The sequence below is a fragment of the Zonotrichia leucophrys genome, chromosome 2 (assembly GCF_028769735.1).
Source record: "Zonotrichia leucophrys gambelii isolate GWCS_2022_RI chromosome 2, RI_Zleu_2.0, whole genome shotgun sequence".
Classification (NCBI taxonomy): Eukaryota; Metazoa; Chordata; class Aves; order Passeriformes; family Passerellidae; genus Zonotrichia; species Zonotrichia leucophrys.
The window spans coordinates 72,064,993-72,186,888 of record NC_088171.1 but is presented as its reverse complement, the minus strand read 5'-3'; the positions used below and the strand labels follow the sequence as shown (position 1 = coordinate 72,186,888).

Sequence of the window (121,896 nt, the reverse complement as noted above, 5' to 3'; positions counted from 1 at the left end):
ATTAAGCAGAACATAATTTTGTCATTTATTGCAGAGGGGTACACCAGTACTTTTGTATTAAGCCAGTTTCAATGAAATGAGCTCTGTAGCTGTCCCCTTCAATGGAGCAAGTGTGTAAATATGGCATTAATTTCTATTATTGTCCTGGATTAATGCAGTACCCTCCTTTGCTGCCAATGCTTCTGCATTTATAGGAGGATGCTTGTCTAATCAGATGTTACTTGCCGTGTCATGGCTTTATGAAGTTAGCTTTGTTCTGATGTACAGTAATTATATTTAAGTTGCACTAGGCTGCACAGTTTAAATGAATAAATTACACTTTGGCACATCCTAACTGTAAAAGTTCTTGGAGTTAGTTTATTTAAAAGAAAAGAGAAGAAGGAAATTAAGTCCTCGGTCTCCTATTACAGTGTGTGCACAGATCACTACATCTGTGCAGAACAACAGAAGAAGCCAAGGAATAATTTACTATGATCCCAGAGAGAAAAAAAATGTTGATTTTACCAAATATTTAGTGTTACTGAAACATTTATAGCCCTTTCATACAATCTATTTTGTACCTGAGCAGCCTAAAATTCACATATCTATAGATGTTCAGGTTCTTTCTGTGTTACAGATAATTCAAACTCAAGAGTGACTTCCTTGAAAAAATGTTTTTGTCAAGTTAAAAAAAGGTCAAACTTCTTGCGTTTTCTCATATTCACTTCTATATATATATTAGAAGAAATGAGTGTGCCAGGCATAAAGACACTTCATGTCTCAGACATATTGATAATGCTGTTGAGACTTAATATGAATTTGTATTTTGAGCTTATTTAGCTCTGGCTGAGTTGAAAGACTTGGTCCTTATTTAAAGTGGTTATTTATTTTCAAAATCATTTTAGTCACTCTAAAGAAAATTTCCATAAGGGAAGCGCTATCAGTCTTTTTAACTAAAGTGGCACAAATAGTATCTTTTTAATGTGGTGCCTATTGTACTTAAGGCTTGAGTTACAATAAGCACAATGCTCTTTCCAATTCCCCATCTAAAAGAAAGGTGATTTTCTTTATTCAAACCTCCTGATCCAAGAAAGAAAGGGAGAGAAGATAAATACAGCTCTTTGTAGCATTGCTTAGAAGTAAAGGTTAATCATGAAGTGCAGAGCTGTTTTTAGATGTTTCAAAATGTAAAACAGATGAATTCACACCTTCCTCATAAATGGGCTGCTCTAGTTAAAACTTTGAGAAATGAATTCCTGGCTCTGCTTCTTTTTACAGAGAAAAATAACATAGTGGCCTTCTGGGGCAAGATCTTTAAAGATTTTCGATGAGATTTATGTGGCAGAAAGAGCTCTCAGAGACAAATCGATATAACTAAGTACAGCGCTCTCATACAATCATGCTGATCAGGAAAACTGGCTGCATCATCACAGGGCTGTCATTTTCTCACTTGCACTGTGTGAGATTGCCTAAGGTTTCTTACAACGTTGAAATCAAACCCTCCAGTTGACAGCAGCCAGTGACAGCAGGGGGTTCAGGGCAAAGGAACTGTATCTTCTTGAGCTTGTGCCTTGTTAAACACATTTCTTTTTCTGACAGACTCGACATTCCCATTCCTTGGCACCATATTACCTGTACAGACACATTCTCAGGTTGCATCTCTCTGTCTATTAGGTATTTTTTATACACAAATGTGAGGCCAAAGATTTCAAGGAAAAATGCATTCCACCATTTTTTATACATCCAACACTTTTCTTTGTTTGTGGTGTTTTTAATCAGTGTGTTTGCAAAGAACAGAACGACAGTACCTCATCTTAAAGTGCTAAGATATTTCTGATCCTCATTTCTTCACTCCCTCATCATCAGATGAACCTGTTCTGTGGTGTGTTTTTACTTGGCTCCTTCTAGTTCATGCTAATTCCCACTGCACGCACCCTGGGCTCTGCTTTGGTTTTGCTTTGCTGCTGCTCGGAACAGTCATGTTGGTGCTGCTGAGGACCTGCTCACAGCAGGGCTCTGCTGTTCTCAGTCCTGCATGGAGAAAATGGCAGTTCCCACCCCTATAGCAAACTATGGGTAGCAAACATATGAAGGAATTCAGGTGTAAATTAGTAAAATCAGGAAATGAGGAGCTCAGCCTGCCTAGTCACTTCTGAAAACCCTGTAAGACGTGTACGTGCAGGTCTTATATACACTTACATACCGTAAGTATGCAAACCTGTAAACCTGGACAGGCATCCCAGAAGCATCTGAAGGAGGACAGTCCCACTGAATGCCATTCCAGTCTTTCCTAGCTGAGCACAGACTCTGCTTGTTCAAATGCATGCACTGGTCTCACGTATGTACATGAGTTATGCAGAACTGGTGCAGGTCTGGGCAGCTTGAATATAAGATATGCACCAGTGACCTGTTGAAGAAATGGGAACAGAACATCCTACTTGCAAAAAATGAAGGCTAAAGATATTTATTTGTGTATGTGTGTGTAACTGTGGCTTAACAATTCAAGCTTGCCGCTGATGGACATTAAAAGAAGCAGCGTGAAACAGTGACACTATCCAGTATATTTTATGGAAATGTCCCTCACAGATTTTTAAGGTCAGTTCTGCTACTTAGCTATTAATCTTAAATACATGAAGAAAAAATAATCACATGAAAAATTAGTTAAAATGTTAGCTGTACTGGTAATAAGAGGTGGAGAGCATAAAAATTAGGGAGAGAAAAGGAAGAAGAAAGGAACTGAGGGGATCGACACAGGGGAAAAGAGAAACCTAAAGAAGAAAATGAACTTTCCCTGTAAATATCTTCAAGGTAACAATGTAAATGAAGGAAGGAAATTACAGCAAGTCTCAGAAGACAACAGAAAAAGAAGTAATGGCCATAAGCAAAGAAAGAAAAAGTTCAGCCTAAACATGAGCAAAACTCTAAGAGTAATTAGTCTAGTGAAAAATTCAAAGGTAGCTGAGGTGTAATTAATGCACATATCCAAAAAGGCTGGACTAAAAATAAAAAGATGAAGATAACACATCCATTAAAGTTGAGAGGAAACAAATTTAAACAATTTAAGTTTTGAGAGGAAACAAAGAAGAAAGTGTTCTCTGGCACTCTGTGAGTGATTTTTCTCCACAACGACCTGGTAAACTTCAGATTGGCACAATGATTAAATTGTGTTGCTTGCAACATACCTGTTTTGTCATGGTGCCTGCTTGTTCATTATTTCATATTTTCTTTTTTTTTTTTTTTTTGTGACAGCTGACATCAGTGCTATTCTTTTTTTTTTCTTTTTTGACTTCTCAGCAGTTTTAATTCAGCCATGGCATCTCCTCCGCGCATCGTTTTGTTCCCTTTCCATCCAGCTCCTTCAATCATTCTGCTGACACAGATGTTGCTTTTGCAGTAAGCACTGAATTCTTGCTCCTTCAGTTGCACTTGCCTCAAATGTTTTGAATTCTGGCTTGTTCTGAGAGATCCTGTAGCTGTTCAGGTGTGGGTGACTGTTAAAAGCTGTGCAAATGGATGACCCTAATTCAACATGGCTCTCAACAGACGTTTTCCTCCTAGAGACGTCTGTGTTTTGCTAAGCACATTATGATTTATCATGTAGCATAGATGTTGTTTCCTCAGCAGTATCTTCTTGGTGTTTCGTCAAACTGTAAATTCGTGCTTTTAAAATCTCAGTTACCTGGATGCCAGGGTTTCATTTCAAGGTTTGACTTTCAGCTCAATACAGATGCTCATTAAAGTCAAGGGAAGGACCCTACTTACTCAGATGTGTTAAGAAAGAGACCTTATACTTCTATTCAAGCTTAAGTAACCCTGAACATAAATTTGCCATTTGGATCCTTCACTGTGCAGTCAGTACAACAGCTCCCACTTCTGCTGTCACAGATGGTATTCCAAACCCACGGTCTGCTTTAAGTCCTCACACAACTCTCCATACCTTTGTATGCGTGTGCTCAAACACCCATAACAGACTTACCCTTCCAATTCCCAAAGTCAAGAAGTGCTTCTTTCTGCCTTTCCAGATGGGTGATAGACTCTCATTTAAAAAAGGAGTTGGGCAGCCACATGACTTTGGTGACCTGTGCCAAAAGAACTTTGTGGTGTCCTAGAAGCTCTTGAGTTTTTCCTGGAAAAGGCACTTGGACTGGAGTTTCCTACAGTGTGGCTGTAGCAAAGAGAAAGAAGGACAGAGCCATAGGCCTGCTGTGGATGCAAGGGCAGGCTGGCTAGGCAGTAAGGAGCTCGTGCCTGCCCAGGGACACTGACAGGAGACAAAAGGGAGAGAAAGGAAAGACAAAGTTCATAATCCCTTAACATTTTCCTCCTTATTTTGCCATTCTAAAGTTGCCCTTGCTGGGGTTAATTAACAACTATGAATGCCAGTGCTACAGGAACAAAGTAGATTGCAGTTTTTACCCCTCTCCCACATTTTCCATCGCTGTGACTGGACCTCAGGATGTGACCTCTGTAAATGCTCTCTCATTACTTTCCTACTAATTAGTCTCATTTCATTTATGAGTTATATTAGCTGGGGAATTTATAGGGTTTAACACATTAAAAAATAAAGCTTCTTGACATTTGAAAATACTCTCACTTTGGAGAAACTGTCAGTCCTCTTCACATCTGCACATAAGGGGATGGTTGAAAGAGTCATCTGGGGATAAGGAAGCGTTCTCCTCACAGCAATGGCTATGCAAAGTGTTAAGAAGGCCATGCCATGCTGGCTTAATGTGAGCACTTGTGTCTTATAGCTAAATGCCACAAATGTTTAAAACCTAGACTCAGCTCATATAACTATGGGCGTTAGACTGTTCAGAAAGATAAAAGAGGTGTCACCCTTTGCTTCTCAGACAAGAGGGGGTGATTCATCCTGCCTAAGCCATGAACTAGTCTCTGGAGATGTGGCTTTCTCTCTGCACTTATCACAGCAGGGGCCTTGGGGGGCCACAGCTATGACTTCAGTGTCTGCTGCTTGGTAGGATGTGATTCAGCCTCCGAGTTCAGTGTGATAAAAGAACTTACTAGAAGTTCTTGATTTTGGAGCATTCTACTTTTTTCTACAGGTGCAACTGACTGCAAGTTCAGACATGGCCTCTAACAGCTGGTTGTGCTCTCCACCCCTCTGTGTGCATACATGCATGTAAACTGAGGGAAAATGCCACTGAAAATTCAGCCTAGACCAGCAGCACCCAAATCAGCACATTTTTTAAGTGGCTAAAGCACTTAAAAAACCAGAGGCCATTCTGAAGGGCCAGGTACAGCTTGCTGGTGTTCACCTTTAGCAGAATAACAGCCTTCCATCTGTTCTCCAATATCACCTCCTCAGAAATTTGACTGGGATTAAGAAGGATTAAACTTCTGATAGAGCCATGCCGGAAGCCAAAAGAGGAGCTTCTTTGTGTCTGTTCACTGGAACCTCTTCTGAAGGGGTGTCTCCTTCAGACTTGCCTTCTCTACACATGCCTCCTTGTACGGAAAAATTGCTGAACAAAAGAAACTGAGTTAAGGTGAACAACTTCTGTTGTATTACAAGTTTTAAGACATAAGGATGTGATCTATTCTGAAAGTCCCTGATGATTTATTTAGTGGGAATATTTCTACATTGTTTCCTTTAACATCAGAGAAAATGTGCCTTTGGAGAGGCACAGCTTTTATCTCATCCCTTTTAAAATCACACCACTGATCTCAAAAGAAAGGCTATGCCATGTCAGAATTTAAAACATTCACCTTATGGCTGTCACCCAAAGTAGATGAAATATATGCCATTGAGTTTTAAATGACTGCTTATGCTGCCAGTCACAGTCAGATCCTGAACTGAATCATGTAAATTTCCTCTGTTTCCCTGAAAGTGATGAAGCTGAATCTTTTTATACCAGAAAAGGACCTGGCCCTTAAGTTTCAGCGTCTTCCAAATCCAAAGTAATTTTATCTACTTGAATAATTTATCATCATAACCTATTTTTCATTAATTTGACTATGCTCTTGTTCCTCTCGGGCTTGGTACTTACAGCATAGCTCTACTGCGAAAAACAACGATGTGAAATTAGCACTTTCTTACTCAGCAGAACCCTTTCCTGTGAGAAGTCAGAAAGAGTACTGCTTAACTTACCATGAAAAGTACTAAAATCTCTCTTTGCCCCTTCCCTGCTTTCCTCCCAAAAGGACCAGCGGAGCCAGGGGGAAGCAAACGGGTCAGGATTTTTGGCTCTTTCATTTATGTGACAGCCAACCAAGCTCCAGGGCCACCTGGGCAGCCTGGGGGTCTCTGGGCTGTGACCAGCGTGACCCTCCTGCTGCTGGCAGCGAAGCTGTAGCCGCCAGCAGAGCTTGCAGAGCTGCTGCCACTGATGGCAAGTGAAAACAACATGATTTCCCACTTCCAGCTGATGTGCTCAGCTCAACAGAGACAGACAGTCGTGTGTTTAAAATTAATCTTAGGCATAAGGATTGCAGGATGATGACCACTAAAATTCTAGGGACTGGGAAAACAGAAGAAGCTGTTGGTTGATGTGCTGTAAAACATCTCATGTGTGAACACTTCTGTACTAATCCTGAGGAATTTGTTTAGCTAAAATAGATTATGGAATCAGATTGGGGGGGCCCAAAATCAAGTAAGATGTGGAGACAATTTCTGAATAAACTGGTTGTTCATACAGAGACCAGTAAAGTAACATTGGCATAAGATCTCTCTAGGAAGACAATACATTTTGAGGCAGCATTCCCCACAGTGTATCCAAATTTTTTTCCTACTTTCCAGATAAGTACTTTCTAAAACTCCCACTGAAAATTCAAGATTAGTATTCCCCAAGAAAGCATATCAATACATTGTAAAAATAGGAAATTTCAAAAGAACTTGGATTTTTTCTTTGCCATAGGACATCATTTATTACAAGGATGTTCTTCAAATTTAGACAGTCTCTAACATATGACTAAGTCTGAAGTCACTTTGTCTGTCAAAAGGTAAAGGGCAAATGAGTTATCAGGGCAGCTGGGTCATCAGAATTCATTCTCTTAGGACCCCATGTAGTAAAAAATATCCTCAGTCTTCCAAACAACTGAAGTCCCAAAAGGCCACAAATCCTAGCCTTGCAACAGGCCAACTTATCCAACACAAAGGTCAGCATCATTAAACAGAATAAACAAACCAATCCAAGAGCCAGAAATGACAGATCTGCCTGGGAGGGGAAGGAGTCATGCAGCTGTCTCTCTGGGCCTCCTTCATTTCCACAGTTGCACAGTCCCAAACTTCTTTGCACACCCCCACACAGTTGCTCTCCTGTGTTTCACTCCATACACACATGTGCACATATAAGCCTGTACAATGGGTGCACGCATGGAACCAGACAAATGTCCCCTCAAAACATGGGAATCCATGAGATGGGCCTTTGTCAAACAGTATGGAAACAGCAGCTGATGGAACTGAGCCCTTCTGATCATGTACAGACCTCTGGCCCTCTAGCCTTATGTCACTCGTGCGCCGGCGTTGGGGCAGGAACAGCGAGAGGCAGGGTCGTAGCAAAGGCAAAGAAGGCTTCATTCAAAAGAACCACACGGTGTTTATAGAGTGGTACGATAGATTCTATTCTACTGGTTAACTAACAGAAACGTCTTCTCATGCACTGTCCTCAAGAGGAACAGAAAAATAAAGTAGAAAAACAGCACCTGCAAATTGTTTATAGTCAACAGGTTATCACATCTTTCCAGCTCCCTAAAACTTCTCACAAGCCACCTTGAGAAATGCTTGCCATTTCTCTCTCTCTGTCCCATGGCATCCACAACCTTATTCCTCATTGCCTTGCAGGAAATAGTGTTTTGGTCAGGGGTTAACAACAGCTTGTAGAGTTGAGTACTTGTTTCTACTTCTAGCTCTCACTACCATCTCACCAGTTTCTGCCAGTCAGGGCCAGGATAAAACCCATTCTTATTCCTCTGCTTGCCTTCTCACCAGCTGAAAAGGCACAGGATGTGTTCCCACCAACCCTGGTACTGGCCCAGCCCAGATCATGCTCCAGCCTACACCTGCACCTTCCATTACTGCCCTGGAGCCAGCAGCCACCAATCCTCCTGCAGCAACTAGCACACACGGCAGCACAAGACTAAGAAGAGGGGACACTTCTCTCTTTTCGTGATGTTTACTCACAGCCCCCTCTACCTATCTACAACCCAAAAATCTCTCAATTAATTTTCAAGGAACCAAGGAAATAACTTAGCACTTTGCAGCAAAGTACTTTTCACAGATGAGAGCACAGCTGTTTGCATGTTTATTTCCTTCTGTCACCATGCTAGAAATGTATCCTGTGCTTAGAGTCATACTAACCTCTAATGAATTTGGTGAGGACACAGACTTAAGAAAACTACAGGCATTAGCAGCAGGCTGTGAACCCAGAAGGGAGATCTGCTTTCTCCTGTGTGTATGTACAACAGGGCCAAACCTCAGCTCCAGCACGACGTGACAATGCTGCTGTTCCTACCTGAGTGACAGCTGTCACACACTCTCCCGAGGTGCTGAGCAGGGGCCTTGGAGCCACGAGCTCGAGCTGCCACAGCAGGAGCTCAGCAGCAAATGTGAGCATGCTGGCTGTGGAGAGAAGCTCCCACCATGCAGGACCTGAGTTTTCTTTCACTTTTTAAAATTGCTTTTATAAGCTTTCAGTATGAAGGAGATTAGGTAAATCCCCATTCTAGAGTGCTGTGTGTGAAATTTAAAATATCCATATTAATGCAGATATAAACCAACTACAACATCTAAAGCTCAATGCTGTAAATAAGTGTGCAGTACGAGGAGAGGACAAATCTCAGCTGGGACTTGACAGATTCAGGTTTTGTTCTCATTTCTACCCTTGACCTGTTTGGTGACTTTGAGTAAGTCATTGCTTCCTTTCTATTTCTTTCTGGGTCAGAGACTGCCTGTCATTTTGTGTTCATAGCAGCTGGCATGAAAAGCCCCAGTCTCAGTGAAGATCTCTGGACACTACTTCAATAAAACCAATATCCAAATACCTGTTAAAAATAGACCACAGGGAAGCCTTTTTCTTTCCTTGGTAAAAAGGTGTCATGTTGCAATGAGTGAAAACTTCAGATGTATCATTAAGTAAATAAATATATACATGCATAACTGCATTTACACCAAATACATACATATTCAACTCTGTTCCTAATTAAAATCTAGAAAACTATCACAACTTTATTAGATCACATCTCACCTCTGTATCTCTAAAATACTAAAATTTTATCGTCTCACTTCTAATAGATTTGCTATATCTTACCAATAAGATTTATTTTCTAGCTTTGCATAAAACTCAACTCTGAATGCATTTTTAAAGCCATCATTTTCCCAAGCACATGGCACAGAATTGTATTTATGTTACAATGAAACCTCATATTTTTCAGTCTGTATTTGAAAGTAGTTAACATTTTTCTATCCAAATCAATCTGCTTCTCAGCAGTGCTGAAATAAGCTTTTTTTCTAGTGTTTTCAGCATCTGTTCTGCCTTTTCTTACCTCTCCCTCCTCACTTACACATATAAATGTCCATTTACAAGCTTCCAGCTGAAATAGATGCCAAACTTAATCCAATTGCATAAATTCACAACATAAGCTGCAAAAAGTGCATCACTACATGCCTCAAGAATTCACAGCCTCTCTTAAAATGTCTGACAGGATCCCTGAAATTGTACTGGAAAGATTCCGTACTTTGTTTCCACAGATGTGCAGCAAGGTTTTTGTTCTTGCTGTGGGCACTTGATTTCTGATATAAGTGCTGATGTGTGACTTGCAAGAGCAAAGAGTTCAAGGTCATTTATTTTCTAGTCTCAGTGAGCAAGGCATTGATCTGCTAAGCAGAAATAAGGGTCAGGGAACCTTGAAATAGAAGATAATAGTGCTACAGATCACATTAAGAGCAAATAAACAATGAAAACATTGAAAAATAATAATAATTAAAATAAAAGTAATGGGAGCAAAGGTAATGGGAAGCTTTGAAAACCTGTTTTGGGCTAAAGCCATTGAGTTCTCTGAAAGTTTTGAGGTCCTATAAGATAGGAAGTGTCACACTATTTTAGATGTCTGGTCAAGCCCTGGTTCGAAAACTAGAAAGCAATAACTTACAGATTGATTTTGATTGTTAATGTACAGGCATCAACTGAGATGGGATATTGGTTGTAAAATCTGACACATTCTGACAGGTGGAACACACATTTTAAATGTTTGGGTTTTGGAAGGAAGCAGACAGTATCATTGAATGACAGAAATTTTAAACACCAAGGATAAAGATTTTTTTTTCCTTCAGATGGTATATTTAATTTTTCTTAATGATGAAGTTTAAAGACACATGTATTTTGACAATGTTTTTCATCACACGAACAAAGGCAACAGTGTAGAATGACTTGTTCAATAAGATCATTAAAAATTCTTACCTTACATAATTTTAATTTTTTAATATAAAAAAGAAATTTATAATTGGATACAGAATAGTATTAGTATTTTCAAATGCTGCTGGATTGAGAAATGGCTGCTTTTTATTTGTCAGTTCAAGTATCCCTCTGGAAACAGCTGCAATACTTGAATTGTAATTCTAGTTGGCAGCAAAACCTGGTCACCATGTCAGAACTGTTCTGACAGAGTAAATGACTGAAGGAGGAAACCTGCAGGGAAGTAACTTTAATTTTTTTTTAGAAAGAAGTAACTTTATTTTCTTTTTTTAGAAATGTTGGCTGAGATAGCATCAGTGGGGTCCCATGGGTTCCCCTGACCATCATCCCCATCTTTAAATAAATAACAAGCTACCTCCAGTGACAAACAATTACCCACCCATCACTGCAGCAGCACTTCTGGACCACTGCTGCTTCTGCCACCAGCAAAAGTTCACGATTTCTCAGCTCAAGAGCCTGTCCCTTGCTAATGGATGACTTTTGAAATGTCTGCTCAAAGTGGAAGGTTTATTTATATATTTATTTATTTATTCTGAAGAGGTGTACAAGCAACACAGTTTGGACTCTGGTTTCTTATACTAGAGTCCCCAGTCTTCTTGATGGCTGCTTTCCAAGTCTCCACAGGAAAAGGCAATGAGGGTGTCAGTGCCCAGCCTGCACAGCCAAGTTCTTTTTTCTCCCTTGAAGACCCTCTCAGGCATGGCAAGAGAATCACAGAAGGCTTGCAAGGAAAATGCTAAAGCCACAGACTAAATCATCCACTGGATGAGGCATCACTGCCTTCCCACAGACATCCTGAGCCCTGGCCCCCAGCGACAATTTCTCCTTTTCATCTCTTAGTAACAGAATAAATGGTCCCTCCACAAAGCTGCTGTGAAGAGCAACAAAACAACAGACTGACACTTCCAGGTAGATTGTATTGTAACTCACAGGCAAATCACTTATACCCTTAGTCAGGAAAGGCTTTGAAATCCTTTTGAGGAATGCACTGATGACTGAGGCAAAGGGAAATATATTTACTTAGCAAGACTCTGGGTGCAAGTTGGTGCTCCCTTGTCACCTGTAGCAGGCAGGTGAAGGAAAGGGCCTCTAAGGAAAGCCTGCTCCCTGATGGACAGAGAAATATGCACAGCTGGAGCATGCAGCTGATTTAATCTTAGTGCCTCAGAGAGAATGCCAATCTGTGATGTGGCGAGTGGGCAGGAAGAAGTAGTGTGGATGTATGGGTCACAGAAATTTCTGTTGCAACACCATCCTCATCAAAGACAATGCACAGTGGTAAATGATGCAGATGAACAACTCCCTGAGCTCTTACAGGGCTTTACAAACTTCCACCAAAAAGAAACTTTTTACAAGTGAACCACTTATTTCATTTAAATATGTGGCCTGTATAATCAGTCTTTGAAGTAGGGAGACAGATGATCAGGGTTTGCCTTTTGATGTTTCCAAATTGTTTTAGCAAGTAACAACTATGCCTGAAGTCTTTTCTGGGAAACTTTATTAGCAACGATGTTTACAACAATCTTAGAGACCAAGTTTCTCTTAGTACTGCTGTTAAATAATCTTCCAGAAACTGAAATCTTGCAAAGCAAACTTCGGGTCTACAAATCACATAATGAATTTTATGTTAATTCAGCTGAAATCCCCAATCAAATCAGCTACAATTCTATTCAATGCTCTGTACAAATTCACAATAAAAAGATTCACAGGATTTTTAGGATTCACACAGATCCCAGTCTTGCTCTCTATCCATCTACTTGCACCCAGCTCAAGTCAATTGATCTTGCAAGAAAACATCTAGCTCAGAGAACAGAGAACAGGCTCTGAAGCAAAAAAGAACTGACTTTATCAGTAAACCAGAGACCCCCTCACACCTACAAAGGAGCAGCACAAGCTGCCTAGTTATGAGCTACAGCTGTTCCACTGATCAGCCTGAGTGCAATGATAATTTTTACCAAGGCAACTTGAAGAGGCTTCCCCTCCTTGGGGGCTGCTGTAAAGGACTGTGCTCACATTTCACATTCTACACAACTCCTGAAATCAACAGGAACACTCACAGCCACTGCTGTTAGACAGGCCACACACAGAAAGACACTGCAGTTTGAATAAAGGAAACAGGATTTTCTTTTTACCTTTTGGTTTTTGTTCTGAAGACAAGGAAAACAAAACCGCTTCAGGCAATCTTCCTAGCCCACACTTACACAGCAAAAAAGGGAAAATAGCCCACTTGAAAACACAGTTACCACCAACACTTTATTGAGGAAAGCCTAAAACTCATTAACTGCACTAACTGGGAAGCAGAAATTATTTTTAAAAGTTTGTTTTTTCCAAGCAATTTCTGGGTTAAAGAAGTAAAAAAGAACAGTCCTGGGTTCCTTCCCCAAAACAGCCTGATAAATTCAATCCAATTTAATGAAAATATTTATGAATAAGACTGCAGTCTTCTTACAGCTGGAAAGTGAAATTGTATATAGGAATAATGAAAGTAATGTTAAAACTATGAACTAACAATTCCACTGGGGTTCTTTGGTGATGTCAAATACACTGAAATTTGCTAAGCAATCATACACCTGAAAATGAAGTAATTTTCTATTCATGAAACATATGAAACTGGTCACAGTTAAGAGGGAAAAATAAAATAATGGTTTACACAATTACACTTGACCCTCTGGCACCACACCATTTCATTTACTGCTAGAAGCAGATGGGCAATTATACAAAAGAATTTGAAATACAAATGTCTTGTGGACAGAGGACTTGCTGGTGTGTTTCAAGCTTCCTACTCTTCAGAAGCATTTCAGCTTTCTATTTTCCGACTGAAGCTAAAAGAAGTTACAATCACTTCTCAAAAGTCAAATGGCAGCAGCATTCAGCAGAGAGCAGCTCCTTGCCTTTACCTTGTTTTTATTCCCTCCACTATTATCACACTCTAAATTAGAGAATGTGTTTTTTTCTTTTCTCTCATCCTCTGAAATGGATTTTAAGCATCAATCCATTAGGAAAAGGCAAATCATAGAGCTGGAAGAAGTGAGGTAGTGTTGTGGGCTCAAGTGTAAAAACCCCCCCTTATTTAAGTGCATCTCACATTGCAAGTGTAGAAAGGTATGCTTCTGAAAATACACATATTGATTAGTTCAGAAATGAAACTTTGGGAAGACATTCGTGCAGCCTGAATTTTTCAGCTTCATTTGGAGTCTACTTTGGCACTTTTGCATGAAGTGCTTCTCCTGGTGTCCATCCCACACCTACAGAGAAGTGCTTCAAACCATTGCTGAAGAAGCTGCTCAGTGCAGAGTGGCCGTAAGGCAGAAGTTTTCTTCCATGAGTTGGCACAAATTCCTTGGGCCAGACTCGTGCATCCATGCTGCCCCACACTTTACACATACAGCTGTGGGGCATGTGGGACATGCTTAAATGACTGGCCAAAAAGGATCTTTTCTTCTTTCAGGAAGAAAATGCGCAGCGAAGGAAAATAAGGGTTCAATCTGTTTTGCTTATCAGAAAAGAAAGATGAAAAATGACTCCACAATACCTACCAAGGGAGTGTATTAACTGAGAACCAGCTTAATGGAAATGAATGGCTTGAAGCAGGAAAATTAAAAGAACAAACAACACTGATAACCAGTGGGAAAAAATACCAACAGACACAGTGGATTTTTAATTTCTGGTGCTGTTCAGAGCTTTTATAGAAGAAACATCTGTCTGTCTAATACAAGCCACAGACACCAAAGAAACCCAAGGAAACTGGGTGACTTAAAACCGCACACCACTTGGGGATAAATTCTGCCCTTCCTTTGACAAAAAATGTTTTCAATGAATCTTTCTGGAACAGCACCCATATAGAGCTTCTAATATACCATTTCACAGTAACGGCCACACTGGTATCTTCCTGTCAAAGAAATCCATTAAATTAGACACCAGCCTGACAGAACAAGAAGCTCAGAAAGAAACTAAACTTGTTAATGTAAACTACATGTACATTCTCTACAAAAACTGCCATTCTCTTGCTTCATAATTATCTTCTCCTTCAAGTCTTATAACAGTGATTAAAAAAAAACCTACTCTATCTTCCACACACATCTGCGCCACATTTCAGATGTGACATCCATTGTTCAAAGCAAAACTGAGTATCTCCTTTTAATTACTGCACCATTTTCTGTAAAAAGAGCCTGAACTTTAAAGCTCTGGTTTAGCAGACTCAAGAAATAAATTTAGCTGCAAAACTTAAGTAAAATACATGCTTAAGTGCTCAGCTGAATCAGTTTTTCATAATACTTTCGTCCCCCTTACAGCAGAGTTCATGCAATAACTTGGCTGGTCGCTGACAACACAGCACTTAGACATAGGAGACAATTGTTAAACAGCCTTTTCTCCTATTAGCTTTGGAAATTAATACTTTATTACTTCATACAAGACAGTAAAAAGAATAAAAATAATCAACAACTTTTCATAAAAATTAAAAGGATTTAAACCCAAATCTTATTAAAAAGCCAAACTTAAAACCAAACTAAAGAAATACTGTATTTGCACACACTTTTAAAGGAAGATATTACAAAGTTTTTTTTTTTTTATATCAACAGGCACTCTTCATTCATCTGCAAGAAACTAGGTTAGGTCTCCATAGGCCACAGTCAGAGTTATTAAGTAAGTAAATACGCCACTGCTTCTGTGCCCTCCTTTTATTTCCTTGCTTCTTCAGTCTCCTCTGACTCTCTCTCTTGATGCTCTCTTTCCCACCTCAATTCTTTCAACTCTTGTCTGTACTTCCGTTCAATGAACCGTTTCTGATGGGCCATCTGGGGAAAGTTATCTGACACAAGGAGAAATATTTTACATTAATAAACAAACTGGTAACAGAGAAAGCCTCAACTCGTTTTGTTTTAAACTTTGATGCTATTAGAGGTAGGGGGAAACAATGTTGTTCCCATTTTTACTCATTTATTTCTTATAATACATAGTAAACCAGGACTGTTTCATAAGACTTTGGTTTCTCTGTGATTTCTTTACATCTGTTTCTCCTGCTACAAAGCACCACCAAATCTAATATACTCACAAAAACAAAATATAAAATCCTGGTACAGCAACATGGCCAGGTATTACCTAGATTTTACATTCTGTTCCCTTAGCAACAGGTGGTTGATACTGAAAAATGAATGTGAAACTACTGTCAATGCTGTCAGGGTTTTTTGTCTTGCTCCCACTCCGAAAAGTATGAGCCACTGGTTTCAAGCATTGCACAGATGTTTCCATTATTTTTATTATTGTTTTAGACCATGCAGAATCAACTACATGCCCCACACTATGGCAGGGATCCTAATGGGAAAGTAATAGCATAGCAAGATGGAATGCAGTTGAGTCTGCTCCTGAAGAAGTTAATGCTGGGCTATGTAGCAGAAGGCAGCCTTAGCGCAGTCTAAGAGCATGGATGAGTGAAGACTGCCTGAAACAGACTGGACAGGGCTGAGGTGATGGAGAAGTAGCTGAGGGATGGATGCTTCTGCTTTCAGGCACTTGTCCATTGGCTGATGTGTAGGTACACATTAGTACTGAGACTGCAAGAACAGCTTATGTAAGTGAACAGAATTGCTCTCACTTTAGTGCACAGCTCACAGAGTGTGATGTTTTCTGCATGACCAGGGTGCTGACATCCTCATGTGTCTGTGCTGTGGAGACCTGCACCCTCCAGCCAGTCAGAAAGCAAAGGGGTGGCAGAGTATGTGACAGGCTGCAGCTGATGGTGAATCCTGCTGGGATCACACAGAGCTCTGGGATCAGCACTGGCTCCCTGATCAGTCTGAGATGAATGCAAAAGGTTACTGCACTGATCTTTAAAGCCATAAATTTGGTAGATGTCTCAGCAAAGGACTGCTCTCTCTCTTGCTGGCTATTGAGAGAGAATTCAGCTGAGGCTTCTCAGGGAGGAGTACCATGGCATCAAGCTTTTTCCTCCTTGGCACCAAGCTTTTTCCTCCTTTTCCTTGGTCCCAGGCAGCACGGATTCTCAGCCAGAGAATGCAGTGCAGAAGCCACAAAAACCGCAGGAGTTTGTGGCAGAGCAGAATAACTTTCTACTGCTTTGTTTTACTGGCCAGTGAAATTTGTGCCCTTTATTATACATACTACAGGAATAAAAGGTTTATTCATCAGTTATTTACAACTGGAGCATTGGACAGTATATTTATTTAAACCAGAAAGCAATCTAAACAAAATTGGTTTAAAATTGCTGTTGTTTTTAAAAGCACTAGTGCTTTGTTTAATGGAGTTCCGGGATCTTTTGTTGCTCATGTGCCCAATAAAATCAAAATCAGATTTTCAGCACTGCCTGTAACATGATTCTTTAAGAATCAGCTTGGTAGCAACCTGTTCTAATATGTTTAGAAGGGTAAGGAGGAAACTCATATAATAAATTCATCAGGGCTATCATATAAATAGGCAAATGAAAACCACTTTCACTTGAAGTTAACTACTTAAGCATTAAAAAACCCAACAAATGAACCAAACCAAACAACACTACTGCACCACCATACACATAATGCAACAGGGCCCTTAAGGGTTGTGTAACCTCCATCCCAAAAGACAATTAAAACTTGACTGGCAAGGCACAGAGAAACTAACTTGAAAGTTGGCTCTGTTTTGAATTGAAGGGCAGCAGGAGCACAGACCTCTAGAGTTCTATGGTATTTAAACAAATATACATGTCAGAAGATAGCTGTGAAGTCTTTGGATTGATAGGCCATGAAACTCAGAGCTCTCTTGAGTGGTGATACTGTCACAAGAAAACTCACTCAAAGAAAACTTCAGTAACATCTTGCTGATACTCAGCGGAGAAGGGAAGTCACATTTTTCTGCTTGTCAAATTTACTGGTGGTGAGAAGTATATGCTTAGCAGATGGATATAAAAACATATCTGAGCTACACAGATTCATTGCCTTCTGAAATAATTAAGCCCTCAAATTTCCAGATGCAGAGATAACAGATTAAAAACCTTTGACATCTGAGGAACTGCATGTGTTTCCTTTGAATGAAATGCAAAAAATGGACTTCCCATGTTCTTCTCAATAGAGAATTTCTGCTGCACAAAATGTTTGTAATCTATTTGCTTGCATGTTACCCACACCTGAAACTTTAACGTAACTGACTAAAGTTAATGAATATAAGAAGCTTGCCCACACTCACTCATATCTGAGACTACATTTCAACGAAGGACTGCTCCCATGCTGGCTATGCAGCATGTAATTTAGAGAGATGTATACAAAGATCCCTGGATCTGCAGCTGATATTAACGCTTCTTGAGAGATAAATATAAATTGTTGGGGACTTGCCTCTTAGATTTTAACCTAGTCTACTGATAATCTGGGATCAAATTTTATTTTCTAAGGTCACACTTGGCTTCCCCCTGAAATAAAGGGCAAGCATCAGAGACTATGCAGTCTTATCTCACTGCATGCATAAGCATGGAAAACCTCAATGAAACTTTACTGCACAGGGTTCCCTTGAAGTTGCATCCCCTGCAGCTGATCAGCTCCCGTTAACAAATACCTGTTGGGATCTTATCAATTTCAACTGCTACAAAACTGTCTTGAAAGTACTAAGAGAAAATCCTGCTGCTTAGAAGCTGACAGCACTCAGCATATGTGTTCTGTTCAAAACTTATCCCCCACAAAATCTGTACCTTGCCTCACTAAAGAACAAGGAAAGGAAATAAACTATGAATTCTCTGTTGCCCAATATCTTACATTTTTCAAGTGCGTCCATTGCAGCTCCCATTTCTGCTTGCTGAATACTGTGAAAGCCAAACAAAAACATGTTACATGAGAACTAAGCTGTACAGAATAAATTAAAGTTTCTGACTAAGTGAACCACTAGTTATGCTTCTGTAATGAAACTTTTTGGAAAACCAGCAGCTTGTAAGTCCAAGAGTGTATGATACATTAGCCATTGCATAAATATATGAGCAATAGTACTACAGCTCCAGTAGAATATTTCTTGACTTAGACCATTAATATTAACAAAACATTCCAGTCCATTCTTCATTAAAGCATCTGCTTTTACTTGAGAGAAAAAAGGAACAAGAACACAGATGTGTGAATGTTAAAAAAAAAAGATATTTTTATAACCAAGATCAGATTTGATAGCATAAAATGAGGTTTTTGGGGTTCATGGTTGAAGTTTTTGAATTCTTACAACCATTCCAAAATGCCTCAGAAAAAAAAAAAGTGTAATAGCGTGGCACTCTTAACTTGCCACGGTAAGTTGCATAGTAATCCAACAGCAAATACCAAGATAAAGACACTATTTCCTGGAAGCTGTTCTGCAGTTTCTACTCCAAGAGCCACAAACAGTTAGCATTGCCAGCCACCTTGAAGGTAAATTCACCAAAAAGAGCTTAAGATACAAAATTATACCAACATTGAACCCTTCAGGTACTCCTAAAGCAGAGAAGTTTGAAGAAGGCTCTACAGCTTTCCTTTCCTATGGAAGACCATACAACAGTCTACCTCCAATGCTAGTAATTTTGGACACCACCACACTAACACCATGTGATTAATTTTTTACTATACCTTGGACCTTTACCACATCCTATTCTTTCCCCTTTGAAGTAGACAGCTACTGTGTATGTCCTGGCATGAGAAGGTCCCACTGTCTGCAGGGTCCTGAAAGAAGAAATAATTTATTAAAGCAGGGAAGATTAAAACACACAATCTCTTTATGGCACATAGCTCACCAAAATTTCAGTCTGGTCAATACATATAGTACAATTCATGCAAAACATAGAGCAAGGGTTGAAGGATGTATAGATCACACTAACCCAGAGATTACCAGAACAGTATTTATATCGATCCCATCACTTGTAATAAAGTAATAAATTATGCATAGCTGTGCAACTGCAAGTAAACACACCCATACAATTATGTGTGCACTAGAAGTTTAGTCCCTGAGAGTTCTGCAGGTAGCAAGGTTTTGTAAGGACTTTGTATTAGACACGGTAGTTCTCTACACTGAATTATCACAGTACAAAAAATTTTCCATCAGCTTTGAAAAGTTAGTTTGTCACAAAACAAACTTTCCATTTGACCTGATGTCTAGGACATACATCAACAACCATCTGAAAGGGAAAAGCTAATTCCCTAGATGTGCAATGAATTGCTTCTTTTGCAGTTTCTCACTGCTGTCCCAAAGCTCTCCCCACTCTCAGATCAAGTTCTGTCTGCTACCTTGTTTCTTTTCAGAAAGAGCACAAATTTCACATCAATTTTTAAAGTATCTAACTAAAGCACTCTATCCCTCCATGCACTGTGACAAGAGCAAATAAAACCTACCCTAAATTTAAAAGCAATAGTACTGACTGCAGTGAAACAGATAACCCCAAGAAAAGGAATTTAACAAGATAATAGGAAGATAACAGTGTAATACTAGGTCTGAGCTGTACTATAAAAATCAATTTATCATCACAGCAAAACAAAACAAACATTTGGTACCTGATATTAAGTGGTTTTTACAAAAATGGGAAATTGTTTTTTATTGAATTCATTCCCCTCAGCCAAGACAAAGCCCTGAACCCTCACACAGAGAGACAGAGGAGTCAGACCTGCAGAGCACTGGCTGCACTGTTAAGGGGATGGCACTTAAAAGTGCAGTGTGTGTCACTGTCACTAAACTGCTACACTGCACTGGAAACCTTACTTCAGTACCTGGGACAGATGCACTTATACTTTCATTCTTCATATGTTTTTGATATAATAATCCCAACAGCACAAACCTTGAATTTTCATAGCCTTTATCTCTTATTTTGGGGCTAACATTGCACACTTTCCTACAGTAATTGAATGGATATGGATGCAATATACAGCCTAAGGTTTATTATTTATTATCTTTTTGAAGCAGCTATTACACTATCTAGCAACTGGAAGTAAAAAGGGAGATCAATCCCATCCAGTTTCAGGTGTTCAAGTTAAAAGGTTCACTGCCCTGAGCTCTTTGTCATTGAACACAGGAACATTTGCCAGCTGAATCACACAGCAAAAATGTCCAAAACTTGTGCTGCCCTTCAGTGCCTGACTGTGAATGAGAAACAGTGCCTATAATCAGCAAGTGTAACATAAGGCATTATCATTTTTGTATAATAATATCAAGAAACTTCATATGTTAGTGAAAATGGAGATATCTTGACCTCATGACAAAACAGCCATTTATTTAACTCTTTTCATTTAATACTGCCATTCCTTACATTAAAAGAAAAAACAAATAAAGAATTATGCCAATTAAGTACTCCACTCCAAAATAAAAACTCTATTTTTCTCTTACAACTGTAAACGTAAAATGCTCAGTAACTCTTCCTTGTAACGGCTTAAACACCTAAGGCTTAGAAAACAGTATTTTCCTTCTTCAGACAAGGGACTATAGGGCTTGGGTAATGACAAGAAAAGCAAATTACAGTGACTGATCACATCTTGCTCCATATACAAGGAAGATTTATAATTAGCTGGTATCCATAAGGAGCCTGTTCTTACTTGTAGAGAGGAATGTCCGGCTCTTTTCCTTCTGTCCTGAGAGTCAAGCAGCACTGCTGAAGCTGAGATTTAGGATCATTCCAATCTTGATTTAAAATAAACTCCTGCAGGAAGTCCACAAAAGTGCTTTTATGATTCAGAGATTGCAATAAGGGTTTCAAATACTACAAAGGGTTAAAATACAGTGGCAGGAAAGGAGGAAATCAACTGATCTTACCTTTAGCCGTGGAAAAAAGCAAACATTCATGAAAGTGTGAACATATTCCAAATCTTTATCAATGTACAGGGCAGCAATAAAGGCTGGAGGGAAAAAAAGGTACTGTCACTCTTCCAAGGAGAGCATTATTGGCTTTCACTTTTAGAAACAAGTATGACTGAGTATTTTAAAGCCATATTCAATTACGTTTCAGAGCAGTGATCTGATGAGGGTATTATCCTGCATACTTGGGGAAAAAAAAAAAATCAAGTTGACCAAGAGATTAAGTGATTTACCCAAATCCACCCAGTCATTTAAAGTGCTAGAAACAACACTGTGCTTCTAATCTCACATTTTAACCAGGAGACCATGAATACTTACAAATAAATCACTACTGGGTACCATAAAATAATTTAGATATAAATCACTCCTGTTTGTGTGCTATTTCCATTTGTTTATGGGATTTTGCAAAAGCCAAGTGGTCTGAATTGCTTGCAAAACACAACAAAATATACAAGACAGGGATTAACTTTCTTTGTAGAATATTTATCACTGTTTCCATTTCATGGGAAAGAAGGCAGCACAAACTTCCAAAAATTGACTAAAAATAATTTCATTTCCATGCAGCCTTTCCTCTTGTGGAATGACCATTTTAAAACCTCCTCAAATGCAGACAAATGAACCACACATAACTATTCACCTGCTTAAAGAACTATTTTGTCTTCCAACAGTGTCAAGAACATACTAATTAAACACTGACACTGCTGTTAAATAGCTTAATTCACAGTATAAGCTTTAACTTTGAAGACATGCTTTTGACCTGGTCATCTTGAACCCTCAGTTTATAAGCCTTCATATTTCTATCTGCAATTATGCCTTCTTCATGCTTTTATACAGACTTCAAAAATCTAGGTTAGTCTTCAAAAATCTGGCTTTCAGAGGTATAGGCATAAATCATTTGGAAACCTGAACATACATTTTTAATAGCGATTTAGGGGATTTCTAATGGCTTTCTTAAACAAGCCGCAAGGAAAAGGAAGTCATTAAGTATGAAGTTATTATAACCAAATTAACTCACATTCCAAGAGATCAGCCAAAGTCTTAGTTCGAAGAGTTACAGGTCTTTTTGTCTTGTCGTTAGTGATGGCAAACTCTTGCATGCCCAGCTCCTCTGCCACCTTGGCCTGTGTCCTGTTGTTCACCAAAGAACTTCTCAACAGCTGCAAAAGAAAGAAGTTCCATTCCTTAGTAAAAATCACCAATAACAAACTACAAAACCTAGGAGAGCTGGGGAGAAAAAGTTACTTTTGTCCTTGAGGTTTCTCACTTCCCTCAGTTTACTGACATTTAGATACAGGGCATCTCAAGTGATTTATATAGAGACACACTCTGTCACTCTTTCTACTGGTGATTTTTCTTTCTGTTTCAATTCTTCTCACCAATCTTTACTTATTCTTTGGACACATTACTTCTGTATATATGTCACACATTTAAAATGCTTGCTTGTGAGCTTCCTTCCATGTCATCACGAGCCCTGAGATTTCTCAGCTAATCTGCAGTTTTCTAGTTTAAGTAATACACAGTTGTATACATTTTCCCACATAAAGAGTAAGTAAAAAAAATATTCTGGAGTCCATGGAACAGCTCCCGGTGTCCACCAAATAATGAATAAATAGGTGGTGACTCAAACAAACACACATTAAAGCAAGATAGCTCAGTGTTTCAGAATGAGCAGAGGAGGAGGCTGCTCCATTCCTTTGGCCAAAGGAAAAAATACACAGATGGACAGCCTGTATGCACTATTTGCTCTGCTAGAAGGCAGCACAGCTGAGCCAATGCATCCCGGACACAGGTCTGCCCTAATGTGTTCCATATATGACAAGGTCAAGGATGTGTCATGAAAAAACCTTGGCTCCAGACAGATTACTTAAACATAGAGCTCTAACAAAGACATAGAGCTCCCACACAGCTTAAAGGAGTATTTTGGAATTTTAGGGAGAATTTCTGAACCTTTGGAGAGGTCAGAATTTTTCCTGCTTGTTTGCTTTTTTGCTTTAAATGGAACAGCATTAAGGAGTTACAGCTACTACAAGAGGTAGGAGTGAGAAGTAAAGAATGTCTCTCTTTTCCACAGTTTATGTGCAATCTAGAGTTGAGATGCTGCACATACATTTTTTTCCCTTTTTTTGTCTTCCATATAACATTTGCTCAGCTTATTAGATACAAGTTATATGCTACCTGGCTCCAGCACATCAATTGAGCTTATGAAAAATCAAGATTTATTTGCTGCACTTGATACTTCATCTCCCAGAACAGATAAACAAAGAACAGTATGTTCATAATTTGTTTGTCAATGATGTATGAAGCAGATACTCATAACCTGATCTTTGTAAACTAGGCAAACTGCACATAGTACTATTACCCCATTCCCTAACCTTTGTTTAAACTCATTTACTACTTGTTCTAGTTCAAAATTCTTTCCTTTTATGTCCTTATGATAAATAAGCTATACTTTCCCAACGATATCCTAAGTACAGCATCCTAATATGTACCCTATGAGACAGAAGTGCAGTGTCCCATGACAAAAATCTGTTTCTTTTAATGGAAGAAGGATTTCTTTTGTTTTGTTTGCAGACTATTTATTTTGATGGGATCCATAATCATGATTAGTAGTATCATAAAACAAAGAGCAACACATACACTACCCTGTGAATTAGAGATAGAAAAAAAAGCCCAGTTATCCTCTTAGCACTGTGGTTATCAACTTGCTCCATATTAGAATTTGCCTCCTCTACAAGTGCGATTAGGCAAGAAATTCAATTCCTCCTCATGTTACAGAGAAGACAGTCCCTGTGCCTTTCCAGCAGCTTTTTTAGAGTTAGTCTCTACACTGGTAACACACAGATCACTGCAGATGCTGTGATACATGATATGCTCAACTGGAGCCTGGCTTTAATTACAAAGCAATTTTTTTCCTAATTCTTCCATTTTCACCCAACATACCACTACTCACGACTGTACCAAAGAATGTATCCGTAACTCAGCACTGGAGAAGCTTATCTTCCAACATTCAACAAAATGTCAACTTCTCTTCTGGTACATTATTCGGCTATCTCCAAGTATGTAGATGAGACTATGTTCTCCTTTCTTTTTCTTAAACATAATTATTTTACAGACATCTCTCCACAAGCAATTACTCCACACTGGGAAGCCACTGCATTGCCAGTCAAGTAGAATCCTTGACCAAAATTTCCCTCAACACACCAGACACCATTTAGTTGATGTTCTATTATTACTTCAAATTTAAGTATGTCCCCAGATGACAGGAGAAAGAGCTTAGTGTTTGCAGCTTCTCTTCAGATTCCACTTTATCAGCCTCTTTTCTCAGATGTCTCATTTCATTTGTCATCAAATTTAAAAACATTTTAAGATCATTTTCTCTACACATGAACAAACCTCCACAGTTCAAATTTTATTTTAGGCACTGCCCGCTTCTTTGTATTTTAAAGTGTTTTCAGCATCTACTCCACTCAACTTTGCAGTTTTGCCTAAAAACTGAAGTGTGCAACTTGTACTTTCCAACTCACTAATCATTACACTGAGCAACAAAAAGACATTCTAATCATAGTTCTGAGCATTTACACCCATTAACAGCAACATCCCATATTCTTCTGGCCAAACAGTTCTTGCAAGAGTTATAAGAGCACGGATGCCTACATTCTTAAAAGTCATGCAGAAAGCAAAAAACCCCACCAGGCTTTATATCCTGTCTCCTCAATGGTGCAGAAGAATCCATACAAATATAACTGAAACTTAAGAAATGGTGAAGAAAAACTCAAGTAACTTTTAGTCACAGCCTGCCCTTGTTTCTTCCTCAAACAGCTTTCGCCCAAAAGATTCAAGAATCATATTCTTGATAACACATTGCCTGCTAGAGACTTAGCATTGTCATGCCTTTATTGATCTGAGGGAACCACTCTAAAATTAGGCTACTTCCTAACTTTACCTAGAAAACTTGAGTAACATTCCTGATATATGTATTGCTTTGCTGATCAAGTAAACTAAGAACATTTAGTAAGTCAAAGAAAATTTGTTACTTTCAAACAAAGCCACAACTCACCAGCTGCAGAGCTAATCAGGAAAAATCTACTTATACTATCATGCTGTGTTTAAAGTACTGTAAATTGTTGAAAGGTCTCCAAACTTAGTTGTTCAAAGTCCAGATAAGAGAGGTTAAAAGAGTATAGCAATCAACAGATGACTATAACTGTGTTAAAATTAAATTCAAAAGCTACCTCAGGAAGTTCAGATTGAAGACAAGAGGAAAAGCAGACTAAAATAAATAGTAAAAACTTTTTTATCAGGATGTATAAACCTGCCTGTATGCATGTTCAACAGACTAGAAGACAGGAATAAAAAAAAGTCACATGATACATCTATTTAAATAAATGGTTTAAGACACCCATCTTTAAACAAGAACTAGTCTTGGCCCTCAATTTTATCACTGACATCTTCAAAATTTTTGATCCACTTCACAGACTGAACAGAAATTATTGCAGTGGAGTCATAAATCACCATTTTCTATTCATTGCAGTGCTCATGACTTAAAATTAACAAAGCCTTATTAAGAGCAGCGGTTGCTGAGGCTTCTTCTCTTAATCAAACTCAGAACAATTCACTGGCTGCTCCGATAATTTTGGTCTCCATCCCACTCTTGCTCTTATGGAGAATATGATTGATGGCAGTCTCACCGTTAAGTGCCCTTCATGATGATCAGGGAAATGTATGAATAAATACTCTGTGGCTACCAACTGCATTATGGAGTCACCCAGGAATTCCATCCTCTGGTTGTGGCCTCTGAAAAATGAGACATCAGTGCAGCAAAATCAATAAGCACTCATGAGGAAAAAACCAAAACCAGCATGCACACACAAATTAAAATGAAGAGTGATCTGAAAGTGAGCCTTGCTCATTTTCCAAACACATTTCAGACAATTTTTCAGTGTTAATCAGGTGAGATGAGAACACAGCTCATTACTGTAGTAACACCAACTTACAGGCAAAAAGAAAATCGGGATAGCTACAAATAAATGCAATCATTAGATTACAGATCACAGACTAAATGAAGGAGAAGAGCAGTTAACATCAAATCTGTATTGGGATAAGATCTCTATCTCAAACTTGTTTTAAGAAAATGAACTAATGAATGCAATACTTCAACAGACAAAAATGTCCATTCACAAGAAAGAAAAGGATCAGGGTTTAAACTCATACAAGATCCTGGAGAGGATAAGCACTGATAAGAAGTTTAACAAGGGCAAGTGCCAGATTCTCTGTCTGGGACAACCCCAGTTGTGCATATAAAGTGGAGAATGAGATGTTGGAGTGCTGCACTGTGGAAATGGACCTGGCGGTCCTGGTCAGTGGCACGTTGAACACAAGCCAGCAGTGCCCTGGCAGCCAGGAGGGCCAAGTGTGTCCTGGGGGGCATCAGGCACAGCATGGCCAGGCAGGCATGGGAGGGGATTGTCCTGCTCTGCTCTGAGCTGGGGCAGCCTCACCTCCAGTGCTGGGGGCAGTTTTGGGAACCACAGAATAAAGACAACATTAAGTTGTTAGAGAGTGTCCAAAGGTGAGCAACTGTGATGGTGAAAGGTCTTGAGGGGATGCCAAATGAGGAGCAGCTGAGGTCACTTTGTTCAGCCTGGAGGGGACTGAGGGGAGACCTCACTGCAGAGGGGAACGGAGGGGTGGGTACTGATCTCTTCACTTTCATGATCAGAGACAGGGCTCAAGGAAACAGCATGGAGCTGAGTCAGGAGAGGTTTGGGTTAGGTATCAGGAAGAGGTTTTTTTATCCAGAGAGCGGTTTAACACTGGAAAGGCTCACAGGGAAGTGGTCACAGCACCAAGCCTTTCTGATTCAGGAAATGTGGGACAACACTCTCAGGCACATGGTATAATTCCTGGGGTGTTCTATGCAGGGCCAGGAGTTGAATTTGATGATCTCAATGGGTTCCTTCCAACTCAGCATATTCTGTAATACTGTTTGCTTGAAAACATGTCTGGAAGCTTTGCAAGCAACAGAACACAAGGGCAGTACTTGGATCAAAGAGTGTAATTCTTTTCTCTGCCCAAATGGACCTCCAGGTACGTTTTGCTAAGGTCTCAGGAGTGATGCACAAATATCAGTCATGCAAAAAGCACAAAATAAACACCAGGACAGGTCTCTAACACCTTCTACAGTCTTTCCCAAGGTATTTGCTACTGACTACTGTCAGAGGTGGCACACTGAGCCAGGCGGGCTTGTGAACATAGCTGCTCTATTCCAGGAAATAGATGTAACATAGGTTTGTTTACAAACCATGCAATCTGGAATACTCTAACAGAAGGGCAAACAGAGCTACATGAGGACTCTTGCTATGTACTCACAGAGTCAGATGGTTAAAGCCTACTGTCCTCAGAGTGAATGCACGTGCTAGAAGTCGAACGTGAGTAAAGATGACTCCAATTGCCTCCTCAAACTCTGTAAGCTTTTGAAGAACTGGAGAGGTCTCAATGAGTTGCCTGTCAGTATTGGACTCCTGCAGCTGCAAGAAAAATGTCATGTAAGTAATGACAAGCTGCAGAAATTTTCAGAGAAAAGCAAACATTCTTTAAATCAAGAGCAAAGAATACAATGAACAAGTTCCACGGACAGCTGAACTGAGAAAACCATGTTTCCTCTGCCTTTTGGTCTTGAGTAATTACCAGCCAAGGAAAAGATGAGCTCTGATGTATGCTGAGACATTTAAACCCTTCCATTTGCATGTCTCTACATGGATGCATTGTAGCATAATACAAACTTTCATAAAATATGTACAATTGTGTATTTCTGCATTTTCTAACATTATCACATTGTTTGCAACTGAGCAACACATTCAAAAATTATTAGAATAGGGCTAGAAGACTGACAGCATGTCAAGATGAGACAAAATCCAAATCAATTTCTTCCACTTCCCTTAAGTATCAAAAATCAAGAATAAATGCTTTAAATATGAAATTCAAAAGGGCACACTAACACAAGAAAAATAAAATTATTGCTTTGGGTCAATATCTTTTCTTATCAATTTCGTGTCGGATGTCATTATTGTGATGACACCGTTAAACACCTTTGTGGAGCTGGGAAATGGTTTAAGCATTTCTTCCACCCATTCTGAGCATCTCTTTGGTATAGTAATGCTTCAGAGGAGGAATTATCAAGAAGGATGCCTAAAAGAAAAGTAAGAATAACCACAGCTTTTTAAACTGGCATTGAGATAATTTTTGGTTTGTTGTCTGCCCCTTTTCTATAAATTGATTACATTCAATTTGTCTTTTTTCTGTACAGAGCATTCAGTTCACACTTTCATAGAGCTACATACCCTTGCACCAAATTCCACACTTGGGTGATAATTGTTATTTTGGAGTTCAGCTGCATGTGGAGCTGAGACTTTTTGCTTCATCATGCACAGCCCTTTCTATTTACCTACACTGCTTTTTAAACCTCCACAGCAAGTCACCCTTGCATTCTCACAACCAAAGTGTAATTCTTCAGTCTGCTGTTGTCCCTGCTACTTGAAATAATTTGGTACTGTCAACAAACTGCCACCTCACTGCTCATCCTCTTCCCTAGGCTGACAATGAGAACAGCCTGTACTTGAGCAAAGATCCCGAGGGAAATCTGCCACTGATCACCATTCCTTGCAAGATGTGGTCATTTCCCTCCTGTTCTCCCTTTCTTATGTTTCAGCCATTCCTTTTAATCTGGTTTAATCTGGTAGGAACTGACATTTTTCATTGAAGTTGCTTTTTTTTATTGCTTCTTAAAAAAAAAAAAAAATTTTAAAAGCCTTTCTTGACTGTCTTTCCAACAGCCTCTCAGGAAAGCCAGCAGACAGAATCATCTGCATTATCACATGCTGTTTTGTCTCCTGAAACTTCACATACATCTGTGAGGCAGGCCTTGTCTTCGCCAAGATGGTTTTGGGATGTGGAAGAAAACAATTTTCATCACACAAGTCAAGGTAGTAGTAAGAAATTATAAGCTTCCTACACTGACTTGCTGATTCCTAAGCAGAGTGCAAGTCTATGTGAAAGCAGGGATGAAGTGGTTAAAATAAAGTAAGAGAAAAGAAAGAAATTCACAGTAAGAACAATCTTCTTTGGAGCTGCATGTGCCACCACACAGGACAGCTAGTGCTGAATCTCAAAATGTTATCTTCCATTAAGAGTATTTTGTATTTATACTCAGAGGGATGTGGTAAAATTGTAAAAATTCTTCACATGCACTGATTTGTTACTGAAGATTTTGTCTGTGCAATCACTGCTCTTTTAGCAGTAACCTTGCACACTCCTGCTTGCACTGAAGACAAGGAGGCACAGTGCAGAGAGGCTCTGACTCTTGCTCTATGTCTGCCCAAGAATTCAGCAAGGGAGAATGGACTGGGACATCAATCTCCCAACTTCCAGCCTCATAAACCAACAGCTTGTGAACTTGTACCCTTGGATACATGGAGGATAAGTTAACCTTCAGACACCTTTGTAATTTCAGTGTTTATGTGGTATTAAAGTTACTGGAATCACTGCAACAACCACACTATCATTGCATGGGCTCAAACACACAAAATCAAAATAGAATCAAATCAAAACTTTTATGGCATTCAATTAATATGCCTTCCTACTATTAAGGTTTCAGTCCTAATTTTAGGTTAAGAAAACACATTCATAGATTGTTTTTCACCCTTTTCCTCCAATTTTGAGAAAACAAACAAGAAGCTGTCAAAACATTACCTCTCATTTTATTTACTGTACAGGCACAGTTATACAACAAACATGAGCCAAGGAAAGGTGAATGATTAATTCTCAGAGAGACAAAAACTCACTACTTATTTAAAAAAACCAACCAAACAAATCACCAGCCAAACACAAAGGAAAACATATATATATTCCTTTGGCTACTCTTTAGCACAATTTCTGAGATGTCATCACAATGGAAACCTAAGGAAAAGCATCCCTGAAAATAATACAGAACAGTGAAATTTATTACAGAAAGGGATACACTTACTTGGAGTGGGTGTAGTGGATAATTAAGCCATACATCCCGCAGGTCCTGCAAACATTGAGAGATGCCTTTAATGCTCAAGGGAGTCATTTAACAAATTCCACAGTACTAAATAAAATGTCATTACTTGAAATACTGAACTATTTCAGATGCTGACTCTGCTTATTGCAAATTCAATAGTGCTGGCAAACTAATTTTTAAAATCGTGTATTTGCTGTTCAAACTGCCTGTAGTTCTCCCAATTAGCTTGTGTCAAAGAGGTGGAAAAATCCTTGAACCACATAAAAAGTGGTTAAAGAAGAAAAATATCTGTTTAAGCCTCAGGACTAACTTTATTTGCAAGTACTCCTCAGTAGCAAGTTTGACTTCTCCAAAGGAAAGGACTGAAAGAGGAAAAAAAAAATCCCACTTATTTTCTTCTACTTCATAAAGGCTTCCTTCGCTATAGCCACCAAGCAGCAAATAAACAGTGAGTTACAATAGGCTTCCAAACACTTTTATTTCTAATAAGCTTTGTAATTTTACAGACTTAAAGGAAGGAAAATAATATACAATTCATCCTCTCACCACTGCCATCTGTGTTGCCCCAGCAGTGGGTACTTTCCTTCACCTTTACACAGAACATGGTCTAACTAACAGCCATCTAAGATACAGCCTGATCTATTCCTGCACACTGTAATTGTGCAATTGGGTAAATGCTGAATGAAACACCCTCCTTTTTTTTTCTCTCCAAACATATGTTTAAAGCTTTTAGGGAAGGATGATTTAATTGATGAAACAGAATAGTTGCTCGACAAGTGCATCATTCCCTCTGAGCCAAACACCTGGATCTGCAGCACCCATTTATGCTCTCAGAGCAGCACTTTGAATGGAAGCTGTCAGGTTTCCTTCACCAGCCACCCTTTCCCTACCCAAGTCAAGCAACCCAAAGCACACCTGAGAAAATACCATAATTTTTTTGCCTGGATCAGTAGGGTTTGCTCTCCCAATTCAATTTCCAGGAACTGCATAAAACAGTATTTCTGTTCATTTGTGATCCTTAAGTAAAACAATGGAGACAAAAGCACATCAAGTTCTTTTTGAACTGAAAATCAAATCATGTAAGTACATAAATACCTTTTCATTGAAGAGCAAACGTCCAAATAATTGTTTTGCTTCTTCTAGGCTTCCCTCTAGATAAACAGCTCCTACATGAGGGGACCAATATGTCAAAGGTCAATAATGCAATTAGTACTCAGAAAATTACTAAGCATGAGAAAGTCAAAGATCTTGGACTTCTTCAACTCCAACACATTCATTTTTAAAAGCATGCTTTCTGTAGCAACACGTTTTTTTGAGAAATTTAAAGCACGTTAAACACCAGTGTAAATCAACAGTCATAAAATGCAAAGAAAACCTGAAATAATTATATCAATGATAGAAAATTATACATCCAAAGAGCAAAGTTTATACAAATTAACCTATATTTCCAGAAGTACTTTCCAGTAAATAGCTAACTAGACAATTGTGCCAGTTTCAGCTGGGATGGAGTTCATTTTCTTTGCAATGATTAGTACAGGGATATGTTTTCCATTTTTTGCTGGACAGAGGTTGATAAAACAGAGATGTTTTTGTTATTGCTGATTAGGGCTCACACAGAGTCAAGGCCTTCTCTCCTTTTGGTATTGCCACACTGGAGAGGAGACTAAAGGATGCTTGGGATGTTGGGAAGAGACACAGTCAGGACAGGTGACCCAAACTGACCAAAGGGATATTCCAGACTGTTTGACATCATGCTCAGTATACAAATTGCAGGGAAGAGGGAGGAAAGGGGTATGTTGGGAGTGATCATGTTTGTCTTCCCAAGTCACCATTATGTGTGAGAGGGCCCTGCTTCCCTGGAGATGGCTGAACAGCTGCCTGCCCATGGGAAGCAATGAAATGATTTCTTGTTTTGCTTTGCTTGTGTGCACAGCTTTTGTTTTCCCCATGAAACTGTCTTTATCTCAACCCATGACTTTTCCAGCTTTTATCCTTCTGATTCTCTCCTCAATCCCACTGGTAGAGGAGTGAGCAAGCACTGCATGGGGCTTGGCTGCTGGCTGGGGATAAACCACAACAACATTTGCAGATAGGGAAACCCATGAAATACATTTCAATAACTAGCAAACAATTACCATTTATTCTATATTTGCAATAAGATTTCACTCTGCATATAAGTGATGTGTTGGGACTATTGCAAAGCTCAAGTTCTTCCTTGAGCCTCCTTCTTTACTGGTACCACAATAATTTATTGTCTGACCTGGAAAGGGCATCTCTGCATGTCTTAGTTTCTGAAGATCATGTTTGTTTATTTTTAAACTTCACACACAGCCCTCACTAGCTCTCTCCACATGTCCATCAGTAACAAGCTCTGCAAAACTTAACATATTTTTTGCGTACCCTATATGCTCTATATCTGCAAAGGCACTTCTTAAATTAGTATCAACATTTTGTCCTCTAATACGTTTTACAGGAGAACTTCTGAAAACCTCAAACTTGTTATTGTAAGCATAAAAGCAAATGGAATACACAGCTACATCAAGAACACAGAGAAAGGGAGTGCATGTTCCCAGACACAGGAAGAACATGATTTGCCTTGCCTTTCCCTTACCCTTTGATTCCTCACTAGGTCAACTACTTTCTTTGGACTCTTTGACGAACAGTTTGGGGGTTCATAAGACTAATCCTGAAGAGGTATATTATGAGAGCACAAAATTTTAAAAAATTCCTAGGCAACCTGCTCATACTTCTGGTTTTTATGTTCATCACAGGGACTTTATGATGAAGCACCAGACTTTGTAGAAAAGCCTCAAGTAGGAGCTCCAGACCCTACATGTACTTTTATAGTCCCTTAACAAGCTCCCACATTTTAGCTACAGCACTGAAAAATTAACTTGCTGAACAGCTTTGTATTGGAGGTTAAACAGCAAGCCTGCTCTCTCAGCAAATCTCAATGCTTGCCAAATAGTTCTCATCACTACATCCTAGACAAGCTGAAGCCTATGAACAAAGATACATATCTAGTGTTCCTCTTCTGTTTGCTTTTTATTTTTAAATTAAAGATCAAAGCGTTCATGGAAAGCAAAACAGAGTTAAAAAGAAAACTCTTATTTCTTGATAAGAGGAAATGCAATCTGGCCCAAGGCAGAATGCACAGAACTATTGACAACTAAGCCAACTCTGATCTATTTTTCAAAGCAGGACAAAACACTTCAGGAGCTCGTGTAGTATATAAAGACCTGTAACAGGGCTAAACCATTCCCACAGCTAGTAACTTGTACTGTACATCTTGATGAAGTCAAGCTAGTGAGACTAACTTGCTTTCTGTACTCAAGCAAGTAAAGGTTCATAAAAATTTGCCATTTAAAATAGAGCTTGTGCAGATGTAACCAATGAGATTTTCACCCTCCTGGCTTGGTAACTGTGGTAAGGCCCTGATTTCCTCTGCAATATAAACCTATAGACCAGTGCAGCCAGTCACTAATCTGCATCTTAGTGCCCAACAGCAAATTTGGCACAACTCTCCTTCACCTTCAGCTAGAGGGTAGCTTTATTACACCAGACATATTGACATGCTTTTTACCTGTAAGAAAAATGTAAAGACTAAAAGACATTTACTTTGCAAATTCACAGAAGGCTAGCAGGGAACAGAGAAAGTAGTCTGGTAACTCAGCTGGGAATGCCTGATTCAGAAAGCAAGCTGCTGCTAAAATTCAGGGCTGAGGCTGCACGTCTGTTCAAGCACTACTGGAAGCTGTGAACCTGCTTATCTTCTGCCAGGCCATGCTGACTGAACTGCTCCCCTGCTCCCACAGGGGGCAGGTGTCAGACCATGCTGGCACAGGAGAGGTGGAGCTCTGCAGTGACATGAGACGGCTTCACATTCAGTGTGTGAAGCCAGGACATGGAAAATGAGATTTTCATGGTTGTACTACACACTCAATGTGTTTATACATGTGGGATATGTGCAGGAGAGGGGGAGGGACAAAGATGATACAGGAAGCCTTACTGCTACTGGCACTGCTCAACAGGCCCACATCTCCTCCATCACAGCCAACACGGCACACAGACAGGTATAAAATGTACCTGCCTGCACACACAAATGTGAACACTTTACCTATGAGGGCTTCAAAGCAGTTGGCCATGGCATGGCGGAGATCTGACTCCCTGCAAAGGTCTGGACCATGAGCGTAGAGCATGAATCGTTCCAGTTCCAGCTTCTGCAAAATATGTAGGAAGAGTGAAAACCATGGCTTAAGAAGTACAAGAGTACCAGTTTAGTCATTAAAGTTCAATTACACTGTCATCATGCAGCTACTAGGTTTGAATGAACTATGAAGCTTTTCTCCAAAGTTTCAGTTTAGGCACAGGCAAAAATGAAAAAAAATTTCATTGTTTATGAGAGGTAAAAATCAGAGTGTGATATCATGGAAAAACTAGAATTATCAAACCAAAAGAAACTAAAGCAGAACAGTGAGGAATAGGAACTCTGGTAGACACAATCCACTGAACATCTGGCTTTTTCCTCTAAGACCATCAACAGGTGGTAGCCTCTGGGCACTACAAGAGAAGGCTCATATTTTAATCTGCAGTGCCACCTAGCTTCCTTTGTCCTTTCAAAAGTGCATAATTAACACTCTTCTGTTGCCTGAACTATAGTTCTGCTTGCCAGTCAAAATCTCAGACAGTAAGCCAGATATTTTCTATAATACATGATAATTCTGCTATAGAAATGCAGGCAAGAGCCCCTAGATTCTCTTTACATATTTGTCTTTTTGACACAAAACCATTATTGGGAGTTTTAAGGAAGAGATTTATGCATCTTACAAAGTTTGTATGAGAACAGTCTCTTCCCAGCTGAGTGTTAAGTTTCTACTGATTAATTTCTTGTTAACTTTTAACTTCATCCTCCCAGAGCATGTTTGAGAGGTAAAGCTGGAGACTAAGTTGTTTGAGATGCATGGTTTAGACGTGTTTCAATTGCCAAAAAGAGTTTTCCATTTTCAATGAATGGCAGCCTGTTCACTGCGCCAGAACACTGTGAATTACAACTGACAGTGTTCCACACACTTCATAATGCACAGCCACACTTGCTAGAGTCAACATAAGAGTAGAATATTAATTGTTTTATATAACATTTCAACTTCCTATACTCATGATTTGCTTCTTAGTTATGAACAGCATTCCACAAGTTCAAGAGACATTGAGAGGTTGAGAAATATATTAAGTGAACTGAATGCATTATGACACTGCAGGGGAAGAAACCAGATGCATCATATAAGACACATGAGAGGAAAATTTGGAATTTACAGATATCTAATATTTACAGCTGCACCTACAGTTTCAAAAATATTGCAATAAAAATTTCCAAAAATTGTTCTTGTACAATGATAAAGGTTGTGAACAGACTTGAAGAATATATGAGCTTTCCTGATGCAGGTTTAAAAATAGTATCATTAATTCAAATGTCAGGCAATACCATATTTGTAAACAAGGCCCTGATATGAAATGTTTCAATCAATCCATGCTTATCTAAATTAATAAAAAAAAGACATGGAAGAAAATTATTCTGTTCATTGCCTATCCTATGCCTCTCCTGAGAGCTGAGCAAAAAGATATGTTAGAAATCCTGCAGTTTTTGCCAAAATTCCAAGATTGGATAAGCTTGTTTGGGGCACTGTGTGATTACAGAGACGAAAGATTAAAAGAGCTCCTTGAAAACTATCAGCAGCACACAGTGGAGAGTGTGTGCACATGTGTGGCATAATCAATTACATCAGTAAATGTTTCTTAAAAAAAAGCTAACAAAATCAAGAATGAATAAATACCTACCTATTTATGAATAGATTGAATCAACTTTATGTATCATATTACCATGCACCAGTATCATATATGGGAACATAAAAAGCTCCATTGTTCACAGAACTACATTAAATAAAATTCTAAGGCATCTTAATTTTGCCTAGGAGATAACACAACTCTTCTCCAAAACCTTGTTTAATATACTGCTGACTATTCTGACAGTCTACAGTGGACCTGAAACAACTGCATAGGTTATGGAGCAGATGCCATTTTCCCCCCCATATTTTCTAGCTTCTGTTGCCAAGTTCTCCCTACACAGTCTATCAGAAATTATAAACAACATGTTTATAAGTTTGATTCTTTTTCTTCACTGAAGGTCTACTGTCAGCTTCATTACTTGTGCAAATTAAAGGCAAGTACAGGCACACCTTCAACAAAGACTAAGAACTCACCTCTACACCTGCAAAAATCACATGCATGCTTTGGAGAAAACACAAAGTTTTCCTTTATCTTTAAAATCTACTTTCAAACTGAAAAGGGTTCCTGCATCCCCAATCTTGTACACCAAACACAGCAAAGAAAGTGATGCTCAAAGCAGGCAGTTCCCTCAAGAAGCAGTCCAGACACTGATAGTATTCCACCCATGGATGTGCAACACAGAGAGCTGTACCTTAGCCAGCATGGCCAGGTGCTGGTTCTGTACGATGGCAGTGCGGTACGTAGCTAATCCTCCTTCCTCCAGAGTGGGAAACAGGTAGTATAAGTGGACACTGGCAATACAAAAAGAAAACCAGATGCTGTTAGCATGTGATTAAAGAGGAACCACATACACCTGTAGAGAACTGTGCCCTTCCCTCAGACCCTAGTGGGTAATATGGGTGGGTCCCTTCCCAAAGTGGAACTCAGCTTTAAGTAAGGTAAAGATAAAACATTCAAACCATGCCCAATCCTCTCTGATAGGATAGCACTGGCAGCAGGGCAGGAAGAGAGCTGCTTCTCCGCTGGGCAGCACATAATGTCTAAATCCCTGCAGCTGCCAGCCTGCAGTTCCCTCATCTCAGGTTTCTGTCTAGCAGCAGCAGCAGCAGAGGGCTCGGCACAGCTGACACCTAGAGGATGCTGAGGAATAAAGCACAAGGGAAGCCTCAGCCTTGAGAAACGCCGTGCCGTGGGTGCACTGCGCTTTCAGGTGCTGCTGCTGCTGCCAACAGGACACCTATCTGTTTATACATGTTTCTTAAAGTACTTTAAAAGATGCTAATGGAAACAAAGAACAGACCTGAACAGCCTGGATTTATCAAATGTGTGAAGTCATTATTCCACAACAAAAAAAAAATAGAAAAGAAGTTAAAATCACAAGCTTTTAACAACCTTTAATGGTATTTGTCATCATGCTAGCAAGGTTTTTCATAAAACAGCAACAAAACAAAAGTAATTCATTGATCCCATCAAGATCTGTATAATGAATAAATGATTTTGGATACTTTCATCTATGACTATCTAACCCATGTAAAAAAAAGTTAACACATAGAGGGTTTTTAACATTCTCTAATTAAGGCACTGTATGGCACTAATTATTAAAACATTTTATTAAGCCAGTACACAGGGAGAAAAATGCAGATCGATGCAAGATTATTTAAGGACAAAAACCGCCATAAAACTTAGAGACAATCCAATCAAGCATCATAATTCACAACAGCAGACACCTGAAGTTAAGAGAGGTAGAAAAAAAATCAGACTTAAATAGGTGCTTACATGCTCTATTGAACAAAAATGGAGCTCATTTTTTTCTGAATCGAGACAAAAGTTAGCTCAGAAAGTGAACTGATGGCTGATGAACAATGACAATGAAAAATGCAAGACATTTTAATCAGCAAGTCTTCCATCTTATCAGCCTGTACTGTTGTATGAGAGAAAAGGCCATCAGTTTTAAGGGCAGTGGAGACCTTTATAGGCTAATAGTTTTTAATATCATGTAGCTAATGGCTAGTAGAGAACAGAGATATAAAGGCAGTTTTGTTGTTCATGTAACAAACTGGCTTAAAGAGCAAATTAGCAGTAAACAAGACTACACCTCTATTTGAAACAGTAGAACAAAGCAGGTGAAAATAGATTATAATCTTTACATTGTGCAACCTGTTTGCCTCTAGTAAGGTGAGGTAGAACAATGGAGGTAACTAATAATATGCCTGTACTTTTCACTGATTTCAGAATACTCAGGCCAGAACTGGAGACTTTTTTGATGAACCATGGAGTTTTTTTCACTACTTTTGAATAGATTGCATTTGTACTTAACTATTTAAGTTGTTATGGCAGCTACAGCCCTAATTACTGGAAATACAAGAACTCCAACACATTCAACATTACCCATAAATATTTCTCCCTTGCAACTAGACAAAAAGAACCCATGGAAATAAAATAGCATGCTAGGAAAAATATCTTTCGTTTAAAAAAAGGGTAAAAAGTTCAACTTGTCTACAACTGAATAATCTCTAACCCAAATCAATTGCACTCCATGAAAGAGAAACTCTAAGTTTCTATTTTGTAATCTTTCTTGTTTTATCATGACCACTGGAAGAATTATCAAGAGAGCTGTCTGCAGGTGTGCAGGTCTAAATATCAGGCAGGGCTGCAAACATTCACAGTGAAAGTAGACACTGGAAAGTTCAATAAACACAACACTATAATAATAACATACAAAGGTGAAAACTGTTGAAGAATTCCCCATTTACCTTGTTAAGAACTCCACCACAGCATCTCCCAGAAATTCTAAACGCTCATTGTGGTTAATCCTGAAAAAGGCATTTTAAAGTTCACCATAACCAAAGTAACACATACTGGTTATTTACACAACACAATTAAAACACAAAAAAATCAGAGTTGATTGCTAATCAGTCACGATACTAATTTTTGCAGCCTCCCACACCCTCTCTGGATTACAATCCTTTCCAAAACAGAATAATAACTATGTGAATCATGAAACTCAGGACTGACACCACCACCTTCGAAATTTCCCTACGTTCTGTTCTGAGCTATTTTCAAAACTTCACAAAATGGGAAAAGGAAGCAGGACTGCTGCCTGGCACTGAGGTCAGGTTTCTCTGTCCATCAGAGGGCACCAGATGACTGAAACAAAAAGCCTGTTCCAAGCCTTGTGCATGACACTAGGGAGCTCTACCTAATTAACATCAACATCTGCAGGGCAGGATGACCCTGCAGCAGATCGTTGCTATGGCAGAAGGAATAGGAACTTGGATTTTTCATAGCACCTTTAAATGCCTTGTTTTCTGTAACTTCCTCTGAGCTCAAAAGAAAGAATGGCTGTAGCAGGAGATGCATCCAAAAATGCCATTAACTTTTTAGAATCTCTTATTTCCTGTTTTCTTTCATCACTGCTCCTGATTCACCTTTGTTTTCCATAAAGTTTCATTTCCTTCAAGCTGTCTGCCTGCTTATATTAAAAGGACTAATAAGGGCAAGCAGCTGAAAAAGACTGTGAGCTTGTCTTTGAATACATACAAATTTCTGCTCCAGACACCAAAGCAAGTAAGCAGCACCATTTTTGATTTCACGTATGATTGTAACAGAATAAAGGCAATTGCCACAGGATTTTTTTTTTTTAATCCAGAAGATTCTTGTCAAGTATATGGCAGCTTTTATTGTAATAGTCACTCCTCCAACAATTATATAATTAGTGTAATTTCTGAAAGAACAGGCCTTTGTTATGGGGTGAAAGAAATCAAGTACTTCTCCTGTATAAAACAGTAGTGTGTGAACAAATCTACAACACCTCTGTGTGGCAACATAACTGAAAACACACCTGTCTCAGAAATGTGACTTTACATTTTTGTGTTATTTCATACGAATTAATGCAATTTAGCCTTATGCTATCTTTAGAGGATTCAAATAAGCTTGAAAAGGGCATAGTCTAGATGAAACAGCATTTGGGGAACAGTGCCACAATAATTTATGCAGAATTAAATTTCTCCTATTCCCAAGCTTCTTTCAAAATGATGGCTCTTGAGTCCAGCTAGAGCACTGCAGACTAAAATACACACTGCCATCTAGTTCATGCATTTGAGAGATTTCACATGCACCTGCTTCTTGCATTAGCTTTGTGAGCTTTGTGTATTCAACTTCAGCTCAATATGGTGCCTGTGGCTGTAAACCACATCTTAAACTATATTTATACTCACAAAATTCTTAGTGGTCATTTACAGATTATTGCATTAAAACATTAATGGGTTTTGCATCTGTCTTTAAATTGGAATGGTAAATCAGCAAAGCCCATGCTCAGCACCATACTCCTGTTAACAAGGTGCCATGCCAGGACAAGGCGCTACTGTGAGAAAACATGATGAAGAATCCAATTTATAGCACTGATAACAACAACAACAAATCTTTATTCTGCAGAAAGCAAAAAGGTAGCCTTTTAGTCCTCCTCATTTCAAGGATCAACAAAAATGATAGAATTATCTGTTAAAACCTTCCTCAGACATTTTCTGCAGGCATGACCAAACATTTACTATGTCACTGCTAATGGAGGTTCAGCACACCTTCATAATATAAAAGTCAATTCAAAATGACTTTTCACTTCAACTATTTGCCAAGGCTGTTGCTGACAGTTAGTTGGTTGTTTCTATTAAATATCTCCCACTGCAGCAGCTTCTTACTTGCAAACAACTATTTTCATTACCTGGAAGGAGCTGGATCATCCTGTCCCAAACGGGACATAATATTTATCAGGGTGTTTATCCCTAAAAACATAAACAATGCACTATTAAGTAAACAGACACTAATTCACTTTAAATAAATGTAGAAAACAATTACTCAAAATGTTACTTTGTAATTGCTGTACACAAGATTATCCTGTTATTTACAGGGCTCATTACATAAAGTATAATCCTTACCAATGCTCTCTGCCTAACTGACCACAGTCCCATAACAACATTATTGAATTTCTGCACTCAGGGAGCCAGATAAATACCACCTTTGCATGAAAAGGACATTCTAAACATTACATAAGCAACAAATAATTTACTTCATTATCACTGAATATACTTTAAAGGGGTGAGGAATATTTTGCAGCAGACAGACCATACATTCACATTAGTAAGACACATTTACAAAATATATTCCAGTTCGTTCACCATGTTGAGCAGCAAATTAAGAAAACAGTACTTGCCAAAAATCTAAGCAAATACATCCTCCCATTTATTACCCTTGCTTGTTTTCAGCTCTTCACTTGCTGACTAATTTGCAAAATCCAGTCTTTTAGAAAGACCTCACCAGTGTCTCCATATAATTACTGAAATCCTCTACTAAAGGCATCTCTCAAAAGAAAAATGGCCAAGGAAATGATAATGGAACAAAGGGTGTTCTTACTGATTAAATGTGAGGTAAAAGAAAAATTTAAATGCTAGTGGTGTAAATAGCATACCTTTTTTTCTCATGTGTATATGGTGAACTTTTCTATCTCCATACTTGGGCTGTCGAATCCCACAATTGGATAAGGAATTTCTGGCATGATCCGGATTCATCCCAAAATTTAAATGATGGCTTGGGTGAGTCATGGCAAGCTATAGTGTAACACATACAGGAAAAAAAAAAAGGGTTAAATGCATTTTTGCAAATGAAAGAAAAACATTATCTTATACCAGTAGCTAGTAATAGTTATTTTTCAGTTTGAGGAAAGGTTACAAAGTGATGCAGTCAATCAGAAACTTGGTTCCAGCAATTTAAATGTAGGGTGAGCTATTTCAGATGTCAGAAAAAAGCAACATTTCTGCTCAATCATCAATTTAGCTAATTAACTTTCATCATTTTTTTCTTTAAAGAAAAATTAGTTTAGAAGAGAAAAAGCATGAATTCTCAATTTGCCTTAAGACTTTTGCTTACCAGCTTTGCTAACCTGATTTCAATACATTTGCTTACTTAAACATATTCACTCTAACACTGAACTATAAATATTCATATTAAAAAAATAATCAATTAAAAGAGCTTCTCAACCATCCATGTTTACATTACTTAAGTATCTGTAAAACTCTCCTAGCTCAAAAAATGAAACAACAACAAATACATTATTCTTGGCAGAGTTAATCACAGAAGAACTCTTTCCATCGTGACTATAGACGACTCATTCTTCAAATGGAAGAGGAATGAGAGGATTGATCCTCTGTTCTACCTTTGTACCACCAAGGATTACCAAAAGCTTACTCTGCTGCTGACATCACCACTGCAGAAATGGCAACAGTAAATAGAATCACAGCTTGTTTTTCAGAACTCCATCCTGCAAACTCACACACTTTCTCCTTCTTTACACATACACAGATCAAAATATTGTGCATGTATAGAAGTATGTGCACACAAACCTGTGTATAAAAAAGAGGAAACACTGGAAAACGCAAGCTGCAGAAAGTTACTTCTGACACACATGCAGGACTGGTGCTGCAGACTGTGAGCAAAGATATTCAGTAATTCATTCAAACATTGTCTGTTGCCCTCTAAGCACAAAACTTAAAGAGTAAAATTATATTTAATCAACAATAAGAACTTTCTCCAAGTCCTTTTAAATTCCTTGATTGTATTACTAAGTTTGTTGTAATTGCACATTCTGAAATTCTGCTCCATCTGGACTAGAAGACACATTACAGCTTTTCTGAATAGATAATTCAGTGCAATCTTTTTTTAACCTGCCTGTACTTTAAAAAGAATATACCATGATAAAACAGGTAACAATCAATGAAGAATTATACATAAAACATTGCCTACGCCCAAGCAAATTACTGATGGTATATACATTTTTAAAAAGCTCTTCCTGCTATGGAAAATGTTTTTAGGTTTTAAATAAATGAGTGTAGGGACAAAGCATTAAAAAGCATATTTGTTATAACCAAACATGATAAACACTTCATTTTTATGCTCTCATCTCTTTTTAATTAAATTTATTCGTTGGTTTGTGTGTTTGGCCTCAAAATTCTGAAAGTTTCCATCACTGCATTTTTATCTTTGATATTAAAACAAAGACAACCTGCCAACAACCAAATCCTAGAAAATGCTGCATGTTTAATGTATGTTGCAGCAGGAAAAAGCCTGGAAAGCAAATCCTAGAAACCACAAAAGCTGTGAGAAAAGACATTTCCTTAAAATAATTCGGGAGTAAAATCTGTAAAGAAAGACAAAAACTGCCATGTTTAGAAGTTAGCCCAGTCATTGGAGAGAGATGATGCTTACTTTAGAAGGAAGCTGTGAACAGAAGTCCCCATTTTCCTTCAGTAAACTCAGAAAAGGTCTAAGAGGAAAGGGGCCACCATGCAAAGAACCAGCCTCAGAGGTAATCAGTTCCAAATATGCACTAACATAAAAGGCTGCTTATGTGACATGGGTGCATCTAAAACAAGTAAGAACTTCTCCTCTCCAGTTCCTGCTCTTGCTTCTTAATAAAAAAAATTTCATCATGGGCTTGCAGAAATTTAGAGCCAAACAGAAGTCTGCAAATTTCTATTCACTAGCTACAAATGAAAAAAAGGGCAATGTTTTAACTATTCTCTTTTGGAACAACTGGCTATAAAAACAAGAAGCAGGGCACATCCACTCATCTGCAGAATAACACTGTATTCTCTATAAATACCTGAAAAAAGGAACTTACCCAGAAATGAGTACTTGGCAGTCTTTTCATTAACTGCATTTTTGTCTGGCAACACATTACAAGCAAATCCAGATCTACCATGGGAGCAAAGGTAGGTGCAATATCTATGTGAACAATAGATATCTCTACTCAGAAGTCTCTTGGGAAAACTGAAACTTTCGGAAGATCTGCAGTACAGATCAGGTCCATCCAAGCTCTGGCAATGCCATCCACTTCAGCACTATGGATGAGCTCAGTAATATCATGGAGGAACCAGCAAGATGTTGGGATTTTCTTTTCATCTCTTACCTGCAGCAAGCACCTATCTCGAAAAGTGTAGCCTATCAGTTTGTCCAAGTGCATCAGACACTGATGGTAGCGGACATGGTGGGTGAGCACAGGAAGCATCATTGCATGCTGAAAACACAAATGCAATAAGGAAAATCATTCAGCTTTAGTGTACAGAGAATTCAGTTGACTGAGCTAAAAATACAAATATTTCCCAATTGTTACAACTCTAGTATACTGTTCTGGTTTAAATGAGAAAAAAAAAATCAGTTTCCTATCCTTCACTTATCAAAGCACTTAATTAATCATATGTTTTAATCTCCACAGCCGCACCCGGACTAAAGGAATAAATACATAAACCCAGTCTTCAACTTAAGCAACTTCAATGAGGTAAAAAAATGTCTGGTCACCAGTAACAGCAAATTTCAAGAAGCTATGACTGAATACAACACTATATTTGTACCTTTTCATTGAACACCCTGCTTCAAAAATGAAGAAACACCGCTTCCCCTCTGCCTCATTACATTAAGGAAGAAACAGTTTACACCACTTTGGCCAGCTTTCACCAAACAACAGTAGGTACTCAATTTTCTAGTATAGTTGTGCCTTGCTTCACTTCCTTTTGAGGAAGAATTATGGGATTTTTGAAATGCTGTAGCCTGGCACATTTAATGTGCTAAAAAAATATAAGAAAGGTTGCTGTTTGTCTAAGAAACATACAATGCTCTCCTGTTGGGGAAAATATCAATAAAATTGAAAAAAAAACCAACAACTCTATTTTGTAACAATGGCAGTCCCCCTCTCTCAGTGTTTCTAAGGAATTCTCCACTAATACTGACTTTGGATGCATCTGGGTAGAAATAAGCAATTAGTATAGTTTATCAGTAGAGTACTATACCAAGTATGGTATCAACATCACAATTCTTGCATAAAAATGAAGAGAGAAACAGGAGAAATGCACGATTTGAAGACTTTTATGCACGTGACTGACTGTGAACTAGTTTTTTCTAGTTGTTCCTATTACTGACATAACATGAATATATTCAAAATAAAGGTGTGTTTTAATGGCATTAAAATCTGAGGGCTGTCACAATTAATTCAGAAAAAGGATTCTGTATGATTAGAGGAAATGAGTGTATAGCATGGAGAGAAGCAAGGAAAACAAGCACATGAAGTGGATGATGTATAATTTACAGAATAAATGCTGTTACAGATTTCTGCAGGTCACTAATGACAGAACAGCAGAAAATACAAACTGATCAATGTTACAAGATCAAAAATTAAGACTAACGAATGGCAAGACTTTCTGTTTAAGTAAAAGACCATGAAATTCCTGAGAACTAAACACAGGGCTGGAAGGTAATCACAGAATCATTCAGATTGGAAAAGACCCTTATGATGATTGAGTCCAACTGCTGAAGTAAACTCCACCAACTAAACCATGCTCCACAGACCTTTATAAATATCTTCAGGGATGGTGACTTCACCACCTTCCTGGGCAACCTGTTAGGATGCTTGATCACCTTATCTGCAAAGAAATTATTCCTAATATCCAATCTTAAACCCCCTGGGTACAACTTGAGACCATTTCCTTTTGTCCTGTCACTTGCTGCCTGGGAGGACACACCGTCTCCCACCTGGCTACACCCTCCTCTCAGAGAGCTGGAGAGAGTGAGAAGGTCTCCCCTGAGTCTTCTTTTCTCCCAGCTCCTTCACTTCTCATCGGACTTGTGCTGCAGACCTTTCACCAGCTCCAGTGTCCTTCTCTGGACGTGCTCCAGCCCCTCAATGTCCTTGTGGCTGTGAGGGGCCCAGAACTGGACACAGCATTCAAGGTGCAGCTTCAGCAGTGCTGGATACAGAGGACAATTCCTGCCCTGCTCCTGCTGGCCGCACAAGTGCTGATACAGGCCAGGATGCCCTTGGCCCTTGTGGCCACTTGAGCACCTGCCTGCCCATGTTCAGCCAGTTGTTGATTAGGAACTCTTCCCTGGTCCTTTTCTCTCAGATGAAATAACCAGCCAATGTGCAAGAAAGAGACTTCCTGGATCTCCAAATGGCAGAGAAATATAAAATCACTCCAAGTAGAATTAGCAATTGTTATTAGGAAGTTTTATTTTACCATGTCACTCATTTACAGTTTTTTGGGGGTATTTGTAAGAACATCCCTTTTATCTCCATATAAACTGTACAGGTGTGCTTCCTGTATGCTCCTTCAAGGAAGGAATTAATTGAAAAGCACCAAAACAACCAAACCTGAAACTGTTTCGCAGGACAACTGTGCTTCCCTGCCTCTACCTTGCACTGCACTAGACAGTCTCCTCAAGCAACGTTTAACATTCTTTACACCAAGACATGTGTCCCTGCATTTGAGGGAGCTACCAAGTTTCAGAATTTTATCAGCTGCAGTGCAATGAAAAAAGAACTGACAGACCCCTGGGAACACATAGAAAGACACTGACTCTTGAAGTTATACTGACAAAATGCTGCTTTCCTGGCACTAACTGATTGACTGATTCAATCAACACCCACCATCTTGGACTATGGCTACAGAATGTTTCTGATTTTTTACATATTTATGTCTATAGAAGAGATGCTTTTAAAATATGTATGATTTCAAACATTTTGCATGTCCTTTTCTTGCTGCAGCTAGCACAGCAAGGCAGAGACTCTCTCAAGGGCCCTCAGATAGTGCCCTCATCCCTCAGGACAGCAGGTGCTCCTGACCTGAAGCTACTAAGGGGACGCAGGTGAGCTGAAATATTTTGGAATACATGAGATGCTGAACACTCCACACTGCTGTTGAGAACTCACCAGCAACAATGGTGTGGGTGGAGAGGGGGAACAGAGGCGGTGTCTTCTCAGCATGGCCAGACCCTGCCACACTGTGTACTACGTGCTGCCCAGCTCAGTGGCCAAGTACTGCGCTTGATACACTGGGTAACTTCAAGTGAGCCTGTCAGAACTCAGACATTTTACACTTTTTTTGAACATTCCACTCACCATTTTTCCTCCCCTTTCAAGCAGTTCATTTTCAAGACAGCAAAGACCAGTGTCATTAGGGCTACATGGAACTCAGAGCAAGTATAAGCTATCTCTAGTGACTTAAAAGAGTTTCAATCTTTTAAACTGCAATGCTTTTAAAAGCAGTAGTTTTAAATCACTGCACTTGAGCTGTGCCCCCAGAGCTGATTTATGCGTGTTTAGTTTTAGTCTTCTTTAATCTGGGGAAAAGCATGTAGCAACAGCAGCAATCTTTCATTTTACAGACATACAGTTGCCTATTCTTGGCCTCTCTAAGAAATCAAATCAAAAGACCTTCATACCAGAATTAGCTGATTTAGATGCTACAGTTGCAAATGGGCACAAAAATTGTGAAACAGCTTTACTTTTATCATTCTTTGGTGTTTTGCTGTCCTTCAACAAAATGAAACAGGAATATTCAAGACATTAGGAGATGAATCACAAAAGATATGAATAACACAGAACAGTTTCAAAGTGCCTAAAATGGGAATTTACTCTGTTTACTTAAGCTATAGAAACATATACAGTTCACAATAGATTAGGGAATGGCTGTGATGTTCCTGAGCTATGCGAGGAGATATTGTGCCACTATTCTCCTTCTACTTAGAAGTATTAGTAGAATCACAAGAAATGTTTCAGATGGAAGAAAAGCAATTTTAGTTACCAGCATTTCTCTCACTCTAGAATTTTCCCCTTTGACTTCTAAGATTATAATGAAATTTCTACCTATACCCTTGCCTAGCAACCCCCCTAATTTATACTCCACATTCTTAAGCTAATATGAAGTTGCACACATTTAACTCTTAAATAACATCATGAAAGCAACTGCTAAAAAAAAAATGCAAGTATATCTCTAGTATAATTATTTGGCTGTTACTACTACTGAAATTTTACTAATACAAAATTAAATTAAAATTGCATTTATTCTTACCATATCACAAAGCTGGTTGCTGTCAACTGCTTCAGAATAGGATCTGACAGGGATATGTTCCTTAGAGATGTCATGCATATGAAACAAGAGTATCTGAAAGATACCTTTCTACTGAGGCTCACCTCAAAAGGTAATTGTGGCAGGGTTTCAGTTTTTTTACTTTCTTTTAAGTAAAAAGATACTTCTTCATGCTTTGCTGTAAAACTTGGGGTGTTTTTAAAAGCTATCTAAATAGAAAAATATAATAAAAATATGAATATAATATAATAAAAATATTAAAAATATAATAGATTATATAAAACCTGATGGATTAAGAGTTCCACACTAGACTCAACATTTGGCAAACCTCCAGCCTCAAACTGGCCATTCCTAACCTCTCTCCCTTGCACTAATCAGTCTCTGGCAGAGAATTTTAAATTACCTTTTTTGTGTGTATAGAAGGGGTGGACAGAACAACTAGAATAGTTCCCTAGATCAATAGATATTACTGAGGTATTAATTTCCATTTGGTTCCTCAGTCTTGAAGAAACCCTTGCAAAGGTAAATGGCAGCTACCAGGAAAGAAAATGCATCCCTCCGGTTCAGTTACCTGGCAGACATCAGAGCGTATCCCTGTTTTCCAGAAGCCCTGGCTGCTCAACTCCACTGTCACTTCACGTCTCATGGTGTTCTTCTGGCGGATTTTCTGCAGTGCTTCCTAAGCAGGGAGAGAACAAAGCTCCTGTGAAGAGCGTGCTACAGCAAAGCACAGCAATGCACACACCAGCATGTTCACAACACCCCTGTGAGGTTCAGTTTTGGTCAGCAGTTTCTAAGGCTGGCACAGATCTGATAACTCCCAGACTGGCAGGTGTGCTGCAATACAGGGTAGGCAGGGGATTTTGGTAGGGCAAGGAGAGAACAGAGGTGACTACATTTTCTTTGCTGCAAATGACAAAACAAACCAGTCCAACTCATACATCCTAGATGATACATGAGTAAGAAAGGTAAAGTCCCTTATAATGAAAGCACTTTCTTTACCAGATGTACAAAACAACCCCTTCATTCATGTCCATCACTGTGAGAACTCCTGGTCAGAACATTCAGAAGAAGCAAAACAAGCTTTGCTTTGTCATCTTGGCTACTTTGCAACAGCTCCTGCTCAGCTATGTCATTCTGCCCAGTCTGGGAAAGGGGTCAGCATTCACCAGTCCTGGAGACTATGCTGATTGCAATCCACCAATTTTATTTCAATAAAAATTATTAAATACACATTTTACCTTGACCACTGGCTATTTTGGTGGTGTGCAAACAATTTGTCTCTAGAAACCATGATAGGGTTTCTAGACACATTAAATCACTAAAAGATTTTGACATTATCATTAAAAGAAAATATTTTCTGTAAAAATGAAATGAAAGAAAAACAGATAAAATAAATCAGCCTGGGATTAGCATCTCTTGGTTCCAATACTATAAAGCCTTGGGGTGTGCAAGCTCCCCACGCAGCATGAACTAACCCCTCAGTGCTCTGCCTTCTTCTGAACACAAAGCTCTTCAAAGCTGCAACTTATCCTGCCTCTCCATCTCCTTTTCATTACAGGGCACTTGCTCAAAGCTCTCTCTTTCCAGCTCTCAGTTTGAAGCCTGTGAGCAGGCTGGGCAGAACAGGCTCTGTTTTCTGATTTGCAGAGACTTACAGAGTAGTTCCAACAGGTGCATCTGTCCAGACACAGATTCATCAAACCTCAGACACCTCAGTAAAAAGGTGCCTAGGGTAGGACGCTAGATAGCCCTGGTTCCTTTTATATTCAGTGAAGGGGATAAATGGCTTCAAAAATGCATTTCTCCCTCCACTGACTTCAAAGTGAGCCTTCAGGTCCTAATTTATGCACCTGCTGTAAACGCTCAAAGTTAGGTTAGAGGAACAAAGCCCCAGGCATGACCTTGTCACAAATAATATCATTGTACAGCCTCACAGTGGTGGATGACTGATGGCAGAGGGAACAGAGATGCTGCCAGCACTGCACCCCTTGTGCATTGTCAAAGGTGTGTCATTGAGTTTTCCTGAGAAAGGTGCTACAGTGTTTGCCAGACCTGGCTGTATTTCAATTTGACTGGCTCAGAAGCACTCCACAATATATGATTCATAATCTTTAAAAGCCCATGTACCAGTCAGGTAGTCCTACAGCTCCTTCTGAGTTACCGACACCTCTACTGACAAATATATAGATTATCCTCACATAAAGTTTCTGCTCCAGCCCTGTATGCCTCCCTCTTGGCAAACTACTTGTAAAACTCGTTATCTGAGATAATACAGCCTAGAAACAAAAATCAGCAGTCCCCAGCAAGTGCTAAATAACAAAGGAACATTTTATCTTCTGGAGCAAAATATCACCCCCTTACAAACAATCCACTACAATTTTACAAATGAGCTATCCATTACCCCTTAATGAAAATATGCCCATAAAACAATGATCTTCTGCTTGCTCTGTGTGTAGTTGTGGCAAACAAAATCACCTCTGTAGGGACAAATCTTTTTTTCCCTTTACAACTGTGGCACAGTTCAGTCACAATGTTGTGGGGTTTTTTGTTTTTTTTCTCCATTTACAAGTAAGGAAGGCAAAGGCTTATTTAATATCAGCATAAATAAAATGTTTACCAACACTATTGCTCACACAACAGCATACTATGCTTTGCAACAATGAAATAATTAGGTTCAATATCATATGTATCAAACACTTTCTGCAACCAAAAGCAATTCCAAAAGTGCAATTTCTGAAACTTCCCCAATAAACTGGAGAAGTCTCAGGAACCACACTCCATGATTCTCAAGCATCATTCCCAAGGTAGTCTATGATTTTATGAATAATTAGTATTTCTAATGAATAAATAAAAATACAATACCACTTAATTAAATACCATCCTGTACTCGAGAAGTTAATCTCTCCTCTGTGTATTCTTTACTCAGTTGTCAAATTAAGAGTGCCCGATAGACATGCACCAGACAAATTCAAAGCTTCAGTCCATGGGTTTATAGAAATAGGTTGGTTTAGGCTATATTTAGGAGCCTTTGTTTTTCTGCTTTTAATTCCCAATTGGTTGAGCATCTGCAGTTAGGAAATGCTTATTGCTCATCACTTTGCAGGAAAAAAACAAAATGAGAAAAATATCTTGTCTATCATACAACAACCAGATGATTTCAAGTCAAAGATCCTAAGCAATGTCACTATACCACCTAATAAATTATGGTTTATGCACACAAGCATGGCAGCTTTTATTTCAGAAGAGAAATGTTTAAAATTATGAGCCAGTTAAAAGTACATTATGAAATAAAAATTCCTTCTCTATGCTAATTCTTGAAACCATTAATGGCAACAGCTATAAAGAAGTTATGGTTCCATAACAATAATTTCTATAATTGGGTAAAAAACTTGCAGCAGTCTGACAGCTGAAAAAAGGAAAAAAACCTCCATTCAATAACAAGCATAGATAAAAATAAAATCTCTGTAAAGAGTCTGGAATGGAAATGTTTTGTAAAGGATTTCTATTGTTTCCATAAACAGGGCAGTCATATGGCTTTATTCCATCCCAAATTACAATGTTCAATTATCAATTATAGGAAGGTCCAGAATACCTCTCTTTGTGATAATTTCTGTTTATCAGCCTGTTTGACTTTGGGACTATTAGCCAGCAGGTGACGCAGCTTCACGTAACTCTTCCACAGCTTTTGGTATCTGAGGGACAAAACCAGAAAACAAGTATTTTGGTCAGCGAACAGAAGTGTCTCTCTCCCCCTGTTTGTCATTAGGAACACACCAGCTGCTAATAATGCACACAACATACACGAAGAATGTCTACAAGCACCTCTTTGCTACAGAAATAAAATAATCTCAATGTACTTTCTGATAGGTGGCAGTGCCTGGGTAGCTGCTCAAGCAGGGTGGGCCTGGAAGCAGAGAGGAGGCATTGGTGCTCAGAGTGACGTAAAGAACAGCCAAGACCCAGGCAGACCCCAGGTCTCCCAGATCCTCACCCAAAGGGCCAACTCTGTATGCTGAAAAGATGTGCCTGCCCCTTAACTCAATTCAGGCAGATGAAAACTCCTTCTTCTCCACACTCCTACTTATCTCTCACTGCAAAGGAGTAGCACCCTTTCCCAAGGAAGTGTCTGTCCTTACATCAGCTCAAACATTTCAGTGAAGCACATAAGAAGAGCTCTACAAGTCACACGCAACGTGAAGTTACTCTATGAAAAGTGAAAAGAAAGTTTTGCTCCCTATGAATTTCCACTGAATCGAAAGAGCAATTCAAGTTATTTCTGTGATTGGCACATACTTAAGTTTTCTGGTTTTCTCCAACCATCTAGCCTTTTCTTATTTTGGCAGTGTCTAATTACACATGAGCCCCAATTACAATGTTTTCCTTGGCGGGAGTCCCTCAGTGATCTAGCACAAACTTTCATCAAATTTTTAAGAAATTACTCCATTTGAAGACAACACCCCAACATTATATTCAGCTGCAATTGACCAACAGTTTCAAAAGTTACAGTGGGAGGAGCAACACAGAGAATTGTGACAGGGACCCTGTGTCCTTAAGAAATGTGGACTCTGTCCTTAGGACCCTGTGTCCTTAGGTTGTCCTTCAGGACAACCATAAATCAGATTTTGAATAGGAAACAGAGAATTAGAGGCTAGAGGAAAGAAGTTTACCCAAGTAAATTTTTACATGTATTTACATTATAAAAGACAATCTTCCCCAGCAACAACTTAGAGCAGTGGTTTTATTAGGAAGTTCTCATATTAGTGGCTTAGCAGTCAACAAAGCAGCAGCTCTTTTACTATTTCATAATCTTCCCAGCCTCCCGCATTCACAGATACATAAACAAATCTTTTCTTATTGGCATTTTTTTCCCTAGGTATTTCTCTGCAGCATTCTTGAATGTATACTCTCTGCCTCTGGAGATACTGATATTTTTTAAGTCTACAAATACATCTGAAATAGTCAATACATAGATTTTTCTCATGCTCCATTCACCACACTTTTGCAATCTGCAGAACAGCACATCTATTTTTGACAAATCATCATCCAAAAAAGAAAAATTAGTTAATGAACAAATCAACCAAAAAAAAACCAAAAACCAAAAAACACCACAAATGCCTAGAGGAAGTTTCAACCGAAAACCAAGAACCTGAAACTGTGATCTACAATTCATATTTTTCTGCAAGTATTGACAAGGGTGAAACAAGCTTTGTTATTGCAATTAAGTTGGAGAATTAATAAACATATTACCATTACAAAAAAAATGTGTATGAGAACATCACAAAGAAAAGACACATTAGAGGAAAATCTGTTCTGTGATGCACACACATCAGAGTTCAGCTTGACATTTATGACAGCACCACAGAGGTCTTTCACAAAAATTGCTTTGTTACTTTGATAAAACAAAACATACCTGTGTTCTGTAAGCAGCTCTGAGGTTAAAACTCACCACAAAAAACAAACCCGCATGTAAATTTTAAAGAAAAGAAAATAAAAATGTGTGGGAAGAACAATTTTTGTCTCTTTATACTATTTTCAATGAAAATACTAGAACTTGACAGCAATAAATTCAGCATCAAAGTAGAGATAATTCTTGTATTTTTGGGTCTAATTATTTCCTTTTTATGGACAACAAAACTAAAAGATAAAGAGATATATTTTTAAGATAAAACTAATGATCAAAGCCAAAAAAATCCATTTTGTTATCTGAATTAGCACCCAACATTCCTACTTCCTACCACTTTGGATTTAAAATCCTCAGCATGCAGTTGCAAAACAATACAAATGTCATACATGCACATGAGTGTTTGGGCCTCAAAACTGCAGATCTGTTGAGCATTTGCACACAAATTATCCTCTCTTTCTACATTTTTGTTTTTAGTATTGTTGCTGTTACTGTTTATTTTCTTGTCTCATTGCTGTTTCCAGTAAATAATTTTTCTCTCAGCCTGTGATCTCTGCTTTTTTGTGTCTCTCAATGGAAGGAGTGGCCTGTGGTTCTCTCATTAGTGGGAGTACTTAATTGGGGAATACCATTTTTAAACTACTGCATTGAGGAAAAAGACAACCTTAACTACACATACACCAGAGACAGGCCTTATACTGTCATCATGCAGAAAGCAGATGCCTCAGTCACTGGAAATATTCTCTGAAATAGTCAGAGGTTAAGAAAAGAACTGGGAAGAAAATCCATTAATCACTTTTGCGTCCTTTCTTCAATCCACAGTGAAACAACATTTCTTGGTCTGCCTGAAGTACTGATTCCCTCTACATTCCTTCTCTACATTCCTCCCAAACTCTAACAGGATATAAAAAGCACAGAAAAGAGCTTCCAACCAAGGAAATACTATGTAGACATGATCCTTCAAAGCACAGAAAGAGATGATTAAGTAGGATATAGCAGTATGCAAGAAACAAACATCATGAAGTAATCAAACAGAAAATGGCTATATTATTCCTTATTAGATGTGAGACCTAAAGAGCATCTAATTAAACAATCAAGCAGCAGCTCTGAAATAAAAATCATTACTTTTGCATATGATGCACAGCAGTACTGGTGAAGTGATTATCTGAAATCTCCCTGTCAGTCGCATAAGACTCAAACAGTGATTTGAGAAATTTTAAAATATCCATTCAGGGCTGTTTAACAAAATTACCTAAATACATCCTCTAGTTCATAAATCTATATGCTGCAGACATTAGGAAGCCTGGGTAACTACTTGTCTTTCTCTGCCTTCCTGTTACACTATTCTGTCTCTGAAAACCTGCCACTGACCTCTCAGAGAAATAACATGGAGCTTGAGGAACCACCTTTGGCTGGACCCAGAAGAGCTGTTGTCAGGTTAAGAAGTTTCATACCACACATGCACGCATATTTACTTCAGCAGATCCTGAACTATTCCAGAGAAAAAGTTACGCCTCGTATTTTCTAATTTGCAGGAGCTTGTGTCCGATACCATAAGTGCTAAGCTTTATACTGGACTCAACTAAGCACATAACCAAGCCCTATTTAAGGCACAAATGACAACAGTAATGAGTTCCTGAACAAAAGAAAGAAGGAAAAGCATCTTACTGAGGATCTCCAGCATAACTGAGTTGAGCAGGTCGTATCCCAAAGTGCACAATAATAGGGAAAGTAATTACATCAGGATTGAATTGTTCGCGGTCTAGTTGATCAATACGAACTGAGCTGGGCTTCTAGGAGAAAAAACACCAAAATACAACTAAATTGACAGCAGCTCCATGGAAGATTTACTGCCTCAAGCCCACACTATCCAGGAAACATGAAGCAACAACATTCCAAACTTGGTAAGATGCACATTAAACTAATCATTAATACTATTATAAACATTTGGCAACAACAATAACTGAAACAAAGTTAATTGACCTAACACTCAAAGAAAAAAAAACCAAAAAGGCCTTTTATTTTAAACGTTCAGAAATTTACTGTTTCCAAGAACTTGAAACAACTTTCTCTGGTCAAGCATCATACCAGAAATAAAAATTAGGATTAGCATTCTGGTGTCCAAAAACCCACATGCCTGAGCAGTTTGCTAAGATCAGTTTACCTCTCTAATTTTAGTTCATGATTTCCCAAAGCAAATAAAGGCATTATTAGATCCATTCAATCACACTGACTAAACAGCATAAAAAAAAATCTGTCACACTACTCTCAGAAAAGGCTCCTAGGCTGATGTGTACAAGGAGGAATATAGTCTTGTATAATGAGGAGACTTTTGCCCTTTTAACAGTTCAAAACAGAAGTTCTTTTCATTGTTAAAAAGGACAGTGCAAAAGAAGGCAACTTCTGCTTCAGCTCTCTGAACGCAGAGAGTAAGTAATTACTCGTCACTGTGGCAGACATGCTGCTCACAGAGCTTTTGATCACTTACCCAGCATATTTAAAAACTCAGCTGAAGGTGCACAGTTTGTCTCCAAGTAAACAACTTCTCCATTACCTGTCAAGCTGCTTTGTAATGTGCCTGCTTTCTCCCCCCTTTGCAATCAGCTGGATGGGGCCAATATATTTTGCTTGTCTTGGGTTTCAGAAAAAGGGCATTACTTCTAGTTACCTGCATCTCAGAACTTCTCATTTAGCACTGTAAAGATGCACTCAAAGATGAGTTTCAGTGTTACAGAAACAGTTCTCACCATTTTCTTCACAAAACAATAAAAACTGTGTCACGAACAAAGCTTTTACCCTCCAAACCACCTTGGTAGAACTGTTCACAGGAATAATTTTCTGCAGGGAAAAGCAAAGTCAATTCTACATATGGCCACAGTTCAACCTATTCTAAAAAAAACCAAAAAAAAACCTCTTACTTAAATACTTGGCTTTCAGATAAAGAAATATTTTCCAAGGGAAAATGCTTATCAGCTTCCCTGCAGACAAGATGACTGAACATAAAGTTACATCTCCCCAGGCAAAAAAAAACAGAGGAAAAAATAAAAAAAATACATTTATGTTAGTTAATAGTTAACTTACTTAAATTAGTTAGTTAAAGATGATGGTTTCACAAAAAAAAAAAAAAAAGAAAAGAGAAAAAAGGTCTTCCCCACAACACTTCTTATAAAAAAGGGTTACAACAAAAAAAGCCCTAAAGAAAATAATGGGTAAGATTTGTACCAGACAGAATGTTGTCCTCTAAACAAGAGCTTAAAAGTCCTGCTTTTTAAGGACTAGGTTAATTTTATTTTTAGGGAATTGTTTTTTGTTTTTTTTGGAGATTGCACAAAACCAGCTTGAGAAGTTTTTGTCTCCTCATAAGTTGTTTGTTGGTTCTCCCTACTCTTAATATTAAATTAAGGAAATTCTCCCATCTCTGTAGCCCTTAAAAAAGCAGCCTTGATACACCACTCCTCTGAGAACCAGGTCATCAAAATACAACTAACAGAATATTAAACAATAATTGTTTAATATTACTCAACATATCAATTATAATCAATACAATTAAAAAAATACAGGCACAATTTAGATACCTCAACAGAGGCAATGAACTACTCATAAGAGCAAAAAGGACATCTTTCCCTATGCATGCAGCAGGGTCTGTGTTAAATGTGTGACCTCAGGACTGCTCAAAACCAGACTCCTCTTCATTTCCAAGACAGTTCCTTGCAGTCGTCAATCAGTTACACAGCTGTTCACAGAGAGCTGACAGCAACCAGACAAAAGAACTTCTCCAAGACCTAATCACAACTGCTCCCTCACTGACAGCTATGAGAGGGGTGTAGCTGGGTTATGCTTTTTTATTTCATCATGAACACCAGCCTCCTCTCCTGTGCCCTTTCTGAAGGTTAACTGAACAAACAGCAACATAAAGAAACATGGAGTATAAATTGCACACCAGCAGACAGGATGCAAGCAAATTAGATGTTATTCTTCCAGAGCTTTCTCCCTGTGCTCTATTAAAAGTGCTTTGATAGACTATCCAATAATCACAACCTTCCCTTTAAAGTCACATCAAAACCAAAGAAATTCTAACAGAACAGAGGCCTGTTATTTTTGTTTCCTACTCCAAATCTCATCAATCAAGGCTCTGCTGACATTAGAACAAAACATGAAATAGCATGCAGATGCAGTACAGAAGTATATTAATATATACATATTTCTACGTAGTAGTGAGAAAACCATCAATATTTTAGGAAGAATGAAGTATGAAAGACTATTAAAATTTGTGAACTTCTAAATCTATTCAAACACAAAGTTACACTGAACTAATGAAACACCACGAATAAGCAAAATAATTTTAAATAATGCTGAAATACTGTTAGTTGTTAAAGTGGGATTCATATCCTATTATACGTTTTTTCCCTTCTCCATATTGCACATACATATACCTCACACTGAAAAAAAAAAATAAAACAAACACATAAAATCTAGATTTGATCATAAGAGGAATTATTATTTCTGAAAAGATGCTGTGCAAAAAACCAAGATTCTGTGTTTTTACTTTGTTGTTTCAAGTGGATATAATTGAATTGAAGAGCTGTCATTTTTTAAAACAGTTTCATATTGTCTCTCCAACAGAACTGTTTTATCTTCCAATGCTGTAAAATGCATAGGTAATAGTTTCATACTCTGTTTTTCACTTACATTCATAATCAGTCCAATATGCTGCAATGTACAGGAAAAAATCCACAAACTAAGAAGAATGTCATTGCAATCTTGAGAGAAAAGACACGTTCTAATGATGCCATTATAACATGACATTTCAAAGCGCTACAGATTTCTTTTATGCTTACATATTTTGATGTCCACACGTCTCTAAAGACGCTGCCTTGTAGAATGCAAGGTTTGCCAGCAGAAAATCACACAAGATCTCAGAATTAACGCTATGGCTCACAAATCACACTGCTTTGTACATACAGACATTTAGAGTTCTGTGACACAAGCAAGAACGCATATGCGTTCCTCCATGCTAAACAAAAAAGGGAGTTTTCAGCTAGCTGAAATCAGCATATCTTCAGCAAAATAACTGAAGTTATATCAATGCATAGCATTTAGACACTGGCAATTGTGGAAAGGCTTGTACCTTGTATCACAGAAACCACAGGCAAGTTAAGGCTGTTCAGGTTTTCTAACCATTTCTATTATGGGATTCTCGTTTAGCAACCATTTTAAGCAGCTGAGGTAGAATTTTCCATAGTGAGGGTTCACGTGTATTTATGTATTTTATGTTTCCAGAAACAGCCTAATTTTCTTGTTGTTTCAAAAGTTTTACTTCACTCAGAATGAAATCGGGGGAAAATAATCTGACCCAAGTTGTTATTAGCTTATTAAGCAGTTTAGTAACGTTATGCTGCCATACTTGAAAATGTGAACTGGAAAAATGTATTTAGCATGTCACCCTGCTTGCAGTTCGGGGACGGATTTTTCAGTAGAAAAACTAGATTCCTTCTTAGGCAGGGTACCAAGTTACACTTTTTCTTCAGAAACTAAGAATTTCTGCTACGAGCAAAGGAGGAAAATGAAGTCAGAAAAAGAAAGGTATTACTACTGACAAAGCTGCATGTTGGTCTCAAATATTAGGTCCAAAATATGCCTCTAAGATACTCTTTTGGACATTCATCTACTCTTGTGACCCACATTTCTTAAAAGAATAATGGGCTGAATTCACATACACACCGGAGTTGAAAGGAGCTGTGTTCAGAAAACAAGTGCTTTAAAATACCAATTGTTCCAAAAATAATAAGGCCACAGGGGTTTCAAACTAGGTACTGAAAATGATTACATGCATTAATTAACGTACACAAAATTCCTCAGTGTGAGTGAGAGCAGCACAGAAACAACGTGGAAAAAACTACACGGGCAGAAAACACCTTTTCCATATTCAAGCCAGTGTTTGGACAGCACACATTAAACAGAGCTGTCAATAGGGGGTCAAAAGAGGAAGGGAAAAGTAAATAGCAAATAGTTACTATTTCTCTGGTGCTGTGTCTGGGAAAAGAGAATGAGATCATGCACATAAAGAGTGTCTGAGAAAACAGGAAAGTTTTACACACATCAAATATAGCTCTTCCTTTTAACATGCACATTGAAACAGTGCCCATCTGAAAATATACCCTTTAGTACAGAAGCAGAGGGGACAATTCAGTGTTGGAACCAGTTAATAAATTGTTCTTATTGCAATCTGCAACTGCCACTGGTCACTTTTTCCTGCTCTATTTTATCCTGTAACAAACTCTCTGAAAGAAGACAGGTACATGTCACTGGATTGTTCAAAAAACCAAAAAATTGTTTATTTGTTCTACCATGCCAGGGCTGGTAACGATCATCCCTTTGCATTCTTCTGCATATTTCTGCCATTCCAGTTCTTCCCACTGAAGCATGTTGGCAATCTCCTCTTCAGGCACCAGAGCTTTACTGCATCGTAACAAGTAGAGGAGAATCTGATGCATTGAGAGTACTTCTTTTCCTCCATCTTAAAATCATAAATAAAAAAATACATATTAGAGATTCATTCCTAAAGCATGAGCATAAGAGAAAATATGCAGAACACAAAGCGTTTGTATGAACAAAATAAAATGCAAAATGCTTATATGATTTGACAAACATGAAGGCAAATGTTTTACTGATGAATACTGCTCACACAAAAACATAATTGCTAAACTAAAGCAGTAACAGTAATGGTGGCAAGAGTATCAGTTCCATCATACTGTAAACTTGAAGTTCCTAACTTGCCTGAATAAACTTTAAAATGAGTAAGCAGAACAATCAGATATGCTGTCCAGTTATACCTTCCTTTTCACAATTTTATCATTCTTTTCACAACAGCAGTTAAGAAGCCTTTAGGCGTTAGGCAGCTTTTTTCAAGTACACTCAAAATTTTACAGGATACTTCTGGATGGATGTAGTAAGCTATCCCTGCACTTTAAACTCATCTGTAGTGCTTACATACCATAACTGCAGTAATGAAGACTAAAGAGCCTCATGCTGTCTTGTCTCACTAAATGAATCAAGGGCATGTGAAAATTACTTAACACCTCTGAGTTCCCAGGAAAAATGCACAGCAAAGGCTCCTTGTAATAAAAGAAGACACTGTAATCTGCCTGGCTACCTGAAGCCAGGTATAGATGTGAATATGCAAACAGGGAAGGTGAGTGATGGTTCTGACAAATCACCACTCAGTGATCATTCAGACCACTGACTATTCAAATCCACTAAGTCTGCTCATGTCAGTGAAAAGTCACTGCATGTTCCCACAATGCTTTAATTTTGACATACATCTCTCTAATTCCCTCCCTTAATAACAGGGCTAATTTGCAGGTATGGAAGAATCTTTGCATTTCAGCCCCACAGAACACAAATGCTGATTTTCCTCTCTCAAGGAGCAGATACAATTGAGTCCAGTCACTGAGAATATTCTCTCTATCACTACACCCACACAGAGAAACGGTGACAAACCAGGAGTAAAACCTCAGAGCAATACAGGGGACGACACCACAGCACAAGGAGTGTGATCCCAGGCATGATGGAGAAGCCTTGCAGAGCTGCTGCACAAGAGCAGCACTGTGTAAGATGATGTCCTCTACAAGGCATGTGAGGAACCAAGCCCTTCTCTTACTTCTGCTGGGAAAACAGCACTACTGCACAGAAATGATGACAGGCAATGGTGTAACTTGGCCTCTCAGAACAGCTAACTCACCCAAACTCCAAGATGGAATCTTAAGTGGGGAAAATACACCCCTGACCTCACTGAAAATAGAAAACACTTCTAAATAGCTACAGGGACAGATTTTCAAATGTGCAAAGTTTTCCTTCAAATTAAAGGGGGACTCCACAACAACTGGATTATACTCTTACACAAGAGGTAGCTCCCACCCACCAATCACTAAAATGTAAGTGTATCCTTACCCATGGAAGATTATGTACATGTTGCTACAGATGGTTGTGCTAAGTGCAAGTCAAAGACTCTTTCTAAATCAGAATATGAAGTACTTAGGACCTCAAATGTGTTTTTCCTAGGCTTTTTTTCTCTGAATATATTTATCATCATAAAAACCTATGAAAATTAATACAATACAGCAACTGTTCTGCATGCTGTGAATCTCAGTAAACCGGATATGACTAGGTCAGAGCTACTCTAAGGCCTGTGTCTAAGAAAATCCACACAGAAAACCTGACATCCCAAACCTCATTATTTTTAGACAATGTTAGGAAAGTAAGAAAGAAAAAGTAGAAGGGATGGGAAATCAGCAATTCATTCCTATCTTTAAAGAGAGAGCTGATGGATGTGCGGAGATCTGATGCACCAACATCTTCTTTGATTAGACTTAAGAAGTGTTCTGCAAACACACCTGAAGGAAATAGATTTCCACTCTCTGAAAATTAAAAATCTTCAAGGATACTTCAAAAAATAATCAATAAAAAATGAAAGCTTGATTAAAAAAAACAACCTGTCAAAAAGATGCTAAAAGGCAACTACATATCCAGGAATATCAGAAAAAAGACATTTTTTAAAAAGAGTTAGAAGGCTGGGGACCTTAAAGAAGATGCAGCACACATACACAGGAATACATATTACAGAGACTTATCTCTCCCTATCAGTAAACAACCCAACAGCACAGAAAGAGCTAACTTCTAATCTAAAATTAAAGAAAAAAAGTCAGAATATTAAAACCCTTAACAGGAATGCACCCTCAAGCTACACAAACTAGGCAGGACAAACTTGTTCTCATTTTGTGATGAGGTCAAGTTAATCAGCCACATGTGGCTTGATGGCTTATTTTGTAAATTGCTTCAGCAAAACCAAATCAATGTTTGCTAGCAAGCCTCAGAGCTCTGCTTCTGATTGAGTACTGTGTATCCAGGAAGGAACAACAATTAGAAATAGTCATCTAGCCATCAGTTCTCTCCACAGTAACAAGCCAAAACTCATTTTGCACCAGCTATAATTAATATCCCAATAAAATTTCAAAGCCCAGACCAGAAAGCACCTCCAGGTCACAGCCCTCTTGATGAAGGCTGTTCCTTATTTCATCTGCACCCTAAATCCCACAGCTGAAACACATCCTTCTGTCCACACAACCCTCCTGCCGTGATCCTCCAATCACTGTGATCCTCCAATCACTGGCAGGATCTCAGCAGGACATTTTCATTGGAGCCATGACATTTACATCAACTGAAAGCCTGTCCTGGTGTCTTAGGATGCATTAAATGCCTACGTAAGCCGTCCGCTCAAAATGAGTGCGATGCTCCACATGGAATCTTGTCCTCTGCTGCCAGGCCAGGGTTGAACTGCACAGGAATGATGGCTTTTGTCTTTCACTATTTGCTACAAGGTCTAAGCTTGCAGTAGGATAAAGAAACTATCAGAAAAACATGCTTGGGGGTGCCAGTGATGCTGACCCTTGCACATCAAGAACTGTGATCTAACCACGTGGTACCCTGAAGAGCTGGGGCCACATGAAATGTGTAAGATTAGATAACAGCACTCCTCAAATGTCACAGCTCCATCACAGGGCTGGAGCAAGGAGGACCCAGCACTGCCTAAAATGACTACACACACAAAAGCTGGAAGCAAGACTTAGCCTGCCCATCTGAATCTCAGTTCTGAGTAAACCATCCACATTGCCAGCAAGCATTGAAGACTTCAGGTAAAAGCACCAGATCTCTGCACTGACTGAACTATTTGACTTGCAATAAAGGGGTTTTTAGTGGAGGATTTTCTTCTGGGGGATAGGGTTGTTTTCTGTTTTGCTTTTGGTTTTTTTATAAGATTTTTAGATCTAATTTGTATAAAGCTATATAATACAAACATTACCTGGGAGAAATCTCACAAACCGTGGCATGAAGTGGTATCTGGGACAGGAAACAGAATCATTTTCAAGTGAAGGACCTTAAATACGAAAAGTATACAGAAAATTTATGAACAGCAATATATTTGCAAAAGAAGAGAGGCAACTTTGCTGCAGACAAAATCAATGAATAGTGATTACATTTGATAGGGCTTAAGTTTCAATCCAAAAAGTAACAAAAAGAAAACAAACAAACTGAGAAACAACTTGCAGTGAAAGCTTCCAGACTGACAATTTAAAAGAAATCAAAATAAATTAAAAATAATAAGAACCTAACAAAAAACCCATTACTTTTAAATAAAACAGTAATAGAAAAAGATTGGTTATATAATCAATTAATATACATTTAAAAAGACATTTAAGTCTTACAGGTACAAGCACAAGTTTATCTCCTCCCAATTAGGGAGGTGGTTTTTGTTCACCATAACAAAGAGAACATGGAAATTTCCACAGTACTGTTTTGTGAGGTTTTGGGGTTTTTTACTTTCCTATTCATTATATAAAGCTTTGCAAGAAAATAAAAACTAAACCTGTAAGTACCTGGTGTTAAAAATAGAAAGAACAATCAGAAGCAGTGACAGGAGAGACAATACTGATATTAGAATATATTTAGTGTATATATTTAGTATCAAACCAAAGGCTGCACAAAATCTATTAAACCTGTGTTCTCCTCTGCTTAACTACATAAAGTGCAGAGGGCAACTCCACAGACAAAGTCAAGACATCCTACAGATACTGAAATGCAATTCTTCTAATACTCTCATTTCTCTTTTAGACCATTCTCCTTTGTTGTGGTCTTCGCAGAAAGAAGCATTTTCATCTTGTCAAAAGACAAACATTCAGCTGTAATGATAACCTCAGCTCTCCACAGCTGTCTGTATGACACAGCTTTCTGAGTTGACTGCAGAAAAATACTGTATGGGCAACTTGTTGTTAGCTTGTAAAATAAAAGAGAATACTCTACCTGACACCTTGACTTTCAAAATACCATGCACATGGTACTCTGTAATATCAAACATGCAGTAATATTCACTGTTTGATTAAATATAAAAGTTCTTGGTCAAGGCAGAAATTCAGTTTATTTGTGAGACTACAGCGCCAAGTTTGTGCATTTTCATTGCAACAGCTCACACTACTGAACTCTAATTTCATCTTCTTGAAGAATAGATGAAGTTTGTCCTTCTCATGGAAAGCAACAGTTACATTGCTATTTTGAGGACTCTCTCAAAGAGAACACTACCTTTAAGATTCCAGTCATACAATTCCAAAATATCTTTGAATAGATATGAAGAGAACAGTTCAAGGCCTCTCACACAAAAATTCTGGGAAAACAAAAAAATAGAATAAAACGATAAATATGTAATACTGTAATACAAATAATGCCATTCATATATAGTTAAATAAAACACAATAAAAAAAACCAGTGTCTTCATATCTGCCAACCACTAGTTACTCGGCTCTGGAATATTGCTGAGTACTGATATATTTGTGATCATCTACTCTAATGTAGCACAGTGGTCTCTTCATGAAAGCATTGTCAAGAAAGAATGGTATTGAACCCTTTTCACTCAATGTCCAAATCAACAGTATAGGCAAAAATTATAAATCTGCAATAATATGCCAAGCACTAAAACCCCTTCCACCTGAGCAAGCTAAGCAGAAGAAACATTTCTGAGAAATATTCTTTTTCATAGTTCACTTTTTCCCACATGCTCATAATAAATATTTATAAATCACGATCTGTGGTATCATGATCACTTCCATAGCAAGTATGAGTACAACACAAACTGAGGATTACGACCTAAACAGCCAACAGAAGAAAAAGAAAGAAGATGAAATGGGGAAAAAACCCAAAACCAGATTAGTTTCATCAAGTGAAGAAGTGGCTCCTTCAGCGAATGAACATATAAACTTGCCTGAACAAACAGAATCAGGCCAGATTGATATAAATTGTGCATGTATGATATCGGCTGTAAATTCCAAACTCCACATCATATTCTCTTTCAAAAATCATTAGTAAAGACAGTCTGCAAATCACGCTGTAGCCATTTACCCAGAAGCCCTCCCAAATGGTGACTTCCCTATTTTGCTTGGTGGCCTTTTGTTGTTTCAGTTCAACAAGATCTGCAGACAACATAATACATCCACTAACAAGAAATTAATTCTTTGATCACATTGTTCTTTCTGAGGCATTTCAGGGCTGTTGCACAAATTTAGATGCCATTGAGCAACAGAAAAGGGGATAACTAGAAAGAAAAATGTAAATATATATGACTAAATTAAATACTGATCCAATCTTTGTAGTAAATATGCAGGGGTGCCTCTGTACATACTGTTCCACTGCAGCAATCTAGTTCTCAAACTGGCTCCACCAGGCATTAATTAGTAATAAAAAACCCACCACAAACAGATTATAAACTCAATGTTTATAATCTGTTTGTATCCACAGGAAATTTGTTTTGACAACAGCTTATATTAAGTACTGATAAGCAATCTTAAGAGCTTCAAACTTCTGATTAAGTTTCAGCTCTGCCATTGTCTCATGCGGTCCTGGCAAAGGAGCACCTCCACATGCCTTACTTTTGTCAGATGTAAGAGAAGGGTAATGCCTACTTCAATTTACAGATACTGCATATAACTTAAAATGAAAGGAACCTATGATATAAGCACTTCTTATTGTTTGATTTTAATATATGATAGCCCAGGTAGATGGATTTATGCTAGTACCTATAAATTCAAGTTCTGTTTCTGCCACTCGCTCAGAACAGAGCCAGTCTCTTAAGATCTCACAAGGTGGGACATTACCAACAACTCATAACCTACTCTAACTTTTAGACTAATTTTCCATCTTACCTCAGGCATCATCTCCTCAATGAAATGAATTGTATAGTCAATGTTAAACCTGATTACTTTGCATAGAGGAATCTGGATGAAAAGAGAAAATTTTCAGCATTAAAAACCATAAGCAACAAATGTATTGTTAACACAATTTTGTATGCAAAGGTACTACAGTCTGCTGAAAAGGGCCCTTACTAAAACAGCTGCTCTGGGGAATCATGCAAAGACAAGCACACAAGCACATGTAAAGGGAGTACTAGCTCCAGCCTTCACCTCAATAATAAAACACAGTGCTGACAGGAGAGATGGTGAAGGAAAGTTAAATAATGCCATCTGCTGGAGATAAAATTTTCTTTAGGAGAAAAAGTACACCTGTAAACCTCAGTAAACCTCTATCTTCTCTCAACTGGATATTTGCAAGTGAATTTGTTTGTGACACAGCATGTCAAATTGATAGAGTGATCTGAAAGCAAGGTGTTTTTAGCACTCTGCCAATTGTGTCAGCTGTACTGTCTTAAAATGCAGTTTTACGTCAAATGTTATAGCTTAGGAATAAATTGCAGTTTTATACTAAATTCATGCCATAAATATTCTCAACTTCATCTGACTAGCTAGCAAGACAAACTTTTAATTCCTTTTTTCACCTTTTTACAGTCCATAATTTGCTGAAGGTATCTCATTTTTAATGGGATTTTCTGAGAAAAAAAGCTAAATTCCTGAAAGAATACAAAAATGCCTAGTTTTCCCTTACACATCTACAGCTCTTACCAAATTTTACTACTCACTGACCTCAAAGGTATGAAAGAATGTTAGAACAATTCCATGATCTGCGAAAGTGAAGCAACCCAAGGTTATTTTACATTTATAAGCACACAAATAAAGAAAGATCTGAACAGTGCTGGGGTTGCAATAAAATCAATGCACATAGCTTAAGTGCAATATTCTGCTTGGACCTTCTTACAGCCCACTCTCAAACATTAGACTATTTTGTCTACAAAAATATATTGATATCTACAAAAATCTATTGATAGATTGAGAAATTACAAAGCTGCACCAAACAAAACTGTATTTCTTACAATTTGATACAGTATTAAATGTGAATACAAAACCCTCCCAAAACCTTGGAAGCTAAATATACCATTTAGAATCTGAGCAGATGAAAACCTGTCACACTTAAATCAGTGAGGCTTTAAAAAAAAGCACAGATTGTTTACTTATTTCCTAACACATAATTTAAACTAGAAGCTGAATACTTTAGAGAAGTGACCACAACTAAGATCTCCTTGAGCTGGAGTTCCATGTACACAAGCAAATACACATTAAAGGATCACATGGCTGGTACTGCAAAACTGGTTTGGTATTTAAATATAAAATTTTTTTTTTCTATGACTGTACTAACCATTTTCCCTAATACTTGAGCTGCTCAATTATTACTCAGTAACAACAGTAGAAATTCAGTAATAACCCTAATTATGCAAACTTAAGGTTACATACTACAGATATTGATGTTGGTGTTCAGATCTCTATTTTTACTACCTTTTGCTCCATTTTACCAAATATGTTCCGAAGTGTCCCTCAAAGAGCAGGTTTTATGTTGTATGCCAAAATTATCTCATGACATCAAGGGATTCCTTCCAAAGGGCTTTATATCTGTTATTAACAGGAATTGGCACCACAGTGTGGCTTTGTATTCAACTCTGTCAAAAAGAATCATTTGTAGCTGATCACTTCCCCTATCTGGAAGTGCATGTAAACATGCATTTTACAGTAAGCTTAACAGCTTCACCAACTACTCATATCAAAGAAGAGTTTTCCTTGTTGCCTCTATATTGAAGATTTCCATAACTCTCTACCTTCCTGTCACACAGTAGACACAAAAAATTTCAAGATAAGGGGATCTCTTTATTATTTAATGTGAGTAAAACAAAACTGCTCCTTTTTGCTCATCTGCAAAGTGAAAACATAAAGCCTTGAGATAAATTTGCCTTGAATCCCGAGGCTGAGTTAATGCTACTGGGTAGCAGTGCTTCCCATTGCCATGCCAGAGGCTGAACTCCACTCTCTCATTGACTTCTCAACAAGACTCCCTTCCCCTGACCACCAGAAGTGAGGGGTTATCATATCCGTTATGTAAGCAAACTGTTCCATCCTGTGTTCGTAACCATTCTTACACTGAGTTGTGGCATTGGTGATGTAGTTAGTAATAGGTATAAAAACCATAGAAACTAACACACACTGAACTTTTTGAGAAAACCTTGAAATTACCAAGATAACAAAAAAATCTTCAAGCGTACTGAAATTAAGAATCTGCATATTTTCCATTCATGTTTGGCTAACTCAGCTTATATTGAAAGCAAGGCAGTTGGGTACCAATTTTCTTGTTACATGTGCTTTCAAAAGACAAAATTAAAAACCTGTACATATCAATAACTTTTACAAAAATTTGTAACTTAGCTGTTACAAAGTATAGGATACATCTCAGTAAGTTTTAAGAGAGAAAACCCTTTAGAGTGGATGTCTGAAAAATTTCATTTGTCCCTTAAAAGGAAAACCTTTTTTTGTTGCTATTGCTATTTTTTTAAACTTTGCCTACTTAATAAACCCACTCAGCCAATTTAAATCCAATTAGCAGTCTTGGAAAGTTCTTCCATGGTTTAGTTCACTTCCAAACTGTGAAACACATAAAAACATTTCTTCGATGTACATCACAGCTTCAGTCACAGTTCAAAGACACTGCCTACCACAATCAGTCAAGACAAAACCTGAGATTCATTAGCACAAATATCTTTCCCCTGCGCCTAGTGCTAGTAAGATGTTTGTAGCACATATGTATTGTTGTTTGAGAGATGTTTGGCTTCAGGAGAGAATGAGCACCTTCTAAAGAAATCCCCTGTATGAAACTTGAAGTATGTAGCAATGGCCACACTTACATTCGTCAGCGGGGCATGTGCAAACATGGAGAACCCTTCAAAGATATATTCATGGTCATCATACTCAATAACAGTAGGTCTGTCTGTCTTAAAAAAGCAAACAAAACCACCAGGGAGTAAGCGAGAAGAAATATGACTTTTGTCACAGAAAACAAAATCAAAGTCCTAATTTGAATTATTTATAAAGTACTTACTAAGAAATTTGTGGGAGGTGACACAGTAATTCGGTAGTGGTACAGTCTTCCAGCATTGTTGGTCATGGGACGACATGGTTTAATGGGCTTAAAGAAAGAGATAAGTAGAATTATGTGTAGAGTCAAGGCAAATTTAGATTAAAAGAGAGAATAAAGCATTTCTAATAACCATGAAATATGCATTAGGAAAAATTAAATAAAAGCAGGTAGTCATAATTAAGCATTCTGGGAAGGAGGAAAGTGTGGCCTTATCTCCATTTTCACATTAAGAAATATTTTTAAAGCTATTCAAAAGCAAAAAAGGGGTTTTTTGTCTTTTTTTCATTTAACTCTCCATCTCTCTTACATAGAACAGTTAGCTGTTCCCGACTGATTTCCCCTCCTATATAAATCTTTTTCAGGAAACACATTTTAAAAGCTCACAAAGAGGAGCCTGGACATCACATGAGAAGATCTCAAAGTACATCATCAAGATAGACAGGTATCAGCTCATTTGCCTGGGGGAAATCTGAGGCCTGAAGAGATGGGATTAGTCTATCCTCACAGAGGTGGCTCTGGTAGTGCCACTCTTATCTCCCAGGTTGTAATGCTTGACTTGGAGATCCAAAGGCAGACAGACACTTGTGATTTCATGGTTCCTTGCAGCTTGTTCTGAAGCAGTCCCGTGTAAAGACCTAAACCCCTCAACCATCAGACAAAATCACTTTTTCATATGCCCTACATACAACCTACGGTTCAGAGGCTGCCACCAGCCTGTTTGGAAAACACTGGGAAAAATAATAAAACCACTGCAGTGAGCAAGGTACTCTTCTGAACTGCAGGACAAAAGCTGGCCTGTGGTGATGGCAAGACAGCTACACCACTACACTGCTCTGGCAGTAAGGAAGGTGGTTCTTCAGCTCCAAAAAAAACTTCTCACAGCTTCAACAGGCAGCTGCAAACAAGCTAGTTCAAAAGTAGGCAGTTCCACCTACTGGGCACTGTGAAAAGCATTATATCCAAGAAGGCTTTGTGAAACCTGGGATTCTCAGATGGCACTGTTCCAGGGAGCAGCTGCCTTCATGCAGCAAGTTTTATATACAGTAGTTTTCACCTCCTAAATTTTGTTCCTTTTCTGCAAGAATCCTAGATGCAACATGGGCAGGAACAGATCCTGAACTGGAGAAATTTACAGTAAGCCTCAGACCAAAGAATTTTCTGAACTAAAATAATTCACAGAAACGTTCATAACTCCTTAACTGCACACAAATAAACAACTGTTTCAGTACATATACATAAAAAGGCCAACTGAAAAATAAAATTTTTCAAGAAAAAGTACGAAGATAAGCAGTAAAGCCTACATGCTAAGGCAAGAATGTCTCCTGACAAGCCTCCTGCTTCTTTCAGCAGCAGAATTATTATTTATTTTTCTTTTAAAGCAATCACTTCACAAAGTGGGCCCTTCGCAACACATTCACCCACTTGAAGATAGCAGATCTTTGATCACAAGTTCTATTAACACAATCATGCTTTAGAAACTTAAAAAAAAAACCCAAACAAACACAGGCAAAAGTTTTCTATAGTTTCCAGGTGGATTTTATTACCAGTATTGCATTTAAAATATGAGGTTATGCAACTAAGTGATTTGAAGCTGCATAAGAGGTTTTTTTCACTCAGCCCATAAATCATGGGAAAACCCCCTCAAACCAACCCAAGCAGGAGTATACAGCTGCAAGTTTGTATTCATAATTGCAATCCTTAGAATTACTAATACCTCTTCACCAGGATAAATGCCATGTCTTATTCCTGTTCGCCGGGCTTTAGCACTGCATTTGCACAAAGGTCCATCATTCATCTGTCAAAACAAAATAGGATTCTGGTTTTATTGAAAAGTGGTTTTGGAAAAGTATGTTGGTTTTAATGCCCTGACTGCTGAGGCTTCTAAAAGCCTGTCATGCTTAGATTAAGTGGATGTTCTTAAGCCAATAAAACCAAAAGCACTGTAGTATAATGCACAGCAGCATCAGAACTCCATCACTGTTTCAGAAGCACAAGATGGAAAAACATTCTCAGCAGAATTCTATCACCCTGCTATAATATACCTCTTTTCCATTGCTTATATACACAAACAGCACGCTGACTGCCTAAAACAAAATTCAGGTCCTAAACATGCATGTGTCAATATTTACATGCTGAATTCTCCCTATTCAAATAGTTCCACTGAGTTCTCTGATGGAAAAACCTATCCTCGACTAAGCCCTCTGCCATGGAACAAGGCTATCCTCTAAAATGCAGACCATTCACATATTTCACTTGGTGCTTTAAAGAACTGATGGGAACACTTCAAATCCATCCTGTGAATAGATCAGTAAAAAAGATAAAAGAGGAAAAAATACCACTTGAGTATTCTGTATGGGTGCAGCAAGTGTCTATATCAAAAAGGGCCAATGCAATACATCATAAAGCTGGTGTCTTTCTTTTCACTTTTATGACAAAGATCAATGCAGACTATCAACTATTGCAACAGCCTTAAGCTTTCTGCTCTTACATTATGCTCATTGCAAAAATCCAACTTAAGAAGCCCAAAAACAAACCAGAAAAGCAAATTAAGTTCCCAACACCAGTTTTTAATCAAAGCCTGAATCCAAGAAGATTCTTTGTTGCAGACATCTTTTCATTAAAAATCCTTCCTTAGGATTTTTTCCTTCTGAGAAGCTGAGAGGCCTCAGAAACAAAATGTAAACAATGATTACCTGCTGCTGTGGAGTGCAACAGGTGGATCTGTGATTGGCCTCATGTGGATGTTTGGAATTAATGGCCAATCATGGCAGAGCTGGCTCTCTTTCTGTCCAAGCCAAAAACCTTTGTTATTCATTCCTTTCTGTTCTTAGCTTAGGTAGCCTTCTGAGATGAAACCTTTTCTTCTATTCTTTTAGTATAGTTTTAATGTAATATATATCATAAAATAATAAATCAAGCCCTCTGAAATACGGAGTCAAATTCTCGTCTCTTCCCTCATCTCAAAAACCCTGTGAACACCGTCACAAAACTTCTTTTAGCCTTAGAGAAAAAAAAACAACCAAACAAACAATAAACTTGCAATGTAATAGAAAAACCAGCAGAACTTTCCATGCTATTAAAAGTAGTCTGAAAACATAAACAATCATATCTGAAAACATAAGCATCCACAATGGGGCTAAATGGCATCATCACATGTCAGATATAACATGAAGATACCACAGGAAGGAAGAATCACGAAACCACAGTCATTGTTAGCTTTAGGCAGCTGGGATAGGGATGCAACCTTTAAGTTTTGATGTTAACCTCAGTTTCTTCAGACTGGCACAATGCATATGTGCAAAGGAGTATAAGAAGCATGAGACTTCTCTACTCCTTTGGAAACTCAGTCACACAATCTTAACAATGGGGTGACGTGACAAGTTGCTGTTCACACAGTTTTTCTCATACTCTGAGACCCTCGAGGAAAAACCAGGTTCAAAGAAATAGAGCCAGGCTCATAGGCAGAGGCATACTTTCTCACTGGCTTGTACAGCAACACGACAGAAGAAAATTAAAAAAGCAGTCAACAGCTAATTGCTCATCAGTGCTCCAAAACCAAGCACCCACTGAGGCTATTTAAATAATCATCATGTATTTCTGAAAATCATCATCCTTAATTCTTAGAACTGCTCCGCATGAATACAGCCTCTGTTATTTCAAATGCACAGTCCAAAACTGAGAGAGATGTGAAGCACCTGTAAAGCCCAAGACTTGAGAAGCAATCAGATACATCTTGTCCCTAACAACACTGCTCATAGAAAAAAAATGCAGAGATTGCAGAGAGTCATCATGAACTGATGCTAAAATGATGGCAAGAGATCACAAATTTACATTAGGCAATGCCTTCTCTGACCAACAGAGCAACACAAACAAGCAGACCACATTTGTAAGGCAAAAGCCACTGTGGAGGCATTGAATTTAACAATTTATTTTCTGGAAACTCTCAGCACTGCTGGAGATTATCCAAATTAACAAACAAGCTTCTCAGATTGAAGGGTTGGGAAGATCCATCCCACAAATCTAGTTCCATGTCAGATGGGGTACCTGTACATGTCAGAATGCATGGCAATCATTCCTGTTTTATTTATTGACAGAAAGCAAACAAATACCTATGAAAACTTCATTAAATGTTTTCAAATAAAATCTACACACAAATAGTACAGCACTGACAGGCTCACCATGATTGATTTTAGCCTTTTCAAGAAAGATCAAGAGTCAGTCTCAAGAAAGCTTTTGGTAAAGTACGTTTTTCAGCAGGAAATTCATATACCAAACATTCCTGGATCTATGCCTTCTACAGCCATTTCACTTTTTTTCTGTTAATATTCTTCACAGAACATTACTTTGAAGTGTGCCCAAGAGCTACGTAATTTTTTTCTGTTAAATATCTGAACAGTTTGCTAATTTTGTTTTCCATACAAATAAAAACAGCTAGCTATGCTCAATCATTTTTTTAACTAGAAGCATAAATATGAATCTGTAATAGAATATTCAACAGACTTTTGAATTACCACAGTGGCAATATGCATTCCAGTATCTCTTCAGATTATTTGTTGCATGCTAAACTCATACATCTCACAAAGTGACAGAAAAATAAATTTCCTGAGGTGCCACATGAAATGAGAGAATAGATTGTAAAATACTTAAGTAAGAAAGATGAAGATAGTGGATTTGCAAACAAAAACTAGTCTTCTATGCAATGTGTACATTCAAAACAGCACTTCATGAGCTCAGCAATTACATTTAATGAGAACTACAATCTCCATGCAATTACAAAAGAACCATTAGACAAGAAATTAGAAGCATTAACTGCATATTTAAAACATTATTTATCATTATGAGCCAAGAGCTTAAGGTGAAAAATTTGTAAAGGATGTAAACACATTGCCTTTTCTCTGGTTGCGTACCTTTATCTCAAGGCTAAAAGGACAGCATTAGCACATTGTTAGCATTCAGCTTTTATTAACGCTGTCAGACATAATTCCAACTGAATAATCCCCAGGATTAATTAGCTGGAACCACACTGTTGAAATCAAAAGTGAAGAGCTTTGAAGATGAGAGAGAAAAGGGAAAACAGGGGTAAAGAAAGCATTTTGAAATGCACTCTGCACGTTTGACAACAAAATTTTCAATGTATTGGGAGAATGACCTTTGGACACCCAGTACTTTTCCCTCACACCCTACCTGTCCTGGATCATTGTACCACAATTCCTCGTGGAGACGATCAGGGTGTGCTTTTTTACGTTTAATTTCTGCAATGACGTCAATAACATCCGAATCTGAACTGCTGGAGCAGCTGCTGTCATCTTCGGAGTCACACTCTGACTCACTGGAGCTCTCTGATTCACACAGAAGAAAGAAAGATGGCTGAAAAACACTTCCACATGCCCTCTTCTCCATAGCAATGTACTCTCTATCATGAATTAAAGTCTGGAGTTAACATAAAAAAAAAACCAAAAAAAAACCCCACACAAAAACCTTGAACTCAATATCTCTAATCTCCTGTGGTACTGTGGAATGAATCTCTTTCTTATAGATGTAATTCTAGTCACTCATTTCAACAGATATCCTCAGCTACAATTTAAATAAATGCCTTCATAGCAAAGACATTTACCAGCATGCATGTAAAGCTTATTTTATTCTTGGAATAAAATGCAGAGTTTCTTCCATTTTTTAAGTTTTGACATAAGAGCAAATATATTACTATTCAAATACTGTGAAACTATGGTTTCAAAGTACACATTTTTTCTGAACATAAGACTCTCCTTAGTTGAAAGAAGAAGGAGAGAGAGAAAATGAGAGAACATCACCAGGAAAATGTTCCCCTTTTTTGTTTTCAAGATATATTTTTACACAGTTCATAATTTGGCATAAGGTTTTATTAGAATACATCCTTGGAACACATGGTTTACATAGGTCATCTATGCCCAGCTGAAATAGGTTCCTCACAAAGTGTGCACGCATATTTGTACAAATAACTTAAATTTCAAAAGCTTCTGATATACATCTGATTAATACTGATGTCTATTTTCAGGTGCAAAATATGCATGGAACCTGTGAGAGTAAGGTGGAGTTTCAAAAGACTAACACAGAACTTTTCAATGTAATGTATTGAAATTATACAATCATAGTATGGTTTGGGTTGGGAGGAGCCTTAAAGACTGTTCAATTCCAACCCATTTGCCATGGAGAGGGATACCTCCCACTAGACAAGGCTGCTCAGTGCCTTGAACATTGCTAGGGACAGGACACCCATAACTTCTCTGGGCAACCTGTTCCACTGCCTCACTGTCCTCATAAGAAAGAATTTGTTCCATCATCAGCCTTTCATGATTTAAAAGCGTTCTTGAAGGGCACTGCTATCCCACTGCAACACATGATTGCTGCTAACACAAGCCAGAACAGAGACAGCCTTTACTGAAGTACAAAATAAGACAAACTACTAGACACGACATGGCTGTATGAGAAGCTGGCACAGACACCAACTCAGCCCAGGGGAACAGTGAAGACATAGAGCCTTAGGGTTCTCCAGAAAGAGAGGAAAAAGAAAATGCAGAAGTTGCCCTTGGCCCTATCACATTTTAGCCTGGAGCAGCAGGCTTTCTTCCTCAGAGATCTAAGGAATAAGGGATTTACACAGGTATGTTGAGTGTAGCAGCCATATCCTTGATTCATCCACACATGAAAAAACACCTCTTAAAAAACCCTACAGCTAACTTTGCTAGAGATTCTTGAAGGAGTTTAAATATATGCAAATTCACTCTTCAAAAATCTGTGAAGAACTCCTTTACAAAGTAAGTCCACATTTTATTTCATCTGTATTTAGTTTTTTTCTGTCCTCTTCACTGCATCTTTTTATACCATCAGCATGTAACCATGTAATTATGCCTGTATCTCAGCTTTGGAATTTTTGATATGCAACTTTTTAATGAGTTACTAAGATGAGACCTGAGAGTTTGAAGCAGCTCACCTGGCCAACATGAAGCAATATCTAAAAAACAAACCAAACAGAGTATCTAAATGATCATGATATGCCTACAAATTTCTTGAACTAAAGCAACTAACTAAAAAACACACTATGAAACACTGAAATGCTGGAAGTAGGAAAAAAACAACAATTTTCACAAAACAAAGCAAGAGAAACAGCTTTCGCTGATTTCTGAGGAGACAAATTGCTATAAAAACCTCTGCCCTGCTAATTCAACCAGTACTTCCCCAGTACCTGATGCTGCTGGATTTTCACTGTCAGAAGATCCATACAGGATCTTCACTGTATTTCACTGTCAGAAGATCCATATAGGTGGAACAAGATAATGCAGATAAAGTATGTTATGAAAAGTGACACTTCTGCAGATGTCTGACCATACTAAGCAGAGCTACACAACAAAAACACAATACTGAAGAAAAACTCAGATGTTTGCTTTTACAGCACAGAGTCTATCACCACTACTCTTGCTCGCTATTTAGAAATGTAAAACCAGGAGCTCCTTAAAGCCCCTCATGTGCCATTCTCTGGACTATCTGATCATACTCAGGATGTTTCATGCCATGGAAGAAACTAGCATTTGGTAGTGCTCAATACTCCCTATTTCCCCCTAGGCTTTCTGGGTAAAGAATCTAGCCCTACTTCCATCAAAAGCTACAGTAAAACTCCCATGGATATGAAATACAAAGGAGAGATTTAAAATTACTTACCAAATACACAAAGCTGCCAAAACAGGTTAACTACAGATTACTAAAATTTCAGAGCTTTGTCATCTTTTCAGCCTACCTAAATCTTCATCCAGCTTGGTTTTTGGTGGCTCCCATGGTGGCCTGGCTGCTTTGGCCTTTGCCTGTCGCTTCCCTAACTCCTCGTCAAACTTTTCATACAGATCCCGGAGCTTGCTTGTTCCTACCACAGTAGAGTCCCCCTGTTAATAAAAAAAATTAGAACAACAACAGAACAAAAAAAGGACAGTATTAAAATAGCACAAGAAGTCAACATCTATCAGCATTTCAAGAAAAAAAAAAAAGGTGGGAAAGACAGATCTTTCAGTGAAACATGGGAATATCTAATAAAGCTTTAGCATATTATTACATTTCTTCACCAGGTGAACTAGCAGAGAAATTATTTCATTTGCTGGTATAGCACTTCTAGCACTTCTCCAAATTTGCAGGAATATATGGTGCTTGAGGCATTTTTGCTTACAGGTTAAACACAGTGTATAACAGGGAAAAAATAGATCTCTCCCTCCTGAAGACAAGAAAAAAGCTATGCCTCTTCCATGTACCACTTATCTGAATGCGAACAGACAGAAGGAACTGATAAAAAACAGAAAACAGCAACAAATGAAGCCCTAACAGGATTAAAAGACAGAGATGACTGGGAAGAGAGAAGAATTAAATGACACAAAATTATGATCCTGCTGAAGGGTTCATATTATAAAGGACCGTCTGCAGTCATTTTAAAGTTCTCACTGACATACCACTTGATCCATAGGGTCATTGGAATAATAGCTTTCAGAATGGGTACAGCGAACCCAGACTGGCTTGAGCAATTCCTCATCTTCCTCTTCATTTTTTTCAGATACATTCTCTTCTGATTCTTTGTCTTTGACAGCAGTATAGTTTTTCTCTTTACTGGAGCTCTGGTTCTCAGACCACCTTTCTCTGTCCTCCTCCCACCGGGTTCTCTTTCTCTCTCTGCTTGGAGACCGGCTTAGTGGGAGAAAGCAAATAAAAGCAATTTTCTTTATTATTTTAAAATGAAAACCAATTTGCTTCAGATGAATAAGTGATTCTATCATATAAATTGCAGCAAAATCCTGTTACCGTTCCAGTTTTTAAAGTTTTTTACTTTTGCACCATAAAGAGTACAAGAGTAATTTGTAGTTTTGAACTACTATAAAAATGACTTAAAATTTGATGTGCTTTTTATTTTAAGCCATGTTCAATAAATAAAATAAAAAATACATGCCATTTTAAATTAAAATTCCTACTTGCATTCTAGGTGAATTTCTTTTAAGTTAGGAACTCATTGGTAAAAACTAAGTCACATCAGTCATAACTGGAAATTACAGTAAGAAGTTTCAAAGCACAGCCCACAAACTATTGGTATGACAAAAGAATTTGAGTTTTATTAAAAGGATTCTACAGAATCAACACTTTTGTTACTTTAACACACCTCTGAACAACACAAAGTGCATCACAAGAGTAATGCTTTTGAAAGAGGAGTAAGGAAACCACCTACTTTTTTTTCATCTCCTCTGCCTACAAAACCAACAATGTTGCAATTTTCCACTATCCAGCTTTCAGAAAGGAATAGCAATAAAAGAAAATCCTCTAAAAGATAATCTAGAGTGACTCTAAATAATTTTGGTACTTTACGGACTAGAAGACTTAAGAGAAAGTCTTTAGGACACAGCAATGAAACTCTTTGTCTCCAGAGATTAATCCTGTTTCTAACTCTACAAGGTCTTGAGATAACTGGCATGTATCAGTAGATGAGTACAAATTTAGGACACTCATTTTTTCTGAGTTTTAGATGCATACCCAAAACCTCATGTGAGTGGATGCACAGAGCCTCAAATGCTCATGAGCCCACATGCAGCCTTCCTTACCTTCCTGCTCTCTTGTAATCCTTTTTGTAGGATCTGTCTGGTGATGGTGATCTTCTGCTGTCACGGTGTCGATGCCTCTCCCTCTCCCGCTCCCTTGAAAAGTTCAAAAAACGAGTTAAATGAGAAATCTGGCATTTCATACATTCTACACCTGAAAGGAATACAACAGCAGCCTAAGATCATGTTATGCAAAATGACATCCACATGCTGACTGCTAAAAACCCAGATATTCTTAACACTGACCTTCAAGGAACTTGTAAAAGACAGCCAAGCATCCGTGTCCTCCCCCTTTGTCACAAAGCCATCTCTCTCAATTCTAGAGTTAATTCACACCATGCAGAGGTGGCATCTATGAATTCCCCACAGGACTTATTACCATTTTTCCTCTTCCCCTGTTATGAATGGCAAAGCAGCTGAGGGAGCTGGGGTTGTATGCCCTGGAGAAAAGGAGGCCCAGGGAAGACCTTGTTGCTCTCTACAGCTGCCTGAAAGAGGCATGTAGCCAGGTGAGGGTCAGCCTCTTCTGCCAGGTAACAAGCACAGAATGAGACAGCCTCAAGCTGCACTAGGGGAGATTTTATTTGGATAGCAGGAAAAATTTCTTCACCCAAACGGTTATCAAGCAATGGAACAGCTGCCCAGGAAAGTGGTGGTATCATCATCCCTGAAGGCACTTTAAAGAAATGTAGGTGTGGCACTATGGGACACAATTAAGTGGAGGAGTTAGCAGCATTAGGTTACAGGTTGGACTTGATGATCTTAAAGATGTTTTCCAACCTAAATGATTCTATGAAATTACTGTATTTATTAGGCAGGAAAGACCACACAGGCAGCTTTTATACTCTGCTAACAGCTGGTAAGTCATTGTGCATCTGTTAAAACTTCTAGTCTGCTGGTACACTAAGAATTATAAATAGGTGCCTCAAGTGGCTTGGCAGGTTAACAGAATGAGTAAAAATTATTTATGAACATGTATATATGTTTGTTTCCACACTCATAATAGGAAACAATGCAAATTTACAAAGCAGAAAGTTCAGATAAATCATCTATTGTTTTTCCCCAGCCCCATTTATCCTTGTTTGTTGGTGTCTTGTTCAGGCATGGATTTCTATCTTCGGAGAGAGCATACTCTATGCCATCTGATTTGCTTGAGAGACAGATGCTGCACAAAAAAATCAACACCAAGTCTGGCAAACAGTTCTGAATCAAAACAAGTAGATACATTATCAAGTAGGTCTGGAAGCTGTCGGCCTAATGCAGCAATCCAAAAGTGTTTGAGAAAGAAGCTACTGAAAACATGCATTTTTAAAACTTAAAACTGAAGTTTGAAATTATGCAGAAAAAAGGAGAAAACTCCACAAGCATGTCATACAGAAAAGGACAGTGTCTTAATGCCAGTTGCATTCAGTTCTACAAAAATCCTTTTTCAAAAATCAAAGTAAAATTACTGAGTGTGAGGCTTGTGTGGTTTTTTTTGAGTGCAGGTGTCTTAAGGTTCTGTAATTAAGTCTCTGCATATCTAAATCAAAGGGGCTTCATTTACTCAGGTTTTATGTGTAAATTCATGTTTTACATGTGGTATAAAAAAATCCTGAGCTTTTAAATTAAGAGCATGTGATCCAGGAATCCTGATAAATACTTTACTTTCCAGTAGCTCTTTGAATATTTTGGCAAAGCTCATTAGACACATAAAGGGCTACAAATAGAACAAATCTAAGACATGAGAAAGATTTAACTGATGATGGTTTGCTCTAAAACACGCCACAGCAGACTATATCAGGTCAGCCCATAATTTCCAAGCTATGTGTGTCCATGAAGAAGAGGGACAGACATTTCATGATAAATCCAAAATAAGTAGTGCACACTCTGAATGACATCAGTGAAGCCTACAACTCACCCACATTAATTTTCACCTCAGTCCTCTTGAGATCACAGGTTGGCTTGCTGAGGTCTTTACTCTGAACACAGCATGCTCTTCATTAAAACACCTTACTGCAAGTATTAGCTATGGGCCCCTATCAGACTATAAACTTCACCAAGTCATTATTCTCTGCAAACCTAAGGCTTACTGAAAGAAAGTAACACCTGGCACCCTAACTCTGGTTTCTAAATCTTGAAATCTGAAGTGCTGGGGGTTAATTGTTTGGAAGACTCAACCTTCCATAGTTTTAGACTACCAACTCTATTTTCCTGCCACATGTGCACAAATTTCTAAGGTAAATATGTTGAGCACTGTTGCAGTGTGAGCCTACTTCCTGTTTTACTTCCCAGTCCCTTCCCAGGTGTGGCAATACCTCTCTCCCTTCCCCCTCGCCCCCTTGCTGAGTGAGTTCTGTCCATCAGGCTTAACATTCGAGCAAGGCCATCCTGTTGTTGGTCAAGTTCGAACGATGCCCCCAGGCCTGGAGTCATTGGCCTGTCTATGTGTCCCTCATTCCCTGAGATTCTGCCTCTCCCACCTGGTTGGTGCTCACCTGTCCCTTCCCCTCCCCCTGTTCTTGGGCTTAAATTCAGCCAGGACCATGTGGTGAGTATTCTGTTGGAGCTGTTACCAAGATTCAGATGTCGGTGACCACGGAACAAAACTCTGGATCAAACCCTCTGCAGAATCCGTCTCCTTTTCCTCTTCACCATCTCCTGAAGCCCTTCCACCTGAGGTAAACTAAGTTTCTACAAGCCTGGACTTGTTTCAATGCCCAGCTGCAACATCCAGCCAGCCAAAAGTCTCTGAGGTGACATACCACAGTTGTTGCCTTTGGCCAGCAGCAAAGGTCAGACAAGCCCAGGCACAATCTACCTGCTAATACTGGGATCTTATTCCAATAGAGCACTACTCAACAATCCCTTCAGTGGGATGCAACAAAGCTCTTGTCTGAAAACTATCTTTGTGGACAAGAGCAACAAGTCTGCCAGCTCACAACTGTGAGGCAAAGCAGTGTACCTGGAAGGTGTCTAAACAGTAATTTTGCCATGAGACCCAACTACTGGCTACTTCCCGAACTAGAGGGACAAACAACGGTAAGGCAAGAACACTGATGCAAACACATACAATGACATCTCCCCCCTGCAGGCAGATAAGAGTTACCTGTTTCGCTCATAACTTCTGTGATGAGGCGATATCCTTCCTCTGTCATAATCCGTCCGGTGCCGACTGCTCTCCTGCCTCCTCCTATCCGGGCTGCGGCCGCGATCCCGACGATCGCCGTGGTTGGCGGAGCGGTGCCTGTCGCCGTGCATGTGCCCGTGCTCGCGGTGCCGGTGCTCATCGTAGTGCTTGCTCCTGTCCGGGGAGCGCCGCTCACTTTGGGCCTTCTCTGCCTGGTACTGCCCCGTGTGCCGGAAGTGGCTGCTGCCGGCGCTGCTGCTGGCAGCGCTGCTCGGGAAGGAGCCGGAGCTGTGCTGGTAGCTGCTGAAGCTGGGCGGCGGGAAGGACTGCTGCGAGTAGCCCGCTGAGTACACGGGCTGGTAGCTGACCTGCTGCGGCATGACCGGCGGCGGCGGAGGGTGTGGTACTGTGGGGGGAGGCATCATGTAAGGAAAGGTGCTTTGTCCAGCAGGCGTTCCTGGCACGGGAGTGTTGCTAGGGTTTGGCACTGGTGGAGGAGTGGGAGGGAAACATGGAGGCACTGGGAAGCTCTGCCGCATCTGGTGGTTTGGAAACGGTGGCCTCATGGGACACTGGCTGATGGGATTTTGCGTGGAAGGGGGCACTGGAGGAGGATAGGGCACAAAGTCTGGCCTGGGAGGCATGTACCCGGTGGCGGGAGGGTTGGAGTAGGTTGTCGGAGGGGCGGTTTGCTGCTCATACTGGTACGGCACGGAGGGCTGCTGTGGGTGAAGCTGCCGCAGGTTCTGAGGGCGGTAGGTCTGCGTTGAAGTTCTTGCTCCTGGTCCCCCCTGGCCACGGGGACATCCTCGCCCAGAATGGAAAGACATGGCTCACCTTTATTGAGGAGAATAAAAATCCAGAGTCACACATTTTTTGTAAGATGTCCTTAATGCACCCGCAGGAGCTACTCCTGAAGTGCTGAAACTACAGTTTCCTTTAACAGAAGCAGTAAATGATATCCACTTTCACTGGGAGCTTTGTGCTCCTCAGACCTTTAGTGCAGGCCATTTATGGCCCTTTTGATTCCTTCAAGCCTCTAATCTACGAAAGCACTTACTGTCTTCAAGCCAGAACCCAAGCTAGATGATGCTTTATCAGTTGAGGCAATGTAATTTCAACAAATTATTGTCAAGGATACAAGCACCTCCACCAGTACTTCGACACTTTGATATAAAACCTCTGGATACCCCACACCAAAGAAATCACTCATTACTAATAGCTGCAGTGGTCATCCAAAGTTGCATAACAAAGAGTTCTCTCTAGAACACAATTCTAAACTTTGGGCAGAATGACTTGACTAACATCTCATTGCATGCCACCTGGTCCAACAAATCATGTAAATTTTTAAATTAAATACAAGCAATTTACACTCACTATTGAGTCCCCAATGTACTAAGGACTGAATTCAACAGACTCTTCAAAGTGTTTTAAGTGAACTAGTTATATTTTTTGTGAATAAACAGGTTACACATCCTATAGGCTATGAAAAAAAAATCATGTAGACTGTGCTATTCTTTAACTTCTGTTGAAATAAACAATTCCCAAGAAATCCCTCAACAGCCTTCTCGGCCCTGCTACCCTTGAGAAACTATCACTGCTTAAAGTAGGCTTAAGTGTTGCTGAAAACTAGGCATGTATTTAAGGCATTACATTTATAAATGAAAGCACTGTGCTTCATTAAAGTTTAAATTGATTCTTTAATAACAATGTTAAGTTTCAAAACCTGAAAACAGGGGAAAAACACTAAAGAAAATCTACGGCTGGAATGGAAGGATAGGTGAAAAAAATGACCCAAGCACTTCCAAAGTCAAATCCTGTTTTCTGTAAGGGAAAGTGAGAAAGAAAGGGGAGACATACATACACACAATTGGAAAGATGACCAGAAAAAGGAAATAAAGCCTTCCTTTCACTGAGGCTTTGCTGATGCTGAAGTACATGCACAGAATATTCTCCCACCTGCTATAGTGCAACATGGCCAACCTGGACTGCTCAGAGCACTGCTCTCAGCTGCATCCTGGTGACACTGCAGTAAAAGATGCAGCACTTGCTGAGAGAAAGTAGACAGCTGCTGGTGCATTGGAGGGAGAAAGGAAAAGAAACACAGGGGAAAAGGACTGATATCAAAGAGGAGGAACCAAGAGGACTCTTACACATGCAGGGCTTAGTGGAAGTCACTGGAATTGGTAGTGGTCATTCCCTCTCCAGAACAACCAAGGGCCAATGTGAGTGAGAATCCCACACTTTGAGGAGACAGCAGCCATGATGGTCCTTCCAGTCAGCCTGTACCTGCTCAGCACCCTCTGATATTGTAAGGGCTCTCAAAAAAAAACAAAAAAAAAAGCCACAACAAACCAGGGGGAAAAAAAAGAAAGTCAATGTCCATTCTGTGTGGCAATAGGGCACCCTTTTGATATCACTAATTATAATCCATCAGATGCTGAATTAATTTTGCTTTGGTTCTCCTGTTGTGCTCTTACACAGCTCAGGCTTGCAACAGAAGACTGTTCTAGACTTTGCTAACGTTCACATACACATTTTATTTAAACAGGCTGTACCACAGTGCCTTGTCTTTAGGTGTGCTCCTTTCTAACATGTCACAGCATTCAAACAAAGGGTCTTGTTTATCAGCTCTCTGATCTCCCTGCCACCAGAGAACTGCTCTTGTTCTACCACTTTAATTTCAGTCCTTCAGGGATGCACAGAATCACAACTGGAAAAAAAGATTCAAGAACACAAGAAACTATTTTACATGCCCAAATTATTTTAAAGCTCCCTCTGCTGCAAACTCAAGTCCCATTCAACTTTCATTTAAAGTTAAGTAAGTTCGAAAACACAGAAGAGGGCAAACTCCCCTTCCCCTGTCACCTAAAGAGGAATTTTATTGCACTTATGGGAGCCATTGCATTCTAAAGCAGAACTGGTCTCCTGAAAAACACTGAATAAACTCGCCTCTCCCGGCAGACGCCCTGCTGAGAGCAACAGGGCACTGACACGTGGAGAAGAGAGCACTGAGAGGTGATATTATCAATGTCTATATAAGTGTCTAAGCGAGGGAATCAAAGAGGATGGAGGCCGGCTTCAGTGAATGAGCAAAAGAGTGAATGGGCAGAAACTGATGCACAGGAAGTTCCACCTGAACATGAGGAAGAACTTCTCCAAGTGTGCAGCTGCCCACGCACCGAACGGATTCCACAGAGAGGCTGCGGAATCTCCCTCACCGGAGATATTCAAGAGCTGTCTGGACACAATCTTATGCCACGTGCTCTGGGATGACCCTGCTGGAGCAGGGAGATTGGACCCGATGACCACTGTGGTCCCTTCCGACCTGACCCATCCAGTGCCACCCGGCCTCACCCCACCGCCGCCCCTCGACGGCCCGGGGGCCGGGGGCACGGAGCCGCTGAGCCGCCCCTGGCCGGGCCCCGCTCGGCCGCAGGGCCCCGCCAGCCCGACCCCACCAGCCCGACCCCGCCAGCCCCGTGGAGCCGCTGGGCTCCGACCCCAGGACCGCGCTCCCGCCACGCTACGGCCGCGACCCCTGCGGAGCCCCGCGAGCAGCGCGGAGCGGCCCCAAGGCGGCCCCGCCGCCCCTCGCCGCGCAGCCCGGCATGCCGAGCCCACCTGGCGACCCCGCCGCCGCCGAGGCCAGCGCCGTCCGCAGCGCCCCGGCTCCGGAACAGGAAAGCGGTGGGAGGCGCTGCGGGCGGAAGCGCCGCCCGCTCGAGGGGAGCGGCGGCATGAGCGGAGCGGAGCCGGGGCCAGGGCCCGGCGGCGCCGCCCGGCCCGGCGCGGCCTCCCGGCGGCATTACCCGGCCCTGCCCGTGTGGGTAGTGGAAGACCACCAGGACGTGAGTGCCCCGCGCTGGGCTGCTGTGCGATGGGGAGTCCCCGGGTGGGGCATGGGGAGCGGTTTCGTTTGCTCCTCTTTGTGTGAGTTTGTTGGCGGGTTTCTCCGCGGTGCGGATGGTAGCCAAGAGAAATGCTCGGTGCGCTCACCGGCGACCTCCCCGGGAGATAGGCTATCCTGTCGTGTGTGCGGGTTCTCCGGGCGCTTCCTTAGGAACGGCCCTCCCCTCCGCAGCCGCGCACAAACTCCAAAGCTGCCTTCCCTTCCGCTGCTGAAACATCAATGAACTTCAGCGCCCAGCTGACTGATTTTCCTTCCCGATTCAGCGACTGAGCTACTTATTGCCATGATCGCATTTTGGCATCTTTTAAAGCCATCATTGCTGAATGTTTTTTTGTCTTCTTTGTATCATAGATTGCTGTGATTTAAAGCTGATAATACCTACGTTACACTGCTGTTATAATTTTCTAGCTGTTAGTGGGGTGCTTGGAAACTCAACCCTACCCAGTGTATGGCATGTCAGCAGAGGATAAGTAAATATAATCCCATCCCAACTAGTAGATTGGCTCCCACTTGATGAGAAATGTTAAAAATCTGGAGGTTTGCTTTTTTTTCGTGGACTCATTGAAAAGGGGAGTAAAGCGGGAATTGCTTTTGGACTGCTGCATCTGGTTTCTCATGAGGTATTTTATAATAGCATAAACTGAGGCTTTAATCCTAAAATAAAGAGTCTTTACTAGATTCTTTGCAAAGAGAAAATATTAGTGTAGTAAAGTTTATTAAAGACAATAATTTTACAAAATTTTAAGTACTTTAATACAATTCTTTTTTGCTAAGACTCAGTGAGTATGTGATGCTGTGACAGCTGGTTTTTCATGGTAGCCAAGGACTTAGACTGTTACTGTGATATGAATTCTGACATAATGCTTCTTAATGGTCCTTCTTTGTTTTAGTCTCTATATTTCTTTTTTAAATTAGCTTAAAATTCTATTAATACTATATAATTAATTTAAAATGTTTTCATTCTAGGAATGTGGATGAATTGGTCTATCTTGCATAAAACATAAATGGCTTTTTGTCCCAAAGTATAAGAATTTCACAGAAAATTTTATATCAGCCTTACTGACAATGATGTTCCTCAAGAGTGAGTTGTCAGTAGCTGCATCATGCACTGATTAATACTAACAGTTGTGATGAAGGAAATTTTGTTCTAATCCAAATCAGGAGAACTTGCAAGGTTAGAGAACTTACAAGTCTCTCTTGTCTCTTGCAATCGGTAGTTGCACTTACCTGAGGTAAAGCTTCAATTTTAATTGTAAATACTGTATGTTGTTTAGTAGGCCAGATTGCTTCTTTTTTACAAAGAAGTAAAAGCCATGGGTCAGGGAACCCATGTTGATTTTAGTCTTTTTTTATCTACTATTGCAATAATATTAATATGTTTTATGGTTATGCCTATGCAGTATGCAGGGTTTGTCATCTTAATCAGTTTTATGCCAAAAAAAGTAGATCAGTTGCTGTGGTAATGCAGAGGTCACACATAATTTTTGTTGCTTTTTACAGTCTTCACATTCCCTGTATAATAGGGCTGTGATTCACAACCCTTGATGAATTTGCTCTGGTAGCCAAGGCAGTTGATGCCTTCTAACTGTGGAAGAGACTCTGTGTACTGCAGCTCCAAGAGGAATCAACCATCAGTTCTCTCATTTTTACCACCCTATGTTATTGCAGTGCAGTGGTTTGCTGTGCTGTAAATTGGTGAGTTGCCTCATCTGTTTTTCACACTTCTGAGTGAAGAACTTCAGCAGAGAATAAAGTTGGGCAGTTGAGAAAGGTAGTCTCTATTGCAAACAGTCATGGAGGGATTAGGAATTAATTCTTCAAGAGGAGTAGGTTTAATGGTCAGCTAAAGTTTAAATCATGGTGGTGTCAGTTTTCAATCTGTATCACTTAATTTATAAGGAGCAAACTGTTTTTATCTCCATAGCACCAGTGCATGGTGAGGAACCTTTATATCATGGAGAAAGAAGCACACAGTCAATGATCTGCAGAAGAGGAAAGGCATTCCTGAGTCTTAATTGTAAATGGAAAAATAACCTCAAACATCTAGGAATTGAGTTGAATGGCTAGTGAGAAGAGCTGCTGCAAACAAGACATCCTATAAAAAAGGGAAAAGGGTGTAAAGCTGTGACTCTTCAGCAGTTTTTCATCTGGAATGCTTGGACTTAATAACGATTACTGTTCATGAGTTGTCTTGCCACTGGAGTTACTTCCCCTTTGTATTGTATTCTGTCTCCTCCTCCCTCTAATCCAAATTCTAAAGGAGCTAAAGTGGTACTGGTGGTTTTGCTGCTAAAGCTGTTGCATTTTTCAGCCCACTGGCTATCATTAAAATGTTTTTGTTTCTGTTGCTTTAGGTGCTGCCTTTCATTTATCGTGCCATTGGCTCAAAGCATCTTCCTGCCAGTAACATCAGTTTTGTTCATCTTGATTCCCATCCAGACCTTCTTATTCCTGTGAATATGCCTGCAGACACTGTATTTGACAAAGAAGCTCTTTTTAGGTATGTCCTGGGTACTGCATCAGAGTAGACTTTAATTCTTGCTGCCTTTGATTCACAGTGAATATTGCTATGGCTGCCTAGGAAGGATGAACAAAAGAGATATAAGTCAAATTCAAGTTGTATCTTCTTTCTTTTCACTTTTGCTGAAACTTTATTTTTAATGGCTAAAGTTTCCTTGCATATCAAGCAATTGAGGATGTATGAGTTTGCTTTGTGTATTGGCTCAACAGTGTATGATGGTATTATCCCAAGTGGTTCCTCTGGGCAACAGGATAGCACTTTGCATGGATGCTTTGTCTGAAATCTGTAGTTATGAAACAGTCTTTCTCTCTTCACACTGAAAAACTGACTTTGAGATTGAAATAGCACATCCTTTGTTGGTATGCTGAATATGTGAAGTAGAACAAGATGTTCCTATTGCAATTGTAAAGAACACTATTTTCCCCACCTAAGGTAGATAGGTAATAAGCCACTATGGTCTCTGCTATTGTCTTGCTCTTCCTGTTTTAAAATAAATAAATGTATATTTTAAAATAAATATTTTAAATAGAATTTTAAAATAAATAAACAGTATTTAAAATACTGTTTGCATCACTATTATGGTGATTTACAGTAATTACAAGCTGATGCATTTGATATATTTGAATCACCTTATCCAGAGTCAATATTTTGTTCTCTTTATTGGATGAATAAAAGGTTTTGTGGACTCTATCACAAAATCATTGAATGCTTTGGGTTGGAAGGAACCTTAAAGATCATTTAGTTCCTGCTCCCCTTCCATGGGCAAGGACACTTTCTACTAGACCAGGTTGCTTAGTCCCCATCCCACCTGGCCTTGAACAGTTCTGGCCATGGGTCACCTACAACTGTTTGGACAGCCTATGTGTCTCACCACACTCACAATGAAGAATTTCTTCCTAATATCTAATCTAAACACACTCTCTTTCAGTTTAAACCTTTGTCCTATGACTGCATGCCCTTGTAAAAAGTCCCTCTCCAGCTTCCTTGTAGTCCCTTTTGAGGTATTGGAAGGTACTATAAGGTCTCTGTGCAGCCTCCAGGCTGAACAACCCCAACCCTCTCAATCTGTCCTCGCAGGAAAGGCATTCCAGCCCTCTGGTCATCTTGGTGGTTCTCTGGACCATGTAATTGTTATGTGGGGGGCTCAGGCCTGGGTGCAGCACTCCAGGTGTGTGGTTTCACAAGAGCAGAATATGGGGGAAGAATCCCCTCCTGTGACCTGCTCATCATGCTTCTTTTGCTGCAGCCCAGGATACAGCTGGCATCATACACCTAAAAAAATAGGGTCTTGATAATGAGGAAAGATATTAATCCTGTGGGTATGGATTGACTCACTTTAATTATTGGGATGATATTTAAAATACACTTGGAGCAGTTTACAGTAAAACAGTCTCATGAGGTCAGTTTGAAGTTATTTACAGTTATGTTGATGATGTTCCTTGCACTTTTCCTCTCATGTATTAAGAGATAAAGGGCATAGAATCACAGAATCAGTAAGGTCGGAAAGGCCTCTAAGATTATCAAGTCCAGCCATGAACCTGACACTGCCAGGTCCACCACCAAGGAGTTTATAATCAAAGTGCCACGCCAAGAGTGAAGCCAATTCCACTCTAGGTCTGAACTTTTTTATACCTACTACAGACATTCTTGTTTTGTCTTATGAATAAAGATTTCCCTCTTTTTCTTTCTTTGTTGATGTTACCCTTACATGGAGTACTAGTTTTAGATGATTTGCATGGGGGCCTTCAAGATGTGGAAGATGTTTGTGGTGTTCTTGACCATTTTTATTCATAGGGAAAGTAACATTGCTCTTTTCTGTCTTTCTCTACTGATTATAGTGAATTAAGTATTGAAAATTGGATTATGCCTGCTGTTTATGCTGGCCATATTTCTCAAGTAGTGTGGCTTCACCCACGCTGGGCTCAGCAGATCTCGGAAGGGAAACACAGTTTTCTGGTTGGGAAAGATGTATCAACAACAACTATCAGGTAAATTGTCTGCTGACATATACTAGTAATATAAAGGCCATCTCCATTGCTTTTCACTGGAATTTTTTTATTTTCTTGGGTAAAGATCAACATTTAATTTGTATTTATAATTTCCTTAGAACCTAATGCAGTTACTCTTGTATCAATTTAGTCTTTGGTCTAACTAGTAAAATTGTTATTTGGTATCAGCCATGACTGTTTTTCTAGTGTGGAGCGGGTTTTTTTGTTTGTTTGGAGTTTTTTGGTTTTGGAAGTTGATCTAGTTGAGCACTGAAACAGGCACTCAGGTAGTGAATTCTCCATCATTCGATAAAGGACAATTCACCTGAGCAGCTTCACCTAGCTTTGAAGTCAGTTCTGCTTTGATCAATGATTGACTAGAAACCTCCAGTTGTCTCTTTGAATCTTAATTATTCTATGATTCAAGAATCATAGAATCATTCCTCATCATTCTGCAGGATGCAGTCCCCAATAATTTTGCATTCACCATATTCACAGTGTTGGGATTTTGTGCAGCTTTAGGGGATATTTACAAATCATGTCACTTGTGAGCATAGCAAAATAAATCTTTTGAAGCAAGTTTAATGGAAAACAGCAGTGAAATGCTTTGTTTTACCACCTTAAATAAAACACTTAAAGCTCTACAATTATGAATCTGAAGCCTAAAGGGAACCTGAATGATTTTTTTTAAATAGCTAGTGCTTTCTGTTACATTTAATAATTTAGCCAATACATAGGAATAAGTCACGATGGTCGAGTTGCTCTCTCACTAGTGGCCTTAGCAGGCATGAAAACAACATTTCAGACTTCCTTTTTGAAGACAGTTGGGTACATTTTCTTCAGATTCTAGGCTTACCAGAACCATGAAGGAAGAAAGGGAAAGAGTCCTCATAAATACAAATGTCCTAAAAGTTTTGATGAGAAGAGATGGATAGGCAATAGATACAGCCTCATCATTAGTGGACACTAACATACTATGAGCTCATGGTGAACCCTGCAGAATTTCTGAGACAATGTACTGATTGACTAGTCAACAAGATGGGGTTGTAATCCAGCCCCTGACCTTGACAAACTGAGGGTAATCCATTCACAAGACACCGGGGAACTGAACTTCAAATTTCTCCTGCTTAGGAAATGATTTGTCTTTGTGGTTGATTGATGGTGATACCTTGTATTCAAATAAGGCCTTATCACAAGCGAGCAGTTCACACTTCTTAATGTTATTTGTAATTTGAGTTTATGATGATTAAGGCTTCATGTACTGCAATGCAGGTTGAAGATCCTGTTCTTTAAATTTTCACTGTAAGCAGAAGTTTTAGTGTTGCTTTTGGCTGGTTAGTTGTTTTGTGGGATTTTTAAGTGGATTCAATTAATAGTTAGCTACTTATCCTCTAGTTACCATGTTTGTCACTTAGGGAATGTGTTGGGGGTAAAAAAAAGTTAAATTCTATTTATGGATTCATAATATTGTACTTTCACTAAGTAAATATTCATGCATTTCAGGGCACTTCATAAACCCAACTATCATAATTTTCCCAGAAAATTACAAAACAAGACAAAAGCTTTGCAATCTTATGTGCTGTAGTATCTTGTCAGTTCTGGATGTTTTTTATTTATTTAATTATTTATTTATTTATTTAAAACAATTCAATTTCAATTTTAATTTGAAATTGAGTTGTCTTTAAAATGCAACTCAATTTCAAATTAATCTTAGTAGCACATAAGGCATTATCTTTTTCTTATCCATTAAAACTTTGTAGGGCTATTATAATAAATATAGAGTGAATTTTAATATATTCCACAATAAAGAAGTAGAAAAAACTTTAATATAATTTAAACCCGAGGATTAAAAGAAATAATTTTGTCTACACAATTTTATGACTTTCATTAGCCATCAAACATCTTTTTCATTCTTCTCTGGGTCCCTAAAGTATAAAATGCTTTTTCCTATGCTCTTTGCCTAAATTTGTATTAACTGGGATTTATTGTCAATTTTAGGGTTACAGGCACAGATAATTACTTCTTAAGTGATGGTCTTTATGTTCCTGCTGATCAGCTGGAAAACCAGAAGCCTTTAAATTTGCACGTCATTCTCATCAATCCTACTGAATCATCAAACAGCGGTGAAGGAAGTGGCGAAGTAGCATCTGCTAAAAGACTGAAGCTAAATACAGATGACACAGCAAGTGCCACTTCTGCCTCTTCAGTGGCTCCTGCTGACTTTGATCACATCACCCAGAGTGTGAAGAAAAAGGAAATGCAAAATGCAGATGCCCTGAATGGGGCAGAAACTTTGGCAGAAGATTCAGCTTCAAGCCATCTTAAAAACAGTGAATGCCCAATAAGGGCCATTGCTAAAGATGTCTGCCAAGTACTGCAGAAGGGGGATGCATATGTTTTAGACATTGACTTAGATTTTTTTTCAGTTAAAAATCCATTTAAAGAAATGTACACACAGGTAAGTATGGAAATTGAGTAGCCTTGTACCACAATATTAGAGTCCCAGCCCTAATATTTATGTCTATGGAGAAACTCTCATCTAAGCTAAATTAGCAGATTACCTGATCATGGTTAATGATTCATGGTAACATTTTAAAGAGGTATTTCCATTTTAAAGAAGTATTTTTAAGGGAATGTATGTGGTGAAAAATTTCAACCACCAAAGAGGAGGAGTTTCTTATACTTTGTATCAATATTGAGTGTATGTTCAAACTCAGGGATATACTCAACTTCTGCTGTTTGCTTGGGACATAAAAGCTGTGCTTGGGTTCCCAGAGATTACCTTCCAAATACCCACTGCAAGATTCATCAGGGGAGATGAGAGCCTTTGTCATTTTTTACCCTCTATAACCTGAGCTTAGAAAGCCATGATGGTATCAGGAAACTGCCTTTCAAAAGGCACAGTAGTGTTGATTATCCAAAGAGTGGTACCTTGTCCTGATGAAAGGCTGTTACTCTCATTATTGTCTGCCATACTAGAGTAAGGAAATTATATTTTTTTGAAGGCTTTGAGGATTGGTTTTCTCATTTGAGGAGTCATTTTCTTACTGTTTTTTTCTTTTTCAAAGACAGAATATGAGCTTTTGCAAGAGTTGTACAATTTCAAGAAGCCACATAAAAATGCAACAGAGGTATGATGCTTCCTTGTGGAACGTATGAAGGAATGATTCTTTTTGTTTACCCAATGAAAATGAGTTACGACAACAGGAAGGAACCTATCAAAGGTGCTTAATGAAGTGGGCTCACATTAAGCTATGCAACCAAATGCTAATCAGCAGCATCTTAGAATTTTTTTTCTATTAAATGTTTTGATTGAATATATGAATTGCATAAATATTTAGTATGAGTGTGAAAAATTGTTTCTGTAAACAAAAGGGTAAATGGCACAGAAGGAATGAAAACCTAATAAGTCACCAGCAAACTTGTTCTTTTTATGGTTTAACAGGGCTTAGGTGGAGTGTTTCTTTTTTGGTTTTTTGGTGGATGGTTCTTTTTTTCTTTTTTTTTTTTATACGTCCCTCCAGTCTCCCATTCCTTCCCTTGTTGCTCTTTCTTGATAGTCAGAGCTGTGATGAATGTGTAATTGGTATTTTACCTTTTTGTTCAGTTGTGGATAGGATGGTATTATGCTGTACTTTAAGTACTACAAAAAAGTACTGTAATGTACTTTTAATTTTATGTGCTGTGTACTTGTAAAACATTGTAAAACCTGTATTTACAGGTTTTCATAATCTCTTCTGAACACTAATACTGAAAGATTCAGCACATTTAATTATCACAATTAATGAAACCTAATTAATATGTGTGAATAAAGAAATAAAGAGACTTTGAATATTGTCAGATTGATTTTTATATTTCTTAATCAGGAAAAAGCAGGTACAGATTTAAAAGATGGCTTTTTAAATGTGTAGTGGGAAAACCAGAGCAAAGGGAGATGATTTAGTCTGAAGGTGTAACAGTTTCTGCAGGCATTTGTTATGATCCTCTTGAAAAGATGTGCTGTAGGAATGAATTGGTTGTTTCTGATTCCCCACTTCCAGTAGGTCAGTCATTACAGAAATTAAATCATAGGATAAGTCATGATGTTCTTGCCTCTTTTTTTCCCCTAACATACTTTTGTGTATGCTTATTTAAAGGAAGACTTGCTGGATTGTGTTGAAAACCGTGTTCATCAGCTGGAAGATCTGGAAGCAGCATTTGCGGATTTGTGTGACACTGATGATGAAGAAACCACACAGAAATGGGCTTCATATCCTGGGTAGGAAGTTTTTAAGAGGCCTAAATTGCAAATAGAAGTTTGAGAACTGATTAGTTCAGCATTTTGATAAGAGAGAAGGATAGGATCTCTACAAGTGTATGCTTTTTTCTTTAGTCCTAGAGGAGAAAGAGACAAAACAAAAGGAAAGGCAGTCTACTGTCTTCAGCACTACTGTAAGCTTTGGAAGCTCAGTCTTGTACAGCTTCCTGCAAGTTTTGTTGTCTATGGGTGGAGGCGTATTTGGTGACTAAAACCTTGGTCATCAGTGTGTAGCACAGCTCTCAAAAAAGGCAACAAACCGAGGAGGACATGGAGAAGCAGTTCTTTAGTGCTCCCAAAGGTTCTGCTTTCTTTGGAAAAATGGAAATTCCTGTAACTGTACCTGAGCAACTAAACGTCTGAATTGCATCACTCCACTGTTAAACTAGATGTTTTCACATGAAAAGTTTTCAGGTGGAAAGAGACAGGGAAAGTCTGAGCTTTTCCTTGATAGGAAAAGCACTCATTTTCCACATCAAATGCAGCAGTTACTGTACAACCTCTCTAACAGTGACAAGAAGTATTTCCTATAAAGTTCATATGACTTTTGAGCTGCAGCAGCTTCTCTGCAGATATACCCTAAAAAAAGCACAAGGAAGACTTGCCAGAGGCAGGTATAAATATAGGGGCTTTATAAGAAAGACCTGGTGAAACAGTACAATAATACTGATAATTTCTGGTTTTGCAAGTGCAAGATGACAGAGGAGCAAATTTCCTTTTCAAATCTTAGACCATCATTTCTACTTCCTTCTTTTTTTCCTCACCTTTTTTTTTCTAGCCATTTAAGGTATATGAATGTTTCCAACTATTTGTAAAAAATTTCGGTTTTGTTTTCACTCCAGAATGAAGCCACTTGTTCAACTAGTTCACAGTTTGAAAACCAGGATGGAAAGCCCAGACTATGAAATGGTAGGTGACAAAAAGCAGAAAGCAGACAGATGTCAAAAGCATAGCTTCAGCAGAGAGGGAGAGAGTCATACTTCCTTCCAGACTTGCTTCTTGATTCAGAACTTCCTGTGATTTTGGTAATTTTCCTCAGGTTTTATGTCTTATTACTTAGACCAGCTTTTCCTTTCAAAGCTGCTAAAATTCTAGCCTGCTTGTCTGTGTATATTTAGGCAACTTTAGTGTGATCTCCCAGGACTGTGATGTCTTGGGTTGCATCCTCTGAATGGAGGCTAAATTTCACCAGTCTGTTGGTCTCCTTTGTAGAACTTAAAATAAGGTACCTATTTATAACCTATCACAGCTATATCATCTTCAAGGACTCCAACATACTCTGAATTCATAAGAAGAGGTACAGGGTACTGGAGATAATGAAATAATCCATGCAACCTCCAGAATTTTACTTGTTTAAGAGGTGCAAGTTACCTGATGGGCTAGGGATGGTTTCCTAAAGACTGTCTGCATGCATAAGCTATATTGATAATTCATCAACAGAAATGAAATCTCTCTTTAATTTACCCACAGGTCCATCAGGCTGGTCTGACCTGTGATTACGTGGAGCTTCCTCACCATGTTAGCACTGAAGACGAGATTGAAGGCCTCATACAGTCCATTAAAGTTCTCCTGACAGATCTGCCCAAGCCCACACTGGTGACAGTTGCTCGGTAAGACTGTGCAGATATTTTGACTTCAAAATGTCTGGACTATGCTAATGAGGCTAAATGATCCTGTCAGCATAGCACTAGTTCTGTTAAAGTGGAAGCCTAACAGTGCTTCAGCACAGGTTATATAAAGGCAGTTTAGGCCTTGTGTGTGTTGGGATTGATAGCTGTCGCTGGAGTTCATACATCTCTGCTTGTGTTACTTGAGCTAATTAGGATAAAGGTGGCTTGGGCTGAAACCCCACCTTCCTTACTCTCTTACTCTAGGGTTTGTTGTACTACAGATAGGATTTCTTTTTTTCAGTGAAGCTTTTGTTGGAATGAGTTTTCATCTAGTAGACTAAAAGGCATTTATGTTCTTCAAAGTTCTATTAAAACTTTATTATGAGGTAAAAGTTAGGCCTCCAGAATTGTAAAGGTTTTATTTAGAACAGCAGAATGGAGTTTGAAGCCAGAGACCTGGGAGAACCAAAGAACTGGCCTGAAAAAATCTAATTTGAAGACCACAGTGTGCCTCTTGACAAATTATTGCATTTTAATCAGTCAGAAATACTTAGTATTGTGCTCTTAAAGCATCAGCAGCAATAGCAGAAGCTGATATGGAACTGGTTTTGGCAACAAGAACTAATATGGCTAATGTCTGCAAAAAAATGAAGTCTATTCCCAATTCCAGGGTTATTATCCACTGCTGTGGAGAAACCAGAATCATCTCTGTAGATCCCAACAGATAAAAAATTCAGGAAACCAGTTTTTAATTGTATCTGTTTGAAGTTCATTAATGGATACTGTAAAAAATGCTATATGCCAGGTATTGTGAAGATGTTTTTCAAGTTTTCCTGCCTACTTTACCAGTAGCATTTCAATTTCTTAATCTAAATTTTCTATGTGTCCTTTAATTAGATAATTTCTTTGAGCTTTGACTGCCAGGGTGTTCTGTACCAGATTCAGGAAGAGAGTAGAAAGAACAGGAAAGATTACATCATGTTCCTGATCTGCTGCAGACTTTCTGTTAAACTTGACATGTAGTGCTAAGAAGCACAGCACTATGCTTCAAAGGGATACTGGGAGGCAAAACTTGCCACAGTTTGAAAGAAGCTTCAGCCTAGCCACAGGGCATTGCAGGAGTACACAGTGTGGTTATGGTTGTGATATCTGTATTCCCATGATTTTTTTTTTTTTTTACAGATCAAGTTTGGATGATTACTGCCCTTCAGAGCAGGTTGACATCATTCAAGAGAAGGTTCTCGATTTACTGCGTTCTGTGTATGGCTCACTGGATGTGCACTTAGATTACTCAAGCACTTCATCTTCTTCGTGACCTTTCTTTGTGTGTTGCTGTCTGATGCAGAGGATTAATTTAAATTGTTCATTAGCTGTGAGTGCAAGGGTAACACTGCTGTTATTTCAGCAGGTGGCACTAGAACCCAAGCTGACCAAGCTAGGGTTTGAGTTGCATTGTTTTCTCCACAGCTGCCTCTGAACTATTACCTGTTTTGCTTTGTTCAGATTAGTGCTGTAATTCTTATTTTTACTGTCTTGTTTCTTAAAATTGGTGCAAGAGAAACAATGTCTTGTCCATAAATTGAGGGGTTATGTCCCATTTCTTTGTGTCTGTAAAAAAAATAAAATACATAATTTCTTAAAATGGTTTTCCATTATGTATGTTTTTTGTAATTTGGTGACAGATTTGCTCCTGAGTTGTATTATGTCTTTTAAAAACTGGTCTTAAAAATGCCCTTAAAACTGTTGATCTATGTAGTGATCTTTCCTATCTGTTGTGCTGGGATTACCCTCTCATTTCTCTAGAGCAGCTCATAGCTTCTGCCCCATCCACAGAATATCATTCATGTTTATTTTCTGTTTCACTAATGTCTTATTTTGCCTTAGAGTATTTTATTGGTGGCTTAGGTAATATCCCTAATGTACAGACATTGGGCTTGGTATTTTCACTTTTACATTATTTTGAGGATAAAAAGTATGTGTGCATGTGCATGCTTTTATGTTTTAAATCCTGTAAGGAATTGATGGCTCTTCAGAAACAAAGATTTTGCTTCACTGAAGTCAGCAGCAAAACATTCTGTACCAGGTTTTCACTCATTTTGGTATTGCTATTTAGGTAATAACAGTTCTAGAACTACTTAATTCAGAAATCAATATAGTTATAGAGAATACTGGCACTTTCAGAGGAAAAAACCCCACAGCTTTTATTGGGAATGAAACTGAAACAGGAAAGAAAATGCTACCTAGAATATGGTCTTTTATCATGAATAAATTTTGCTTGTAGTTTCTTCTGAAAAAACGGAGTTCATTTGCTAACTTTGCTTTACAAAGATTTTGTGCACTTTTAGAGTTTTTTATTGCTTCTGTTGTTGGTAAAAATGACTATATTATAGATTGTAAATATATCATTCCTTTAAAATATTTGTTCTAGTAGAATACATTCCATGGCCATGGATCCGTTTTATTTGTGGTTTTGTGACAGGCCTGTCACAAGGAGCCTTGGAGCCAATATCCTTAATACTTCATCAATTATGAAGAGCCATACATCACATGCAGCAATGAAGTGCAGTCAGATATGTGCTGCTTGTGGAAAGATTGGTTTTTTTTAAAGTTAAAGATCCTTCATGCTGGGCTTTTCTAAGGTTGTAGAAAACAAAAAAAACATGTGCGGCGTGGCTGAGACCCTCCTGGGTGGGCAGGTAAGAACCAGTTTTCCTTGGGGAAAGCCTGGGCAAGGGAGGGCAAAATGCTGCCTGGCAGCCAGGGCTGAGGGATCCAGGTGGGGGAACTTCTACTATGGACCAAACCAAACAGTGCCTGCATCTCTGCCTGGATCCTGCTCTGGGGTGCCTTGTTTGATGGGGTAACAACATTAAACTTACTTCTTTGCATTTTATCTGTGGTCTTGTGGTTGTTCCTGTGCCCTGCCTATCCTGGTTCATGTACATGTGTTCACAGTTTTGCAGAATCAAAATAGCATCCTGAATTGTCTATTTGTTTTTCAAGTTAATTAAGAAATCTTCCTTTCAAGCATAGTTTTTGTTTATGAATGTAAAATTGTTATCATTTGAAATCTCTTGACTAATAGTCTGTGTATATGGCAGAAAATGCCAGTCTCACATAATAACAAAACATTAACTTCTACATTAAGGACATTTGCAAGGTTGTTTTTTACATTGGTGAAAGGTAATCAAGCCAAGCCAGAAACAGGTGTCTTTATTTCTTGTTTTTGCCCTATAGGGCTTCTTTATTAACCAGATGCACAAATCCTCCATTCCCTGTGTCTGCCTCATTTTCTTCTCAGCCTATTTCAGAATAATGTATTATGCAGAACAAGACAGTGAAATGCAGTGCGTAACTCCTCTAATCAGCGCTGAAAGGATGGGACATGAAGGCCCATTAGAAATAAACCCACCTGAGGATATTTACATAGCAGCACTGTCTAAGTCAGCAGCTTCATATTGGCTCTTGTGTCTAGATGCCTCTGGCAGCATGGAGGAGTAAGGATGCCCACTTTGGAGGGCATTTGCAGATATTCCTCAGTGGTAGAGATAGTTCTGTTGTAATTGGGGCTCAGCTTCCAAGATGCACTATTAACCTGAGCAACCACACACGCACATTTGTGTGCAGAATGAAATAGGGCCTCAAACCAGATATGCTGAGCAGCCTCTGCCTTCCCTGTGCATCACCAGCTCTGCACCCCAGCCGCACTGTGGATTCCCAGCTTGTCACTGTGGAACAAAGTGAGCTTTTCCAAGAAGAATGAACAGGGGATGAGTCAGATGGTGGAGGTTACTGTGTTCTCTGTTACCATTTCTTCCTCTACTTGAGGCTTCTGTCTCAGTGTCTGTGGCAGCTCTGTCCCTTCCTGTATTTGGTAATGCTGCTGTGAGTCAGTCACCCTAGACTTGGTCAGAGCTGGACTGTGGGGGTTGAAGAGTCAACTCCATAAATACCTTCTTTCTGCTGCTACAGAGGAAGAAGAAGAAAATTCTCCAGCAAGATCAATCTTGGGGGATGAGACCCTTTGCTGGAGGTATCTAAAAGATCTGCATATGTGGCACTTAGGGCTGTGGTTTTTATGGCAGTGTGGGGTTAATGATTTGACTCAATGATCTTAGAGGTATTTTCCAACCTGAACAGTTCTGTATTTCTAGGAGACCCAGAATATGGGTCCTCTCTCCTTATCCAAGGAACATCAGGGGAACAGCACTGGAAGGTCCCCTCCTGTCCTGCTTGATGGCACCTGTTGTCCCCATCAGTGTCACAAACCCTTTGTAAGTCTCAGCTGCTCTCAGGAGGAAGGATGAAAGACATTCATTTTCTGCCTTCAGCTTTCAATGTCTCTTGCAAGAGGAAATCTGTCCTCACAGCAGAGGTGCAGCTCCCACTCCACAGTGTAGATAGTCAGAGACCCAGTAAATGCAGTCCCATCTCCTGCTTTGGCACAAATTCCCTCACTGTCATCAGGTTCAGCCACAGACCAGTCCTGGGAGAGAGACAGAGTGGCTTAGTTTTACCATGACCCCAAGGGAGAATCATATCAGCTCCCCAAAACTATTTTTATTTCTTACTTGCCTTTGAGGCTGTGGATCACTGTCTGCTCCGCTTCTCTGTCACAAGCACAGCTCTGGAAGGTGCTGGGTCCCTTCACTGGTGCTCGCTTCCCCACAGACATAAAGGTACTCCCAACTCCCCCCTCTCTCAGATAAGGGAGCTCTTATCTGCAAAGGAAAGCTTTACACACTGTAGTCCCAAGCATTCATGAAGTGGCTCTGGTCTGAATTTTTGTCTGGTTTTGTGTAGCAGTTGGGTATTATTTTTACAGTGTTATTGCAATTTCCTTTAAGCTTAAATAATTTCAAACAGGGGTTCTTACCCTGTCAAGGAAGGAGCCATCTTATTGGAGAGAGAAAAATCATTCCAGCCTTCCCTTGCAAAAAGCTAGTTATGTATTTTCAGCAGCTTCCATGAATATCCTGATGGTTTTGCATAACTTCTACCACAGGGGATTGCACTGTCTGCTGGGCTGCATTCTTAGGGATTTCATTCCTTTAGCAGATGTGTTAGCGTACTGTTTTACTCAAGGTCCTTGCCAAAACAAATAAGTACTAATTTGTGTTTGTCTTTCACTGCTTTACAGAATGAGGTCCATTGCAAACTTAGGGCTAGGTCTCCCAAAACAAGTCTAAAATATGTCCATCTCTTGCCTGCCCTAGGCAATACTAAATCTTATATTTATTTAATGTACAATTTCACACTGTACAGCCAATAAATATCTCCCAGCAGAGTTACTAATACAAATATTATACTGAATATCGCTGTAGTACATTATTTGCTAGTGTTTTTCTCCTTTGTACTCTGCTTGCTACCCAGCATCTCTTCCAGCATTTCTTGTAATTGCTTCTAAACATGCTTTGGACAACACAAATTTAATAAGACTACAAGGTGTACAAAAGCCTCTGGAACACTGTGCCCTGCACCAGGTGGTCCTTCCCCACTGCTTGATTTTGCTCAGCTCTGAATACTAATGGCCAAGCTAACTCAAACACCTGACTTTAATGTATCAAAGCCTGCCTTGGGACTTTCTTCTTTTTACTTCAACTTTATTTATTTTCTCACTCGAAGTACAAGTCACCAGCTACCCAGTTCCTTCTGACACTGAATGTCTGATATCATTTGTGCAATTCCAGTTGCCCAGACTCAGATGCCGCTTGTTCCAGTAAGACCTCTAGCTTCTCTGAGTCACTCCCTACCTTAGCTCTAGGCCAGTCATTAAAATGAGACCTGGCTGATACTCCTCAGTAAATCCTGATTTTTTTTTAAGTGGTGTTTCAAGTAAGTCTGTAACTAAAGTCAGAATATGGATGCATTTTTGTTTCTGTACCTCTTGGTGCTATTTTATTTAAATTAATATGGCACTGCTCAAAGCTAGCTCATAGAAGTTCCTTAGAAGTACAAGTCAAAAGCTGATGCATTAGTGACTTTAATTTCCCAGATAGTCCAAAAGTGTTAGTGAATGTAACAATATCATGTCAGACAGAAATACTTCACTGATAAGGCTTTTAGTTTCCTTGTTTATAAGTTGCAGTAATAGAAATACATTTGTGAAATGCATTTGTAAAATACTTACGGTACTCTGGTTTTTACAGGAAATTTGACAGAATGAAATCTGCAGATTAAAAGCTCTGCCTTTGATGAGGTAATGGATGCTGCTTCCGTTCTAATAAGTCACTCCATGTATCATTAGACAGTACAGGAATCCAGAAGTAATTCCCTCTTCTCCCTGTTTCTCAGATTTCAAAGAGGCTAGCAATTCTATTAACAAAACTATTCCCTTCCCTCCCAGCTACTCATTCTTGGATTTTTTAGATCTACTTCCTTGCCTTGGTTCTCTCCTTTTTTCCTTCTAAGCCTTTAATTCTTTTGATATTTTCTCACTCTTGAGAGCAGATCAATACTAAACTTTAAAAACACATAAGGCACAGAACACTTCTATGCCCTGAATGCTTCATTCTTTAAGCCATAACCTTGTGCACAATGCAGAGCAAGTGACACTAAAATCATCCGCAAGAAATCTCACTAAGAAACTATTTATACAGCCATGCTGCTCAAGCCTGTTGCAAAAATATCCTCATAATTAGGTCCAACAGCTGAAATGAAGGACAATTCAGTGAACAAAATACCAAGGACTGGCCTCATGGAGAAGAAACACTTTTGAAGCACTGAATGCTATTGGGGATGAATTCCCACTATTATTTATTTTTGCTGCTGCCTGTGATTCATCAGGTTTCTGAGGAAATCCTGGTAAATGCCAATAAAGGATTGAAATGTGACTAGAAACAGAAGAGAGGTCTGATTACTTAAAGATTTTTTAGGACAAAATTCCAAATATAAATGTGATTTATAATCCCTTTCTCTTGTGTCTTACATATTTTCCCACCTTGCCAAAGATACTTCCTCAAATTTCTATTTCTCCTTTTTGTAGTTTGCAGTCAAATTTTTGGTGCCTAATTTTATAATTAATAATTTGTAATTATTGTTTAGGTAACTAGAAAAATTCACCTCTTCTTTGATTCACTGGCGATCGTGAAACATTGACATTTTTATCTGTAATTTTATTAATCTGTAAGAATTTTTCATACTGGGTTGGTCAAAATTGTTTATGTTTTAAATGCATTTGCTTCAATGTGGAGTCTAATTTTTTGTATGATTAAAGAAATGTATGAATATAAGTATTTTCATCTGAAAAATTTAATATATCAATTGAAATAAGATCAAAATGTTACAACTTGCATACTTAGAAGAAAAATAAATTAAAAAAAAATATCCTAGCAGTAGCTAAAAATAAGAGTATTCCTGGGACAGCTGACCTGAAATGGCCAAAGGCCTATTCCTTAACACAGAATGTCATGCCCAGGATATAAACTGGAGGAGTTACACAGAAAGGAGTCTGATTGATGCTCAGGGACAGGCTGGGTGTCAGCAAGCAGGTGCTGAGCAATTGGATTGTATATAATTTGTTTCAATTGGGTTTTAGCTCGCACTCTTCCTCTCCCTTAGTATTATTATTGTTGTCATGATCATTATTATTATCATCATTATATTATCCTTTGTTATAATCATTAAACTGTTTTTACCTCAACACAGAATTTAATTTTTTTTCCAGACTCTCCTTCCCATCCTATCATGGGCAAATGGCAGAATATTTTATACCTAGATATACAAAGAAAATTATCATTGTATTGTATGGCATATTACTAACCAATTAAGACAAGTAAATATGATTTTAACTTGTAAACCTAGGGTTGGTATGACAAGTATGTCATCAATGTCTTTAGAGAGTTGGCCATAGAAAGCATTTTAAAGAGTTATCAACAGCTTATTGCTCTCTGATCCTAGAAGAATCTGTAGCGAAATTCCATAGCTGGAATATGTACAATGCAATCCCTGACGAGTACATCAGTGTGTCCCTGCAACTGTACTCACAGTCTGTAATGATACAGTGCACAGCAGTGCATCTTTTATTAAGACTAATTTTAGACATACATCAATCTTCATCAACATATACTTCACTGAAACTTCACAATCACAGTGAGTGTTCCACTGAGTAAAGGAGAAAAGGAAGAGGGAAATGTAATTCCATTATTTGCCATGTTTGTTACTAGAAAATGTTTGTGTCTGTGGTTCTTTGTATTTGTGATTTAGCAGTGAAAACACAGGATCTAGTAAGTTGTTTGTGAAAGATGACGACTAAGTGCCTTTGACATTATCTCAAATTTGTTCATGCTCTTAGAGTTCTCCCCATGGCCACTAGGACCAATGCTGTGGCTATGCTATGATGGTACAATTTTGATTTTCAGAATTATGTATTTCCTGAGGCTGGAATAATACTAGATGCAATCAGTCTGCTGGTAAAGGTCAAGTTGTATATGTATTTCTTTTTAAACAATGATAGCTATAGAGAGGGAAAACATATTTGTTTTCTTTAGATTATAAGAATGTAAAATGAAACACAAAGTGAAAACAATGTGTTGTTTGTATTTGGCACATTGGGAAAACTGATTTTCCAGTTGCAAAGCATAAGCCTGAGAAGAAATTTCTGGACAAAACAATTTTCTATGTTTTCCCAGGAGCAAGAATTCTATGTAGTCACACACACAGTCACATTTATATTTGATGAGGCAGAAAAATAATCCCAGCTTTAGTCTGGAAGCTTTAATTACATCATAAACTGAGGAAGATTTCAGGACAACAAAAGATGTTGGTGGTGATTCTCCAGTCCTGCAAGGAAAAGACAATGACGGACCTACTTACCTGCCCTGTATAATAAACCATCATGTGAAAGGATGTGAATTAACACTTTAAACCCTGTTCATCCATAGATGGAAGACAAGAGAAACAATTTGGTCTGTAGCAGAGCTAGAGAAGTTCTCAAAAATGTGTAGCCTTCTAAAGGAATGAGACATCTATCACCACCATATGGTGGGACTGAGTGTGACTGTTGTTCTCCACCTTCCCTTTCCCCAGGTGAGTGCTGGCTGGCTCTTTTCATATTCTTCCAGCAAATTCTGGGGTGGATTAGCAGAGGTGAAAGGGAAATTCATGGATCAGCAAACCAGAGTATTTTGGAACCAAAGACAGCTCCAGAATATCTGCAGGGGGAAAACACAGATCAGCAACAAGATCAGCAACAACACATGAAATGGACTCAGCTGTTCTCTCAAACACAGGTTGTGTGGGAATCCATAAAGTTAGAGGGTTTTTAGGAAATGGTTAAAAAAGAGTATTTAGGCCTCAGGTTGTGGCCCGACTGTTACAGCAGAAAAGTTTCCCAAGCAAGCAGAAAAGTTTCCCAAGCAGTAGACGTGACAAATAACAATAGGACTCTGTAGATGTGGCTTTAGGATGGCAACAAGTTTATTTAATGTATATCTTCAGAAGGTTACTGTGAATAGAGCTCTGTTCTTTGTCTTTTATGAACCAGTCTTTGTTTTAACTACTCTTACGTATGTTTTATAAGATTGGATGGAAAGCTTGTCAATATGTCTTGTTTTGGTGTGATTGGTTGAAATCTAAACTGAGATGGTTTTATGTCATTCCATTTTACCCCACCTTCGGGGACATTTTCCTTTAGGCCAGCATGCTGTTAACATCTAACAATGTTCTGAGGCTGATGTACTATTAAACAAAAAAGGCTGGTCTGAATTTGTCCAGTGTGGTCCATATTGGATTTTTTGCCGCGGCAAGTGGGTTCCTCTCTTAAGACGTGGGTTCCTGAAACCATTGGATCTATAGCTACCCTGGTGCCCCGGCATTTTGGTGCCCCGTGTGAGGACCTTCCGTGTGAGGACTTTCCGTGTGAGGGAACCCCGTTCGAGGACGTAGATTAGAAGAAAAAAGAAAAAATCCTGGATTTCCCGGCCGCTGGAGACCCAAGTGTTAATCAGGAGGACTGTATCATCTCTCCTGCTGGAGCCAAGAAATTTGTAAGTAACTTTTCTCGGGAGAGCGCTTGGGTAACGGGTTTTTGTGTTAAAAGAAAACAAAAATGGGAACGAACTTATCAAAAGTTGAATGGGATGTTTTTTATCAATTAGAGACATTGTTACAAGAAAAAGGGCACTCTGAAGTTTCAAAAATTGAACTTAAAAACTTACTTATATGGGTTAAAACAAATACGCAAGATTTAAATTTACAGTCTGCCTTTACTTTTCATTTTTGGGATCAGATAAACTGGAGGATTTATAATCTAGTCACTCTTAAAAAAGATGAAAGTCTAAGAGAATTGATGCCCATTGCAAGAGCCCTGATGGAATGTTTTAAACAAACTGACAATAATAAGGTGAACTCGGATTCAGAAAACCAAGCTTCTGGCTCTGTCTCTTTAAATTCCAGTAAACCTGAGACTGTGTGTGTTTCGGAGAATGTAACAAATGTTGTTTCAAATGCTGATTTGAACTCCACTGAGAAAAATCTCCCTTCTCTCTCTCTGGGAAAGACTGAGACTTTTTCAGACTCTTCGTCACGTTGTTCTGTTAATGTAAAAATATGTGACTCTTATAAGGGGGAAGGGACAAAATTTGTAGAAAATGTTAATGAAAAAGTGAATGTATTTCCTAAGAGTGGTTGTGCGGGGACACTGAAAGCTGGTTTAGATTGTGATATGCCTGAAGAGGAAACTGAGGGTGTTTCTTCCACTCAGGAAATTTTGGTTTCTGGGGGTTCTGGGAATTCTTTTTCAGTTAAGCAAAAACCTGGTTTTTATGGTAATTGTCAATCCATAGGTACAGAGAAAGAAAAATTGGCTTTAATTCAAAGGATGGAGTCCTTTGAAAGAATGGATAACTCTCAAAAACCTGAAAAAACACGGGTTGAGTTTTTTCCTCATTGCTGTGATCCTAATTCTTGTGTTTTAAAACAAAACCATGTAAGTTTAAAACCTGGATTTGTGGATTCTTCAGCTGAGTTTTTCTTGGCAGGGAGACAATGTGAAACTTGTGGTAAAGTAGCAAATTCAAGGTTAGAGCGTGGCAATGTTCCCAGAACAGGGGAACACACCTCTGTCTCGGCCCCTTTGGGCCGGGCTTCGGAGGAGGCGTGTTGTTTGTTGGAGTCCACCCCTGCCTTTCATGGCAGGGTTCCGAGGGGGGCGTGTTGCTTGGAGGTTTCTGAAAAAAATTTAGAGGTGTGTTCTCATGATCAGGGTGGCCGGCCTCCCGGAATTGGCTGAGCTCCCGGAATTGGCAGAATTCCCAGACAAGAACACAGTGTTCCTGTCAGAGCCAGAGTGACTGGAAGGTTTGGATTTAATGATACAGGATCAGAAAATGTACTGATTAGAAGCAAAGGGAATATTCATACTGTCATTGATCAAAGAGACAATTCTGATTCTCCATTAAAATTACCGGATTGGTCATACATTAATCAGAAACTAGAAAGGGATTCGGATTTAAAGAAACAATATCTTGCCCTACCAGTGAAATATGGAAGAAATGATAGAAATCCAAAATATGAAAGACTCAATCACCATGATATAAAGGAATTACGACAGGCTTTGAAAGAAAGTGGATTTTCTTCTCCCTATTTTAATAGTGTGTTGAAAAATATTTTTAACTCTTATGATTTAGTTCCTGCTGATTGCAGGAATGTGGCAACTTTAATCTTAACCAATTCACAGTATCTACTATGGGAGTTACAATGGAAAAGGTTACTTAACAAGTTGGTTGAAAGATATGCAGATACTGATTATGCCGATTTAGATGTTGCTCAGTTGGCTGGTGATTCACCTTACAATAGGCCTGAAAATCAAGCAGCTGAACTGCCTCGGCCTGTTTTAGCAGACATTAAAAATGCTGCTAGAAAGGCCTTGCTTTCACTTGAACCTGTGGGTTCACATCTGAGCTCTTATCCACTGATCAAACAAGGTGAAACTGAATCTTATGGTTCTTTTTTGGATAGATTAACTCAAGCTGTTGAAAGGCAATGTCCAGATGAACAAGCCCGCTCTCATATTATTCAAAATCTTGCTTATGTAAATGCTAATGATGAATGTAGAAAAATTATTTTAGCTTTGCCTGATCAGCCTCCAACAGTTACACAGATGCTAACAGCTTGCAGCAGACTTATGAGTTCACAAAATGCTGCAAATTCACAGGTCAATGCTTTGGAAAAAACACTGGAACACAATTTGACACAACAAATAGATAAAATTGGAAAGCTTTTGGAAAAATATGAAAAACGTTGGGAAAACTCTGTTAATGCTGTGCAAGTAGATCCTAATAAAAGGCCTGTCTGTTTTGCTTGTGGTAAATTAGGCCACCTCAAAAAGGATTGTCGTGGAACAGCAAATCAAATTTCTATTTGCCCTCGATGCTGAAAAGGAAGGCATCTTGCTAAATACTGTCACTCACTATTTGATATTAATGGGAACCCACTGTCGTTAAACTTCAAAAACAGCGCGTTCCACCGCGCTCAGACACAAATAGTGGCACCCACTGGCAACCAGATTTCGGAACAAATGATGATGGCACGTCAGCCATTTGTCTCTCAAACAGCCCACCCCCGAATGATGCCAGCTCAGCAATTCCAAACACAAGGGTTGAATTGAGTTCCTCAAAACTAATTCATCTTTTAACTAATTTTTGCTGGGTGAATATTCCTACTGGGCTGATCAACTCTTGTCAAGAAGGACAAGATTTCTTAATTATGGGTAAAGCAAACAACAAATTTCTGGGACTGTCAATCTTCCCTACTGTTGTTTCAGTAAATTATAATGAAGAGCTGATGATTTTAGCTCTTGCATTTGATGTTCCGACAGTAATTCCACCCAACACACCTATTGCTATCGCATTTCTGGCATCTGAAAATGTGTCTCCTAATACCTCGGGTGCAGAAGTTTTCTGGGTGCAATATTTGAACAGTGACCGTCCACAACTAACTTGTAGCTTGACTCACTGTGGTCGAACAATTTATGTTACAGGAATGCCTGATACTGGTGCAGATGTTACTGTGATTTCTCACATGTTTTAGCCCAATGACTGGGATTTAGTAGCTCCTTCAGGTTCTCTTTCAGGAATTGGAGGTGCTACTGTTTGTATGCAAAGTGCATCCATGATTGACATTACAGGTCCTGAAGGAAAGACTGCAACAGTGCGTCCTTTTGTTGTTCAGAAGCCTCTCACCGTCTGGGGGAGAGACGTCCTGTCCCAATGGGGAGCAAGACTGGAAGTGGGCCTGTAATGAAAACTTCGTCAAAACCTGCAACTTTAAAGCTCATCTGGAAAACCAACCATCCTGTGTGGGTCGACCAATGGCCTTTGACAGAAGAAAAGTTGAACATTCTTAATAAACTGGTAGAAGAACAATTACAGAAAGGCCACATCACTCCCACGAACAGTCCCTGGAATTCTCCAGTTTTCGTCATCCACAAGAAGACATCTAATTCCTGGAGGTTGCTACATGACCTGAGAAAAATCAATGAAGTGATTGAAGACATGGGTTCTCTTCAACCTGGACTTCCTTCGTTGCCCATGATCCCGAAGCATTGGCCTCTCGTTATAATTGATTTAAAAGACTGTTTCTTCCATATTCCACTTCACCCTGCTGATGCTCCAAGATTTGCCTTTTCAGTTCCCGTCATCAACCGAAGTGAACCCGTTCGAAGATACCATTGGAAATCGCTCCCACAAGGAATGAAAAATTCGCCTGTAATTTGTCAACATTTCGTTGCCCAAGCCTTGCATCCTGCCCGGCAGAAGTTTCCAAGATCCATGATTCTACACTACATGGATGATCTTCTCATCACAGCCTCTACACAGGAAGAGATGGAAGAAACTCGAGACTGTGTTGTTGCTGAAATTCAAAAAGCAGGGCTTGAAATCTCTACAACAAAAATTCAAGAAGTTTCACCTTGGAAGTACCTGGGATGGAAGATGACTGAGACGACAATAACACCACAAAAAATTCAGATCCGAACCAGAGTCAACAACCTACAAGAGTTACAACAACTTCTAGGAGAAATAAACTGGGTCAGACCGATGTTGGGAATCACCAATGATGAACTGAGTCCACTCTTCAATTTACTGAGAGGAAGTAACGACCTTACTTCACCAAGAACTTTAACCCCTGAAGCTTGTGCTGCTCTCGACAAGATCACAGAGGCTCTTCAACAAAGACAAGCTCATCGCTGCGTTCCTGAAAACCCTTTTTTTCTTGCAATTTTAGGAGAGAAGATGCAGCTTTGTGGTCTCATTTTCCAGTGGGACGCCACAGAGCAAGATCCTTTGTTAATAATGGAATGGGTTTTTCCTCCCTACAGGTTTCCAAAGACCATTTTCACAGTTCTAGAAATGATTGCATACATAATAATCAAAGCTAGAACCAGATTGTTAACTTTAGCAGGTCAGGAATTTTCGGTTATCTATTTGCCATTGAAAAAGGATTACTTCAATTGGGCAATGCAAAATTCTGATGATCTACAATATGCATTTTAGGGTTTCCCAGGTGTGTGTTCCATACACTATCCAGCTCACAAGCTACTGCAAGCAAAATTGAGTTTCAGAGAAAAACCTAAATTAAGTGAAGAACCCTTAAATGCTGTGACTCTCTTCACTGATGGCTCTGGCAAAAGCCACAAGTCTGTTGTAACTTGGTTTAATCAAAAAACTAATGTTTGGGAATCTGATATACAAACAGTAGAGGGATCCCCTCAAATCGTTGATCTTGCCGCAGTAGTTCGAGCATTTCAACTTTTTCCTCAGCCTTTTAATTTGGTCACAGATTCTGCTTATGTTGCTAATGTAGTTAGAAGAATAGAAGGTTCAATTTTAAAGGATGTTAGCAATGAAACTTTACATCGTTGGCTTTTATGTCTTTTTACCACTTTGCAATATAGAACTAACCCATATTTTGTTTCTCATATTAGGGCACATTCTTCACTTCCTGGATTTTTAGTGGAAGGAAACGCAAGAGCGGACAAGCTGACAATGGTCATTTCTAACACATTGCCAAACATTTTTGAACAAGCAAAATTGAGTCATGCCTTTTTCCACCAAAATGCCCAAGCACTTGTGAGAATGTTCCAAATTACTAAAAGTCAAGCTAAAGCTATCATTCATACTTGCCCTGACTGTCAATTGGTACAACCTCCTGTTTCTACAGGAGCAATCAACCCCCGAGGCTTACAAAGCCTACAGTTGTGGCAAACGGATGTTACTAAATATCCTTCTTTTGGTAAATTTAAAAATATTCATGTTTCCGTAGATACATTCTCTGGTGCAGTTTTTGCTTCCCTTCACACAGGTGAAACCGGCAATCATGCCTGTCATCATTTCCTGCAAGCTTTTGCTTCATTGGGTGTACCCCAAGAAGTAAAAACTGACAATGGTCCGGCATACATATCTCAAAAATTGGCCACATTTTTAAATGAATGGGGTGTTCGGCACATTTTTGGTATTCCCCACTCTCCCACAAGCCAAGCAGTCATTGAAAGAACACATCAAACCCTAAAACGCATATTAGATCAACAGAGAGGGGGAACGGAGGTCACCCCACAGATGAGACTGAACAAGGCTTTGATTAATAATTGGGGATTTTGATTAATAATTTGGGGAAAGGGTATGCTTTTGTCTCCACAGATGCTGGAATTAAGTGGATTCCTGCCAAAAACGTCAAACCATATCGTACTTCAGAACCTGCAGTCGAGTCCAGAACCGAGGAAGCAAGCATGCAGACGTGAACCGAATCGAAGGATCCCGGGTCTCGCCTGACATCTCTTGTGCCTGACGTTCTTTACACATCGGTGGAACCCATGAACTCTGAATTTGTGTCAATGTTGTTTATGAGTATACTAATTGAATGCTGAATGTTTGTTCAACAGTCTTAATTTTTGGCAAAGGTTTAAATTAGAGATTTTGTGTAGAAAAAATTCTGCCAAGACTTAGTTCATGAAAGAGATGGAGCAAGTTCAAATAGTATATTTGTCTTGCTTGATTTTAATTGTTTTTTGTCGTGCAGATTTTCCTGTGGATCAACCGAAAACAAATGTTTGGGTGACCTTAGCCAAGGCTGCCGGATCAGATACTATATGTCTATCAAATTCAGAACCAGAAAAGCCTTTTTCAACCTGTTTGGTTGGTGTGCCAGTGAAAGAGTTGCCTTTGGTCAAAAAACAATCCAGTGGTAGGCCAGGTGGAATTGACAATGGAAACAATCCTTCTTTCAATTGGAACATTTGGTCCAAAAAACTTCTCAGGGCAACATCTGAACCTCAAGAATTGGAAATCCTTGGTTCTTTGACCATGGATTTTTGTTTTACTTTTATGGCTCGTGCCTGGCGAAAAGGTGATCCCCCAAAGTTTAGTGTTACTCCTCATTATTTTGCATATAAAAATTTGAGTTTTTGGTGTAATGTTTCAAATAGTTGGGATGTGTTTCCGGAGACGGATCAATATCCACGGCAATTGCCGAAAGGGTATTGGTTCATTTGCGGAGACAGGGCTTGGCAAGGTATTCCAGCTCACCTTGAAGGTGGTCCTTGTAGCATTGGTATGCTCACCATAATTGCCCCCACTGCCAAAGCAGTGATGAAAAAGAAACAAAGGAGAACAAGAGCTGTTCCTCATTATGATGAGAACTGTCAGAGTGATTTTATGCCTTGGAATGCCGCCAGAAGGGTTTCAGCAGGTATAATTTTACCCCAATTGGCCTCAGCGGTGGCATTGAGACAATTAGATAGAGTTGGATGTTGGCTGAGCAAACAAGCTAATGCCACATCCTCTGCAATCAGTGATATGTTGACCGATGTTGATAGTATTAGACACGCTACTCTTCAAAACAGAGCAGCCATTGATTTTCTTTTACTGGCACAAGGGCATGGTTGTGAGGAATTCGAAGGATTGTGTTGTATGAATTTGTCTGACCGTTCTGAATCCATTCACAAAAGCATTCAAAAATTGAAGGATCTGACAGCCCAAATTAAAAAAGATGGAAGTTCCTGGTTGGATGATTTGTTTCAAAAATGGAGCTTCGCACCTTGGCTAAGGCAACTTTGCAAGATAGGTCTTTATGTACTAGGCGTTCTAATACTGATATGTATAGTGGTACCTTGTGTACTTTGTTGTGTTCGGCGAATGATGAACCGAACAGTTCGTGAAGTTTTCGTCATACAAGCAGGAGATTTAGGAAATAGAAGCACAGAGAGTGTTCGGAATCTCACGAAAGCAGTAGATGAAGGTAAAGACATGAACGAAGGTTTTGAATTAAGGCCTTGGAATCGACCAGAGTTTTTCGAACAATGACTTGTAACTGTTACCAAACATGATTCATATCTCTTTCAAGGATGAGACCATCACAGCATTAAGTTGCTGTGCCGTAATGTAGCAGTGCTTTAGTGCGGATAGGTCTCCAAGAGATGATAAGCAGAAATTTTACAGTAGAGCTATGAAACGCAAGTAGTAAGCGACAAGAAAATGAAAGATTCTGGGTCAAACAGAGGGGGAAATGTGGTGTCGGATCTCAAAATCTCAGCCCTGAGATGCTGAGCCTCCGAGACCAGCTTGGGGGTCTCGGGAGTCCTGGAATGTTGCCAGAAGTGTCTGGTAGCTGGACTTTAACCCTACACAGGAGACGACAAGGATGAGGGCTTCACAGGGCTTCACCGGGTGAAGGGTGGAAAGATTAGTTAATTAGAGGGTGAGACACAAGGTTTAAGATTTATGTACAGGGGGGTTTAGAGGAGTAAGATGGAGGAATTGGGGTGTGTCCTGTCCTCCTCCTTCTTCCTCCTCTCCTCCATCTTCTTTGGCCACGGTGGCACCTTTCTATTGGTTATTACTAAGAGTACACCGAGTTATAACAATAGATGGTATTGGGGAAAAATGATAAATATTGTATACGTAGCAAAGGGTATAAAGATAGGTGCCTGCCCCGGAGGGGGAGGGAGTGTGCCCATGGCTGACTGCTGTGCAGATCTCTGTCTGGCTGAAAGAACATCTTTTAGATAAACAATTAATAAACATAAAACCAGAAAGAAGAACTGAAGCCTCTTCTCGTCCTTTGATACGCGGGCTGCGTCAAGGCCACCTCCGGGCCACCTCCGGGCCTCCAGGCCCCTCAAACAACTGAGATAAACCTGACAATGTGGGAATCCATAAAGTTAGAGGGTTTTTAGGAAATGGTTAAAAAAGAGTATTTAGGCCTCAGGTTGTGGCCCGACTGTTACAGCAGAAAAGTTTCCCAAGCAGTAGACGTGACAAATAACAATAGGACTCTGTAGATGTGGCTTTAGGATGGCAACAAGTTTATTTAATGTATATCTTCAGAAGGTTACTGTGAATAGAGCTCTGTTCTTTGTCTTTTATGAACCAGTCTTTGTTTTAACTACTCTTACGTATGTTTTATAAGATTGGATGGAAAGCTTGTCAATATGTCTTGTTTTGGTGTGATTGGTTGAAATCTAAACTGAGATGGTTTTATGTCATTCCATTTTACCCCACCTTCGGGGACATTTTCCTTTAGGCCAGCATGCTGTTAACATCTAACAATGTTCTGAGGCTGATGTACTAATAAACAAAAAAGGCTGGTCTGAATTTGTCCAGTGTGGTCCATATTGGATTTTTTGCCGCGGCAAGTGGGTTCCTCTCTTAAGACGTGGGTTCCTGAAACCATTGGATCTATAGCTACCCTGGTGCCCCGGCAAGGTTGCCCAAGATAAGACATTTCCATGCAACACTGAGCCTGTGAAAAGTACATGCCTTGATGACGCTTATCTGTGGATACACTTTTACTAGGTTTGAAGGTTTTCCTAACAACTGGATAAAGAGATGACAGAAAAAGATGTGGGCTCTTACTCAGTGTTTTCCAGGTAATCTGAAATTGATGAGTTTCACATTGCTGGAGATTGAGAATAAATTGTCTGACTGTATGAGGAGAATCTTGGCAATTTAGCAACAGCAGCAGCAAAGGCAAAACCATCCGAATCAGCTCTTTACTGAAGACAAGTTATTTTCTTTGGGTTAAATGAAGGTCACGACCAGCATGATCCTTTTGCAAATTGAACCATTTTTTTACTTTATAAGACTATTTTATTGGCAAATAAAACAGCTGCTAAAGATTTTCTCACCAATTTGCCTTGCAAAGTAAAACCTGGGACTTCAAGAAATTTAAAAGGGCTGGACATTGCCTCCTACAAAATTAAGTAATCAGTAATATGTATGTACAGCAAATTTCATTTCCACTAGTTTTTAATTGCACACTGAGAGAAAACTTGGGAAGATATCACAAAAAAAAACCCAAAAAACAACAATCTTTTTTTTTTTATTCTCCTGGAGTATTAAATTGTTGTGCTAATTTATGTCAGGCTTTCCTCTTTCAGCCATCTGCAAGCTTCTAGATCTGTAAATAAAATTACTTTCTTTGGTCTTATGTCATCTTATACTTCTTTGCTGACTTGAGGAAATGAAAGGCTTTTCAATGGCTACCTTAATGCTTCATTTACTTTTGCTTGCAGTGCTCAGTGTGCCACTTAGCAATGTCTAGGTATGAAGTAATTGCAGTCATTAAAGCACCGGCTGTAAGGGCAACAGCTGCTTCACCCAGGGTGCATAAATTTTTTTCTTTCTGTTTCCCCAGCTTAGTGTAACTAGTTATAGCTCTCTTTTTAATTTTTTGCTCTTCATTAAATGTGTATATAGTCTAACATTTCTCTGATAAAAAGGAAATAGCATATTAAGAATGGCGACAGACCTTTCAAAGGAGACCCCCCAAGCTCTGCTTCTGCTGGGTAAATCACATAATTGAGGGTCTAGGGAGTTCAGTGGGTGAATTGGGAGTTACACAAGGCAGAAGTGGTTTTTAGTGGCTGTAACAAGTGGTAGCTGATGAAGAGGATGTGTGACAGTGAGAAGGGAGAAGCAGAAGAGGGTGAAGAAGCTGTGGTGTGGGTCTCAGGAGCTGCTTGGAAGTCAGCCTCCTCTCTCGTTGAGTGCAGTGAGGGGCAGAAAAGACCCTGACACTGTGTAAGCTTAGGTGTCCCCTACCAGGAAAAGTTCAAGGTCAGACTGGATGTGGCTCTGAGCAACATGAACAAGTTGAAGGTGTCCTGGTATTTCCAGGGATGTTGAACTAGAAGGCTTTTAAAGGCTCTTCCTAACCCAAAGTATTTTATCATTCTATTCCATGAGGGAAATTAACATGAGGCCGTTTCACAAAAGTTTTTTCCTGTATTTGATAGTTAAGACACTCGATGTCATGTACCACTAAATACCTGGTAGAAAGGAAAACTGAGCTATTGTTTGCAAAATGTGTGCATTGTGCCCTTGTCACTGAGATCTTTCTCATATTAATTATATCTAAGCGAGGTTTTATTTCCGGTACTACTTCATCACTGTTGGGCATAAATTACTCTGCCTGCTTTTCATGTTCTTGAACAATGGCATATACTCTTCTACTAATCACTAGTTAGGGGGATTTGCCACTATTTCTGAAGTAAAAGAACTTCAATCATGCAGAGACTTGGCATATGAAATCTTCTGATTCCTGATGAAGTTAGATGGTACTTAATGTCTGTCTTCTCAGGCAGAAGCACTTTAGTGTACAGTGTATAGCAGGGTAACACAGCCTGGAAGCCCAGTGTGACTCCAGACTCTCCCTACATGAGTTTTCAGGAACAAAGAGATCCCAAACACCGAACAGATAGAACCAAGTTGTTTCACTGAGACTCGAAAGAGAGGGAGAACTGTTAAGTCCTCTAACCCAAAGTTTCCTGGGGAACTAGCCTATTGCTAACAAGAATTGGTTCAACAGGACCAAGTGCAAGTTCCTACACATGGGCTGGGACAATGCCAAGAAAAGATGTAGGCTGGGTGGAGGAGGAATTGAGAGCAGCCATGGGGGAAAGGAATAGGGGGTCTTTGTGGAGTAGAAGTTCAAGCGAAATTTCATGTAAGTTCCATGTGAGTTCCATGAACTAAAAGTTCAAAAAACATCCCAAGTAAGTTCCATGTCTTAGTTCCCTCTTGCTGACAGCTGTCCAGGAGGTGCTCCTAAGCTATGAATTGAAATCCCAGTGAAGCAATACGGGTGAGGCCCAGAATATCTATTTCAGATCAGACAGAAACCTCCACAGGTCTAAAAAACTATATTGCACGTTGAAGTCTTTACTTACTAGGTCTTGCAGACTTTTCTAGGGGACCTGGAATTTCTTTAATTTTTTTGAAAATTAGGATGCTTACCTTGAGAAAATGTATATTCATCTTGTTTCCTCTCATTGCTCATTTCCCTCTGGATGTAAATGTCAGTGAAATACATTTAAGGGAGATTATTCTGGGTGAAATTTCAGGATGTTTTTAGAAAGCCTTATCTCTCACTAAGTATACCAGAATTCTTTGAAAGATCTCAGGAGATGCCTCATTATCCCAAGAAATTTTGTCTTGGATTAATCTATCCTGGTGCATCTGTGTAAAATGGTGAAACTTTGAGAGTTTTGAACCCACCAAAATGGACAAGGAAACTCAGCAGGATACATGGTAGCTTTCTTATTTTTTAAATATGTGTAAGTACTGATTCAGACTGTATTTAGCTGAAATGGCTCAAGAATTGGGAAAGAACTGTCATGATGTAAAAACATTTTGCCAGGAAACATTTCTCCTGGTACCCACTTATTGAGGCAATTGTCCCTGCAGGAAGTAATGTCTTCAGATAAAATTTTAACATTCCAGATTAAACAGTTCTTGTTATCTTTGCTCACTGCTCAAGAGGTTCTCATCTGAATGCTTTTGAGAATAAAATTATACTAGAATAACAGTGGCATATTACATTTAAATAGGAATATTAAGAGTGTAGAGTAGCTTGAGATTGCACACAAAAAATGAATTGCTCTTTAACATTAATTTAATTTTCATTGTTATTTTGAAATTCATCTGTACTGAATCTCTCCTGTGGAGACAGGTTGAATGAAGCTGGCATTTCTCAGTTCTACAGTTACTGTATCAACTTATTCTCTTCTCCAAGATAAATTATTCTTCAGGATGAAAAGTGCCTTTAATGCTTACCAATTGTTCCTCAGTTTCAAGAAAAAGCAATTTAAAACTACTGTTACATTTTGACACAGAACAAGTACAAAAATGATACTGGAACCCATAAACTTTATAGAGTAGGAATAAATTTTCACAAGAGAAAGAGAAATTCAGATCCGTGTTGCTTGTTTGAAAAGTTATAACATCCAGCAAAAGGCTATAGCAATTAAATATAAGAATAAAAATAGAGGTGGGTTTTCTTTCCAGAAATACATGGAAGGGAATAATGTTTTTAAGATGTGCTTTTGGGCTCCAGAAATAGAGAAAGAAGAGTGTACTGTAGAGAAAAACTAAAAATGGTCTATTTTCATCTCTTCTTTTTGTAAAAGCTGCTGCTGCATGTGAATTGTCTATTTAATTGGCATTAAATTCAGCAGTGAACTTTGATTTCTCCAAGGTATAAATTATCATAGTTCTTGTCCTGGACGAAACAGCTTTATGGATTTTGTTCTCTATGTGGTTGTACATGCTGTCTTGAAATGTGATATGCTTTCTGAGTTTTGGAGCAGGGCAGCAAGCAGGAGCCATGTTGGGTAAATCAGAATTTGCGGCCATGTGGAGAGGAGTTGACTCTGGTGTCACTAGCTCCAAAGGAAAAGCAGTCAGATATCCTGGAGCTGAAGGCTATTTCCCAGGCTAGAGGAAGTTCCCAAGTGCCATGCTACAGTGTTAAATCCACATGATAATTCTGATCTCTATCCATACAGCCTCGATTGAGATCAACGATTTCTGACCCTGTGATTCTTGTTTCATGAAACAAAAAATGAAACGAAGGAGGGTTAAACCAAAATCTTTTGAAGTTGTTTTTGTCTTACTATGCCTGGGGAAATGTTGCTCAAAAAAATTCCTGTTCAGGCTCAGATCTCCCAGTATCCAACCTCTCAGGAAGGCTATGACAACTGGCTACAGTTATCTTTGGTGAACACGGTTTTCTTCATTTCTTTCTGCTTAATAGGTTCTTCAAAATATATCTGTCCACTGTTGCATATCCATGAAACATGTGTGATAAACATTATCTTGCTTTAACAGTTAAGCAGTAGCTGTTGCTCTTGAAGATAACATGGTGTATATAAATCTGGAATCTCAACATTTCTGTGCACGCCCTTTCATTACTGTAAATATCTTCGTCTCTCAAATCTATGAAGTTTCCCTTTTCAGTTAATATTCTGTCTTCATTTCAGGAGTTGGAATTCATTATCCTTTTGGGTCCCTTCCAACTCAAGATGTTCTATGACTCTTTCATAAGTAAGGAGAAATTAAGGTGTTCAGAAAACTGTCTCCACAAAATCTAAGTTTGGCTGTGCAGATCTCTAGCCTACAGTCACAGATGCAGTGTCACATTTCTTCATCTAATTTTATCCTCTGTCCACAAGGAGCTACTCTCTACTTTATAGTAGTTTATCTGAGCTGAAACTCTGCCCATGGTACCTTTCTGTTTAAAACCTTCTTTGCAAATTGTTATCTTCTTACTGCTACTTCTGGGATTTTTTTTTTTTTCTGAGTAAATTTTAGAAAATTTTTCAGCTATTTTAATTCTAGTCCTAACAATAAAGCATATGGTTCAGCTGACTAAAAACCATTCTGCACTTCAAGCTGCATTTCTTATCCCTAAGTGCATTTTTTTAAGATGTGTACTCTGTGCATGATGAGAGGTCTACCAGCTGCAATATGCAGGACTGAGAGCAGTAAGTGATGGATTAAAGTTGGAAAATGGTAAATTTGCTTATATGAAAGGAAATGTCACGTTTACTATCTGTAGCCAGCACTCTCACTATTGCAGTATAATAATTTTTTTGGTTATTGCATAGAACTTAAAACTCAATCTGCAGACAGTAGGTGCACAGGTGCACTGAACATAGGAATGTAATATACATGGCATTAGCAGTGACCTATAAGTGGTCTCATTAAAAAATTACTAGGTATGAAATGGATTGTTCTTTCTTAGGTATAGTGTTCAAGTAATAGAGTGGTATTAACATTCACTTTGGAGGACAAGACATGACTCAAAAGTTAATTGACTGTTTAGTAGCCTGTTGTATTTGAAAATCTGAAATGAATTTTCCCTCATACTTAATGAGCTAGAGGTTTTTAATTGGAAAAATATTAGTTCTCCAGCTGTTTATATTATAAATGCCTAGGGCCTGCTCTTGTTTAATTTGTTGTGTTCTCATTTAAAGTTCACCAGAATGCATTTTAAATAGTGACACCTGAATCAGGGGGGAAATAAATCACCTCTTGCAGCAGCGTCTTCAAAGACTGAACAAAACCAAACTGCAAGCGCTGACAAAACTATAAAGCAGACACTAAGGGCAGACTATTGCCTATGGAGGGAGACAGGTCTTTTGTCAAATGCCACAGTTTGAAAAAGGTTATTTATTCTCTACAGAATCTCTCTGAATGTTTTCTTGCAACAGAAAGCATATCTTTGGGATGCTGCAGTTGTTATTAGGTTGGAAGGGCAAGGGAAAAAATTGTATTTTGGTTGTATTCCAGTGTATTTCAGTTATAAGTCTAAAACATGTCTTTGCTTCTGTTTGTCTTATAAGATAAAAATGTCTGCAAAGTTTCCTTTTACATTGTCTTAACTTTGCAAATGTTCAGTCAGGGTTTAAATCTGAAGGTAGCTAAAATATATGTGGAATGCTGTTGAGAGGAATTGATTTTTTGCCACCTGTCATCCAGTTCTTTCCAAACATCATTATTTATTACAAAAATAATTATTTACAAGCACACCTCAAAATTCTTCTTGGGTAGGACAGACACCTGTAATTGAAACTTATTTCACATTTTTGGCTCTTGATAAAAAGTGGTGGCATAACTAAAGAAGTAATCAAAGTTGTCAGAACTCTAATTCAGCTAAATTTATGAATTGTGTTTCATAATTAGAAACTTCAGTGCAGGCTTTCTCAATGTAATCAGGGCATTTACTTGATCACAGACTAAATGCATGGCTTTGATTAAATATTCACATTGCAGTTCAACATGTGTGCTTACAGCAGAAATTTCTGAATCTTTAAATTTCTGCATCTTGTTTTATGCCCACGTGTTCTTTTAAAGGAAATGTACACTGTTAGTCACAGGGTACATTACAGAGGAGTGACTGTGTTACTCTCTTCAGTAGAACTCCCAAGACATACAAGTCCAGAAATGTGTTCTTATGACTTTTCAGTGTGTTCTTATGACTTTCCACAGAAAGTCATAAGAACACATTGAGTAAAAGCATACTTCATGCAATTTGCTGTTTCTGTCAACAACACAGTAACACTGTGTGTCCATTCATGGCCCTGATAACATTTATAACCTTCCTAAATCAGATGATACATGCAGTGAAGAGACTGCATAATCCCTTTCTTTTTACCGCATTACCTGCCTTAATGTGGAGATTTTTGAGCAGCAAACATGGATGTGATTTTGATAGGCTGGAGTATGAGTTCTTCACCGCACATTAAAATGTAGAATAATAGATATCTGACTTCAATGAACAAGATTATTAAGTTAGAGGTCATCTGTTTTGCAATATATGCATTCCCTTTAAAATTACTGTGCTTTGTAATGCTTTGCTTGTAGCTGTTCAGTTTT

At 38.9% G+C, this 121,896-nt stretch overlaps 2 protein-coding genes across 4 annotated transcripts; one reads left to right on the top strand and one right to left on the bottom strand.

Annotated features, from left to right (window-relative positions):
- Positions 1-11,888: 11,888 nt before the first annotated feature.
- Positions 11,889-85,610, bottom strand: DROSHA (drosha ribonuclease III). Its single transcript, XM_064705441.1, has 32 exons — positions 85,540-85,610; positions 81,895-82,752; positions 78,810-78,902; positions 77,676-77,907; positions 76,979-77,120; positions 74,392-74,546; positions 70,922-71,002; positions 69,169-69,255; positions 68,975-69,061; positions 66,060-66,131; positions 64,447-64,528; positions 63,173-63,247; positions 59,661-59,830; positions 54,982-55,106; positions 51,505-51,604; positions 48,481-48,588; positions 43,958-44,065; positions 41,462-41,600; positions 40,718-40,778; positions 38,754-38,813; positions 36,692-36,791; positions 34,337-34,439; positions 31,315-31,385; positions 30,202-30,246; positions 27,549-27,706; positions 25,868-25,973; positions 22,195-22,336; positions 21,138-21,220; positions 20,921-21,024; positions 18,971-19,063; positions 18,146-18,192; positions 11,889-15,219 (listed from the first exon to the last, which is right to left on the bottom strand). Exons 2-32 carry the CDS (start codon positions 82,743-82,745, stop codon positions 15,089-15,091), a joined length of 4,011 nt encoding a protein of 1,336 aa, XP_064561511.1. The 5' UTR covers positions 82,746-82,752; positions 85,540-85,610; the 3' UTR covers positions 11,889-15,088.
- A 27-nt stretch (positions 85,611-85,637) lies between these two features.
- C2H5orf22 (chromosome 2 C5orf22 homolog) lies at positions 85,638-98,486 on the top strand. 3 transcript variants are annotated; one of them, XM_064705442.1, is made up of 10 exons: positions 85,691-85,766; positions 87,329-87,523; positions 88,183-88,328; positions 90,188-90,337; positions 92,336-92,795; positions 93,406-93,468; positions 94,474-94,595; positions 95,477-95,543; positions 96,105-96,244; positions 97,427-98,486. In XM_064705442.1, exons 2-10 carry the CDS (start codon positions 87,485-87,487, stop codon positions 97,557-97,559), a joined length of 1,320 nt encoding a protein of 439 aa, XP_064561512.1. In that variant the 5' UTR covers positions 85,691-85,766; positions 87,329-87,484; the 3' UTR covers positions 97,560-98,486. The 3 variants fall into 3 exon arrangements, with proteins under 3 accessions (XP_064561514.1, XP_064561512.1, XP_064561513.1); XM_064705443.1 differs by lacking the exon at positions 85,691-85,766 and adding an exon at positions 85,783-86,448; XM_064705444.1 differs by lacking the exon at positions 87,329-87,523 and having other exon boundaries at positions 85,638-85,766.
- The last annotated feature ends 23,410 nt before the right edge of the window (positions 98,487-121,896 follow it).

Bases quoted from the DNA above. Each gene is read 5' to 3' on its own strand.
- DROSHA (XM_064705441.1), bottom strand. From the start codon at position 82,745: ATGTCTTTCCATTCTGGGCGAGGATGTCCCCGTGGCCAGGGGGGACCA. The intron at 78,903-81,894 runs GTAACTCTTATC...GAACTTTTCAAG, and splicing joins AGAAGTTATGAGCGAAACAG to GGAGCGGGAGAGGGAGAGGC. The intron at 71,003-74,391 runs GTAGGGTGTGAG...TTGTTTTGACAG, and splicing joins GGTACAATGATCCAGGACAG to ATGAATGATGGACCTTTGTG.
- C2H5orf22 (XM_064705444.1), top strand. From the start codon at position 85,656: ATGAGCGGAGCGGAGCCGGGGCCAGGGCCCGGCGGCGCCGCCCGGCCC. The intron at 88,329-90,187 runs GTATGTCCTGGG...TACTGATTATAG, and splicing joins GACAAAGAAGCTCTTTTTAG to TGAATTAAGTATTGAAAATT. The intron at 93,469-94,473 runs GTATGATGCTTC...GCTTATTTAAAG, and splicing joins CACATAAAAATGCAACAGAG to GAAGACTTGCTGGATTGTGT.